Genomic DNA, 123,064 nt, shown 5'->3' with positions numbered 1-123,064 from the left:
GAAAAAAAAAGTTATCTTGTTTATTCAGTATAATACGTCTTTTTGTATTGATTCAGTCTAAATTATTTATTTGGGGATACATAATTTGTGCTGTTTTAACTATTGATAAAATTCAATCCAACCTTTTATTGATTCCCTGAAGACAGAGAGTATTAGAAAACTAAACTTTATAAAATTGACATGGTTGTTGCCAATAAATACTAATTCAAGACTTTGAATACGATTCTAAAGTTCACTCGAAGATCAAACAATACCATTCATAATTAAAAAAAAATTTACAACGCTGGGTATAGAATATTAAACTGAAACTGCCTGTAGGAAATTTTCAAGGCATAGATACGAATCGTACCAATAATCGAAAAAAGTTACAGATAATACTACTGTATGGGTACATGTGTTTTAACAACTTAATTTGATTAGATTTAATATTAATTAGGATACAGTTCAAAGTTAAAATAAACATGTTATCTATTTTTTTAGTTTTAAATAAGTATAATAATAGTCGTATAGATTAAACTAATAAAAACATTGATTAAAGCAAATTCAATGTGTAAAAAGTTGTTAATTATGTATCACCAAATTTATTTTAAACATATTATTTGCACAAAATGTCTTATTCTTATACAGTAAAAAAAAATACTGAGTAAAGTAATATTTGTTGATATAGTTGATTATTTTGAAAATTAAAGAAAATGAATAAGTTTATGTTTTAAAAAGCTTCTTAATTAGCGTAATATAGATAATGGTATAATTTATGTAGGATAAGATACTTACTGTTTAGCATATCATAAATGTATCTAGGAACCACGAACATCTTCAAAACTATCTAATCTAAGCAAAATATAAAACAAATTTTTTAGTAATTTTAGATTCTGAACGGAGTGAAGAATGTATTGATTTTACAATGATGTATGTTTTTTTTTTTTTTTTTGTTTTTTTTTTTTTTGTGTCTGTGTACAGCATAACTAGTCGAAATAATGCTCCAATTTCAAACAATGGGGGTGGTTTCCGATGTAAAAGTGAATATCCTTGGTGCATTATAGAGGTAAAAAGTTAACATTTTCCAACAGTTTTCAAAAAAATCGAGAAAAAAAAAAAAAAATGACGGAAAAACGGCAATTTTTACGCAAAACCAGTTTTCGACCAAATCGATTTTTTTTTATGGTTGTAATTCAAAAACTAATCACTGAAAATACTTGAAATTTTCACCAAATGTTAATGTCAGTGGTATCCGTATATAGTTAAATTTTCAAAAAATTTTGACTTTTTTTGAGTTATTTATAGACTACTGAAATTTTCGATTTTTTTGAAAATTTTTTTTTAAAGTGTCGATAAAAAATTTTTGGATGACCAAAAAGTTTTGAAAATTTAATACAAGGTTCCTTATGAGTTGTTTTTAATGTAGCTAAAAAAAATTAAAAATCGTTAGTCACAATTTTTTTTTATAAGCGTTTTTAGTTCAAATTTTTACGAAATCTGTCGAAAACGCGAAAATTTGCAAGAAATTTTGAAGTTGAAAAATCATAAAATTTTTTTCTTTTATAACTAAGTTTTGAAAATTTGGTACAAGGTTCTCCATACATTTTTCTTCAAATATCTGTAAAAAAACTCTACCGGATTCAGGCAAAAAATTTTTATGAGTGTTTGAAATTTAAATTTTTACAAAAACCGCGTTAAATAACAGTTTAGCCTCAAACGATTTTTGATATTTGTTATTATTCAAAAAGTATAAGTCGTAGATACTTGAAAATTTTACCAGTTATTAAGATTCGCGTTTTCTTTACGTGATTTAAATTTCAAAATATTTTGACTTTTTTTGAGCTATTTATAGACAACTGAAATTTTCAATTTTTCTGAAAAAATATTTTTGAAGTGTCGATAAAATTTTTTTGGCCCTATCAAAATACTTGAAAATTTAATACAAAGTTCCTCATATGTTATTCTTATAGTGATTAAAAAATTATAAGAATACATAGGCACAATTTTTTTTTTATTAGCATTTGAAGTTCTAATTTTGACGAAAATTCGTCAAAATTATGAATATTTGCGAAATATTTGAAGTTGAAAAATCATAAAATTTTTTGTGTTTATAACTAAGGATTAAAAATACAACACTAAGTTTTCCATAAGTTTACCTTCAAGTATCTATAGAGAAAACTCGAAGCATCATTATAGGAAAAATTTTAAGTGCGTTTGAATTTTAAATTTTAACGAAATAGCGTAATGATAACGATTTATCCTCAAACGATTTTAAATATTTGTTATTATTCAAAAAGTATAAGTCGTAGATACTTGAAAATTTTACCAGTTATTAAGATTCGCGTTTTCTTTACGTGATTTAATTTTCAAAATATTTTTTAATATAAGCTGGTTTTTTTAAACCACCTTTTTCACCAACCACTAGAAATTATATCCTAGGCTGACAAATCATCTTCGTTCAGAATCGTTTTTCGTATACAATGATAACTATCATTGGATTCAAATTTAACACTCCTATAATATATAATAATGATCCATACAGCACCTAATGTACAGCAGAGCGGTACTCACTTGCCGACTTTTTACCCTTTAATTCTGGCTCGAAAATTAAAATTTATTGAGTTACTGTTAGGTTAAATCCCACCAAAATGTAATAAATAAATAATAATAAAAATAAATAATTAAATAATAAAGTAATAATTTAAACATTTGGTAGAAAATTCAAACATCTTCTTCTTCTTTTTTTAAAACTGATGCCATAAAAAACATATTTATTGGCATGTGAATATTTTAGTTTTTTTTCTATAAGTAACGATGATAAAAGTTAATTTTTTGACCAAAAGTCTTAAAAATTTACTTTTAAGATTCCACATAAGTTGTTTTAATATCTGTATAAAATATTCAAAATAAATATGTACAATTTTTTTTTTATACCTATGCATTTAAAGTATACATTTTTTTACGAAATTTATCAATAATAAAATAATTTACAAACTACAAGTATTTCATAACGATATTCTATATTTTGTTATAATTTTTAAATAATATTATTTGTGGGGACTTACAATTTTTAACTTACCTATATATTAAAAAACATTTATAATAAAATATTGTCTTTTTATATCACTCTGTTTTACGATAAGTTAGAATTCATTAAAAAGTTAATATTAATATTATGATAAATGCAATATTTTCAGAAAAAAATTAAATAAATAACTTGCCATAATTCTATCGAAATAAAAAAATTTACATCATAATAAAATGTACTTTATGTTATAGGCTGGCCATTTCTGGAACGTTTTCGCTTGGAATCGGTTTTCGTACCTATACAATATATCATTGAATTAAAATTTAACGCATCTATTTCAGTAATCATTGGCATATTCAATATCTATTGTATCTGGTACGTATCTATCTTTTCCATTTTTTTGTTATTTACTTATGGTAATTATTAAAAAAAAAAAAACAAAGGGATTTTTTACTTTTATTTACTTTTATCCCTCCTCTTCTCACAAAGTACTATCTACACTCACTTTTTTATCAGAAAAAAAAATGCTGAAACATATTTTCTACTATTAAAAGTTTATTCATATATAAAAAAATATAATATATACATCATTGTAAAATCAATGTATTTGTCGCTCTGTTTGGAATTTAAAAAATAAAATAATAAAATTATTACTTTTTTTTATTTGATATATAAATAATAATTAAAGATATCAAATTCACGTTTCTGATTTATAATTGGTACTAAATTTAGGCTCATAGGATTATTTACTTTAAGAATATAATTAAACTACGTTGATTGACCTATTGTGATATCTTTTAAGAAGATAAAATTGAAATTAGTTTATACGAGTAAACTATTAAATTTTTTAACTAAGAACGTAAAATAAAATAATAGGTATCTAGGTATATATTTTCGTTAAGCGTCAGTAAAAGTTCACTACTGAGCGATAATTCAAATATTCAGCATGTAGATATCTGTAGTAAGTACTATATGATGACAATACATGAACTTTTTAAATATTCCCGATTAATTAAAAAAAAAAGTATGAAAACAGTATTCATATGATAATTTATTTATCTATTGATATTAGCGTGTTAATTTAGAGAAGTTTAAACAAATATGATTTTGTATATACAAATGAATAACGACGTAAAACATGAAAAAGATAAATAATATTTATTAGTATAACATCAAGCTGTTAATTATATTTTAGATAACTACTTATACTAAATAATTATTATGTAGATGTTGAATTCGTTGTATATAATAAAAACCTCTGAGACCTCCATAATTGCAAAATCGATAAATTCGGTTTTTTTATCTTTAATTCTTTAAAATTGTCGGCGCTGATAACGGGTCGGGTAAATAGGCCGGCCGCCCAGGCCACCACTAATTAGGTCAATATCTAACTCGTTAGATTAAGTTTATGTTATCTGTGTTGTGAAATTTATATTAAGATCTTTTTAAATTGTCATTGTGTCGTGTGTTATATCATATTTTTAATTGTGCATTCAATAGCTTGGCTATCGCTGTTTGTTGATTACCTGAGAAACAAGAGTCATACAGGCCTAAGGGTACCTGATAGTAGTTAAAAAGAGCCAAGTTAATACTAATAAAGCGAGTGCAAGCGGAATGCTTCAGTAAGGAAATATCTGCCTTGAAAAACGGCGAAGAAGTGCCTCGTGGCAGTAAGGTAAAAAGCTTATATCTCTTCATCCGAGAGGGCATATTATTAGTTGGAGGCCGGATACAAAATGCAAATGTAAGAGAATCTCAGAAACACCCACTAGTCCTTCCTGCTAGTCACAAATTAATACGGCTTATCTTCGAAAATTTTCATCAGGAAATGTTACATTGCGGACCACAAGTCTTATTAGCTCATCTAAGGCAAAACTACTGGCCCTTAAGTAGAAGAAAAACCGCACGGGCTGTAGTGAAAAAATGTATCAAATGCGTTTGAGTGCAACCTAGGTTTGATGAACCACTCATGGCGCCTCTTCCGAAGCATCGAGTACAAATTACAAGACCTTTTGCTACTACTGGGGTGGATTTTGCAGGGCCTTTTATAATTCGTAGGGGTATACGCCGCGTAGTTGGCAAAAAGGCATGGTTATCAGTTTTTGTTTGTTTCAGTACAAGAGTCGTACATATAGAAGTCGTAGAGCATATGACAAGTGCTTTTTTTTTAGCATGTCTAAAAAGATTTATAGCACGCAGGGGCCATTGTTTAGTCCTTTATAGCGACAATGGGACTAACTTCGTGAGTGCTCAAAGAGAGCTGTCTACATTTATAAGCAAAGAGGGAGCGGCTATGACACACAAGAAGGAATAGAATGGAAGTTTATTCCACCATCTAGTCCGCATTTCGGTGGCCCATGGGAAGCTGCAGTAAAGAGCGCAAAGTATTATTTGAAGCAAGTTATAGGTAAAACAAGGTTGACCTTATCGGAGTTAAATACCTTAGTTTGCCAAATCGAAGTATGTCTTAATTCCAGACCGATTACACTAATAAGCAGTGAATTATATGAGTTCGAAGCCCTCACTCCGGCACATTTCCTTATTGGTGGACCGGTGGGTTTACTTCCTGAACCTGATATAATGCAAGAAATACCAGGAAGTCTTCGACGATGGAATCAAGTATAACGCCTTTTGCAAACTTTTTGAGACAGGTGGTACAAGGAATATCTTCCACAATGCCAAATACGCGGTAAGTGGGTGCAGAAGAAACGTCCATTAGAAATTGATGACATAGTAATAATGAAAGAGGATAATACGCCACCTACCAAATGGAGATGATCCTGGAGATGATGGTATAATTAGAGTCGTAACACTCAGAACATCCTCCGGTACCGAGATCAAGAGGCTTGCTATAAAACTTTGTTTGCTCCCGACTGAAGCAGAGTTCGATAACTCACCAGAGTCTGTAGAAAATCTAGATTTTCAACGGGGGGAGATGTCGGCGCTGATAACGGGTCGGGTAAATAGGCCGGCCGCCCAGGCCACCGCTAATTAGGTCAATATGACCTAATTAAAGGTATTACCGTTCGGTCACACACACGCACACACACACAGACCCACTCACACATTATACTCGTTAGATTAAGTTTATGTTATCTGTGTTGTGAAATTTGTATTAAGATCTTTTTAAATTTTCATTGTGTTGAGTGTTATATCATATTTTCCCGTTCTCTCACTATTGTTCAACCGCCGTACGCGAGTATATAGTTCGTTGGACGAATGCGATACCCATAAAACGGCTCGAATAGCTGAATGTTATTAGTACCTTTTTTTTATATACATAATGTTTAAGTGTACGCAAATCACCACCCTTTTTTGTTATTCTTGTGTGCGCAAATCGCCATCAATGTGAATTATTTATTGTAATATTGTACTCGCACCAGTTATTGCCATATACCTATCATCAACACGTAAAAATTATATCCTTGTGTAACGGCTCCAATAGCCAAGTTTTGTATTATTTTTCATTGTATTATATTTAGGTACTGGTAGCAGTTGGCCAGCAGTGCACCGACAACTTACTGTGAGTGATTTATTTATTATTATTTTTTGTTAATGTGTGTGTGTGTGTGTGTGTGTGTGTGTGTGTGTGTGTGAATTATTAGAACAACCAATTTAACTATTTATGAGAGTCGTCTCAAATAGTCGGCAGCAGTAGACGAATACTAATTATTCTGTCTACTCACTACTATTTATACTTTAGTAGTTACCTAATAGTTCTACAATTCACCATCACCATTCATAGTTACCATTTTTATTATTTGTTATTACTGTTAATTTATAAATTGTTGTGCCACTTAGGCAATAAAATTATTATTCTTTATTGTTTACATTTTTTAAGTGTTGGGCTAGAAGGGCCGTGATTATTATTATTTATTATACAGCGATTATTATCATATTCTGCGTTACCATTTTTTATATTTAATTTTAGTTACCTTTTCTTAATTTTAAGCACACACCATACATAATATTACACACTTACACACTTCATCCACATTTCATAGTCGAACAGTACTTGCGCGGCGACCCCAACCACTGCTGTTCGACTATACACAATTACACACACATACACACCTGTGTGGCCGAAGAAGTCGGTCTATGTAGTGGCGCACGTAGCATTTTGGTGACCGGGCGCGCGTGTTATTATTACATGCTCCCGGCCCGTACAAAAATGTTAAGCCAAATATTATAAATTATGATATAAGTATATAATATCAATAAATAATTTAGATAGGTAGGTATAAGTTATACTTCAAAGAAACCAGGAACGTTGAAATAAAGTTGGATGAGTTTTATTTTGGATTATCCGTTTTTGGATTTCTTGGGTCCTAGATACACGGGGATTCTTACAAACAAGGCTGCAATAGAATCTGGATAAGTTTTTTTACTTTCATACCAATATTATTAGTAATTAACCGGCCCAAATATATTCACATTTAATGACTCATCTACATAAATAAAAAAACCAATAATTACTTTATTTTTATAGAATTAAGCATAGAATATTACAACTCTTAACTAGGAACTTTTTAAATATTATTACACTACCTATTTAGTACCGACAAAAAAAAACTATATTACATTTTACTCGATTTATACAATAGATAAGTTCATAAATAGTAGCTATAGTAGGCATAACACAGTAAAGTCGAACAGTTAACTCATATATTTTCTTAATTTTTACAAATTAGTACTTAATTCCAATTTTTTTTTAGATAATAATTAATGTAACATGGTATGAGTTACAACTATTTGTTAACGCTATATTTGTAAATAAACTATTTGTGTGCCGTTGCCTGTAGGATGTAGGATATATTATATTTTGTGCTAATTTTTATTTAAGGATATCGAGACTGTTTTTATGTATTTTTTCACTAATATTAATATTACTGAGTGCTGAGTATATTTATTTATATTGTTTCACATTTATTGCCTTAATAATTATTGTTTTAATATTATATTTGTTTAATGTGATTTACCTTGTTACCTAAACTATTTAATTTAAAATAACTACATGTATCTTTTGTTGAAAGTTAAAGCAAAAATTTCAATTGGTTACATTTTAAAATTTCATAACAAGTTGGGTAAAATAAGTTACAAATGTAATTAGGTTACGTAATTTTAATGGATATAATTATTGATGTTTACTCAACTCTGCTTATTATTATTATTATTATAAAATAAACTAAATATAATAAGTACTTAGGTTTATTTCATCATATTGATATCTATATAATACTTTCCGATACAGCTTTGGCTCGTGGCCCGGTCCGGCCCTGCAGCTTACAGATATGAGATAATAAAGCTACTGGTTGGATTCTAAAGTTTGGTAATTGCATAATATACTACCCGTGTCGTCGAGTGCATGCATTTTACATATTGTTAAATTTTAATAAATAGTAATGTAATAATTACACTGATCGAAATTTTTAATATCTGCTGACACGAAAAAAAATGCGCCAAATGGACACTACTAATTTATGACGGTCGACGAGTGTAAATTTGTTGAATTTTTTTTTTTTTTGTATGACCAGATATCACTAACAATAAAAAGTGCAATCAGTGTTTATGCAACATTGGAATTTTCCGATTTTATGACGTTTATCGTTACTACTGTTCATATCGTTAAATGTGTGTATCTCTAATATCATGCTATATATATCTAATACTTACATAATATTAGACGCATGTCTAAGTGAATATGTATAAATATAAAAAAATCCTGGTTCCAATTGGTGTAGTATATTGTGTATTATACTATATGTATCTTCTAATGTAATAAAGAACAAAACTTGTATCTACCGCTATTATAAATAAGCGACTAAAATATAAATTTATTTATTTATTTATTATTTTAAATATTTTTAAAAAATAATTCTTGTTTTATTTATAATATTATACATATATTATACAGTGATTTGCCTATAGAATGTTCATATGTTTCCTTAAATAATAGTTTTACAAAGAATAAAATAGTTGTAATATTTAGTATAGTACACAATATTATACTTAAACAATTTTTGTAGAATATAAAATATTGATAGATTAGTATAAAATACTATAATAATTATCAAATTATCATGATTTCCCATATATCTTCCTAACATATTATTCTACAGAGTTAAGAGGTAGGCAAGTTAAAAACTACTCTTTAAAATTCTGGTTTGAAGGCATACAATTTTTAAAAAAAATTATAGTAATAATTGTATATAATATATATTTATATTTTATATAATTTTCAGTAAAAAAGGTGGTTTTTATCTGAAAAAAGAAGTTGGTATTACCACAATACCTATGATACTTCTGATATACAAAATGTTATTAAAATGGTATATTCCAAATCTAAGTACTTAAAAATATAAACATTAGGTTGATTAACTTAAAAATTGATGCAAAATTTAGAATTTGAATAAAGTAATTATTAAATTTAAAATGGTGGTGAGGATGCTCGGCGAAACACCCTGTATGTATTATTTTAAAATATTCTGGATTATAAATATTTTGTTATAGTTATCAGAAAACAATAGTTGTTATGGAGACTAGACATTTTTATCGACTATTTTTATTTACGTATAATACCATTTTTAATAAATGCATTGACAACTTATAAGATAAGTATTTTTAAAATATTTTATAATTTATAGTTTAAAATATACAATGTAATATTGAAAGCTTAAGAATGTAATAATTTATATTCTATTGGCTATTGCACAACTATTACTATTTAAATATTTAAAAATCTTTAGTTGAGATTTTTATGTAATAGGTACTTGTAATATTCTAATATTCTATCTAGTAAGAAATATAGTTACACGCATTTTATTATTATTATTTATTTTTTTTGAATCGTATATATATATATATATATATATATATGAATATAACTATATAATAGTAAAATAATTAATGAATTAATTTTTATTGGTAATAAATGATTTAATTCAAATAATTGGGGGTGTTGAAATCGAGTAGAAATGGATGTGGGTAAGTATTGTAAATTATGCTAATGCAAAATTAAACGTATTTTATAGTAAATCATAGAAAAAAATATATCTCTTCTCTGAACAAATTCTTATAATTACGCCACCTTTACTGAAGGATGTCTAGCTGTTTGTAACATACTTTGTGTTCTCGTGAAAAAGTGGGGAACAAGCATATATTATTGTAATAGTACCAGATACATCGCATTATATTCTCGTTTTATATTATAACAACTATTTATTCATTCGACATTTGTCTACCCGTAAACACGGCTGGCCAGTTAATTGCTCTGAAAGTTTTGCTAATTATTTGTTTTTTCCATATTTTTCGACATGCGACTTATTAATGTTTTATTATTGATACGTTTGTATTGTTTGGTGGCTGCTAATCAGTTTCCCGTAGTAGAAATTGAAAGCGGGCTCATATCTGGAATACTGTCGAAAACATGGAATGGAAGGACTATTTACAGCTTTCAAGGTATACCTTATGCAACTCCTCCAGTGGGGAAGCTGAGATTTCAGGTAAACTTTGTCAACGTGCTTTCACAAATGCATTATAGATATAAAATTTTGGAACACACATGTTATATTATAGGAACCTCAACCGATAAAACCTTGGCTAGGAGTGTGGAACGCATCGTCTCCGGGTAGTAAATGTATTCAATACGATCATTCTAGTTATTTAATTGAAGGAGACGAGGATTGCCTTTATGCCAACGTGTATACACCAAAAGTTAGCTATTCGAATATTTTGTCTATTTGAATTTAAATTATAATAATTGATTTTATTTATGATTTAGCTTCCGACAAGAGGAAAGAGTAATAAGCTTTTGAATGTATTGGTTTTTATTCACGGAGGTGCTTTCATGTTTCTTTACGGGTCTGTGTACCAGCCCGATTATATATTAGATAAAGATATAATTCTCGTTACGTTTAACTACCGGCTCGGACCAATAGGTAATATTATATTATGACATTCGAATTTAATATAAACAAATAATATTTATTATTTCGTAATAGAGTTTAATACAAAATATGTCCTACTAGGATAATGATTCTAATTAATATTTATATATATTATAAATATATTCTTGATACATAACCTCGTCAATGCGCCTAACCTTCAATTTATTAAATTTAAGGTTATATTTCATACTGTTTTTGTATAATATATTAAAATAACGATTAAGCGTAATTTTAAAATATTTTGTTCTGATATTTTTCCTATTTTTGTACAATATCACATTAACATTAATTTTATAGTAATAAGGTTCCAAATTTACCAAAAATGTACGTACTATTGTTTGTTATGCTTACAGACAATAAATAAAACATATATAATATAATATATTATACAGGTTTTTTTAGTACTGGAGATTCGGTAGTGTCTGGAAATAACGGATTAAAAGATCAAGTGCATGCATTAAAATGGGTGAAAAGAAATATAAAATATTTTGGAGGTGATCCAGAAAATATTACAATTAGTGGAATGTCGGCTGGAGGTGCCAGTGTTCATTTTCATATGTTGTCACCATTGTCTAGAGGTTACACATTGATCAATGTTTTTTTTTCGTCGTTAAGCTCGTGTATAGTTTTCTAATTTATTTCGTGTGATACATGTATAATGTACATAGGATTGTTTCAAAAAGTATTCTCTCAGAGTGGAACGGCGCTGTGCCCTTGGACAATGGCTGAAAATGTACCTTCTAAATCAGCAGCTATCGGCGCTTACTTAGGTTGTCCAACTTATCCGTCAAAAGAACTGGTCGAATGTTTAATTACCAGGCCAGCTGTACACATCGTAGAAGCAGTTAAAATATTTTTTGTTAGTACGATTTCTGTTGATCGTTTTTAAAAAAATGTATACTTATTTAGTTTACTTTAATGCGATTATTATTACAGCCGTTATTGTACAACCCATTTTCTCCTTTTGGACCGGTTGTCGAGTTACCCAGTGAAAATGCTTTTATAAGTGAACTGCCCTATCATATTTTAGCTAAAGGTCTAGCAGCAGATGTACCGTGGTTGTTAAGTGTTGCCACTCATGAGGGTCTTTATCCAGGATCTGGTATTCGATTTTACTAATATTATTTATTAGGTATGCCATAATTGTAATGTGTAAACAATATTGTGTTTTTAGAATTCATCAATGATCCAAAGTTGTTAAAGTATATTGACGAAAATTGGAACAAAGTCTTGCCACACATACTGGATTACAATTACACAATACCTCAAGATAAAATTGACAACGTTTCAGAACTTATTAGAAAAGAATACATAGGCAGTAAAAGATTGATCAAAGGAAATACAGAACAATTTATTCAAGTACTGAATTAATATATTATTATTCATCAGATAATTCATATTTGAACGATATTTTCAGATGATTAGCGATCGCCTGTTTGTAGTCGATATTATAAAAGCTGCTAAAATGCATTCTCAACTTTATAAATCTCCGGTATATTTATACCAATTCGGATACCGGGGTAGCCACAGTCTTTCGGAATATTTTTCAAAATCAAATGAAAATTACGGTAATAAAAATATTTTAAATTATATCATATTATTTTATTGACTGTTACACAATATATTAATTTTGTATTTATATAGGAGCAAGTCATGCAGATGACACAGGTTACGCGTTAAAAAACGTATATGCAAACGTCGAAGACTCAGAATCGGATAAATCATTAGTGCCAATTATAGTTGATATTTGGACATCATTTGCTTTTAAAGGGTAATATTTTATATTATAATATTTCTGTAATAAATTTATTGAGGAAAAGTTATTTTTAAAATAGAATACCATCAACTGGAATTAGTTCTATAAATTGGACTCCTGTCAGCAAAGATCCTCATCATTCGGGTTTATCGTTTTTAAAAATATCTTCCCCTACAAATATTTCTATGGACGAAGTCCAGGGCATGGGGAGAATCGCTTTTTGGGATTCGCTGGACTTCAAAGAGAATGAACATTATTCTTATTATAAAAATAAGGATTTCTGATTGTTTTTTTTAAATTAATTATTAATTTTATGTATTATGATGAGATATCGTGGTCTGAATAAGAATATTTTAATGATTTAATTGAACTCATAATATTATAACATAGTATAACTATTATTTATTTTATTTTTCATGTATAATGTATTTCTACATGTATGAGTTGGTGAATAATGAATATAATATTATATGAAAAATATCGCTTAAGTTTTGTTTGCTTATAATACGTTATTTGCTTAGTTAAATTTATTTTTATATAGATAGTTCATGGGACACACAAAGTATTATTATTATTATTTTGAATTTGTATTAAATTGTATAGTTATTTGGTTAATCAATCAAACAATTTCTTATTATTTTTTAATCTATGTTAAAGAACATTTTGATGAAACATTAATATTGTATTATTTGATTTAAACGTGTAATCATAATTTAATAATTCATTATATTATTTTAATAGTTAAAATAATTTGGTAAATTATTACTGAAAATTTCTCAAAAAAAATGGGTTTTATAATTATTATTATATTAAATTTTTCATAGAAACTTTGTTTCCAACGACAAAATGTTATAAAATATATAACATATATCTATGTTTATTTAAACTTATCGGTGTATTAAAAAAAATATAATAATTAAATAACTATTCAATTTGATATTTCGAGATCGAGTATTTTTTTTTTTTAAATTATCAATAGTTCAAATAATTTTTGTTTTTTAAGTAAAGGAGCTTATATAATTTTTTTATGAGCTATAAGAAACAAAACACGTTATGAAATCTTGGCGTTGGTTAATCTATTCCGTTAGTTTCGCTTAAACTGATTTATTATATGAAATGTAGGTACTATATATCAACACATTGGTAATTATTTTTGAGATACCTGCTGTACTTGTGTTAAACATAACTCACAAATCACAATTGATATATTGGAGTATTGCCATACTATTGGTAACTATATGATATTATATTGATATTTTTATTGGAGCTGTGTAACAATTTTCTATAACTTGCCATTTATTTTATAAGTATAATAATTAATCTGCAACGTGTTATGTGGTATTTCAGTATATTATTTAATACGTATTATAAAATATATTAGGTTAGAATATTAGATGTCTTGTCAAATTATTTATTTTTATATTTTGTGAATCGATTAATAATGGTCTTGTTGTTATGTTGGGCCGCTGACAAAACTATTAAAATTTACGAAATTTGAAGAAGTACTTAATGAATTATTAGCATTAAAACCATAATATTAAGTGGTCTTTTAATCACCAACGTATGCCATTAGTAGGTAAAAACATGTTCACGTTACCAACAAACACGTTGAATAAATTAAACTTTACACGTGGTATAGAGTGTGAAAGGTGAACACTATTTTATGGTCACAAACTAATGATCAGTTACTATACACAAACTCACACAGCCCTTTCACGGTTTTTTTTTAAAAAAAAAATTGTCCATTTTCAACAGCCCTGAAATTGGTATCAAAAAAGACTTACATCACAACGATGACTTAAATGCAGTTTTAGTAGTCTATCTATTACGCCGAAATATCGTAATTGTATGATTGAATGTTATCCAAAAAAATGTAATGTATTTGTAATGTATTATGGTTGAGGTAAGCTAACTATGCAACTTGTGCCTAAAAAATAATGCTGATGACGAATGCCTTTTAACAAATAATAATTATTGTTATAGGGAGGGATAGCTAAACCCTGTCCTATAATTGATGTCGTGTTATGCGCTATCATTAAGGGTTTTTAAGTGATTTTTTTAAACATTAAGTATTGATTTACTGAAATATCGATAGATTTAAGATAAGATTACTTTTTTATTTGTTTATCCACGGAAACAGTATAATTAAAAATTCACTTTTTAAATTTAAAAAGTAGTTTAATTAAAATGTATGCAACAGTGTTTTTTAGTCGTTGATTGTATCGAATTCAGAGTTGTGGATATCGTGCGAATATTCTACCAACTTTAAACTATTTTCAAGCACATTTCTTTCTCCACCACATATCTTACAATACTACAGCGGTACTAATGAATTTAGTCTGTAGTCTATTATACCATCATAATTTAATTATTACACCATATTATTATACTTTTTTATGTGCATCAGACATATATGGAAGGGTACGATTAGGGTATCCGATCTACCCAAAATAACCTATTTATCTACTAAAAGTAATTTTGAAATGTTGAACTGTTTTAGATTAAGGAAAGGAGGTTTTCAGTTGGTTCATTAATAGTACCATTAATTAAATGTGTACGTTTATTCAACCAATGTTAGTACCAACGTGTTTTCATATTTTTAACATATAAGTATTACGTATACAGCAATTATACTGTTCGATTATTGTTCTTAAACGATTAAATTATGTAATGTGTATTGTATTATTGCGTAATAAGTTCATGATCATATTATTATGTGTGAGATGTGTGTTTCATATTTCTATAAAAATATTGAAATAATATAGATATCTTAATTTTTTTTTGAAGTTACTGAAAAATTAGTCCAAGTATTTTTTTTCTTTAGTATTAAATTTACTGGCTACTATTTGTTAAAAAATAACAAACAAAAACAAAAACAAAAATAGATATAAAATTAACTGACATATTTTTAATTATAAAAATTAGTGAAAGAAAATAATGATTTTGTTATTATATAGCACAAAAAGAATATAGTACAAAATATATTTTTACATTAAAACATAACGTTTATTCTAATTTATACATTGATAATATTCATAAAACATTAATTAACTAGAATCTACTAATTATATAGATCATTATTTACAAGATGAATTAGACGTATAGAATTAAGTAGTATTAAGAATATTGTATTGGGCTGTATATTATAAAGGTAAACGGTTTACATAATATTGGCAAGCAATTGATGAGTTTCAAACTTCAGACGTATATAAATAGAGGCAAGATTGAAATAAATGATAATTTTGTGCTTGATAAAATATTATATACATATACATTATATAATTAATATCGTGAAATGACTTAGACTATATAATGAAAAAAAAAACAATTGAACAAGTGACTAATAATAACACATTTAAATAATATATGTTCGTTATGGCATAACACATTATTTCTAGGGTACAAAAATGTAATATATATATATATATTATCATATATATATGTTTAAAATAAAATAAATAAAAAAAAAACATTCATATGCATGTTTTTCTTTTGTCGCTTCTATAACTGTGGTTACCGCATTGCGTTACTTATATGAGCACTTAGTTTTGAACTGACGTGTTATGAACGTGATCAGTGTACACTGACTGGAGGTAAAAAGTCGCCACAACGCGGGAAGTTTTCGGGAACCGGTGGCAAATCGGCGTGTGTCCCGACGTGAAGCACCAAATTCATACCGATTACGATATGGAACAAAAAGTGACAATGGAACAGCCAGTAGCCTGCGAACGAGTAAAACGTTTGTAAGTGTTGAATTAATACTGTTTAATGTTATATTTTTAATGCTACGTGTAGGTTAGTAGGTGTTATTTATTTTTTTTAATCGACGACATTTACCTGGGTTGTCGGCTCTGAATCGGAATACGACGTAACCGTTGTTGGGCACGGCTATCGTGTCTTTGAGCGGTGGCAAATTGAAATGCCTGTCTAAAAGTCCTCTTCTGTCCAAATCAAGAGCGTGTTTCAAGTTGATTTTCTTGACGTTCTTGTCGGGCGATCTTCCCATACCGATAACGTTGAATGAGTAACCGTGCAAATGGAACGGATGACTCAAATTTGGTTGTTGGACTAAAGAAAAATGATAAAAATATTATGTATTTTGTATATTATTATTGTAATAATATTACGAGGTTTTTTTTTTATTGTAAGTATAAATTACCTTCATCGACCAACACGACTTCCACAACAGCGTGCCTGGGAATATCGACTTTGTGCGAACACATGCAATTTCTGCCACAATTTGCTGGCTTGTTATCTCCGTTACAGAATAATTCTGGAGGTATATCATCGATCTGGGAAATCATTGGAGATCCCGGAGAAGTGTAAGAAATTTCGTCCACTAAACTGATTACGTGGTCACCACCGCCGGGAGCCACTGCAATTTAAAAGAAAAAATAGTAAATATTTTTAACATTATTTGTACAAATTATTGATAAATAAACATAGACGGTAGTATTAAATGGGAATTATAAAACATTGTGTCTTAATTAATAATTGACATTTTGATTGTTATTATAATATAATAAATTAAACGTTTTAAGTACCCAAGTATTTGTTGTATTGATGCGGTTGGAAAAGTTCGTCAGGCCTGTAGAATAAGAATTTGAATGGCAAGAATATCTTCACATCGGGTCTTTCTTGTAAAAGGCCTTTGTCTACAGCTTTGGCGTTTTTCAGTTGGTTCACACAGATGGCATCAGTTCTGGGACGATCACAAACAGCATCCAACGGGTTCATTACCTGTCGTTAGATAGATCGTAAATACAATATAAAGTCACACTATCGTATAAACTGTGACGAATGATTAAATTCACTTACAACACCCTGAGGTAAGCCAACATCATAAGTAGGAGCCTTTGATTTCGGTTGATACGGTCCTCTTGCATATCGGAGTATGGCCAATTGTTGCACACGTTTGTTTCCACATTCACCGAGACCTCTGACTTGAATCCAATATGCGCCGACGGGTTGTTCCGCGTTAATAATGAAGTCGTATCTCTCTCCTACAATTCGCAATGAGATACAATAAAATATATTGTAATGAAACAGTCGACATTATAGAGATCAATGAAAAAAATAATAAACAATATTAATCGGTTCAAACATTACCCGAGAATGAAATGATTGTGTTGACGACCACCGGCTGAATAGGTTCACCGTCTGTGGCAATTAGCACGAGCGGATGTCCTTGGATGGTAATTTGGGCTGGACAGACTGATGCTAAGGCGTTGATCATTCTAAACCTGTATCTCCTGCCCGGTGTGATGGTAAAAGTTTCCAAAGGTGTGTTAGTACTGAATCCCGTGTTTGGGTCCTGCAACCGAAAATTAGTAAAAGTTTTTATTGTCCGTTATTATCCAAAAAAGAATATTCATCCGCACTCACTGTGAACTGTCCTTTTCCATTGATCAACAGAGACTCGGGATCTTGACCGGTGTTTGCAGCTAATCTACCTGGGAATCGTTCCATTCCATTTTCATGGAGCCAATCGGACAACAGTACCACGTGTGTGGTCAAGTCGTAATCGTACAAGTGGCTGTTGGGATCTTGCGATGGTGGTTGTCGTACAACAATACTACCATAGATACCATCAATTTTTTGAAGTCCTAAAAAATTTAATAATAACGTTTGTAAACATAATATGATAAAACAATAGTTTGTTAAAAAACTACAACTTTTTCATTTTTTATTCAACAAAAGTTCTACGTTTAATATATTATATCATATTAAAAATACAATTAGGTACATTAACGAATACACATTGGAGTATATACAGCCTCTTTGTCCCATTGCTGCTTTTAAGGAACTGATTATGTAACTGGAATTTTATTTGTACAAATTCATATGTCATATTATGTATGGTTTAAAGATTGAACATTGTACTATTCGAATACCTTTTATGGTCGTCTGTAGTTGAACGAATGAACCAACCAATAGAACATATTTTGTAAGTATTAAAATTGGCGGTCGTTACTCTAACAGGCGGTCGAACTTTGCAATTGATAATCATCAAATATTATTATGTATTAACGAAATTAATTTTTGCATAAAAATTATTCAATTAAATTCCATTTGAAAAAAGCAAAAGCAAAAGCTAAAATTTTTAATTTGAATGACATAATGACATGCTATTTATTATTCATATTTGACACTGTTATTATTTAATTGCGAATCATTTGGCTTATATAACTATTAGTTGTGTTGTCAAATTTTAAATAATTTATAATGGATAGCGATTATGTTAATTATTTTACACAAGAAAGTGAAGATAATTGAATGAATGAGTATTTGATGTACCTACTAACTATAATCGAATTATTTTATGGTTTTATATTTACATTAGCATATTTTATTTAACGTTTGTGAAAGTTATTTTATTGTGGATAAACATAGGTAATTCAAAAGTGTTTTCCTCGATTCAAGTCTATTTATAAATATTTTTTAAGAAATATCAAAAAATAAAAATATGATACATCTACATACCACAAAAAATAATATTTATAGAAATGTGGGCATCGTATTTATATTTCTACTAATTTATTAATTTATTTGTTATATTTTTCAAATTTATTATTCATCGATTGTGTACGAACTCGTGGAAAATATCTATAATATCTGCCGGAACATTGCATATTCTGAAGTTTGAGCATTTTATTTTTTTGCTTTAATTGAATTACCTTTTGCGCGTTTAAGCTTAATAAAAATTCATATTTTATATTTTTTATTCATAAATCGTTTATTACGAGTGACACTTCATTCTTAGTTTGATATATCGATTGAACTGTTTTAATTTAAGTGGTTTTGTTTAAATAATAATATAATGACTTTCACTAAATAATTGTACTATACTACTACTAATATCACTTCTACTGCATTACATAAGGCCACGTGAAGACATTGCTACCATTATCGTTGAACTAGAACTGGGTTAATGTGTGTGAATCACGGTCGGCCGGATAGGAATACCCTGACTATATTATATATATTTTTTTCTATGAATTTAATCCACTCCTGCATATACGTATGTATAGTGTATTGTTTTATTTTTTAAATAGCGAATCATAAATCCCGATCGACTGTTATAGGTACTGACGCATGTCGAGTGCATATCATATAGAACGCGACAGACACGACGCCACATTGTACGCGTGCACTACAGATTAAATAACTTCATATTGTAAGTTCTCGAGTACCAATCGGTTTTTGACGGTTAACTATCAAGACGTACCGGAATGGGCGTGCCAGAAATGCGTGCCACTGTTGGTGTCGAATTGGTATCTGAACGTGTTTCCTTCGTGAATTGGACATTGTGTGACGTACGGGACACCGTCGTAGTATTGAGTTCCTTTCTGGTGAAGTCCGTGCCAATGGATAACTAATTCCATACCGTGCATATGGTTCAATACATCAACAACGACCTTGTCTCCTTCGCAGACCTATGACACGGAATACAAAGAAATGATAAGTGGAAAGAGAAAAAAACGGCGTCGAGATGAAAACAAATGCACACGATATCGTAACACTATGCAGTGTGCACCTATATATGAAAATAATTATATACCTGTATACTCGGACCGGGCAACATACGATTCACAGCCAACATTCCTCTTTCGACACCATCGGCCAATATGCACTGACAATGGCTCCACAAAGTGTTGGTAGCGTTTGGTGTACAGACTTGACAAGCTCTATATATTATTATATTCAAACAAAAGAAATGTTATAGTATCGCCGTTTAAAACGTGGTAAATAATAATGATGATAATGAACGAATCACTAAATCAAAAACCGACGATGGGAATATAACGTGTTGTAACGCGTTTATTGGAATATATATGTGTATTACGTGTATAGCGAGAGACGCGTCTATTATGTTCCGTTAGATGTGTTTAATGACAAGTTACGTATACTCGCGTATAGGGACCGTATAGGACTCCGAAAACAACGAAATAATATATAACAATGTTCATGCTTACGCTCCCAGTACGTTGTATAATTCTGCGGTGAAATGATAATAACATATTCTGGGTGGCTCTCCTTCGCGACAAGCTCTCGCGCATTCTTCGGGTGACGAAAGTTCAGAATTCTTACGCAATTCTTCGAGACCTCTCTTGTCGAAGTCTAGCGATGAATATCCCAAAGGCGGCAAATTGCCGTGCGATGGTTCAGAAATACCTTTTGAAACGAAAAAACAACAACAAATTTATTAAAATATAATATGGTCACTTTAATAATTAGACCACTCACTTCCAAATCCAGAGAAGGTGGCTGGGTGAGTTTGCACTAGACCGTGGGCAGATGGAAAATAGTCTTCTGGCTGAACATAGGCCGAATCGTCTTCTTGTGCGTTTTGAATATGTCCTGGTGTCCAATATGACTCAGCAGTTGCTTGATCGTTTGATTCACCTCCTATAAACATACATAATAATATTATATAACATGATCATTAATAACCGCGAAGCGTTGTAAGTAAATTTTATTATATACTATGTGTATAGTTCATAGCTTAGTTAGAATAATCTATCGGTTTGGGAGAATACATATGGGGCAGAATTGTATTTTGCAAATCGAAGATTGCAACGTAACGATAATAATATAAAAAAAATATAATTAGTATTCTTCTATATGTATACGCGTGTGCCTAAACGATTTCTATATTTTAAATGAACAAAAAAAAAAAAAAACGTTTTAATACGTTGTCATTACAAACCGAGCTATTAACCAATATTATCGTAACAATACGAAAAAATACGGTTTATCTACTCGATGCGTGTAAAGATAAGCGCACTACCTACTATAGTGTTATATTGCCCAAAAATATCGATAAAAAACCATTTAGGTTTTCCATTCATAATATAGTAATTTAATTGTAATCCCGCTTACACGAGTTACGGATTAACTGGTGTTTGTATTTCCTAAAACGTACGTTCTAAAACGTGAACAAGAATAAAGCATACATATATCTGTGCGTATGAAAGGTAATCGGAATGTTACGGGGCATAAAGGATATACGTACGTACACCTATATATAACGTACGAGCATTACAAACAATGTTTCAATAGTTCCATTCAAAACCGTTTACTGTCGTAATAAGTCAAACGTTTGCAATATTGCATTTGCGTATTCAAATAATATACAATATCTACATATTATAATATGTCCATATATATACGCATGTGCGCGCACAAGTGATTTATTACAAAATTATTATTATTATTCGAGATCAACATAGATACGCGATTACAACCCCGAAATAACGCCAGTCGTCCACACGACTTTCAGTGAGATATTTTACGTTGTAAAACAATTCATCGAACGTAATAATATCATATATACTGTTGATTTCACAGGTATGCACAATAATATCATTATCGTAGTTATAACACTATTTTTTGAAATAAGAGTCGACTGCATTACAATATTAGTATTAATTTTTAAAAGAACCCCAAGAACGTGTTACGATAAATGATTTATTATTTAGAAGTAAGTACCGAGTACAACTGACGTATGGTTTTCGGAAGTAAAAAACGCACGTTAAGCATTTATTATTAATTTCAAGATACCATAAACCAAACAACTTAACTCGAACACGGTAAATAATTTACTTATTATATTTATATACGCTTTAAAATTAACTGCTAGAACCAATTATTTAAATTAAAAATTGAGTTGAAATAACTGTAAACATTAAATGTTATAGAAAAAGTTTCCAGTTGGTATAATAAAAATACAACATAATATTTTATTATTATTATGTTATATTTCCCCGTTCATTTTTAATTGAAACGAGTGTAATATACACACCTAATATATAATATTACCTAACTGTTATACAAGAGTTTTGAAAAATAGTTTCGTCAAATAATTAGCATCGTAATACCATACATATAGAATTGTTAACATTTATTTTTTATTTTTTGTTACATGTAAAATATAGATTGTATTTACTCATGGTCTGCAATTGTATGTTGCATTTTCTCAATGAAAAAATCGTGGGGAATCAGTATGGAGTACTTGTTTGAACAGAAATAAATTGAAAATATCGTAATTTGACGAGGAATTGCAATAATGTATGTATTATATTCTATTTAAAATGTTAATAATGTATGTATAACTTTTCTTTTAGATGTTTTTTTTTATATTAGGTAGTTATAAATCCATGTAGCTTGGAAACAAGACTGTAGGGGTAGAGCTCTCTAGTTAAATAAATGTTTTGATAAATTAGTGTATTGACAAAGAAGCTACAATAAGTTTAAAGATTTATTTTACATTTTAAATATATTAATAATTGAGTAGTTGGTTCTTTTTCGAATAGTGACGGTTTATAAGTTTGTCACTTTTCGTCAGTCATAGCTGCTACACAAATTAATTGAATACAATAGATCATCGAAAGGTTTTTAATGTTAAAAGAAAACCTTATTTTTTTTTTTTGTATTCTTTAATTTAAATTACACACAAATTAGGTAATTAAGAAGTGTTTATAGTATAGTTTTTTACTATATCACATCAGGTCGTATTTTCTGGTTTTAAAAACGATTAAATATCTAATTCGTAACTGTTTGTGGTTAAAATATTGAACACATTATTTGATTCGTCACCTTTCATTATTATTATAATTATGTTAATATATTATTTATTTTTCGATTGCATAATAGACGTTACCTATTATTATTTCTTTACATTAACAATTATTATGGTGCTCGGGCTGATATTCGCATAACCCGGAAATAGAAATCTCGTAATCTCTCACCCCGCGCTGTAATCGTTTTGATATTTTTGTCTCGGAATAGGTACGTCATCCATACATGCTCGAGTAGCTCGACTATTACTATGGTGCTGTTATTCAATGTAAAATTGTTATTGTTATTGTGTTTATAAATCGCGACTCTTGAATATGTTATGTAAAATAGAACAATATGTTCATATATTAAAAGTATGTACATATATATACGGTATACTTCGTTAAAAATTAAATATCAAGATCGAAGTCCAAATTTAGTCTGTAATAGAAATTTGAAATAGATTTTACCGAAACGGAGTTGTTCGTAAAAACTGTTTCGTAATATTATTATCTATAGACTATAGTACAGTGATTTCAGATTATTTTTTGTACAAACACTTGACCCAATGAAAGTCAAACGAAAAAGATCTATGGCATGATTGGTTTGAGTTGCTTGATAGATAAAACAATTAATAAACACAATATTTTGAAGTGAAGTTGTTTAAAAATAGTTATGGCAAAATTTACGAATACTAATTTTAAAACGTAGCAATTTTAACAAATCGCCATACATGTATTGTTGATTTTAAATAAGACGAATTTATGTAATGCTATGATCTGAGTAAGATTTTTTTGTTAAAAAAATTTAATAACATTTTAAAACAGTTTAATATTTTGGAAAATATTTTTGTAACATGTCATTAAAAGTAAAACATTTCTAAATAACGTTTATTTATTGATTGTAGACTTAACGTTTTGTAGTCTGATGGCCAGTTTTTGATTGGCGTTTTGTATATCTTTAGCTCGCATCGCTTGATTTATGGCTGAACTAGATTTTCCTGCCGGTATTTTAAACGGAGTTCCAGGGTATCTAGGCTTTGTCATTGTTGCGTCAATTTTCTTCTTAACTATTTTGTTGTTCATATAAATTTCCCAGTTTTGTTGTTTTGTAAACGAACGATTGGCTTGCGCACTATTACTATAAATTGTATTATCCCATTGCTTTTTTTTCTGAACTCCGGTTGTTTGTGAAGTAGATTTAGATGGATGATTATTCATTTTATATCTTAAAATCGTACTTCTTTTTTTTTTTTTAAAAAAAACGCTTTAAATTAACGGTTGTAAGAACAAACAAAACAAGAATTTAAATTGGACGATCGATATAAATTATATTCTCATGCCGATGCCTCAATCAACAACTCGATATTGTTCAGTTTACATAGTTACTCAGATTTTAATTACAAACTAACTAGGTAGTTAGTTCCACGACCAACATAATATTATTATGCATTTTAAATTATCCGTATTGAATGAGTAATACTTATCATAATTCAATATTGATCATTTTTTGTGAGAATCATGATCTATGTATAGAGTATCTATAAAATAATTTAATTTTAAGATCCATGAAATTATTGTATGTTATGATTAAAATAATATGTGATATGAAATTATTGTGCAGTTAAATTATAACTTTTGGAAACTACGTAATGACTGTAGGACGATTATTCACTATAGGTATTCGTTTAAAATCGAAATATTAATTTTATTATTATTAAAAGAGCAAATAGAAATAGGTACAGTGAAATGTTTTCCTATGATATATTATCTACATTCCCATTTAACCGAAGTTTTATATATTTTTAGTAATTACGACTTTTCGATTAGTGTATGATAAACTATAGAGTATAGACTATTATTGCTGTATAAATATAGATATAATAATAATAAATAAAAGACGGTATAAAAAAATTTCCGGGCACGCGCCTATAGTGAAATTGTGTAATTAACGGTTGAGGACGACCGGCGGTTTCTATAACTCTCAAAACGGTCTTATTATCGTAAAATTGCCACACTAATAGCAAATAGCACCACTAAAAAATAACATGGAATCCGGTTCGGACGTGTAGAAATCAAAGACGCACGTATTTTTTTTTTTTTATTTTAAAAGAAAATAACCATCATTTTCCATTATGTAGAAAAATCTACAACCATAATTTTACGATGTGAACAGTATATTATTATACTACACGAACCAAGTTGCATAATTTCCGAATGTATTAATAATTTATAGAGGTTTTTTTTTTGTTTTCATCAGTCTACGTTCATGAAGTTGCAGCTTTTATATTTCCAATCGATCAGTGTGGATTTGTTTTTGTTCAAATAATTTATTTAAACTTTGGCGATGTGAAAACAGTGTTGCAAAAGTTTCGTGTTGGTCAATCTGCAATTGATCGTTAATCGGTCACAGACAGAGCTTGTCAAATTCCAAAATTACTAATTTATCGGTAAGTACTTATATATATAGATTTATCTGTATTCTATACCATAGTAGTGTAATAGTAATCATAATTTTATTATAGTTAGTAAACGTTAAATAATGTATAATATTTGATTTTATAACATCATCATATTATGATAAAATAATTTTTTTTTAAGTATTTCGTTATGAATTATTGTTTTATTAAATTTAAAACTAAATGTTTAGCCTTGGCGTTCAGAGTACCTATTTATAAATTAATGGATTTCATAAACTATAAATTAGTTTGTTTTAAGCCTACAGTTGTTAGGAAAAATTTAATATTATGCACTCAACCATTAAGTAATTTAAATTTTTTGATTTATAATGTACAATATTATTTTAAATATTCTACACCTATCTATCGCAAGTATAGCACATTTTAGGGCCAAATATAAACTCCTACACGAAAACCTTTTTACCTGAAAATAAAAAATACTGTAATCTCTTACACCATTGTACCTGAAGAAAATCGGGTAATATCCTGTACCCCAACATTTTTACTAGAGTACATGATTTTGAAAAGCTCTAAAAGCTGAAAATTATCATAACTAGAAAATAATAAATATAAAAAATATTTTTATGAATAAAATACAAATAACACTATTGAATATGACGTGTTTATGTACTTTGTATTATAATGATTTTCGAACATATAACATGAAACTTCAACAATATCTTCCTTTTTGCCAAAAAGGTAGAATCCTTATCACGTCCATATCGACATTTGCAGTACAAGTCGTTTTAATTTTCTATGTTTCGTCGTTAAGTTTGTTGTTTAGTCAAATATTACTAAATTTAGTAAATGTGTAGAATTTGATTTTTTGTAAAAATTATTGTTTTTTTATTATATTATTTTGCAGGAATTAACACTATGTCTATGTAGGAGATTACCTATTTAAATTTGTAGGAATATGTTTGTCTGTCGCGAATTTCGTTGAAATTATTACCATTGTTGGTTTTATAAAACGATTTTCTATACCTAATTGATATATACTGTCAAAATATGTATATGTATATGTTCTATGAGTATCAAAATTTTAGAATTTAAGTATTGGTATGAAAAAGTCTTATTCTGTTGTAAATTATTATGATATATATCTTTTAGAATAGCATTTTGAATAAAATTCAGTAGAATATAATTTAAAATCGCAAAAATAATCGCATGACAATGTGTACGAAAAAAAATTGCAATTCGCGTAATTTCAAAACATTGTAGTTTAAAATACACGTGTATTGTCGTTACAAAATAGCTAGTGTTTTGATTATTTACAGTAAGTAGTTATCCATATTGCGTTTCAAATTATTCATTACTATTAGTCTACTATATTACATGTTAAAATAAACGAGTACTGATTACTATAGCTGTAAATTAATAGCATTCACAAAAGATATAGTTTTACTCTTCATTAATTACATTTTTATTTAACCGCACAAACCGGATGTCGAACGTACTTGAAACTTTCTAAGTATTTATATTAGATTTGTACAACAGCCCTCCAATATAGCTAATTCGATATAACGTTAAAAAAATCTTATAAAATGATATACCTATTACAGAACGCATGTCGTGCTCGAATTATGTTCAAAAAATTAAATATAATTTTTCATGATGGTATATAATAATATACATAAATGTAACCGCGTATATTGTATTTTACTATACAAAATTTGTTATAGTTTTAAGTATTACTTCAATTATTAATTTATAATAATGAATTACCTTTTGCTCTACATGACTTTTATTTAAACGGTTTTATTCTTATTGAATAGTAAATAAATGCTTCATAGTAAACTATTATTAATTTTATTTCAACCTAAATTTTCACTTAGTATTTATCTAATAATATTATAGGGATATATTTGATTTATTCCAATTTAACCTAAACATATTTTGAATTAATGTTAGTTTTTAAATATTATATTAATTTACATATTTTTAAAAATCAATTAAAGTCAATAATATCTAATCAAAACATATTTAAATTGAAATTATTACATTTTAACTTATGAGCGAACAATAAGATTAAAATCAATATATTATTTTATTATAATTTTATAGTATTGAAATCGCTTTAAAAAACGGCCCAGTTTATAACGTTTAAGTCTGAACTGTACATACATGTGTAGGATAGAGACATTCTAATCCTAGTCGTTGATGTTTTAATGTAGATATAAAATAACAGCAAGTTTCACACGTTCTGTATATTTCCATTAAATCGTGACTTGGCTACTATTCCGAAAATGTACGTAAAAAAATAAAAAAATAAAATAAAAATCACATCTATTCAATAGCCGGCACAGTTTATTCGATATCCCTCTCTTCCCTACTACCACCACTCTGAAAATACAATCGATCAGTGACATCGGACATCCATCGATCAATGTGTACTTTGACCACACGCCAAATTTCACACTTCTATTGGCACCCACGACTAGCGGCAGGGGCATACGTAATTAGTTTCACTTGCATCGAACCGCGGCACCCGGGCAATGTGAATTTCTCTAGGTTAATCGTAGAAAATAATATCGTGTTGCAACCGAACGGAAGTTGATATAGCTTTAAATTGTTGGTAAAAAAAAATACAGTAAAAAAAAAAAAAATCATATTTTGTAACAAATCTATTAAACGATATTAGTTTTTATTCGTTTTTCTGATTAAGGTGTCGTCTACCAGTCTGACGCGCATCTACATATATTATATTATATACCTACTATGTTGCTTTCATAATATTTTATCTCTCCGTTTGATCGACTGTACGTATTGTTTTATTTTATTCAAACATATATTTTACAGAATAACGTTATGTTGTTCCGAGAAATTCTTTAGTGAAAGTGTTTACTTAAAATATAATATTTTAATATATTTTTATGTACTTGTGTATGTATATTATTATATGCTTACAAAATGTGTACCTATATATCACACTGTACGTTTTAATAATAATATTTTATAGCATTATAATATTGTCACTATAACGATACACTTAAGTAGTTATAACACACATTATACAGTGGTTATAATGGTTTATGTTACCATTAAATATATGTTTGTATATTATCATATTTCTAAACGAGAATTTTTCTTAATATTGATGTTATTTCAAGATTATTCATAATTGATAAATTTCAGTTATTGTTTCAGAATTTGAAAACTCAACATCAGATTTGACGTAGGTACTTGGTATTATACCTATGTACGTTTCAAAATTATTCCGATGATGATTTTAAATTTCAAAAACTGATTACCTACATATCTCAAAACCATTATTAATATTTTATGTCATTATTTTAATATCTATTAATTGCCCTCTCTAAAATGAACCACTTACCGGTGAAAATTAATGATATGTTTGACCGGCATTAGGAATTGTATTGCGGTTATTTGTTTTAAATCGTTAAGAAAAGATATTACGATGCAATATTTAATGATAGTACCATAAATACGCAATTACACGGGATATATAAAATGTGTAGTGGGGTTACTGATAATTAATTACTTCAGAGGCACAGGTACCAAATTATATGTACCTAAGCTTAAACCAATGTAATTGGGGACAATTTAACAAAATATTTGTTGAGTGGTTTTTTATTTAAGTCCACATTTAAATTAAAATGATTGGTGCTATTTAGATTATAAGTACATTATTCATTGATCATATCGTATTACTTTTAATAAAGTATTAACAATTATTTTGGAGTCACATAAATATGTTTCATTCGTAATTAATAATGCTTATAAAATTACGTATATTGTTTTCTGTTCATTGTTCGTAATAGTTATGTATTACACTACCCTACATTTGTCTTTGTAGTTTGTATATTATTAACAATACAATTTACGATAATATAAGTATTTTTAAATAAGATTTGGCAACACACGATACATGTGACGATAAAAAAGAGAGATTTTAAATGTTATTGAAAAAATAAAATAAAACGTTCAATAATAAGCGAAAAAACTTTGTAGGGCACCTTTTACGACTGACCGCCATGGTAGAATTTTAATTCAGGTTTTGAACATTTTTCAGGTTTCATTGTGCTTTCCCTTTATTGACGTCATTTTTTAAGCCTCAAAACTTGCTTTAACTCTCACTCTATATCATTATAAAGTTTATTAATCTAGTAAAGAATTAAAAAAAAATTCTTCCGAGTACCGTTATTTAAGTGTTTTTACGTTAACTATTTTTCATGGTTGTGAATTATAATATTGATAACGATTATTGTTTTTTTATACGTTTTATTTGTTATATAGATAAAGTTCAGTATTTCTAGTAATTCCAAATAATTCAGGTTTTGTTATAAATTATTGGTTATATTTTGATAAAACTCCATAATAATGCAGACTACTCATTATTACTATACATATATATATATTATATATTATATTATACCGATGGAAACTATAACATAATCACAGTTTAATGATGTGATGGAATACTCAGTAGAGTACTCTTTAAAATATTTTAATAAGCTCTCGGAAGTTGAGTTGATAGTATGGTGATTTTTATAGACCGATATCGTATTTTATAGTTTTTTTTCAGTTGTATGCTTTTTATTTGTGTTATTATTTTTAAGACGATATCCAATTTTTATCTGCTACATTTTTTTATTTGGTATTGTGTATTAACTAATATTTATATAAATAATTTTTATTTTTCACTCATAGCAAAATAATATTATGTATTAAATTAATTTTCAATTGACATTATTTAACTTGAACGTTTTTAATTATGCATTATTTAAATCAGTAAAGATAGAGCGTGGTTAATTTATAAAAAATTTAAAAAACACTGTTACAGATTTATATTAACTTATTTGGATATCTCTATATACCTACCAATATTACGTCCAACATATTGTTTTAGAATAGTTATTTGAATAGACATGTTGACATTAATCATTAATAGTATTGTATAATATAACAGATATAGTATACAATGTTGATATGTCATACACCAGCAAATAATGCAGAAGCTATATCGAAGATAATCTAATGTAACGTTATTATTATTGTTATTACGTTAGTATCATAGGTATATATAGATATAAAATAAAACCGCAACAGTACAAAATTTAATGGCCTATGGTTTCGGAACACTTTCTTCGATGGTTTTCGAGTTCATTTAAATTCTTAGCTGAAACTAAATTATCCTACGTACGCATCTGGTCGTAGCATTTCACCAGTATTAAAAATAACTGTACATTTTTTTTATGTACAAAAATTATTAAGCCGAATACACCTATAGCATATTTCTATATATTAGTATATATTACTCGCACGCACACGCCGCACACGTGCACAAAAACACATGCACGCACACATGCTTATGTCTCACTCGCACACACACTCGTTTGAAAATATTTATAATATAAGTAATTCGTAGGTAACTTAGTATGGTTTAAAAGTTGAATGCACCTACCTAAACTTGTATTTTTCATGATATCGCGGATGGTTTGACGTGGAAGTTTTATTTTATCGATTCTTGTATATTAAATACATTAAATATTTCTTTTCAAAAAAAAAAAAAACCCGAGAAAACCGTCTAATTGAACATTATTAATACGACTACAAGTAAAACAGGTCTGTTGTAAAAAATCTGCGGTCGCTATTTTAATAAATAGATATTATTTTAAGATTAGTAATGTTAAAGTATTTTTCCAGTTTTATATCTCATCAAAACGTGATATTCATCATTTAATTTCACGATATTAGACGATGACAGTATGAATTTCGTCACACTCGTGTGATGCAAATACCAATATGCAGTTAGAAAATTTTATTATTGTAAAAAAGTTAAATAATGAAATTAACGTTAAAAAAATCCATTTAAATCTTTATAATTAATTCATACTAATATATGTATATATATATATTATAAATTATAATGTATGTATAATAAATTATAATATAATTATAAATTATAACGGTTAATGCCGTTCATGCCAAGTATACCTAAGTGATCCTACACGATACCACATGGCAACGGAACTGGTTTTGTAGTTTGCCATTAGAAGACAACGGTATAGGTACCTAATATCAATATTAATGATTCTCAAAGAAAATAATATTATTAAACTACGCGATTTAGAAATGTAAAAATTATAAAACTAAACTATGAATAATATAATATTGTCGTCCGTTTAACTACCATCATACGATTACAGTTTTTTTTTGCTCTGAAATATCAATATATTTAATATTATAGATATATGTGTACGGTACCTAAACGACCGAGGGGCTTGACAAATTAAAAATATATATATTTTTCTGATTGCTTAACACCGTAGAGTACTTGAAAATAGACAAATGCATATACACATACATACATAATATATAATTCTAAAATATAATATTTTTGTTGCCAAAAAAAAAAAAACATTTCGTTTGTAACGCATTCTAGATCAAATCCGCAGAAGTGCACAACAATGACATTAATAAGTAATAACGAACACGCGTGTGCCTTTTGGCACCTATGTATTTCATAATACGCGTAAAATTTGCCGTGGAATGTTCAAGGCGAACATATATAGTGTACTTGTTGTCATTACATATAATACATTATTATCCATAATATTATGTTTTCGATCAAAACAAACATTGACACTGTCATTAACTGTCCACAGATCCATGGCGAATCGTTTAAACGCACGTCAAAGACAACCGATTGAACATAGAAAACAAAAGTGCGTTAAATCGTTTATCGATGTAATAATAAAATAATACGTATAATGTCTCGTTCGGTCACAATCGATTCGTTACCTTTATGCATGTATAAGAATCGACTAAGTTGGGAAAAGATTCACGCACGTGGTTATAACACATTATAATAATAATAATAATAGACGTTGTTCACTGTGCACACATTATTATAGTATTATCGTGTGTTTTGTGGTATTAAATACACTTAAGCAGGTACACGTCATGTAAACGCGTACGATGTAATAAAACAATTAAATAACATTTATCATAATCAATAATCGCCGGTTCATTAAAATATATAATAATATATATTATTTTACGCCGGCGTAAAAATGTGTATTAGTATAATATTGTTATAAGGTCAGATTATAGCGATTACGAGTCGACCGTTTAAGTTTCCACGGCGAGTAAACATTGCACATTACAGGCCGTCATTAATATGATTATTATGTACGCAGGTGCCTACAATCGTGTAAATTGCGATGACCGATGTGCGATAATCTGTCAATGCACGGTGGAAACGATTAAAAACAATATTATTCGTTAATAGAATATATTAACTGTCGTAAAATAAAAATAAAACTATCAGTAGAGGTACACGTCGTGTTGGTGACAGAACGAAATAGATTTTTAATCAAACCTTAACCCTACGATGGAGTAACGTTTCACAATATTTCACACCATTACGTTGTTCCGCAGTTAATCGTGTGAAAATGACAATTGATTTTCTTTCTCAATACTATTATTATAGTGCAACCTCGTTTCGATAAGTAACCCATTTTATAATTTTGTTCATTATCATCAATTCATCCGTATAAATATATGGATATTATATCATAATATATTCGTATTGAATAGGACGATAGTGACAAAATGTTAGGTATAGTTGAGTTCACGGGTTTCTTTTCATCCTTCCTATTTGTTTGCGTGTTCCATAAAATTCGTATTTGTTCGTATTATATAAAATGATTAATAATATGTTAAATAAACTACCACAACAATGCAGTATCCTTGCCCTAGATATTTAGCTTTCATGGTGATATATCAGCTTCGAGACCTTTGACCCGCAGACTATAATATAGTGTTGAGCGTTATATCCGTGAATATTTAGGTTTTCGACGAAGATAAGATTCACCTTCAGAATGAAATTCAAAAATACCGCTGCAGTATACGCAGGTACAATACACGGTAGTGAATCGATGCGAGTTCCGTTGCAGTCATAAATAACATATTAGGTATATTGGATTTAATTTTTTGTGATGACGGAAATTCAATCACATCTTCACAGTTGGCGATCCTTGTTTGTGTTGTGACTTGATATATAAATATAATATACATTGATATATCATAAATATATTATACAGACATAATATATATATATATATAAAATGTGTTATATAAATTGATGAAAAAAAAAAAATGAAAGTATTTGATATTTCTATACATTTGTGTTTTCTGAGGAGTAGTCTATCTTTTTCATATAAAACAGTCTACCTGCAGACTATGGCCAGAATCAGAAATAATAGAATCGGAAAGGAAAAGAAAAGTGGCCAGGTGTCTTCAACGCATGGTAAGACAATTACGCGAGCACCAAGTCAAAAATAATAATTACAATTGGTGTATCATTATGTTGTTGGTATTGAATAAAACAAATCAAAACGTAAGTCTCTGTTTCTGTTTACCTACATTTCAATTTAACACGCGCAATCAAACAAAACAACATGTTTTTTTAATTCTATAATATCTCGGACATGGTTATTTCCTCCAGTAATCCTATGATATAATAATAATTGTATTATCAAGTGGAATTAATAAGTTATTTATCTAACTTGGATATTATTACATAGACGTCTTATTATATTATTATTATTATTAATCGCCATCGCATCATATACACGTAACATTGAAATAATAACGATACTTAAATACCTATTTATTATATAGTTACATTTTTCACAAATAATTGTACTCGTGTAAGTAATTTATTAAGCGTACAACGTGTATAATATATTATTATGCGCATCGGGAACTATGCATTTTGCGGTAAGTACCCATATAACATTTGAGTATGAGTGGCGATTCGTGATAATGGTATTATGTGTTTTCAAAAAGTATACAGTGATGTGTCTATAAGGTTAGAAACATTTAAACATAATGACAGTGTAATGCTTGTCAAATCCTTTAAATATATTATCTATTATCCTATATAGCGGTCCTTGATCATTGCAGATATCAGATCAAACGTTAATTGTGTTCATTTAAATTTGTTTATGAAATCCGTATGTTATTAGTTCAAAAGGGTTTTTGAAAAATTACATTTTCTTCGGTCATTTCTTATTTGATAGTTCAAAACCACTTATAAGTATAATATTATACGCGTGTCTCCTGTATAACGTGAATACAAAACATCTGTGATTACTTCGTACGAGTATTATTTTGCCATAGTTTGTATTTTAATATCCGGTCACTCTAATATAAGGCGTACCTGTCTCTTTTCAATTCGCCCACTTACGTGTCGGCGGATATTTTATTACTCAATCCAGCACTTGTTCTCTTATAATGTATTGTAATTATATAGATTGTTTTTATATTATGCAGTACTATCCTTTGTATAACATTTTGATTATTTAGGTATAAGTACTAATGTTTTCGATTTTAGACACGAAATCTGTATAATGTTTGTATTTTATACGTCTTATTGTTTTATGAGTTATATGCCTATGTATATGTGCTATGCGACACATTTAATCTTCACCGTTGTTCAGATTCACTTTCTATTCAATAAAAACGTCGTTATAAGACGTATATTAGTTAGAAAGCAGGTTTGATACTATACCGATCAGCTAGACGACCAGTCAACGGTCGAAATAATAATTCAATTACGTAAAATAATGTTACTGGGACGCAGTTACGGGAAACGACAAACTTCTGTCTCTATTTTCACTGGACGCAATAACCGACGACGAGTTCCATCGTTTCGATCGTCGGCAATGCTTGATGGATGATTATCTCAGTCGGATTATAGTAATCAATGCTCTTCAATTTTCGACGGGGATCACTGTTTGGATTTTTGAAGAACATTTCTCGTTGTATTAACATGATGCAAATATCGGTTTATATTTATAATATATAGATACTCTGACACCGGGTCTAGGTCAAACCATGTCGATATTTGTTTTTTTTTTTCTAATTGTTACATTATATTCCCCATCAGACCACCAAGGATCACTAGCGGTACCCTCGTGTACGAACGATTGCAATATCAACTCTGACCGTGACACGGAAAAGCATGTACATAAGGAACCCGACGCACCGTGTACCTGGTGGCTAGTTGCGACAGTCACGATTCGCATATAACTACGCGGTATCGAGGTAGATCCGCGAAAGGCCTAGCGCACTATACCGCCAGACCGGCCGATGTATAACGTAAGGTATATATGAAACGCATAGAAACAAATCAAAATGTAAAGAAAATATTGTGTGGTAAAGAAAATGTAAGTTTATAACGTATTACGATCGTAGTGTACACTGTTCGTGACTTGCGTAGTCCCGATTTGCTTGTTCCCGTGCGCGGTGCAACGGCCAATATATAGCCAGCTAACATTGCGCACGAGACACTATGCGTACACCGTCAATGAATCATTATTCGGACAGTATGATTACACTATAATATTGATAAACCACCAGTCGTTTGAATTCGAAATAATCGGTCTACGAGAATAATAGCTATACAAACAGACATCTGTAGATAAATTGCTCCTGGAAACGATATAGTGTAGTTTTTCAGTGATAATGTAATATTATGATTTTTCGATAAAAAAACTCATGCCGTTTTGGGTACTTTCATATTAATACGCGATAACATGTAATGTTATTTTTAATTTTGTAGCTATTACCTAAATGTATATTTTTTTATAAGTTGTACGACAATATAGGTACGATCGTTGGTTTTTTAAATGTTGGGCTTAGCTCGTTTACATTTTCAATAAATTAATTTAATTTAATTCAATAAAAATATCATACGATTATAATACGTATATGCTTGGTAGAGTGTTATTTTTAACGAAGATAAATTGGCGCGTAATCTCGAGTTTTCACTTTATGCCTCTATTTAAATTTTATACGCATCGATATCGTTTATCTCGTTAAATGGGTATTACAAGCAAAATAATAGAATATAGATATAATACCTAATACCTATAATACATTATGTTATAATGATGTTCTTGACAATTGGAAACTATTAGATATTGAATTGAGTAGTAAAGAAAATTGTACATACCTATATGTATATTGTATATCTTGGTAGGAAATTAAATAACTCTTCCGTTAGAAATATTATTATGATGTTAATACCTATACTATTGTTAATAATGTAACTTCGAAGAATATCGCGAGGAATATTATAATATCTTTGTAAATCGAATTACGTTAATCGCTGTTCCTCGCTTACGAATTGCAGAATAATAATAATAATAATTCCCAAATGTCTTTATTTCTCATTTTATTCTAAACTTAAATATATTTTTAGAATTATTTTTATTATGTTTTTTGATTAATTACACGAGTACGTTAAAAACACTAAATAACCTGTAAATTGTAAAAATATGTAAAAGTTGGAGACTTTAACGAACGTGAATATTCTTATTGACAAATATGTCACTAGTTAAAACTGTATATGATTTTAAGTTTGATCAATGTGCATTATATACATATTATATATATCTGGTGTTCATAAATCTAGAAAACTCTTAATTACTATTTTCATATTTTAATACCTACATAGAGCAATAACAGATGACACTGCAGCTGTACATTTATTGTATAAAATAACCACATTAATAATTATATCATATTATTATCGTATCGTTTATCAGTCCCGATCAGTTTAATGGTCGTTTTTAGAATTTTTGAACACTGTATAATGTACATATAAATCAAATAAAAATATAATAAGTAATAATAACTGTACCCAAACACGAATTGTATAGATATATTTCTAATATGAATATATTTACCGACTCAATTATTACCTGTTCGTTTCTTGACTCTAGTTCCAGCGTACATTGTGGAATTCTCCATGTTGGTGTGTGTGAGGACTATGGTCGATTCTGCTGGAGCCGGCGCTAAGTATAATGCCGTGGCCAACACGGCCAGACACCACACGTGGTAATGATTTTTCATTTTCGCGGTCGCGTAACTACTGCAGTCCAATAAAAACGAAAACTATGTAAGAGAGAAATGATTTAAAAACGACGTCGATAAAACCGACGGCGGCGGTCGTTTACCGATGTGATGGGTTCACATGAAATGACACTGCGCGTGATTTTAATCGTTATTTTATCTTAAGTTTTTTTTTTTTATCGCTACTATAACCGTCACAGTGTCGAGAAGAAAAATTAAATATATTTTTATATATTTATATATATTTTGTTTTACTTTCAACGAACAGAGACGGACGATTAATATAATATTATTACTACGACGGCGTCGACGGCAGCGGTGGCCGGAAACCGTTCGACTCGGGAAGAAAGACAGCGGGTCCTCGTGTCGGACCAACACTCGCGAATGGACTGAATTTCTTGTTGGCTGCGAATAATTTACTAGGTAGGTATACTACTCTCTTTTAACGACCTCACCGCCGCCACTGCTGCCGCTACCGCCACCGCCGTTTGCACGCTGCAGCGCCGCGGTCTTCGCCTTTCCATTTCTTCGTCATCGCCCAGCTCCGCCGGCCTTCCGTTTATTATTATTATTATTCCTAATGTATAACAATTATTCATTTTTTTTTTTTTTCGTAAACATTTGTATTTGGTATAATACGATAAAACGTTTTTTTTTTTTTAGGTACCTTCGTCCTGTAAACACGCGTTTAATAGGTATGTTATTCGTATGCGTTTGGAAAAATTCTCGAGTACTCGTGTAATTTTGAATAGATATACCAGCGCGTGTTTGCGGCGACCGTCACAAAAATAAGACGCTCCTAAAAGTGAAAACCGTCATAGATCAGTCGAGTCATTTCCATATCTTGAAATAAAATTCGTATACTTTTTGTGTACTAAATACCTACATATTTTGCTATTTTATGATTTCAAATAAAAAAATGCTAAACACTTAATAGTCTTAAGAGCTCCCATGAACAAGTAAATAGTTTAAGCATTTGCAATATTTTTAATGTCTTTATAGTTGTATTTAAATTAATAAATACATATTAAATGTAAATACTTTTTCTATTCAAGTAGTTAAATACGTATTTTTGTATTGGTAATATAATGTATTTTAAACGTAGTCATAATATTACCTATTACGGCATAGAATAAAACAAAACAGCTTGGTTATAATATGTATCATTATAATATTATAGTTAACGAATGATAGACATTTTTTTTTGAAATCATTTATTTTGAATTTTATATTTTTAAAGTTAAAAACGGTCTTTTTTTCTAAAAATGTTTAAAGTATGAATATCGAATAATGGACAGGAATAAAATATACATAAATGTTTTAACTCCACTTCTATCTTCATTTATATATATGTTTACCATAAATTAAAATATTCTATTTTCCAAAATTTGATGTGAACATTTTTATAAATTTGTTTTCATCAAACACGTTGAAATTATAAATCGGAAAATATGTATAAAAATTAAATATTATTTTTACCTATTATTATGTATTAATATTAAAAAACGTTGATATACTTAGTATATAAACGTTTTTTAAAAATTGAATTATGTTCTAAGTAGATGTTTCAAATTTAATATTTTGATAATATTTATAATGCATACCTATAACCTATTTATTTTATACAAATACATCATAAAAAAATCAATGTAGTGATCGAAATAGATCAAATCTACCAGTATCGACAAAGTACCTACTTAGTACAATAAAAATCAAAATCCAAAATTATAGATACTCTAAAATTGTATTATACTGGCATAGACTATATTATAGATAATAGGTAATACTTATATTTTACTTAATGGTAATCAGTTAGTAAGTAATAAATATTGAGTACATAAAATAGAAATTAATTTGACTTAACCTTGAATGTCTTTAGATAAGCAAATATAATATATAATATATATTTATATTTTATAATCGCGTCAAACGTTCTACATTTCAATCGATGGATATTTTCATATAAACTATTATAGATACCTGTTTTTATCATTATAATTTATAGAGAATTTATTATTTACAAACACATCAAGTTTGTGGTTAACGCTATATATACATACATATTATATAATAATATAATATATTATATATAAGTATCCATGAAATATATTTTATTATCATCCAAGGTGCGTGGGAATATGTACGCGAAAGTGATACGATTTATGAATACCTTCTTAAGTAAAAATATTATGCATAGTAATTATCAGATTTATTAGTTAGGTACTATAAGCTTCAGTAAACATAATATTACAATATACTTAGGCTTTAAGAGTGCTGTATACTCAAACGAGCTTTCAATATATTTTATTATATTATGTATCAATGAAATAATGTATGTGTAATGGATCAAGGAAAAATTACTGGAGGATAAAATACTCATAGAAAAATACCCGGCAAAAATTACTCGAAAGAAAAAATACTCGTAGAAATAATAAACATTAGAAAATAATAATAATTATATAAATATATTTATAAGCACATTAAAAAAAATTATACATTCATATTTGATAGGTATTATATTGGGTAAATGTAAAATTAATGAATATATTTATAATATTAGGTATAAGATATAATATTCGTCATCATAATATAATAATAATTTGATAACTTGTATAAAATAATACCTTTGTTAATAATTATTAATATAATAATAAATTAAAAAAAAAAAATATTCATTCATATTTTATAGGAATTATATAGAAATAACGTTTACTGATACATGATAAGTTAAGAAATTAGGAAGTACCAAGTTTATAGAAGACAGCAAAGGTTTAATATTCAATATATTTTATAAAACGGAAAAAAATGTAATTTCAATGTCAGAAATTATGACTTTTGTGAATTGATACGATTAAACATACTAGAGACAGATATAGTGAAAATACTGATATTGTGTAGAGGTCGTGTGTGCTGTCGGAAGTGAACAAGTATAGTTAGTTGATTTCCAATATTATTATTTTTAAATTTAATGCATTATTTGTATAATGCTAAATAATAATATTTGTATGATTGTAAATTCCTAATAATTATTATAATGTACTTAAGGCTAACTTTTTTAAACCATTATTATGTGATTACATAATATGTAATTTTACATAAATAATATTCATCTATTTTCTAGAAACGATTCGTAAATAATTATTAACTATTCGATCATAGAAGGCAACTATAGTGCAGTGTATATTAATCGTTTTGTTTATGATAAGTAAGAGAGACAATTTTATTAGTATGTTTTTGTATATTTTTATTGAATAATATTTTTATGGGTATTTTTTTAACGGTAATTTTTCCTTAGGTATTTTTTCCTCTGGTATTTTTACCGATTACCATGTGTAATGTGTATAACTACCTACCGCTACGAACATTATTCGTAGTACCTATACGAATTACAAATGCAAAGAAATTATCACGTTCAAACAAGTAAATAAAATTAAATGGTTGTTGTGTTTAAATTTGCGATGATTAATATTGTTACGTAAATGTATCGAATTTTCATTGGGAATATTCGTATTTAGTTAAATAATACAACTTAGAGAAATATAAATAAAATAAAACTTCACACCCGGCCGAGGATAATTACCAATTAATATGATGTAAGGAATATAATATTTATAGTAACATTATTTTAGATTCTAAGCGTTGCAATATTGATTCAATAATGTGTATGTATTTTTTTTACCATTTGGAACAGTAAGTAATCAAAACAGTAGAACAGTTTTGCTTAGATTTTCAATTTGGGGGTGGTTTGTGGTAGCAAATTTAATTCAGTTAGTAATTTAGTGTGTTAAAAGAAAAGAATTCTCTGTAGTTTTTAAAATACCGGTAACTAGCAAAAATCAAAACAAAAAAAAAAAAATTAAGGAAAAACGGTAATTTTTACGCAAAACCAGTATAACAAGTATAGCAAAACGGTACCTACCTACTCGACCAGTTTTTTTATTTTATCGGATACTTTTCAGGGTATTTTTCCGTTGGTTGTTGTAATTTTATAATAGGTATATTATAATATATCATTTTTTTTTTTGTGAATATTTCTTATCTGATATTTTTTCCTAGATTTACTGTGAAATATGTGACCAAATGATTTTAGACTGGGTCTGCTATATGATTGCTAATGCTATAACTATTATAACGTGTTACAGCTATAATAATATTTTAGTTTAATGTATTATGGTTTTATGTAGAATTATTAAACATAAATTATTTTAGATTCTGTGTGGGGTTAGGATTGTATTGGATAACAATGAAGAATATTCTTCAATCTGTCATAACGTTTTAACTTTTGAAGCAGTTAATACTTGTTTTTTGCGTGGGTTTTATCAATACTGAGGATAGTTTCTGGTCGTTAATCTGATCTAGTTGGTACTTTGAGAGGGTAAGACAAACATAAAACAGGAAATTGGAATACGGTATATTTGTATAACATCAGCTTACGATAAAATCGATTTTGTTTTGTTTTTTTTTTTTTACTATAATTAAATAAGCAACAATTGAAAATACTTAAGGTGTTCCCCAAGTATTTCTATGTATTATGATTTTCAAGACGTGATAAAATGTACTGTTTGAAATAATTGACGTTTTATGTTTTCTTGTTGATCAAATGTTTGATCGTTGTTTCTTATATGCATTTAAGGTTAACATTTGGTAAAAATTGGATATTTTATTGAAATATAAGTCATAAGTACTTTCATCGATTTTCATTGAAACGTTTTAGTTATTTTGTTGTAATTCAAAAATATCAACCAAAGAGTTTTGAAATTTTTTGGCCGTAACACATATTATTATTTCCTATAGGTACTCGATGATATTATAAATATAATACTTCATAAGTAATCTTTTGTTTAGAATAGTTTTTCATATTATATTCAACGATTGATTATTGAATTCAAATTTAACACATCAATTATTCCAATGACCCACACTCGAAATCTACTTTACAAATATACGTCAAATATGAATTTTCCAGTTTTATTATTTTGGTTATTTTTATGAGTTATGATACTTAATTTTGAATTGGAATTTGGTCACTGAGCCTATCTCTACTAAATTATAATTTTAATACAAATATTTTTTTATAAATATTACCTAATCATAATAATTCGAAACCACAAATTTGAAATTTTAATCAAGTATTACCACTAAACAATATTTTTAATTTATTTGAGACAGTGACCTCTTGGAGGTATGTTAATGTATAATAGGTATATTTAATATATTCTATATTAGAATTCAACTATTTATTAAATCTTAATGTTATTTTTTTTTATAATTTATTAGATTAATCGTTTATTTTAAAAGAAAATTATTAATATTTTATAAAAATTAAAATAATTTAAACTTTTCATGATTTCTCAAACCTTTTTTAACTTCTTATTTATACATCTTATACAAATATATGTAGATTATTATTACAGTTATTAATAATTATTGACATTTTTTCTACAAACTAATTTTACACACAATTTAGTTGTGATTTTAATGTGATATTTGATCATTATATTTTGCAATTTTCAAAAATTGTACAAATATATTAGGTATTAAATGTATTTTAAGTTTTTGTAATAAATTCATAGGAGATACAAAATAAATTGATGTTGTGATTATTAAACAATGTACATGAAGTACTTATAAAGACTATTATACTTAGGTGTAACAGAACAACACCATATTATATAACTTCCTTTAAAGTATAAAATTACGACCCTAAGTTAATGTTATTAAAAAATTTCAATTTTCCTAAACGCATTTAAACTTGTCTAGTGTTTGCAAGATATTTTTTTATTTATTTTTCTGTAGGTACGTGCTTTCGTAATATACATTTAAATAAAATTTGTTTGTATGCAAAATGTGTTTAACTGATACAATATGTTTTGCATATTTAAATAAAATTATAAGAAAGGATTTTCCAAGCCACACAACATTATGTACCTACATATTAGTATATGCATAAGAGAAATTTATTATAATAATAGTATAATATTAGGTATGCTTCCCATTCGTTATTTATTTTATATTTATCATAATCTAAATCGTTTATGTTCATGCATCTACAAATAATTTTAGCGTTTCGGTTTGTAATTATTATGTGCGTTACATACAAATTATATAAAACATTATATTATTATGTGTTTAACGATTCTATATATAACGGTTTTACAAGCTTTTCACTTATTAAATTGTTTAATATTGTTGTCCGCGATTGGCAATATCAAAAGTATAAATCACACAGCTTACAAACTATTATTATAATAAAAATAATACTTAGATCGTTCTCGTAAAAAAGTGTAGATTATATAGTCAAACTTGAATAATAGTAATAATAATAATAATAATAACATGAAGCGTGTTCATGAAGTGTACTGTTTATATTATTATTGTGTACCAAAGCGAAAGTGTTGTGCACATCTATTATAGCTATATGTATACTTTCGTGAATGGTCCGTTCGTCCAATTAATTAGAATAATGTAAATAAAAATGTTAACGTTAAAAACGTATTCTGATTGATAATTAGACTCTAATTATTTTATAGTTTTATAGTCGAAGTAGTCGAAGCATCTAGTTAGAGATTATTGTGTTATGTTTAATACTATACTTATGATGTACACGTACTACACGTCTACGTGTAGTAGTGAATATAAAAATATATAGTGTTACTAGTGTCGAATAATTATTGTACTATATAAAAATTAGAACGGATAACTATACGGATGCTTATCTATAATAGTTCGACATTGTTTATATTATTTTTTTTAAAACTAACTTAATTAAGTTAATAAGTTACAGAGTTCTATTCTGATGCCTGTGTAGTGTATACGCACACGATTTAAATAAACGTAATATATTATACTGACCAAAACGATTGTACATTTAATTCGTGTTACTTTATATTTTATTTATCTAATGAAATAATATATTGCTACTTTTTCTCAAACTTAACCTTTGGCTAAAAGTTGAAAAACCAGTTTAATATAACACATTATACTCTAACCGGATGTACGATTCAACATACTCGCGAAATTTGCAAATATATAATTAAAATACACATCAATTAAGTGCGAAATTTTAACACATTGTCTAAAATTCTTTAATGAATTGTATTCGACATATAACTGTACAAAATAATAAAATAAAAACATTCAAAATTAAATTTTATACGATTTATGTACAATTGTCATGTGTATAAATTATAATTAAATAACAGCAGCCGGACAAGATACACGAATTGAGTTTTTGTTCACTTGTCTCGCTTCACTTGCCACGGAATAGTATTTACTGTATTGTGATATTTTATTTCAAAACAATGATCATCAAATTGCAAATTAACAATTGCATCAAAAAATTATTCTGAGTTCAGTTCAGTGACGAGTGCGTTCATTGTTATCTTTTTGATACTTTTTTACAGTTGTCAATAGTTTTTCTTCGTAATTACAGAGACAATCTGTAATATTCGAAAAAATATGTTCAAGACTAATTTTCAGATTTTTAAAAATGATATTTTATGAACCTTTTTTTGTATTCCTTCTACTCTAATATAACAGAAAAATATAAGTAATTACATTAAAATGTATATACTTCCCCCAGAAGCCAGAATCTAAAACATATAGGTAGGTAAAGTCATACAATTTGAATAAATAGTGATTAATTATTGTATTAGTTTCACTTAACTGAAGTTTAGATGTTATACTATAATACTTATTGCTATCTATTTGGAATGCACGATATTTCATCACATTTGAAAAATTATCTGATATGTATATATATTGCTACTCTATGTTTATTACTAATTTGCATCTATAATAAACCTGTGCTGAAAAAAAAAATAAATATTTTTAAACTTTTTTAGACGTAAGAACTATAAGTGGTAACTTGTAATTTAACGTTTTACTATTATTTAAAGTTTTTCTAGAACTAAATTTTTTTTTATTCTTTATTCTATGAATTTAATTTACATTAATTGCAGTTAGTCGATTGAAAATTATTTTAGCCTTTGAAGAATATCTGTAATAGCTATATAAGACGTTTCGGAAAAAAATATCGTAAAACTCGTAATAGTTTCACTACATGATTTTTTAAAATCTTCAATAAATAAAACGAAACAAAAATATGTTATCCCCCTTGGGTGATCCATCGATCCAGCGATCATCGTATAGTCACGACGATGATCTAGTTCTATTTAGGTATAGGTAGTTGAATTCGCAGTACCCGTCATTCACATTATTTCCATCGATCGGTTTCGAAACGATCAGTGTTCCAATTTCATCACGCCAATCTGAGAACCCATCTTGTATTGCGCTCTTGTTTTATTTGTTTCACTCTTTATAATTCATATATGCATAACAAACAGCTTGGTCGTGAGAACCAGAATATATTTTAGACAAATAAGGTAAAGACGAGCCCGTGATGCTACGGCAATGACTGTCTAATAGTGCGAATGGGAAAAAAATTACTTACAGCATCTAGCACTTTCTAAACGGTACCAAAAACATTTCTATCGCGTTCAGAAAGATCGTTTTTACGCGTAAACCGAGTCCACCCTTAAACGGAGATACGAGTCGGATTTTCGATTGGTTTATATGATCGATTTAATAACACTTAAGGACGGTAATGACAATATTATACGTTTATCATAACTGGACTAGTTATTGAAAAAATCTCAATTGATTTTTCGTAATCTCCGCGATAAATAGCTACTATATACACTTATATGGTTTAGAACAACGATGGAAATAATTTAGGCAATACCATATTAATTAATCGTAACATCGGAAAGACTTATGGGGAAATAATATGCCTCATGTATTTAATATGATATGTTCTTATGAGAGGCTATGCATGTATTATGTATATAATGAAGAGTAGTTTTTAGTGATAGTTAGGACTTGAGAGGTCGGCCATAACAATAATAAAAAAACATCGTTAGAATAAACAGAGTGGACTTCTTTGATTGTTATAAGGAAACTGTAGTATTTATTAGTTTTCATTTTTTCTTACATAATTGTTTCAGTATTTTATAATGAAAACTTAAAAAACGAAATGATTATTTTATTACACATATCAATACATCCGATCAATACTATTTCATATGTATACACTAAATACAATGTGAATTTTGCTTGTTAATAAACAATTCATATAGCTAAGTCTTGAAAAAACAGTTACACAGATAGTTTTATAATTTTACTCAGTATAAGTTAATGTCCCTTTAGAGAAGAAGACTTTGTAGGCTGGAAATTTTTCCATATCATAATAGCATAGCAATTACAAATAACCTGCATTTGTAAAATTGTTTTCATTTATTTAAGCTACAAAACTTTCTTAAAATCTTAAGAAAGTATACAATCCTTAGTGGAATTTATTCAATGATTCTCTGTAATTCTCAATAAAAAGTAATGTGTATTTAAGATGAGTACGAATACTAAAAATATTATTTGGAATACTTGTTCAAATATTTTAGATAACTAATATAATATGTTATACAATTGTCTGTTTTGTTTCAAACATTTCACTGTGACTGCGCTTACCATGATAAATTAAAATTAAAATGACTAAATATAAATTAAAATTAAAAAGCAAACAGCGACAGAAAATATTTTATTGTATTTAGTATTTTTGGTTATATGATATACTAATTTAGTACGTAATACAATATTACAAACTATAATAACTATAATAATTATAGTTATTAAGGTGCCTAACTTATTAAATAAGTGAAATGTGTTAAATTTTTGCTACTACATGAGAATTATATATTTTTTTTCAACTTCTTGAATAATTAAAAAAAAAAAAAAAAAAAAAAAAATGATGAACAGTTCTCCCCAAGTATTATATAAGAAAGAATTATGTAGTCCACAAGTAGGTATGCATATTTTTGATATAATTGCTTGGTAAATATAATTAAACAAGGAAGTAATAATTATGACATCCAAGTAAATGACGCAATAGCAGCGTAGATAAATGAAAGTTTTAGGGTCGAAGAATGTATGTGTTCGATCAAACGTGTAAGAACGACTTACGCCCAAACTTACCATAATATTATAATTTATAACAGTATTTTTCATTGATCAATAATTCCATTTTTTTTTTTTTTTGTAATGTTGTGTATAAACTAATGGTATCTGCCTATTTTAAAACCGTTGATTATATGCATTACTAACGGGGCCATAGTATAATTATTGGTTAGTAAACGTTACCTAAGCGTATCTATAAAGTTGCGGTCAGCTGTAACGATATGGTCATTGTCGTAGAAACGATGCACTCTTTAAGATGACATCACATAATACCTACCTTTACAAAGTATACAAGCTGGCTTATTTTTACTTATATAAACTACAAATTTGCATTTGACAGTTATAATTTTGTGACGCTAGCTTGAATATTAGAGTGAAATTAAAGTGAATAAAAATAAATTAGAGTGATATAAAGTTATTAAACTTATTATAAGTAAGAAAATTAATTGTATTTATAGCTCAGGTATTTCGATATTTTTGTATCTTCAATTTACTCTAAAATTAAAATTAAAAAATTAAAACCATTAAATTTGAACGTTGTAATCTAAAATGTCATTTGTTTGCATTTTTTTAAGTTTGTAATTTAATTATGACATGTAGGTTAGGTTGTGCGATTTCTCTGGATCATTTCGTTATTAGGATTCTGGACTTGGAATGAAAGACGAAGATTATTAAATTAATTTAATATATTTAGTAAATTATAATATAATTTAAAACATTTTACAATGTTCCAATGTCTGTCATTAACGAAATAAACTATTTAAAATTCACATGAAGATCTTAAATCAATAAAATTTACTGTAATGGAGATCATTTTAAAATTATTGAAAAGCCCAGCGTATTCAATATCATTATATATTTATAATACCAATGTACATTATACAATTTTACGTATAAAGTAGGTAGGCAAAACTTAAAGCATTTAATAAACAAGGAATGATAATATTTTTGAAATTTTTGTGGTATTTTGATAAAAACTTAATGTTCGTGGTTTTGTATTATTATCACAAATATTTTTATAAATTATAATAATGGGTTTCGTACAAATCATTACTTTATTATTGTTATCAAATGACAAATTAACAAAATACATAAGTTAATTATATACATTTGCATTTTTTTGCCATTATTAATGCTATTTATTTATTATACATACATAATATTACTTATGAAAAAAAAATATCTAACAAGAAACAAATAATTAACATTTTAAATTGTTAGGAGTGTGTAATTACTTTAAGGTAAACAATCAGAACGCTACTTCCACCGCTATTGCTACCGCACGTTCTATTTGTTTGCATAATTTTCAACTGATCCTTCCCACTCTGTATCTACTCTAGGCAACGTCTTTTACACGATTCGTTGAGTAATTCTCATTGTGGATGGAACATGGAAATGAGAGTAAATTATTACAGTATATTTAATTGATATAGGGATGTTTATCCAACAAGAAATTGGTAATTTTTTTGCAAAAGTACATGGAAGCTTGGAAAAAGTCCTTGAAGTTGTCTACTACCATTCAGAAAAAAAAAAAATCACAAATTGATTTGAATAATGTAGAAATATTTTGAAAATCAATTTTAAATGATCATAAATTTGTTTCTAAAATTTTAAAATCAATATCTAAAGTAAAATATTGTTTGTATTTTTTGAATTGATCTGATAGCGTCCTGATTTTTGGGGCTTCGTTAAGCTCTCCCTCCCTTGACATAGTTATTAACTTATAATATTTTATTGAAATACTTGTGAGTTTTAAAACAATCATTTGCAAAAATTAACACATTTTTTAAATTTATTAAACACGTATAGGACATAATATAATAAGTTTATCGTCAAAAGATATTATACATACGAACTAAGAATAATATATACAATATACATACTACCTACTTATTATCTAAAACTTGTATTGTTAAATGATTATAATATTCCATTGTTTTGTAATATTATGTATATGTAAGAAGGAATATGGATTACCTCATTAAGGCGTATAATTTTCATGGACGATTGAAGAAGTCAGGCCCGTGCAAAATTTATTTGCAATTTAATACTTCTAATGAAATTTAAAAAGATAATCATCAGCCTTTAAAATTTATCACTACATGTTTAACCTTATTAATAAATAGGTGTTTAAAGTTTTTAGGGTATGGAGAAACAGCATTTATAATACAATTATAAATATAATTTGATGACAGAGTGAATAATGTATTTTAAAATGTATAGATCAATAGTTATGTTTGATAGATCGTTTATATGTTTTATTCAATTACTTTATCATCTATCAACATATCATAAGCCGAACATTTAGTTGTCGAAAATTATTTAAAAACATCTATTCAATTGAAAAGCAATAGGTACCTACCTAAATAATTTATTGGATGAAAGAGCGATTTTTATTGAATTATCTTGACACAGTGAATAATTTCATTTTTTATGATGCACGATACACAATCACTACTTTTTATTAAGATAGGTAATATTTATAAATTGTTTTTGACGAAAAATAGTTTCATATCTAATCGGTTTGTTGAAGAAAACTGTTGCATTTATGGGACCGTAATATATTATGTATTTAGTGTTACGACAGCGAATATAATACTATATCAACAGGCGTCAGGCAATATTTCTTGTATTTTATTGATAATCGATATTGACATTTAAACGACCAACTGTTACTTATATAATACAGATATCATATATGAATGAGCTGTCAATCAAAATAGATAGGTCGTTATTTTTTTTAATCAAAATGTAGTAGTGAACAACATTAATATAACGTTATTGATTATAGAACACAGACAGAGTTTTGGTAAAGTATCAAATAGTTCATTACAAATTGGCGGGAACACCGAATGGTATATCGATAAAATAATAACGATATAATTAAAGTTTTGATAGTTATATTAATAATTGTGTAAGAAAGTCTGCGGTGTTACATACGATTTTCCGAACTGGTAATTGTATTATGTAGGTATAAGTATAGATTTACACTCACGATATTTTTTAACGAAATGTTTTGTACTAATAATAAATAATAATGGTGAAAAAACATCGATTCGTCAGGCACTGGATTACGTGATGGAAGAATACATGTTGGAGATCATTTCCAGAGTGGGCACTACAAAAGAAATATGTGAAATTCGATAAAAAAAAAAAATAATAATAATAATAAAAAATAGTTATTATAATAGTAACAATAATAATAATAATAACAACGATGGAAAACAATTTAGTTATGTATATTTTTATGAGATTAAAATCGTACAAGACGTATGGAAAGCATTTATACATATATATGGAATAATATAATATTATTATAATATATAATATGTGAACTAACTACGTTCATACGAATCTTTATATTATTATCTGTGATCATAATACGTATGTGTCTTATTGTTGTATCTCGATCGGACATATAAAAAAGTGTCCGCCGTCAACACGTAATAATGCTATCGAAACCGCGAAACGTCTGTTAAAAAAATAAAAAATAAAAACCAAAAACCAAACAGCACTCCAAACATCAAGTCTCTTACATTATACGCTATATAGACTTGCGACGACGATAATATAATACGTTTTGTGTATACGATCGTCGTGTGATTTTATTGCAAAGCGCTTTATTGCGATACGCGGAGTAGTAGGTGACATCGTTCGTCGTTAGGTACCTTCCGGTGGTCTTTCGTCTATTACAGCGGTACTGGTTCCCAAGACCGCGGCGGTGATTCCGACTTTTGTGTGTCGCGTGTGTTGACACGATACGAGCACATCCGTGATCATAACAATGCACAGACAATATTATAATTATTGCGTTTCGCAGCGTTTCGAGTTTGTCAACCGATATTTCGCGGCTGCTTCGCTCGCCTCCCGTTATATAGGTAGGTAGGTTAGGTGTTTGGAGTACCATTTTGAATCTAGTCGGTGCGACCAACGACGCGGCGGAAAAAACGGTTATCTAATATCGTGTTATATATATCACAAGAACATAATATAATATGTTTTCGATGTGCGATTGCTGCAACACGCGAGACGTCCGAGTGTGGGAATAAATGTCGTTTGGAAAGAAAAAAAACGAGCGTTTTGTATTTTTTTTTGTTTTTCGTTCCGAAATCGTTGAAAACAAAAATCTTCGTCGCCCGACGCGAATGTGATGCAAAAAACGACGCTAATACACACTTACCTGAACACACATCGCACGGGCCGGGGAGGAAAAGCGTATATATAACCGCGTATCGACGGCGGTGGCGGCGTCTGAGAGTCGGTGAACGTTTCACGTGTGTCGGGAGAAAATATAGCACCATACATGTGCGCGGCTGTTGCATCATCACGTTCTACATACTTGTTGACCCACGACAAATAACCATTATACAAACAATTACTCTTATTATTATTATTATTATCGTTATTATTATTATTATTGTTGATAATAATAAAATGTATATATTATTATTATTATAATATTTTATGTTTATGATTTTTCTTATTAAAAATAAAATATAAAATAATATAATATTCAAGGTTTTTTTTTTTTTTTTCATAGTGTCGCGGCGGTAGATAATCATCGTAATGAAAATTTATCGTTGACAAAATTTGTTGGGACACTTCTCTTCGCCCGCCCCCTCGACTGAATACTTTGCCGATTCGGAAAATAGCCGCGGCAATAAAATAACAACGAAATACATTTCGTACCGAATGCGCACGTTCAATACCGTCTGATAAATAATAATTGGATAATATGAGTTTGTCTCATTTTTTCATTATTATTATTCGCTAAAAATATCTATAATAAATATAACAATAATAACAACAATATTATTAAATAATGGCCTATATACGTGACTCGAGGAATGGCTGGACTATTACGAAACATGATATATATACACCATTATTATTATTATGGGCGGTGGTGAAATCTGCTGATTTAAGGTATTGATATATACTTTATATATATATATATAACCAAATATGTGTACTTATTTAATTAATATGGATGTCCGGTATTATCACGATTGGATGCTAAATTTGTAACGATGTCTAGACATAATATGGCATTAATTGAAAATAATATTATGTACAATGATAATATGATTTGCATAAATAATGATAAATCGTTAGAACTCAACTATTACAATAACAAAACGTATTAAACAAAATTTAAGCCGAAGAAGGTGTGTAAATTATGCGCTAAAGTAAATTACGTGTCATTGTGGAAAAAAAAAATAAAATTAATAAATAAAAAAAATGTACAACAAATATTGATTTTTAAATACAAAGAGACCATAAATACATTTTTTCAACTTCAAGTATTCAGCCCTGCACAACGACCAATACAAATAAAAACTGAAAATTTGTATTTGTATAAAAAGCGTTTTCATACAAAACTTACACTGGATCTTTACTTATACATCGTAAATCAAACTATACTGCTTTTGTCTACAAATTATATTCCTAATGAGTTTTTACTAGCAACTTTGAAAAAAATGGAACCGTGACTTACTCTGACGAAACAAGTTCAAAACAGACGCATCGTGTGAGTTTCAAAATAACTAAAATTTAATTTATAAAATGTGACATGATCTGCTAATGGAGAATAATATTAATATGCTGGTAATGTATCTACCCACTATTAATGCGTTTTTCGAATATTTCAAATAACTCAACGAATACCTAACTCCTCGCCTATAGCGTCTTTGAAGTTTTTTCAACGATTCATATTTTTATTGACAGAGCACATATTTATTTACGGGTTAAAAAATGATTGACATTAATTAAGTATAAGTAATTATTTTAATATTTTGTTATAGTTTATTATATTACTTTATCTTTTTAAATAAATCAACACATTTAATTAAATACTAATAATAAAACTATACATTTTATTGTGCCAACGTGGTTGAGTCTGACAAGTATTGAATTATTATTTTTGCTCTTGGGAATTTAAAAAAAAAAATGATTCTACTGTATTAGCATTGTATTGTTATTGTATTTAAATTTTTTTGTTTGGTATAAAGGCTTCAATAGATAGGTCATTATAATACGATTATATTTACATTCATATTGATCAGTATGGTTGTTTGCTTAGCTTAGAGAATATGTTGAACACATTTTTTATGTTATTTACGTGTTTTTAAATTATTTTAAAATTATATATACAATTTTGGTATTACTGTCAACGGTTTTGAAAAAATATTAGGTATATTAAATCGGTTTTGTGTACCTTACGTGCTACTTTCATGGTCAAAGGTTAACTGGGGATGTTTTATGGAGGAGAACAGAGGCCAGTCTAAAACTGTATGTTTTACTGTACTCAGTATTGTATCATATTATGTTTTATTGAAAATACAATTTTTTTACGTAAATCGTGTTTGGGAGTTATGAAATCAAAAAATTCGAAGTCACTAAAACAATCTAAAGTGATCTAACACATTAAATATTATTATCTCTGGACTCGTATAACTCGTATAGTCTGTACATTATTACACTTTCGTAAATATTATACAAATGAACGCATATATAGGCGCAAAACTGATCTTAATGTTCTAATGTATTAAGCTTTTAGTTCGCCTTATTTACTTTCTATACCTATTATCTGAATCATATTATTATATCATTTTAATCACAATATTGAATAACACCGTAATATTGGAAAGTTGCATTATACGGTCGAAGACTTTTTTTTCGTTCAAATCATATTATACTTCCTAATACTGCGGCTTAACTGTTTTAGATACCTACGTAGTTTTAATACTACATATCAATTTATATTTTATTAATAATAATGTGTCATATATCATATAGTCTGATGCAAACTATGTCTAATGTCTTACGTATATGGTATATATAAAAACATAATTATTATTGAATTATACATTTATGAAATGAAATGAATATGAAAAAAGGTTTACTTTTGTTAAAAACTATAATAATATTCGAACGAAGTTGAACGTACAACAATTGTATAACTAGATATTACAGCTCACAGCGGCAAATGTAAATTTCAACGTTGTTATCCAAGATTCTTTGCTGCAACTGCTTACTAAATATTTATGAATTATGGATAACTTTGTATTTTTAACCTATAAATTATATAGTAGTTACAATATGATATTTCCAAGACACATTATTTTAATAATATTATTGTTTGTTTAAAATCAAAGTATAGTTTTCAATATTAGTAGTCAGTTTATTAGCACACGTAACGATAATAATATCTATAATGAGTATCAAATAAAAAAAAAAAAATTATAATATTACTAAACATCATTATTTACGCAAAATGTTTACTATATATTTGTACGAAATTAGTTCTTTGTATAAAATTATGTTATTTTAATTTTACACGTGTATACCTATGTTTAAATAGTGCTAATAATTAATATGTCATTCAATTATTTAAAATTGTGAAAAATACTGTATTATTATAGTAAAAGTTTAAATCGCTTTATTAACTACTGGAGTTATTAAAGACGTTTTGATTGTGCGTTCAAGTGTTATAAATAAATGAAGATAGTTGATTTTTTTGGATCATCGATAGGTTATTAAAAAAAAAGTTCCGCAGCCAAATGTTTTATAAAACGACATATTATAGCGTTTTCTGATTCCGTAGAAAATATAGAACTGGTTAAACGTTTACGAGCATTCCATGACATTGCACCATGATGCGCCACGAAACTGAATTCATCAGTTGATTTCCAATTTAATCAAACTTTTATATTGTCGTAGTTACATCTCATATAAATTGTATACAAAAATAATCATCTACATAACTTTCAATAATTTTATATCGTTTCCAGTTCAAGTTTTTATAAATTAGGTAACCCGATGAATTACTACAGCATTTTCTTCGTATTCTATAAACTTGACGTTTCAGCTAGTTGGAAAACGTAAATAATATAATATATTATAATACAATAATAATATTATTCAAAAACTATACATTCGTGAACTATAACTTATATATGAATATAACTTGTATAGTTGTTATTCATAGTTTTTTTCGATAGATTTATATATTTTTTTCCCATAAAATATATTTACGTTAAATACGTACACTCTTCTGTCCTGTCAAAATAAAATATTTTTTTAAAACTCACACAGTTGAATTAATGAATATAAATTTTGTACATATATATACGGTAAGTGGACCGGATATAAATATAAAATAGTAATATATGTACAACACGCATGTTACTCGTCGTAACATATTCATATCGTTCTCGACGTTCTCGTGCATTACTAGTTGCTACTATACTACTTATTAGCTGACCAGTTTTCTGATTCATAAAATAACTCTAACATTATAGTTATTTTGAAGAATAAATCTTTTAGTCTCGTTTGTTATCATATACTTACCTCTCTCGTGCATCTATTTTTCCAGGTTAGACCATATGCGATATCATTAATTGATGCGTCAGTTGACTTTTTCTTTACTCTTTCTATTCACTAGAAACTGGTTGTATATATATTTTTTGTAGTTTGCAATTTGTTGATTTTGTACAACATTATTGTTTCATAAAAATCGATATCATCTAGTGACATCACGGTAATTTTAACTTGAATGATTTATAAGCGTGCTTGAAATTATTCATTGGTAGAGTATGTAAAACAATACATTTTATCCATATAACTTCTAAAAAAAAGTTATTATTATTTCATAAAATCACAAAATGATTGTTTTTAAAGTATAAAATTTGCTATAAGCACGTACTTTATGAAAATTATTTGTACCGTTTTTAACTTGTCTATAACTTTTTTAATTTCTAATGCACATTTTTGAAAACGAACTTTCAAGCTTATAAATATTGAGTGTTTTTCTTAAAAAAATAGAACTATCTAGGAAATATAAATGAGCTTTTATTTGATTTAATTGCAGTGACACCACGCGCAAACCTATATTAAACGTTAATAGTATAATAATAAGTTGTTGCGATTATTTATCATACAATTGTTGATATATTTAAAATAAACACCAATACTTTGTTATTATATCTACAAATAATTGTTTTAATTGACTTGCTTAGACTAGGAAATTGTTTTTAAATGAAATGCAGTTTATGATTAGCTGCACGCTTTATATTCGTGTTTAAAATGCATATAGGAATGTCTACAATTTTTTACTTATAGTTTATTCTATAATTTTACTATACCTACGTGTAGTTTTATAAATTTGTATATAAATTAAAATTAGATATATTCGTGTAATCGTGAACCACGTGTGTATGTACCTATATTATTATTATTATTATAATTAATCTATGACCTTCATTACTTATATTAAATTATTTAATAGGTATCTATCAATTTTTTATTTCATCACGGTATTAACATTTCTTTCCTAGGTTAATTAGGTAATTGTTAATTCGTGGTGTTATTAATACAATTTAAAAAATGTGCAGAAATTTAAATTTTATTTAACATAATTATTTTGAATATTGTAGAACCGATACAGATTAGATTTTTCTTTTTTTGCTAATTAATAATATGATCTATCGTACATAATTTTAGTGATATAAGAAAATATTTAAATTTAAATTATTATATTTTATTTGGACAATATTAAACAGAGCAATAGAATTTGGTCAATTCGTATTTCTCAAAATTATTATGGTATTCATTTGATTTTTGAAAAAAACATTGTGTTAAGTATTACCTAGTTGTGCTCTGGTTTTCATAATAATTTGTTCTGCAGTTGACCTACAATGCGATAAACATAGTAATTTCTGTCATTGTGGTAGATCAAATCATATTAAACAGGTTTTTTTTTAATGAGTTAGTAAGTGACACTCATATTATGTATGAATATAATTATTAAAACTCATTGAAATTCAATAAATAGTCGGAAATTATTCAAAATTTGTACTTATCTACGTATATCATTTATAGGTACACAGTAAGTATAATAATATAATTTATATCATATATATGGTATATTATTATTTTTATTTATTATCATTTATTTCAATCGTTTGCAGTATACATATTATTATTTACACGCACCAATTAAATTATATTAATTTTATAGTATAATATTTAACCTCGATCTAATCAAGTCGTTATAGATTTGGAATAGTTAATTTTTTTTTATTCGGAAAGAGCGTTAAATATTTATTCAAAATATAAAATTTCAATTATAAATAAGTAATATAAAAATTACATTAATTTATTTATCTTCTTGAAAGTCTAAAAAGTACATTTTATGTTTTATAAAAACAGACTAAGTGCAACTGGTCAATAAACTATTATGTCTTCAAGAACATCAATAAATAACTAATATAAACATACCTATTATGTTACAAAAGCATCTTTAATAATCGATTCCTAAAACCTACCTAATCAACAGTAGTTTTGTGTTAGTTAAAAGTAACATACAGACACACAGTAGGTACTTATATATGCTCAAAAACGTATATTGTATAAACGTGAAAGTACAATAATAATTTATTAGTGATCTTCAGTTATTTGATTTTCTATCAAATAGAATATACTAGATAAGAACTTTATTTTATTTAAAGTTTCGAAATTAAAGTCACTTTTAATATAAATCTAATCATTACGATTTCTTTTTACACTTAAAAAATACTTAATAAATAAATATATAATATCATTACTTACTACTACATATACCTATAATAGTATTGGGGCAGATTCTCTAGGTTACCGATTATTCTACAATGTTTGCAGGTTATTGAAATAAAAATATATTGTGTTATATTGATGTTTATCACGATGGACCTTTCATTATACTGCCTTCGAAAATTTGCCATTTATTTTCATCATTTACAATTCATTGAATTACCCAAAGGCTAAAATAAACGATTAATAAGTAGTAGAAAATAATGAAATCTATAAATGGATATGATGCGCTATAATATTATGTTAAACATATTTAGCCCACGCACATAAATATAATATTAGATAATATTGTCTATATTATATTATTATCAGTATGGCAGCACCAAGTCATTATGAATTCATGTCTAAGTACAAAATCAAATTAATGAATATCTTCTTATTACGATAAAAATACATCAAAAATACATTATAATATGAGTCAAGAATGTAAATTAATAACATGTTTCTTAGTTTGAGTAAATAGTAATAACAAAATCAGCAGTGTAGTCAGGGTTTAAACATCCACACCCTTACGAAATACGTTTTCACAGAATACTGAAATTTTTAAGTTTCTAGAAATAATAGGTTATATTATAAACCTATAATATTATTAGATTATTAAACTCAATTTAGACATGCGTACATTAAGTATAGCGAATTTAATAAACATAAAACATAAATACAAAAAAATATTAACTTAAAATGATAAAAGTTGATTTTCACTAAGGACAACTTTAAAAGGTCTTATTGAATTATTTATATCAAAAGGAAGACGTTGAATAATTTATGATATGTGTAATCTACACAAAAATAGCTTATACTACGAAACATTATTGTTTCTTTTCGTTGAATAATTTGTCATCGTTCAACTTCAAAATCGATTAGCTAAGTTCATAATAATATATTGATGGACATCCTTTCGTTTATCGTAAAGTTTTATATTACTGTAAACTATACTAACATTAGATCACGCTAGACAAGTAACTAATTTTTTCCTAAGTATTGTTTTTTTGTTAAAAATATAATTTGCTTTTAAATTGCAAACACTATCATAGTGTATCCATTTTTAGTTGATAGAGCATTTCAGATTGTTGATTATATCAATACGACTTTCGCTTTAAAAACTGTAATAAAACTATGTGATGAGAAAGTTCATACCTATATTGAATTATATACTATATTGATATTTCAGTAATAAAACGTTTGAAGTGAAATTTTATTATATTTTAATAGTTTTAAGCTATCTTAGTTTGTATAATGTATAAAAAATTTAAATAATAAAAAAAACTTAAGTATTTAATTTAGCCTTTTTTGTATATAGGTAGTACGTACAATTATCAATTATTCAGTGATTACTGATATCTTCTCAATGCTATATCCATATAACATTAGCCTATTATTACAATAATTGTTGAAATCGAATCAAATTTAAATTATCTGTGTTTTTGAGAATTATTGCAGTACATGTGACTATACATCTCCTTGATCTAAATATTGCAAAACGTTATCACGATTGCAGATAATATTATCGTTTAATATGCTTATAGATATTATGGATAACAATGCAACATTAATATAAGATACTAATAAATACAATTAAAAAACTAAGGTTATTGTTAGTCGGGGACTCGGGGTCACAAATGAAATTATTAATGGTAAGATAGAGTTATTTATTTCATTACCTAAATGTAGTATTGATGATTCAAATTAAACATGAATCAGACTCTTTTCATTCATAATTATTAGGTATACACGCAATAATATAATAACAACTGTAAAGCACAACATTTAAAAATAGATTTATATACTAGTTGATATGAAATGTATAAAATTGCTGACACTAACGCGTATTAGAGGACATAGCTTATACAATATATTTTTTTTAGGGAGTGTTGTTTTTGTTGTTCTAAATTTTCTTTCAGAGACGGTATATAATATTGTTTTTAATATAAGGTCTTAGCGAATAATACAATTGTAGATCTTGAGCAAGGTATATTAACATTTACCAAGTTCATTTTATTTTCTATTTTGGAAATTATTTTAGTGTTTTAATAACTTGATCGATTGCACTTTAAGGTAATTATTAAGAAAATAACTATATTAATCGCTAGAGAGTAATAATTTAAAGGAATTTGAAAGTTTAAGACTAGCTAATTATAAAAACTTCATATTTTCAAAAAAGATAATTATTTACGAAGATATCAATCTCGCTGTAGATTATTAACTGAACATAGGTCAGTTCACTTCTTTCGGCCTCCAAATCCAGTTTTGGATCAAACTAGGATACATTTTATTCGTAGGTGTATATTTAAATTTTAAGTTGAATATCCATTTCACTAACACATCCCCACTATTGGATCTTCTGCTAGTATACATTTTGTTATTTGTTAAATACCTATTTGAAACTTAATTAAATTGTTATGATGAAAAACGACTGAAAATTTTTTTAAAGATGATAAGTTTTGTTTGATAATAGCTATTTGCTAATTCTAAGAAGCTGTCAAAAATAACTATTTACGTCTTTCTGCATTATATTTCAGATAAACGAGAACATTTATCCAATTCAAACGTACGTGGAACGTGAGAGTATTTATTAGATCCATGGTATGTAAAAAATTAAAAATTCGATTTAATAATTAGAAAAAAACTGTATACCTACATGTAGATAGGATTTACTAACAAATTACTCATATGTTTGTAAAAAACTAAAAGATTAGAATAAGCCGGTTCCTGAATAGTTTTGATCAGGTATAGTATAATTGAAAATTTTTTTATGTCTCAAAATATTTCAAGAAAAATAGTTAAATACAAGAAATATGTACCCACTACTCACATATAGAATACTTATGTTGAAAGTATCTTAACCATTTCCGATCTACCCTAAAAATTTAAGCTAGATAAAAGCCTAATACAAAGTATATATAGCCGCATTACATCTATTAAGTGTTTTACATATCAAGAAGTGTACTTGTTAGTTGTTACCCATTTACGTTTTTTACTATATATTCTTTAAAGTTAATCGATAATTTTTTTTATTATTATATCAATCTTAAGTTGTGTTTAGTTAAATTTATCTTAATACACACTGACACTTTATTAGGTAGGTACCTATTTGTATTCATACTTTTGTAATTATTTGATATATATTTAAAAATAAAATGTTTGGCTTTGCAATTTAAAAACGTGTAAGTTAAATAGAAAACGATTACCTCAAAACATATCTCTTAATTATTACGATTATATTTTATAGGTATGTTATATCGGTTCAGTCCATCGACCGGCTCAGGACAAATTGCATTACAGATGCAACTCATGCACTGTTCGTTGCACCCGTGAGCACACCTATAATATAGTTATGTATGTATAAATAGTTATTATAATACACACACACACACACACACACACACACACACCACACATACTATTAATCTAATATTAATTTTATTCATAAATTATCATATGTTTTGTTACATATTTTATGTTTGCATTGTAATAAACCTATTATGTTAATACATACTTTATTAATTATAACGTATATGACTAGGTATCTAACATGGTACTTAATACATTATTTATGAATATTTTAATAAGTAAACCATTAATTTAAACAGAAATCGATAGAACGAAAATATTATTTTATAATTTATGCCCACACAAGAATTTAATAAATTTAATAAATAAAACTTTAAAAATATACAGTTTTAAGTTTGTTTAAAAATATATATAATACACCTACCTATGTCTTATATATATATATAATATATATATATATATATATTATAGTCTTTTTAAAACACTATGAAATGTTCAGATATTTACTTTAAAAACTTTTTTTTGGGAAAGAAATCATTTAATGTTTAAATATATCTATCATTAAATATAACAGAGATCTAACCCGTTATTCACTTTTTAAACTTTCACATTCCTCTTTTGAAAAAAAGGAAAAAATTCACATTGAGTAATTTTTAAAATATAATAATAATTACAAATCACTCAAGAGTAAATTATTTACAACTTAAATTTGCCAAGTACTTTTTATTAGCTTATTTGTCTTTATAATGTGTTCTTCATATAATTTACGAGTTTGCAATCTAGATTACGTCAACATTTTTGACATTTCGGTGTTTCAGGATTTATTTTTTTATATAGGAGCCATACTAAGCTGATTGGATAAGCTGCCACGAAGTCTCGAACGAGTTAAAAATACATTTTTACGGTTTACCGGTTCCCAGTTGCCTAACCGGATCAAAATAATTGATCGTAATTATAAACCTCATTGGAAAATAGGAAACCTTAATTTGTTGAGTTTGAAACTTAAATTATTTTTTTACTTTCAATATTAATATAACAGCATACCCATCTATATATTATAATATATATATATATATTCTTCAAAATTCTTAAAACTGGAAAACATCTCGTCTCTCTAAATGCATCTGAAAATTGAATAGTTTTTTTATATATATATTATTTACTGAACATAATATAATATGCCTCATCATTCCATGGGTTATATAATATTGATATTCGATATTTCTTCTCACGTAAAAACGTGTAATAGAATTTTCACTCTTCAATTTATATATTGCAGTTTTAGAGTTTTTGTATTTTAATTTTTAAATAAGCAAATTAGTCATAATAATTGTGTAAAATATCAAAACTTTGAAATGCTCATAACTCAATTAAAAAATAAAATATCAATAAAAGTTTTTGGAGTACAACACTAGATAATATTTAATATATAAAAATAAATTCTCTTACCTGACTTACCACTCTATCAATTTAATACAATTATTAAATAATCAAATAATAATCATGTAATTTATAATTACATTTTCAATAGATTTCAAACAAAATTTAAAAAATGCAATAGTTTTAAATTAAATATATGCTTGTAAATTATTTATATAACTTTTTTTATGATCTGCAAAATATTAAATTACATTTTATTAAATACGTTTTTCAATTATACCACATGCGGTTACCAAACATAGAATAACTGACTGATGTTATTGTACTATATTTTCATTTTATGAAAATAATATCATTAGGTATTAATAAAGGTTGAAAAATAATATTTTTTAAAATTAATAATTTAGTTCACGTTATAATGGGTGCTTTTTTTATCTAGGGGAAATGAAAAACATACATTTTGTTCAAAATTCAATAAATACTTTTACTAAAGTAAAAATAACTTATTGGGATGAAAATTAAAAAGTTAATATGTTAATTTTCATTTAGGCAGATGACATTGCACATATCGAAGGCTAAAATGAAAATTAAATACTAAAATCGGTGTTGAAATATAATAGATCAAGGGTAAGTAGGTTGTCAACAGTGACTGTAAAGTGTGTATTTAATTTGACCTCGTATATTGGAGACATATGAAACCTTATAGTTATCGAACACAGTACAAAATAATTGACAAATTCACCTGTTTTTTTTTTTTTAGTATGAAAGTGCCAAGTGAATATTGTAAAATTGTTAGCAATAGTTATATGAACTTATAAATTAAGTTTTGAACAGTTACAATTATGTATTCACTCGTTTTACATTGAAATGCTCTGGAGTTATTCATAATTCGTAAATTTGTTACATTTGTTACGTATGACAGATGACAGTGCTCATTCCTGTCAATGACTCGTTTTCCAATTATTATTTTTCAGCTATAACTAATAACATATTTGTTGTATATTTAGTTTAAATCAAATTTTTATTTTTGTGATTCTTAAAAGGCTCATCATAAAGTCAAATCATAGATCAATTTATTTTAGGATAAGTTATTAATTTAAGTTAAGTATACATAATAATTTTAACTATAGTTAAGCAAGTTATAGAGTACCTATGGGTAGTATAAATTAGAAGGACAAGTATATATAAGAATTTTAAACGAAGCGTGATCCTATACAAACAGTTTAAAATTAATAGCTATAGGTACGTGCATTATGTATTTATTTTTTTCCAACTTAAATACTTATAAACATAATTGATTTTTTACATAAGTCTTGTATATATTATATTGTCTTAAAATCGTAAAAAATAAAAGTAACCAGGTATCTAATAACCTATAAAAAACATTCATAATACATAATAATATGTAATCGTATAAATAATAATACGAATTCGGCATATTATATTATCTAAATGTGATAAAATTCGTTTAATACATAGTTGATTTTCCGAAAAACAACCCAGATTTAATCGGTTTAATAAGCGCTGTGACTTAAGTATTCAGTAAAATATGTATTAAATACTCTGCGCGTTATTATACACCCACGTTGTTGCCCAAGAATCCGCCCGATCTGTACATTGACCGTTTATTGCAGACAACTACTACGTAGTATATTATATTATATAGTTATTGCGGTGTGTCCGTAAATCTCATCGTAACGATCTAATAAAATTTTATAAGCAATTATGACCCGCGAAGTAGGCCGTAGTACTCGTATATAATTGGTTAATCGTTACGAAAAAGAAAAAAAAATTACCTATTAATCACGACGTATGTATTAGGTATAATATCTGCAGGACCTCGGGAAAAAAAACCACGCGACGCTTGCGGAGTTACGCGATCGAGCGGCGGCTGTTGGAATCGTCTTGCGTGCGTTTTCGCAGCGGGTCGGTCGTTATAAGGTATTTACCAATAAATTTATCGTATACGTTCGTCCCTCCGCGCTCATCGGCCTCTTTGATTCGATCTCTCCGTAGTCTACAGAAACACTACGCATAATAATAGGTACAACAGTATAATACGATTTTGCAGCTTGTAAACGCGCATCGTGCGGGATCGTACTCGCCATCGCAGTCGAATTGTGCAAACAACAGCCACATAATAATGATAATAATAATAATAAGGCGTGTTGCCGAGTCCTGTAGCGCTATATTTACGCGTTAAAGTCGTTTGCGTACACGCATTAAAATGTCGTGTGTAAGTGATATCCCGAGCTGCACAAATTGACCGGATTTGCAGTGCAGTGTATATATAGGTTTGGTGTCTTTATAGTCGCCGGTCCGTTGCTCTTGCGATATACCATAAATTATAATATTTCTCTCAACCCCACCTACACACTTACGATCTTACACACACACACACTCTCCACGTGCGTACACGTAACGCCGCGTGGACTCATTATGCATTGACACACGCGTAAATGTAGTGTCGTACGCAAGGTTTGCGTCCGCAACCGCACAAGACACAATTGTAACACGCGTACGTGCAACACTCAAGCGGAGTTTGTTTTCACCTCGAAACGGACTACACGCGGAATGAAAAATACGAAAAATGATTGTACGTACTGGACCTGCAGCGTGTTGCGATATCGACGACTTTTCTCGTGCCGTGCCGAAATATACGTTTAAATTTCGACTCACGACGTATACTGCGTACGCTGGCCCCAACTATTATTGTTATCGTAATGTCTGCACGTCGCATCATAAGCGTACCTGGTTTTTTGAGAAAGATACCGTCAGTGAAAATTTTGCTCATAAGATTATAACGATACTGTACTATTATTTATATCTGATAATATGCATAGAACGACGACTTAATGACTTTAAAGCGCAACGGCGGTTAATGTGTTTCGATTAAAATATTTCACGTTGTCAATGCCAAAAAGCACATTACTATATTATTATAACTGTTGCAGCGATTGAATAAAATACGTTTTATCCGAATGCATAACGTTGCACCAGTGCTGTAGAGTACATACGACTCGACGAGTGACGTTACATCATCATCGCAAACGAATATTAAAAACATTAAACGGGCTGACATTGCAGGTTAACGTTTTTAATTTGTTATCAAAATTATTGCCATTTATTGAATACATGTAGAAATCAAACAGGTATTAAACATATCGTTTATAATATTTGAATTAATTACCCGTTATGAAACTTTACCTGACATTTATCAATAAGATCAAAATACTTGAAAATTCACTCTGTTGTATAGGTCTCAAATGCCCCTTGTCATTGAGTAGATTATCATGTAATGCATACGTGTTAATTTTTATTCCAAAATATATTATTGCATTTATCCTATTATTATATCCAGAAAATATTCTTAATATAAATATTTAATGAACATTTCATGTATTTATTTACGATTATTCATTTTTTAATTAGAACTTAGTAATAAAATCGTTAACTTATATAATGTACCTTTTATACGTAGTATAATATTATTTTTTCGTTAAAATGTCCAACTCTTATGAAATATCCTTAATTTTTTTATTTTTAACATTCTTTTTTTTTTAAATGTAACAATTAATCCAAATTTCCACCAAAAATCACACTCATAGCTATAGATATGCTAACTATTCCAAAAGAAAAGCACAAAATTAGAAAAAAAAATAGCCATACACTTTATTAGATAATAACTATCAACCAATAAACTACATTAATATGGGTTACTTACCTAAGATGCAATATTTAATCTAGGACCTTAAAGTTATTTGTTTCTTCAACATCCATACATGTGTATATTGAATAATGTCAAAACTCTCGATGGTATTTTTATCACTGTATACTAGGATCGTGCTAGCGAAGTTTCCTTTTTTAACGACGAGATGCCTGGAAGATTTTAGGTCTCGACGCATTACAATAAGTCGCCATAGATATGAGCTTACAATAATATACACTTATTAAACAACAACTTTTTAATTATTTTTTATTTGAAAACCACTCTTAATTCTGTCTCTCCTTTCAATCCATCAGCTTCTACACCACAAATACATGTGCACATTTCTCATGTCTCACTATACGACAGATATGGCGAACCTATGTCACGCGTGTCAACCACGGAGTGACAAGCACATGATCTTTAAGTAACACACAAGGTTTTTTTTTTATCATTCAAGCCATGGATGTAAGAATTTTTAAGTTTAAAAAAATGGTCATCAAATTAGTTGACACATAAGGCAAATAAAATAGAATCAACATTTTTATTTGACATGTGGTTATAGAAAGGTTCAACATCCTCGCTATATGATAACGTAAAAAGCTGTTACAACTTAATAATATGTACATATTAATAATTTAATATACATATTATATAGTATATTAGTATATAAATTATACATAAACATATTTTATGTATATATATCATGTAATCTCTCCAATAATTTTTTTTAGCTTATATATATTATATAATAAACTTTATAGTTAAATATTATACTATTATTTATACGACACTTTAAGGTTTCCAGTCGAGGAAGTACAAAAAGTAATTTTACTTTATTACCTACTTTACTAAGGTAACGTGAATACCTATGTACCTATATGTACCATTCTCCAATAAAACAGAAAAAAATTAAATATAATATAAGGTTACTTTTTATGATGTGAAAAAAAATTATATGTACTTAACTAATAAATATATAAGAAGTAATTAAAAATAAGTAGGTGCCGACAGGTTACAGAAACCAGGTGTCGTGTAATCGATTGCTTCATTGCAGTTCCTACCTGATTTGTAAGTTGGTACTTAATATTTTATACAATTCAATGTTATGAATTCAACTATAAATCATTCTGCTTGGAGGTGAATTCATCCTAAAGATTGATCACATTTTTTAAAAGCAGGATTGTTTATATTACAATATTTATTATTTTTTTTAACCGTAGGTACTTTGTGCACTATATTAACTTATTCGATGTTTTCAGATAGGTCGATTTTTCTATCTTCCGTAAGTCAACTGCATAGACTATGATGAACGCTATCATTAAAAATTGACTCCAATGCGCAATTTAAATAAAAAAATTCTATTAAAAAAAAGTAAATATTTAAATAAAATAATTATACGTTGTTGTAAAATCGATAATTGTTTTTTTGCTAACGTACTTAAAGGTTTAAACAATTTGAGTAGATTTTTACAGTGCTTTACAAGTACATTATATTTTGACATATTAATAACAAAATGTATTTGTAATACAAGTTACGAGAATTTCTAAAATTATAGATGATACAGATATAAACAGATATACAATCAATACAATAGTGGAACAATCGGAAATTGTAATGTAATATTGTATTGCACTGATCAATCAACCCGTTCAAATTGATTGCTGTTTTTCACGTTCCAGTGACCAGGGTTAGGGGTTAAATCGGGTCCTAGTTTTGATTTGGTCACATTTCACAACTACCGAAGCCTATAATCTTTTATAAATTTAACTCAAAAATGTTTTATTGCGGATAATTGAGTGTTTCATCATAACTAATTTCTCCTTTTTTTCTGAAACGCAGAACGTGCGCGCAAAATGGATTTAATTACAATAATATGGTGCGCTAATGCAGAATACTGAGAATATTTTTAAACTATATACTTTGTATAAACGATTGGATATGGGCGTTTAATTAAAAGGTTTTAATTCAATAACCACAGTACATTGCAGTGTCTTATTAAAACATAAAATTAAGTGATAAATATTACATATTTTTGAGTTGTCTCAAGCTCTAAATTTAAATAAATAAGATAAATAAAAATAGATAAATAGTCGGTCAAGATGCGATTAATATGTGGTTAACACTTTTCAAGCTTCATTTATTTTGATAAAGATGCGTGTTGTTGATTTTTTTAAATATATTGGAACAATAAGATATTTAGAGTGAATGTTTTCAAATAAAATTATGTTGTTGCAAGATAAGTGGTATAAAATATGAAAAAATTTTTGATTTAGTTAAAACAAAATATACATATTAAATATATAAATCTGTAACTACTTATATGCAAAAGAAGTATTCAAAATAAATATAGTTTTTATGACTAAAAATTATATTCGCTACAGATTAATTGTGTCTGTATTGTTTTAAAATTTAATTATTTAAAACAAATACATAACTTTTATAATAATACACATTTTATCGAGCATAAGTATGGACATTTTATGAAAAATTTCAATTTATTTCTACAATAAGTAATGTGAAAAATAACGATAGGTTTGTGATGTGTTATGTTGTGTGGGAGATAAAATAAAACTGGAAATCCAAGCTTTTTTAATTTTCCAAATATGGTCACTTTTTAATATATATCAATATATAAATGTTCGATTTTAATATATTAAAAAAATGTATTAATATGATTGACCTTAGTATTAGAATTGTTATTTTTAATCGTCTTAGTTATTTGATTATATGACGCAACGAACGTTTTTATCAGATTTGTTACAGTTATTTATTTTATTTTTTGTATACTTTCAGCCAATACCATTATATTTATTTTTTCTAAATATTATTTGTTTGACCTTTAATTGTAAATTATAATACTATATAGTTTATCCTATAGACGTTTTAACGTTAGACCATTGATATAATATAAGATATAATAATCATATAAACATCATATTATATGACGTAATGATATAATAAATTATAAATCAATTAATCTTAACACGATTCAGTGAGGTTGACTTTATTAATATTTAAAATAAATAGCCGAAAGCATATTATTATTAAATGTATAATTCACGATTGATTAAATTTTACGATCCTATCAACTAAATACGACGGTCAAAAAGATACTTTCGACCGTATTTCGCAATCATACCTAATAACGCTCAATTACAGTATCTATAAATATTTTAAGTTAATTTTTACAACAAAAATATTTTATATAAATGTATTTGATGAGAACGGTGAAGGTCGAACAGACGACGATGGGGATGGTCCTTTTATCAGTTTGATAACTATTAAGTTTTTATATAAATAAATATAAATATGTCAATATGTTACCTACCGTCAATGTTCTTAGTTTAAATATTATTAAAAATGGGTAAATAAAAATATAAAATTGTTAAATATCAAATGCCTAAGTACAAAAATATGAAAAGTGTATCAATTCACTGTTAAGGATAACGATGTCATCAGCTGGTGTTGAACGTGGTTTAACTGGTAGGGTTTGTCGAAAATCACCAGACAACAAAATGAGTATGCCATCGAAGCTCTTTATTGATGATGCGATTGCCAATGCAGTATCATTTCGTAATCGTATGGTTGACAAAATTATTGAAATAAGAAAAGTTTTGCCTATGCCTCTTGGAGCATCCAGGAAATACAATCCACCGCTATATTTTATTATTTATTTCCATGGCAATGATACTCAGTGCGAAAGAAATTATTATAATAATTATTAATTATTATTTATTACCATTGAAACAATTGGGACTGATAGACAGACAAAAATCCATTTATAAAAAAAATATAATATACATATACATAAATTTTAAGTATCTACGGTTATTTGTTTAGAATTACACAAAAAAAAAAAAAACCAATAATAATAATAATAATAATAATGATAATAAGTTAAATAATAAAAGTTCCTATTTTTCTTAATTTTCTCTCTGTAATATTGGCCTGTTCAATGTACAAAAGAGATAATATTTTCTATCCTAAACCACTCTTAAAATTAAAAATCAAAGCATCAAATACAAAGACTACTTTTCGTGTATTTATACACATAAAAAACAGACACCATTGTAAAATCAATAAATTCATTGCTTTGCTGAGAATCTAAAATGTCGATTATGTAGAAAAAAGTTTTTGAGTTGAGAAATCTTAAAATTAAAAATTTTTTTTCCATATTCTTATGGAAATTATGGTAATTTTTTTTCTCAGAATAAAGGAAACTTATTTTTTGTAGGACCCTCGCCGTATGATGACCAAATAAAGTATAATATATTTATCATTCTATAAATTCTTTTAAAATTACAGTTTGGAACGTTTTTAATACCTACGTAGTTAATTATCTTTAAATTTGTAATTTATAACATATTATTTTACGCCCAATGTAATCGCTTACCTTCAACAAAAAATTATTTTATGTTAATATATAATCCTATTAACTTTGTCCCTAATACGGTCTCAGTCAAATATGATAGTGGATAATGACTGGTAAAAATCACAAAAATTATTGTTTTCATTTCGGCGTTTGTGACAATGCCTGTATTGTATTAGTTAATCATTCATCGAAAATCCTATATTTAAATATATCTATGAAAAACAGTTTGAATTAACATCATAAACTAGCTATTTTTAATAATGTCTGATTATCATCATTGACGGTAGCACAATAACGCGTACAACAGTATATTTTTGCTATTTCGACCGTTAGTTGTATTGCTTTGTTACTTCTATATTTTGTTGCCGTGGATTCATACATTTCCGTGTTACACTATTGACTGTTAAATAATGAGTTTTCGGTGGAATCATTGTGCGTGCAGTTGTTTTGGCTCTTTTAAGTAATTAATTGCGTTTCTATCGCTTTTCCGTGATATTTATTGGGTTTTTGTTTTGACATAGGTTTTCCAAGAATAGGCTGAAGTATTTTGCACGCTGAAAACAATAGTGCCGTTCGCACAGTAAATATTCTAAAAGTGGTGTTGTACGTATTGACAAATTTAAATGTTAACGTAGTAGGGAATTTCGGTCTTTTAGATTTATATAAACTCATCACCTCCGGAAACTTGCTCACGTTTACGAGTAATATCTAAACCGGCTTTGAATAGTGTAACTGTCGAGTGTCATGTTTAATTTAGTACCTTGTAACTAGTTGATGTTATTTTAGTACCTATTTAGTTATTTAGTAGGTACTTTCGTCGGTGGTGTGATTAAAATTACAAGATATGGTGTAATACGCGTTTAATAATATTGCCCGCTCTTTGATAAATCGATTATCTTACAAACACACACAATAAGTTATTAATCGATAAAATAATTAATAGTGTGACGTTTAAAGATATTATTATATTAAACCTATTCATATTTTATGTTTGACGATTTTTTGCTTGGGAGGAATAGTTTTTTAACGGAACATTTATTGGGCCTGTAGTTCGTAAAACTGTTTAAAGAAAAAAAAACGAAAAAATATAAAAATATTACGTTAACACCAAAAGACTTTTTTTTTTAGAAAAAAGTAATTAGGTACAATGAAATCGATAAAAAATACTAAAATTATAAATATCATAAGATAATCGAAACAATAACAATGATTTTTTTCGACTGATTGTTTTCTTAAACTGACAATCAGTCATCGATTGTAAACTCAAAATTCACGTAAGACATTGCTATTATGGTAGGTGAGTAGGTGACCATTGGTTAGGTAATTATCACCGAGGAATGGTGTTATGTCTGTGAAAATATAAATTTGAGATATATTTGGATTATTGGTTGTTTGAAGTTCAAAGCTTAACAAGAGCTTGAGCGCATCGATTTATCCAGAAACGTACAAACTTAGTTTAAGCAAGTTCGCATTGGCACCGTTTCTTTTCATATTTGAATGCAACACGTTGTTTGTTTGTTCGTAACCACAAGGTGGATGATAAGTTGTTATGAGTGATGATCTATGAGATGTCACAGATGACACGTTTTACGATATAGATTTACGGAGGAGGCGACGGGGACCGAAGTTTTTAATCTCATGATTTGTTCAGATGTTACCTGCCCGAAACGATGTTGTGAGTTACTTTACGTTGCTTGATTTACGAGCGATGCCGGAACTCTATTGTTGTGCGGTTAGGTATACAACCCATTTTGGTCCACACCCTGTTACTGATATCTTGACTTGACCTAAGCCTTATGTCGTGTAAACCGATAGGCGTCCGGCCTTGCAGCGAACGTTTTCAATAGAAAGCTTCGTCTGGACATTTCCCAATACTAAAAGTACGTGATTCATAATACAATATGTGATTTAATTGTATTTTATGTTCTAACAACATTAGAGACAAAGCTAAAAAAAATATGTTTTTCTAAAAACACATACGAAATTACATTGATTTATATGTCGAATGATTATAATAATATCAGAATAAGAAAGTATTTCGATTTTTTTTTTTTTTTTTAATAATCTATTGCGCATACATTTATGTATAATGTTATTCTAAACGTCATGCGGTTTAAGTTAAATTATAGACATTATAATGACAATAACCTTTTTAATAGTTTTGTAAATATTTCTAGTTTATAAAACTTCTGAATTATTTAAAATACTTTTCTGACATTTTGTTGATTAAATAAATTCTATATTCATATACACATTGATGATAGGTACATATATGTAGCCTTAGTATAAAAATAGTATACCTAGTACTTACGTATGAATAATTATGTGATGTATAGTGAGCAGTAAATTGTAGTACAAAGTTTTCTATTGATATTTGCTTGAACTTTTGAACTTTTAATTTCATTAAAACTATAAGATAACAATGGTATATTTTTTATACTTATAAAAACTAATACTTGTAGTTATCTCATCAGAAATACATATTCAGTTATATTATTAACAACCATTTTAAAGTATTATTAATATTCAATTATTTGTGTATGTCTTAGTATTTAAAAAGTTGAAACTATAAAATATTCAAGAATCGGTTGTCGTCCTCTTTTTGTTAGATAAAAACAGAATATAAGTGAAATGGAGTATATTTTATTTATGTATTATTGGCTTTCTAAAGTCAAGGTTATACTTATACGTCATATAGTTTTTTGGATTATTAAACACACGTTCACTTTCAATAATGAAAACGTCAACGACAATAGAGACGTATTAAATTATTAATCTCAGATTATATATATTTTCGTGGTTTGGTGTAATATTTTAAATTGAAAATCAATTATAATACACCAATTAATCATTAATTATTTGAAACAGTGATTTTATATTAATTTATTTGAAAAACTTGTTATTAGTATGAGCAATATAAGACGTATATTGTGTATAACACACACATTATTTGACATAATATTCGGTTTAACATTAATTGGTTGGACACCAAATTATAGAATATTCAATCACAAATATGATTTTTGATTTTCGTAAGAAATATTAGAATTCCTTTTTTTTCTATAATATAATTATTACGATATAAGTAGGCACATTGAACAATAAATTATTATCAATAGTAATAATTAATAACAAGACGTGTTATTTCATTGGAACCAAAACAAAGTCGATACAGTATATTTCGTAAAAACACGAAAAAAATTATATATTGAAACAGTTCGAGATCGCCGGCAGTCGTTAGAGGTGAAGTTCATAAAATATTTGCATCTTCTATTACTCTGTTAGCCCACTTATATATAAACCATTTTTTCGGTGAAGGACCTCGACAATTATATTAAATATAGGAAGACAGGTCATTAATAGTACACTAATCCGCTACTATTATAGCTGTTAATACTTGTTTTTCATTATGTTTGTAGAGAAGGTCACAACTAAACAACCAAATTTCTGCGTGATTATTCAAATGATGGTCAACGAACCTTTATTGAAAGTGTAAAACAAAGATCAAATTAAACTAGTTTTGCCGAAAGAAAGTTTGATACACGAAGATAAATACTAGCTATTTTGCTTCATATAATTATAACGATTTTACGAATTTTTCGGATTTAACAGATACAAGTCATGCCAAACTTAATATATATATATTTTTTTCTATACAATTTTATATTATGTAGATAACGCAGTATATAGATAATGCTTACGATTTCGTTACTAGGTAGAAAATGTATGTGAATGCCTATACTGCAATATACAACCAAAGGATATTTTATTATTATTGTAAGTGTATATTCGTATAAGTGTCATTGTCCTCGTTTGTGCTCTTTCTTTCTCTCTCCTTGTCCGTATTTTTTATGTATTTTTTTTTCGTCGTTCTCTTCGTGACCAAACGTAATCACCATACATACAGACACCACGTGTTGTTGTGCTAAACCTATACCCGATGAACCACGTCGAAACGGCGCACGTCCACTCTAATGCGATGTGATTTCTTATCATTCGTTTAATATCACTGTGTTCCAGGAAATGACAAAAAACGTGATCAGAAATCCATAAATTCAGTGTATTTATCTATTATTGAGTTTCGAGACAACGGATGGGACATCAGAGATACGTTTGAAATTATATTAAATTACCGTTAATAATTTCGATAAATACAATACCTAAATATTATACGCGTTGTTATAGGTAAAATGTTTTTTTTTTCAGTAGTTCTAAACAACAACAAAAATAAATTGAATATTTATAACACTTCATATTATGTATACATCAACACTTAGTTGGATAATTATTGCATTTATAGTTATGCTTGCTGCTTAGACAAATGAGATAATTTAAAAAAATATTATTAGGTATATATGTACAACAATAATTGTGCTAAATATATAACTTGAAACGTTTGATATAATATATATATACATAGAAAGAGAGAGAGAGAGAGTGGTGATTAATGTATGTTTTCGTAGAATTTCATATTAAGTTATAAATTTGAAAAGGATTTTTATTGACTTAAAAATATATCGTGCTAGTCATTCAATACTATAATTTGTTATGATAGACAGGGTGTTAAAATTGTACACATCACAGGTACATTAAAATTAAACACATATCGACGTTATTTCTAAATTGATGTCTTTGAAGTTATTGATGCCGAAACTGGTTTTATATACATCTATTGGTATTGGAAGAAAGTAACCTAATATAAATTATGTAAATCAAATTTCACATGTTAAGCCACCTTTTACCCCTCAAGATACTATACATTTTATACTATATTAAATGTATAATTTTGTATGTTTAATAAAAGGTTCAATAAAATTATATTGAGTACACAAATATAATAAGTAGTATTGGCACAATAACATTATTTTACTATAATTATGTATGTATGTCTCTATGGAATATTTTCTATGATCAAATGAAGTATAAAAATTAATTTTTTCAATTTTTCTAAATAAAATTTGAGTATAATACTATAAAATAGCTTTTAACAAAAAATAAATAATTTCCTTTAATTATATTAAATAATAATGGGTATCTACGTTTATAAAGATACGTATAAAATTGTGAGATTTTTAGTTAAGTCGTGGTTAGATTTATAATAAATATGGATATTTCCATCGAACTATTGCATATTATTGACACCTTAAATTATTAGGTACTTTAATTTACATTTAAACTTAATAAGCAAATATTTACGATTTTAATAGAATTTCTTAAAAAATTGAACTCTATAAACAGTATAAACGCTTATGACAATAATTAGGATATATTCAATTAATGAAAAACATTGTATTACATTTTTAGTTATTTTTACTTAAAAACAAAAATTATATCATAAAATAAAAATTTAAAAAAAAATAAATATATCCATTAAAAGCGCCATAAGAGCCAACAGATGTTGAAAATTATATATTTATTATTCTGTTAAAACTATTGAGTAAAAATGTCAATTCTCTACTGCTATTAGCGGTAAGTTATTTTACTTTTGGCCCATTAAATCCACAGTCAATTTGCTATTATAATTTATCCTCGACTTTAAAAAATCAGAGTATTTTTAATTTGATAACAATCTAGCCTCAGAGATAATTAATATTGTTGGTCGTGAATTCGCATGCATCACGATACGGTTACAAGATCTGAACTCAATGCCTTTTACGTATTTATGAAATCGTTGACCATACTATATTACTATATAGAAAATACCTATAGTACACACTATCGAATGTGTACTGTAAGAATTGTAAAATCACTAATATATTCATTTGGAATTGAAAAATCCTCTAAAAAAGTACAACCACCAAATAATAAAAATAAAAAAACGTTCACATAGTCTTGTAATTGGTGTTTTAAATAAACATAAAATCCAAGTACAAGTATAACCGGTACAAGTTCACCCCCAATAATCGAATATATACTGCAAACCAAATGCACACCTATATTCACGTCTATTCGTTACAAAATATATCCGTCGGAGTTTTACACTGCAGGTGTATCATTATGTATTGGACATTTTGCAACGCGCCACACAGATCCGAGGAGAACGGCACATAGCTAATTGCGAACATTTTACAACACGTGAAATGGTATATTATACAAATAATAAATAAATATCACGAATGGGATCTATACCGCGGTAGGTACATAGATAATAATATCGTGCGTGCGGGTATGACCGACGGTCGACACTTGTTATTACTCGCATTAACAATCGGTCATTAAACAGGGCGTTTCCCGGACCCAGAAAATACGGACTTGTGTCTATTTTCTCTCTCTTTATTTACCTACGTATTATAAATATATTTCGATCCCGGAATAGGAAATTCAGGTGCACGCGCGAGTTACGATTCCGAACCTATATCTTATCCTGGTCCGCCGTATCGTACACTCGTATGCCGGCAAATTTACAGTAGTCCTTGGCCTTCTCGTTCACGGCCGTGGTTTAAGCAGCCACTACGGCTGCCTCGTGTGGTGCATATAGTATTGGTCCTTGTGGTACCTGGGCGGATACTGCAATCATCGGTGCAACCGATTCGCATAAACCGCATCCGACGTGAAAAATAATATCGTGTTTACTGAATCGCGCACGGCTTGGAAACTACTGGTAAACGAGTGCAAACGAGGCGAAGTTCTGTCAAACAACAATATGAGTTCGGCTACGAGTTAAAAATAGGAAAGGTTTATAATATGTTTTACGTATAGTCGTATTATCCGTTTGAGAGTAATTTTAATCTCAGCTAGATCCCAAAAATCCTATTCACAGTCTATACCTACGTAATAATATGAATACGCGTCTTTAGAAAACTGTGACGAGACGCTATAACCGTTATATAACTGCCAACGATCAGAATAATATTATCTATTCTCTTTCAAGTTCCCGCGCAAATCATTCAAGCGCGGCGTTTGCGATAGGCAAATTATGCGCGGAAACGCATTACAACCGATTTGTATCTTCGAACTTTGAACAATCTAAATTTTAGCTAGTCAGTTGTATTTATATTCATGTACATATATATAATGCACTGGCGCTGTGAAAGTTATGTATATACTTAACCTTTAAAAAAAAATCATTTCAGTTCTCACCGAACACTATTCATAAAGTTATTTAAATGTTTTATTATAAGTTGATAATATATACTTACGTATTTCATTAAACTCGTTTTGAAGTGCATTCTATAATTATACTATTTTTCTAATATTATAAAAATATATATATTTATTATTATTTTTTTTTTTTAAGGCGTTTTAACCTAATATTTATGACATTAAAACAACAAATTACATCATCATATCAATTGAAATGCATTTTAATTATAATTTGAGCTTTATAATATATTGTTTTTTTTTTTTATAACAGATTTAAGTAGTTTATAGTTAAATTTTAAGATAAAATAATTGCTGTGGGAGCGAAAAAATGACGTGGGTATGTAAGTATAGTTCAGCAAGGGCGTTGAAGTCGAATAAACTAATTTGCTAAAACGCACGTTTAAGATTGTTGATGGAGAAAAATATGCACATTTGAATTGGAATTTTATCGAATCGGTATATTATGGTTGGCCGCAATGAAATTATTGTTATTAATGACGAAATAATGACGGTTTTTTTTTTTTATTTTTTTAATAATAATAATGATTGTATACGTGCCTAGTGAAAGCCGCGTGGCTATACAACCGCCATAGTACTATACATTGCAAGGACGCAGAAAAAAACGTCCGTCGGGAAAATTTGAGACGAAAAAACACTTACAAATAATAATATATTATCGTCGACGTTCGTGATAATGTTATACACTCGCGCGAAAAATTCAAAGCTAAATAATTATTTCTGGACACTCAAAATTGAAAAACGAATCGCTCGACCGCTGCCCCGGCGACCGAGTATTTGGTCCAGTCAATAGGTCAGTGTATACGATATAACACTGCTTTTGTAACTCGATGGAACGGTTAGGTCGATAGACGGGAAATTGTGATTGTTCATAGTTTGCGTACAAAATGCCTATACAATAGTTTAAAATTCGAAATAATTTTTTTATAACGTACATAAAGCGTATTATGTTCGTAGTAAATTCTATCTGTCTGGAACACATTTTACTGGGTATTTTAACGAGTCAAAGAACGTTCCACGCCACTAGATGGACATCAAAACAATATAACCCGTCGGCTGTTGGCATCGCATTACAATTGATAACCGTGCAATATTATAATGGAATAAAACGTATGATGGTTAAATATAATCTGTGTATAAATCATTACACGTTTTCGGTGGCGTTTGGTACCTGTACAGTAGTAGCGCCATCGCGGATAACATGATTATAGGCTATTAGATAGCTTTTTTTTTTTACTAATATAATATTATGATTTATAATCGATTACTCGATAACAACGATTTATTATTAATCCCACTCTATATACGGTTACAATTAGATGAATATATATTATAATCGTTTTTATTCATATTATAAAAAAACTCGTTTTAAATTTATCTAAAGAATACGTTTCAATTAAAAACGTGCGTTAAGTATTTTGATTTAAAACCTATGACAACAAAATTTGTATCAATTCCTATCAATCGTTACAATTTATTGGAAAAACAAATTCACCGATTATTTCCAAGCCGTTATCGAGTTAATCAAAGTCATTCGAATCGACCGATTGGATCTATGATGTTTTAAAAGTTCTAAAAGTCCAACAAACAACATTTACAAAATAAAAATGCATTAAAATTGTATAGTCTGACGGATCAAAATTGTTATACCTATAAACGATTTTGCTCCCTACGGATAAATTAAAATGTTTTCGAAATATAACCCACGTGTAATTATTAATAACATAGGTATAATATAACCTTCGTATCGTTTCAACTTACAACGCTACAACTTACACACCTATTAGAGTATCCACCGAGATTTGTGACATTTCAGTCACTGACCTTTAATTTATTGGATGGATTTTGTCATATTATTATGTTTTATGATAAAGTTGAATTGAAGCAAATGATTTGAAAACAATAGTGATGCACGCTGTAGGTTATATATTATTATAGCTGATGATGCTGAATTCGCGTTTTTAAATATTGTCATATTTTATCGAATGACACGATTTATTATTGTTTTTAGCATATGGACGTTTTAGTTAGTGTGTCGTCCACACATAATAGATCGCTAAGATCTTGCAGATTTTTTTTTGGTATTTTATTCAAACGGACTACATATAAATCATCAAAACTAATCAAACCCGTATAATATATAAAAATATTTCACTCTGGAAAATCGTACTTTTTCGTCTTAATACAGTATGTATACGCGGCGGCCGTGCTGAAGTTTGTTGATAAAACGCGACCCCTCCCTAAAACGTGATGTATAATATTATTCATACAGTTTCGCAGACTATATACGCAATGATATTTTTTTTTTTTGCATTAATATTCAAAATATAATATAACTACAAATACGCTATATATCGGTAATGACCTATAATACGAGTATATGGTCAACGTGTGCAAAGCGTACGTATTATCAGTGCACAATGTATACATAAATATGTATAATAATTTATTACTATATAGCGTGAAAATTATTGCCACCTACATTAACTGGTGTACAATGTACCTATACACGTATCCATATAGGTACCTACTGCGTAAGTGTATGCATGTATTCGCATTTTTGCCGTATTTTTTCTTTTTTGAAGGCCATTTCAAGTCTCATAAAATGTCCTACATATACCTAGGATATAGCGTATATATATATATATATATATATATATGTATGTATATATTTGTATATTATATTTATATCCTTCTCCGTCTCTCGTTCGAGAGTTTATCTATCTATTTATCTCACCCCTCTCGCCTAGTACTATACACGCCGCAGCGGCTTTACATCTTTACTGTCATGATCTCCTCGTGCCCTTACACCACACAGCAGTAAGTATCTGTGCCTACCAGCAAACATCTATTCCGTACTGTACATATATAATAATAATACCTGTAGTCGGCAGCACTCTCGGTTGCTCGTGATAATGTGTGATGAAACGAAACAATAAAGAATTAACGAGCGAACAAATAATAATCATAATAATAAAACCGTCGATTTTTCTAAATCTGCATTCGAAATATATTATGTTACATCATGCGGGGGAAAGTTTATTCTGACCGTTTGTGTTCACAACTGGAATGAAAGATAAAAAAAAAAACTTCGTTACGGTTCGTTAAATCACGCCGAGCCGAATAAAATCTTTATATCGTTATCCAACATGCCATCTGCCCCGATGCAATACATGTAGGTACCTATATATAATATATATAACACATTATATCGTACGTCTTATGTTATTCACCACTAATTGTACGGCTTGGAATTTACAAAGCGTTCGGTTGATTCCGTTGTGGCCGGCTTATCGAGTTCATTGTCTTAAAAAAAATAAATGTTTTTTCATACAAAACAATAAACGTCATAGTATTCGATTACGAGTATATCATTTGATTTTTATAGCTATATTAAAAACGTTCTCTAGTGATTGTTCCTAGTACATATCCGCTCGTACCGATTTTTAAATGTATACGATATAAATACTATATGGTTAAGAATTTTGGATTCTCGAGTAGTTCTAGGAAACTATAATAACACCAAAAAAACTAGAAATGTATTTATTTCTTGGTTATTTTGTTGAAATTAAAAAAAATAGTTTATGTAGTTGAGATAAGAAATGTTGATATTTAGTATAAGTTTAAACTTCAGTCTATAATCATAACTACTGTTTTCCATGTATATTATTTCATTACTATCATTTCTAGTTAATCTACTAATTATTATAATGTATCTATAAATTGTCGTTTGGCGTTAAATAAATATTTAATAAGATCTTAAACTTATATATATATTTCAATGAATTAAGACAATTTATAAGTTGTATTGAATGATTTAAATTTTGAAATGAAATTATGGCAGTTTTAATTTTAGTCATTTTGTGAAAAATTAAATACCATGATCATATTTTTTAGCAAGAGGTAAAACTATGCAGCATGTGTAAATCACTACGTAAGATTTATTTTAATATGTATAAGTAAGACGTATTTTAATTTTTTTTTTTTTTATCAAAAATTAATAAACAATACTACATTCATATTTTTAAGTTTCCAAATATTAAATAACATTAGAAAATGTTATAAATAAAAATTAAATATAAATTTTTTTTCTATAACTTATAGCTACTGATAATGTAAAATTCAATGATAATAATAATAGTAGATATAAACGATAATCATTACCTATATAGGATATTCAGTTTTGAAAAATTTAATTTATATTATGAGCATTTAAATAAAATTTTAAATTACGTGAGTGAGCGTAAAACTACTAGAATTATATTATAATGATAGTTAAAAGGTTTTGTACGGTTTTTAATTTTGTTTTAATTTCATAATTGAGATAATTACCAATTCAAATTGTAATCGATTGTAATCATTTTTAACTTATACTTTTCGTCCATGTAGTGTGGTACCTACTTAAAAGTAATTGATCTTTCATTGTACAAAAAAGACAATTTCTTTATTGTATTAATGAGTAGGTAATAATATTTTACAAAACATAAACATTCTCATTGACACTAACTCAGTACAGTTGGTTTCACGTTTGTCGTAAGACGTCTAGCATTAGTTACATATTATTTTTATAAAATTAGCACGATACCTATATTATTATAAAATAATTGCAAGATAGTATAACAGCGGAAATTTCGTTACATAATAGACAGCCTACATTAAACTGGAGCGGTAAGAATGTAAGCCTAATTAAGCTCTTGGCTTAGTATCCTAATGAAAAAAAAAAAAAATAAATAAAAAAAAATGTAAATGCAATAGTAATTAATATTCTTGGAATATTTTTTTCTCTACTTACAAAAATAATTGTTGAGTAGGTTAGTCTCAAAACATGTTTATGTGAGGAAAAAACAATATAATCGTGAGTCGTGGAAATTTTTTTCTCCTCGGATTTATTTTAAAACCATTCATTAAATAAATTGTCTTATCGTTTAATTTTAATATAATATTTTAATTCATAGAAAATTTCGAAATAATATTTTAATTACACTTTCCAAAGCAATAACCTACACACATAGAAAACTTAAAACAGTATTTTTTTTCAAAATACTCGTATATTGTGTTCGGGGTACCATGACATTAAATTTAACTGAGAATCAGTATATACATTTAAGTTTTATTATTTTTTTGTAATACAATATTTTATTGTTACATAGTTATAAAATTGCTCAGAGTATTAAACGTAAATTGTCCACAGCACAACGTCATAACACAAATTAATATGATTTCACAAGTTTAAACAGCCTATAACCCACTAAAAAAATGTATAATGTATACATGTTATTTTCAAATATCATTATCGTATTTTGAATCATATCGACTTATCACAATTATCGAAGTGACGAATATTTAAATTCGATTAAATAACTAGACGTAGTTAAATAACATATCGTTATGTCCGTGGTGTTAAAATGTGCGAGTGATTTAAAAAGTTACGCATTTTATAAGTGTATAACCGCGTCATATTGCAATAACATAATACCCACCTGTGTTATAATATTATGGTATTTGTCAATTAGAATATCATTACCAACAACAATTTCTTATAGCCGCCAAATCGAATACCTTATAATAATTTGTGTTATGTAACTGAAAGTGGAATAGTGTTAGGCACCTACCAATAAAATGGAATATAGTCCATAATGATGTAGGTATATATTTCACGTATGCGGAGATTGTTTATGTATATTTATTTTATTCACCACATATTATTATATTTTATTTATTTAGGAACACGTACACATACACATAATATATAGTAATGACAAATAAAAAAAATATAATATAATAATGATTACTTACCTGCAGGTTGATAAGTTCTTACATACATATGGATACGCTGAAAATATAAAAATATAACTCGTTGCACCATTGCGATTAAGTCATATTGTAAATAATATGTAATGTAATGCAGACAGAGTTTATAATAAAGATAAAAGTATATGTGTACAGTACACGTATTAATCCTTCGTCGCAGAGCGTATATTATATCATCGTTGTTATTTTTTTTTCTTTGAAGAAAAAAACTTAGGTGTTTTTACGGACGTAATTTTAATTTTGAAAAGAAATGTTAGAATAATAATATGATAATAGTTATTTCATAATAGTATTTGCGAGGCTTTTCAGAAAGTGATCCAGAGTAAGCTTTTTATTAATTGCATATTATCGTTTTTTTTTTTTGTTTTTTTTTTATGTATATTTACTCCTGTTTTTTCTTCAGACTTAAATAATTAACTAGATATATAACATAAGATTATATACAATTAATTTAATGATTTAGATGCATGCATAATATAATATTTTTTTAAATGTTTTTAATTAAAATGTTACATTACCTATAAAACATAAAAATGTACCTAGTAGATTCTATCACAAAAAAAAAAAGTGCTAAATGTATACTTAATTTAGTATGTAGGTATAATATTGTTTAAAATTAATAAATCAAATCAACAAAGTCATATATATTATGTACTGTCTACTTTGAACAATGTTCATCATAACATATTATATAATTTAACTACGGCTTGTAAAAAATCACATGTCAATAATACTGATTTATTCTCTTACTGAGAAAAAAAATAATTCCACGTGTGAGTATAATATGTAATTACGTTACTTTCGTGTTAATTCTTTCATACACTTAAATTAGTTCCGATTCTTGGTTATCGGTTCCTCAGAATAAAACAAAATATAACCAACGAATCATATTTTCGTTTTCTAAGAATAATGTTTATTTGAAAGTACAATGAATTAATAATATTGGTGAAAAATTGCTCACATACATAAATTGGGTGATTTGTCTTGTACATTATCATGAAAAAATGGTTGGACTTATCACGAAATGTTATTTTTTTCTTGAATTGATTTGTACATGATAAACTTAATAATTTATACTATATAATATATTATAATGTTTTACATATTAAAATAGAACACGTAATATATTATGAATATATGTAAATATCATAAATGTATTATGCAAAGTGATTCACCAAGCATGAACCCTCCTTTTTTCTTCAATGATAATAATATTTTAAAATCTGATTTTTGAAATTTTTAAATGTATTAAAGAGTGAAGACTATATTTTCAATTATTTAAATTGATTGTACTATTTACGAAGTGTCATATAAAGATATAAACTTCTGTTTAAAAATGATAACCCGCCTTTTTTACTTCAAATTATTTGCTGGACCATTTTCTAAAAATATTGATGTATTAAAGTAACATTTCGAATGAGTGATTTTTGAGTTATTTAACTTTGTGTACTAAGTAAATTTTCGATAATGGGTTTTGAAGATATAGAGGCTATAGTGATTTGACAATTTTAATAATTTTACTTATTATGCTTAAGCGTATTTAAAAATACTAAAAATCAAAATTTGAATACATTCATTAATAAAAAAAATAGGGTGGGGGAAAAGGGTTGAGCATACTTGATAAACCTTGATGAAACTTGTAATACATTTAGGTAAGTACTATATTAAACAACTTCATAATTCTCTCTTATTTTATGATCAAAATCGTACTTTATGCGATACGTGAGCATATCTTTATTATGAACAATAAAACAAGGATTATTTTCAAATGCAAGTGCATTTATAAGTCAACTCGGTGGTGTGTATTACACGAAATCAGACTACCTAAACCAAATTGTTGATAACTATTATTATATAGATAGAGCTTACATAAGTTTGGCCATGTCCTACTTATGTAAGTCTGTTCACGAATTATTTATTTTGATATCTAGTCGAGACCCGTTAGTGCTGCTGCAGTTGTAAGTGATATGTGTAATCTGAAACAGAGTATAATGTTATACGGACGACGTATATAATACGTGTACATATTTTGTTTTTTTTTTAGTTATTTTATGCTGTTTTGAACAGTCATTCATAAGCTATTGCACCTTCGCTCGTCGGCTATACTTTAAATATATTATAACGAATAGTAAATAAGTACCTAGGTAGATATAAGTAGGTATTTTAGAGCGAACGTATTTAATTATGTTGATATATTTGTATATTATGTTGCAGATTGCGCGAGTAATAAACAATGTTAGGTATACATTATGTAATGCGATCGTTATCAAAATTGATAATTCGAAAATAATTACGCATAATTTTGTATTTATTATCGTCGAGTTAAAAATGTCTTATCACGACTTATATTTTGATGTTTACGAAATTTAACTCGTACCTACCATGTACTAATATACTCGATTACTCGAGTAAAACAAAAATACGTATTGTTATAATCGTTATAACTCGTTTGAAGTGTATAGTATGTTTTTCCGATTTTCAGTTTATAAACGGATGAGTGACTATAATAATACATAATGACACTTTTGGAGCACTTATTGCACATGAAAAGGTGATGAAAACTCGCATAAACGAAGAAAACAGAAAATGTAAAACCAATAACGTTCACCCGCGCTCACAATCTAATAAACACGTCGAAAATACAATGAATAATGAACTCAGACTTCGTTCAAATATTTACATTTTGCCTTATAGTATATCATCACAACATACTAAATGGAAATTGTGCAATATTATACATTAAGCATTTAAGTCTATAGTACAATATCCTTCTTATGCTAATTTTTAAACGCTACATACAATTTATCGAATATTTACATTTGTCAGTCAACACCCGATTATCACACTACATATTAACGGCAACGTTTTTTATATAATTTATATAATTTATCAAAAAAATGTTGAAAACTTAAACAATCATAGTAACAAGTAAAATACGAAATATATCATGATGTATTAATATCTAACACTAGTAATTTTCAAACATATACGCCTATACGCGTACCAATTGCATTTGATTGCGATGATTATTGAAAAAGACGAATGATAATGAATTACTGAAAACGATACTCATAAATCATAAGATAACAAAATGCATCGATTTTAAAAGTACTCTAAATTACTATAGTTTACTAACCATTCATTGGATATAATATGATATTCTAAGTTAAAGAATAAGAATGTAATACCTAATTTACAAAATATTCAGATAGTGTACCTTAACTTAATTTTTGGAATAATGCTCACAACATATTATAATTCATAATCATAGTTACTGCAAATTATAAATTTTTTACAGTGTAGTATTTTTATATTTATATTATTTATAGTTGCAGTCACAAGAATTATAATTTATGTGGATCATTCGCCTTATTATAAACTTAAGCACTCAAGCTTAAAACTCAAAACCAACTTTTAATTTTTAAATAATCTTAGCTATGGTAGCGATAATTTTAAGTATCTAATAATTTATTATCTTTCCTTCAATAAGTTATATTTTTATCCAAATTGGTGTCTATTCTTCAAAATAATAATCTAGGTCGATTCATAGTCATAGCGATTTATATTATTTATTCAATGACATTAAGTTATATACCTAACACATCACACTAAAATGTGTAAAGCTACAATATTAACACTGACTATTCGATCTTGACTGACAATAGAAAAATATAAATTCAAAACGTAGCAAATACCTTACAAACTGAAAATTTAATATATAGATAATAGAAGTCTAAAAGCTTTGAAAGAAGAATTTAAAAGCCTAAAACAGCCTCATTCAGTTTTGAAGTACGAAAGATTTTTAATTATATGCCAACAACGGATTTTGTTTTGTGCAATATAAATAATTATGCTGGCAAGAACACAAATCGAAGTTTATAGTTATTGAAAACAGCATTTATTATGGAGAAATTTAATCATTGTGTAGGTATTTAAATGTTGTCACCATGAATACGTATTCAAATATAACCTCTTTATATTTTAAATATTTATAATATACTTACTGTTTTAAAACAATTTTGCTCGAATAACGCAATGAGCTCAAATATGCAAAAACTATCACTATATTAATTAGAACGAAGGCGAACTTACAACACAGTTACGGGAAATGTTAATGATAATATAATATTTAAAAACAAGTTTGCTTTAAGCATTTCGTACCTATGTGACTTGAGCAGTAAATGCATTCGCGGAAACTTTCTCGAAAACCAAGATTATTTACTAAAGAAACCTTACGAAGTATAATATAATATAAAATATTATCACTTTTAACCCTGTAAAAGTGTTGAAGTTTGTTTGTTTTGTCATGGAATGATCTCCTGTTGATTTCAGTGTCATCCATGGTCGAATATATTTGATTATTATTTCACGATAAATGTTTTACACTTAACATTTTTAAATTTGAAATGACACCAACCTGAAAATATATCACGAAACAATGTAATATGTGTGTGTACCTATTTGCATTTTCATTGGTATAAATGCGTATATTATAAGTTAAAAGTATAATAAAAATTTCGAATAAAATATATTTATTAGGATCCTCCAAGTAATATAGTTTAATAAAACTATTATTAATATGATTAAACTAATGTATGAAGGTTACCTAATACAGCTATATAAATATAAAATTATTATGGTTTACCTACGTTAAATATAATATGTTTATAACAATATAGTTTGAATATTTTATCAATATTAATTATTAACAGTGTATTTATTATACAAACAATTAATTTAAAGATTCATTTTAAAATAGTATTACGAATGGTTAAAGAAAAAAACTACGATGTATTTGTTGAAAGCCTAATTTATAAGTCCAATGGTTTTTAAAGTCATGCAGTATTAAACATATATTTTTAGCGATTTTTAACGTATTTCATATCGACATAAAAGTATACCTATGATATACTAGTATAAATCGTGAACGTTTTAAATTTTTCTACTTCAATGAGATAGTTTTGTTATTAATGATAGTATATAATCTGGACGGTGGTCAAAATAGCTTCACGACAACTGCAGTTCTGTCGGCGTTGGCGTGTCAAAAGATGACGAAAAAAAATTTCGAACGTATAGTCAAGCACCGGCCACGTATTATCCTGCAGAGTGCAGACACAAGCCTACGGCTACGATCAGACGTCGAGGTCACGATGTGACCGCCAGAGTGTATATAGTGTCTACCTGGTACCTGGTTTATCTAGACTGCTGCGTATGTGGAACATAATGTTTTACTGTGTCGATCGTCGATCACGTTTTTATCTATCTTTTTCCCTCGTCCCCGTCGCCGCCGTACCGTGTTAAGTATGGTATTTTGCATGCGGTGATCGACTAAACGTTTATTATTATATTGCTTTGACTTTGGCCTGACCGCGACTTATGCGCAAACACTTCTCATAAGATGTAATAGTCTCCGGGGCATCGGAGCTTTTCGCGGACGGCACTCCCGACGTCGCCGGCGGAATGTGCGTGAGCCGTGAAAATGTATAATAATGATAATGATAATATAGTAATAGTACTACAATCTGGCTGCGAATTGGATCAATGGCAACGTGTATCCAATATAACATAATGTAATATAGTCGGTATACCAGCTATATGGCTTGTATACCTGCCGTTTTATTATCCTGTTTGCACGTGCGTTTTAAACGTTTTTATACATGATATATCGTGTGTGGGTGTAGCGTGTGTATACGCACGCTACTGCACTAAAAGGTACAATATTTACTGCAGAATGATCTACTTAGCATAATTACCCCCCCCCCTTTTCCTTCCTCGACGATGCAGTTGTTCAAAAGCTGATTTTCAAACGTGAAATCGAGAACCGCTCCTCTATATTCTACTATGTAGTAAATTATTTAGTGGATAATTTTTCTGAAAATGTTAACACATCAAATAGAAGTAGTTGTTGAGTTATTTAACTTTGTTAACTAATATGGTAATAAGTCCATATTACGATAGTGGGTTTGAAAGATATGATTGCCATGATGATTTGAGTATTTTAGTGATTAATATCAAGTATATTATATCTATATTAGAAATTTGTAAAATAAATATACTATTATGTTTTATAATTTTTTAAATACTGTCTTTAGTTTAAATATTTTAATAACTGAGAAAATTTACTCTTTCATATTTCTTCAAATTTTGAATTGTGTATATAAGAGTTTTCAAAAAAATATTATTCTCTAAATAATTTATAACGAAAAGAGTAAGTAATTATTTTGAATAACATAACAAAATTTAAAAATATCATGAACTTCAAACAGATATATTTAAAAATTCCAAGAATCAAAATTTGAATAAATTTATTGATAAAAAATAAAAAAAAAAGGGGGTAATAATACCTATTAGTGAATCACTATATGTATTATCACATGTGCGGCAAATACATGATATTTTCACCGAGGATGTGATTTTTATGCAAGCTACGGTCGATGATCGTGCAGGCATCAAGCCGGAATGATTAACATTCATTCAATGAGGGAGAAAGATCGTAATAATTGTATTTTATAACACTTTATGGTGTCGTTCCGTAATATACACGATACATGTACGATCGGTATTCGCAATATAGTTTGCAACGAGTTTTATTCTGCATAAGCTTTAATGTTATAAATATTTATAATATACAATTATGTTTTATTAGAACTTAGATGGCAAAACGAATTCAAGACAATCATCGTTCCCGCAGAGTCTATACATAATATTATTATGAAAGTCTACAGAAAAGCGTCTAACCAAGCCATATTGTTCACATAGGTATTTAATGGTTCGCCGTGGGCAAATCTTTATGATTTTTAGTGTTTTTTGGTTTATAACCAAACTTGTGTCATAAAAAAAATAAATTATAATATTATACTGGTTTCGTGATTCTTAAAAATCTTAATTGGCTAATATTATCATATATACCTAGAGCTAATTTATGTAAATATTTCTAAAGTTAAATTATAAATTTCCATTAAGTGTTCCGATTTAATATAGTTATGCAAGTTTTAAAGTTTAAGTTGAAATGAATGAGTAAGAGAACAAATATGTTGAAACACTTTATACTCAGTTTTGATTCCACGAAAGTTTATAAAAATGTTTACTGTACTTACTTTCTAAATGTTTAACTTATTTAATAATCAACGAAATGATGAAGCGTTTCATATAAAAATAATAAACCCAACGTGACGTTTAATGACATATGTCAATGTTAAAATATAAAATCACGAGTATAAAAATCAAAATAAGGTAAGTTGTATAAAATATAATTTATTATGTATATAATATTAAAACACATATCAGTAAACTTGGTACTTACCAAGTATATTATGTTTTCAAAATCGATAATATTCCATGAATTATAATAAGTAAAATCACGATTGAAAATGAATACTAAATGATTTATAGAAAATATTTATTAAAATCAAATACCAAGTATACAATTTGAGTGTCATTATATGAAATATGTTTTTATAAACACAATTTAAAACTTCTCAGTTTTTTTTGTAAATAGAAACGAGCAGTGGGCAGTGATTCATAATGGCTGTGCTTATGCATTCAATCATTTTATTGGTTCAAGCATAATATTACTGCGTGTAAAAGTTTAACCATTGGCGAATAATATGATTTATTACTTAATTAGTTATTCAAGATACACGTTATAGAATATATCAATGAATAAATCATCTCGATAAATAATTTTAAACGAATATTTTATTCACTAAAAAAAAATGTTGCTGAACGATCAAATTACAAAAATTAAGACTGGATTCTTTTCTATTTTTCAATTTAAAAAGGAAATACAATTAATACACATTTTGGTTTATGGAATTTCGGACAATATTAGTTATTATAATATAGTAATCGCAGTCACGTGTGATAAATCAACGGATGTGCGTGTTTTACTGCTTGTTTAAAAATAACGATTATTTTCTATATATGTTATAATAAATTAAATTAAATCTTAATCCATAACATTTTACTGTTTCATAATAAATTTCACTCTAACAATATTGATACACGTATGTCGTATATACTTCGGCATAATGTGCAGAGTGTAGGTTTTTGTTAGTGTATAGGTGACAGTTGTTATTATAGTTCTCATACAATTTACGTAGGTATACAAATTCTGTACTGTTATAGTTTGACTTGTTTAATAAGCCAACAACTTTTTTATTTCAATTGAACGTTTTTTTTATAAATTATATAATATATAATAACGTTCAATAATCAATATTTAACATATTATATAATGAGGTTCCAAATTTTTTTTAAATACTGCATTGGTTTCAAGGTATATTTTGGGTGTTAATATTTAAAGTTTAAACTACCTCGTTAATGTTTATAGCTATACTTAATAAAATTATAGAGCAAAAATATAATAGCATAATATAGTATGTAACGTGTTAAGTAACCCACTTTTTACTTTATTCATATAGGAAAAGCTGAAATAGATTTGAAGCGTTTATATAAATCGCGTTTTGAAATCGATATGTTTGAAAATTGTTCAGTGTTCAAAAGTTCTTTTTTCAGAGTTTATTTATATAATAAAGAGATTAATTGTTAAATTAAAAATCTCGGTGTTGATTAAATATCTGTAATATCTATAGTGATAACTGATAAGACTTCAGATTTAACACATGGGTCTGGGTTGGTACTACTACAAAATCGAAAATATAGTATCTATCAACTAGAAGTCTTATAGAAGTCAAGTGTCAAAACTTTAATTTTTTCCTATGAAAGTACCCCGAATTAAGTTTAGGATAATTATTTTGGCGAGAGATTACATTGGTGTGCACTTTAAAGTTATGATATGAACATCAAAGTTGTTAAAAACTAAGTGTAGTAATTAGAAGTATTTTTATCAACAACATTTTTCTTATTCTCATCTGGCACCTAATATTATTGTGTATGGGATTCAAGATTGTTCTTATTCACGGAACCGATGAATTATTTTTAAATCAATATTATAATATGTAAACATAATATAATAATAAGCTTTATGGCAGTCACGGTATATCTGTAATCGGACCTTGACCATATACCAGGTGTGCCCGGACAAGATTTTTGGTCACCTTTGACTTTTCACGTACACATGCCATTTCTAACTCATTTCAACATATATACCCGCCCATTCATACATCTCATACAACATCCACGCCAAAATAATCTTTTTACATTAACCTTCAACGGGTGTCGAGTGGTCTCAACACTTCATACAATTATTAATCCCGAGGAGAAATATAATTTTACCCCCTTACATTATATTTTTAACAGATTTCATAGAATATACTATATCAATATCATATACATACAGTAATCAATAGTTATAATGACAATGTTTTTTTTCAATAATATCGATTGTTTAGATTACAAATTACAAATTTAAAGTTCATGTGTTAGTACATTATATTTTGACGGTTTTAATAAAATAAGTGTACATTTTATAATTATTTATATTTATATTATGTATTACACTTTTTTTCTTAATCACTTTTCCTTATGTCGTATAATATTCATATATTTAATTATTTAACGAAGGTATTTAATTCTTCTAAAGATTTTTGTGCATCATTAAAATGTTCTTACTAAAACACAATTTTTTGATTATAACAATGATTTTTTAAATATATTTATTAATCAAAATTAGTTTTTGACACAGTTTAGTTTGCGGTAAAATTAATTATGATTAGTATGTTTACCTATAATTAATGTTCAAACTGCTCAAATGCATTTTTAAATATTTGCGTAAATATTGATCGTATCAATGTTAACTAAAAAGTTAAATGTATTAATATTACATTAAAAAGTATCAATTTATGAATATAGCAATTACATTGTTCAAGGCTGTAGAAGCTAAATTGAAAAATAAGAAAATGTAATTGTATATCTCAATATTATACAACCTAAGATGGTCTAAGGTTACAAATTTAAAAATGTAGTTTCAATATTTTTAAAACTGGTTCTTTTATCAATAATTTGTTCGTAGTTAATACATTCTCTTAGTGAAAATATATATCAATGTAAAGATATGTGTTATAATAAAAATGTTACCTACTTCAAAAAGGCCTATAATAATTGCCACCTACATTGCTTGTGTCAAAAATTGGGTAATTATATACCCGACCTATACTTACTGATACTGTTGTGCATTTTGTAATCCAAATGAGATAAAGTCATGTTTACACGTATAAATAATTTAAATATTTGATTTAAAAATACACTATAATTATTTTAGAATATTGGTATTCGTATTCTCCTTGTCCGATTATATAAATGTATGCGATTAAACTAATAGTAGGTTTAAGTATTAACTACCATACGAGTATGTACTAACATGGATAGGTGCATGGTAAATTACAACTAAATACTACATTATAATACTCCACAGTAATAATATACTAATTGTAATAATATATTAAAATATTTAACTATATTAACCCATATTTAGATGAATTATAATATTTATAAAAAACAATGGCATTTAGCTTTTTGATGACAAAATATTTACAATTAAATTTAGTTGAATAGATAATAATATTATGAGTATACATTTTAAATTATTACCTACAGACTACCTACAGTAAAATTGAAAGGTTATAACTTATAACTTAACTATAGGCTTATATAAACAATACAAAATGGTATTATTAATAATAATATAATCATATAATTTTTTTACAATTTGTTAAATAAATCAGTCTTATTAATTTGTTTATTTTTTTAAAAAATAAATCCGATTTACCAGTACTCGGTAGGTAAAATTACTACAGAATCCTGGTGTTACTTTGAACACGACTGTCGAGTCATTGTAACAAACAAAAAGCGTAAATGGTTACCTCGATAGCTCAATCAATCTACAATTAAAACAAAAATTTGAGATTTTATTATGACATTCGGATAATTAATTAATATGGATACATCACTTACAAAACAGTTTAGGTAGGTATTTAATATTATGTAGTTTTTATTTGATGCAATTTTTTTAATTTTAAACTTTAAACGTCAAACAATGTATTATAGAAACTAAGCATAAGATATTGGTCTCAATAGCACAAAAAAGTCAAATAGGTATATCTTATTAATCTCATAAATCATTATACAATTCAAAAAATTATTATAACTGAATAACTTGATTTACTAAAGAGTTTAATAACCCATATCCTATAGAGTACAGATATTAGATAATAATGACTTAAATATTTAAATATTGATAAAATTAATAATTCATAAAAGAGAAAATTCTTAGTATATTGAATATAAGTATTTAAAATTTACATACTATTATATATGAATAGATTTAAGTACATTTTAAATATATGCGTAATAGCGTAATTAAGTTTGAAGACTGGACTTAAATTTATGAATTTTAAATGATGATTTTAATATTGGACCTATAGTTGACATAGGAAAATAATAAAACTGATATTTAATTTATAATATTTTTTAATGTCTTTTAAATTTATTTTAATTTAATATAATAATATATAATACTGTACCTATATTATTATATAGTAATAGAATGTTAATTAAATGGAAAGTCTGTGATCTTACTTTATGATGTAGCACCAATAATATTTGTGTGAAAAGTTTTTTTTAAAGTAATTTTGTTGAAAGGGAGGACATATTATATTAAAAAAAAATCACATTCACAATACGTCTTGAACTAGAATTAATAACTTTCAAATTAATTAACACACTGTAAAATATGCATATATGTTACTCGTATACAGGATGATTTTTTTTTTTTATTAAGCCATACTTATTATTTCAAATTATATTCAATTTAAATATATATATATATATATATTTCTTATACACATAACTGAATTAAAACAATATTAAAAAAAAAAAAAAAAAAAAAAAAATTAAATAGGTATTTTTTTATTATTATAATTGTTAAAGTTTATTTTTCAGAACGATAATAACATACATTTTTATTTCATACTACGAAGCATAATATTTTTCGGATTATTTCGATGAATAAAAAGTGAAATTCGGACGAATACAATATTTTTTAAACTGTAAATATTCTGCAATAGTTTGATAAACAGACTGGAGTGTTACGAGGAACCCCAAAAAATGTTGGTCTACTACTCCGAAACTTTATATATATGTACTCATACCTAATAAACTACTCATTCAAATTTAGTTTTTTATGCATCAAAATACTCCGAAAAATATTCTGCTTAGGAATATGAAATTAAATTAAATTATAAATTATGTAATAAAAATACTTTTAAAAACATTTTGAAATAGTGAGTCTGGTTTGATAAAAGAATCGTTCAGTATATAATAATAGGTATGATCTAGTGGTTAAATATAGTAGTATGTACCTGCTACTATTATATTAATTAAAATGAGCAAGATTGTTTATATTGATTATCTTTATAAATCAAAATTTCTATTGTGTAATAATTTTTTGGGTTAATATCGTGATTACAATAACTTATAATTAATATACAATTGAAATAGATAAGAAATACAATACAATTTGTTACTAGTTTTGTGAATGTCGTGACGTTTTAAGAAATTAATTTTAAAAATAACTGAGAATTGCATAGGTAGGTTTGATATTAAGTTTTATTTCACAATTCGTAAAATCAGAACGTTATTTTTTATAATTATTTTATAAAATTATGTAGAAAAATAAAGGACAAAAACTAAAAATTAAAAAAGACTTTAGAAATTATTTGGCATATACAAAAAAGTCAGTTAAATATCATAAATTCTTTATTATATAAACAAAACTTATATAGTAACTTAATAAATCTTGTTAAATAACCTAACTTGCACATAACTGTGCAGTAGCTATATTTGATTACAATATTATTTTTATTAAAACTATTATGTATTGTTTACTTTATTTTTCCTAGTGAAAAATTGTAAATTTCGCTATGTACGATTTAATTGTGTTATATTACTTTGGTATTAATTGGTTTAACATCCCCGTTCATAATTAACAAACTATCATCGTTCTTCTAATTATAAGTACCTATTGATAATGATTGTAATACAGATTTTTCAGCATAAATAATAATTACGCTTTAAATAGTGTAGTAGGTACACTATTACAATCAATTGCATTCATAAAGAAAATATTATTGTAATGTATAAACAAAGTTTGTATAATTTACATATTATGCCAAAAAACTTGATATAAATTAATCAATTGAAATATCTTCGTTTACTTTTATTTGTTATAACAATATTTTTGTAGTGTATGTATGAAATTTGAGACGGTAAACACAACAAATATTTTTAAATGTAAGTATTCATTTGATGTTAGTATGATTTAGTTCAGAACTGATAGACTTTTTAAAAATAATTGCATTTAATGCACGTGAACCTATAAAATCTGATATACAGGATACGCATACAGTTAACTATTAAATATATACTATGCTAAAATTATTAACCTACTACAAAATTTACACTATAACATCAAAATAATTATACACTATTAAGTGTGTAAAATTACAAAATAAATTGCATAATTGTTTATTTTTTTTGAAATAAGTAACTACATATATACAAAAAAAAAATCATGTTTTTAATAATACGTTTCACTATTATTATTAGAAATGTAGAAAAATTTTATTTAATATTTATACTTTATCATGAAATTTAAATAAATTCTTAAATTTATAAAATTAAAAAATAGGTTCATAAAAACATATAATTAACAAAATTAACATATTATTTTTGTACAAATTATTAATACTCTTAATTTATAAACATTAGAAAAAATATACCTGTTGGAAATTCATGAATATTGACAAATTTTATAATATAATTATAACAGTAATTGCCAAAATTATTTTACAGCACAATTAAGTAATTAATTTCAAAAAAAAAAACTAAAACATATACTTCATCGATTTGATATTTTTAATTTTAAACATTTAATTAACTGTATACTATTTATTTTTTATGACAGTATTTTGTTTTTTTTTTTTTTGATAAACATCAATATAAAAAGTTTAAAAAAATCGCAGTAAACAGAGACCAAGTTTGGAATTTTCTTTGTTCACGTCGGTGTCTGTAATCAATAATATATATAGCTCATCGCATTAGAACAACGATTTGCAGTGAAAATCACGGTGGCTGATTACGTACGTATTTCCTTAATATATTTGTCGGTTACTTTTTTCATTTGACCGGACTACTAGAGTAATAAAAAACTATGTATTGAGAAAATAGAAAAATAATCTCTTCGAAATGAGTATACAGCGACACTCATTGAATTCTAATCTTGAAAACGGTTACATGTTATGTAGCTTTTGAGAACTAGTTGCTTCCCAAACAGTTTTCTACAGAAAAATATAGTTATAAGAATAGAAACAATCATAGTTTTAAAACAAATAACACTTCCTCGTTTTACACGGAATTTAAAAACAAGTAAAACTCTATATAAAATTCACATTTAGTATTGCTTATCGCGTGTACTGCAGTTCTTTAATGTTTTAAATCTATGAAATCAATTAAAAATAACTAAAGGCGAATAAGCAAGATAAGTGTCCAAATATCTAATATGAGTACTCCATTGAGATTTTTTTTTTTAACACATTCTAAATAAAAATATTTTTATTTTCGTCGTCAATAAAATGTTTCATTTTATAAGAGTTGTATTTTTTGTTATATAGTAGTTAATTATACAGGTAGTTAATGCAAACCACCATTTTTTCCTAATCCAATAACTAAAACATAATATTAATTTATTACAATTATAACTATAATATTATACAATGTATACTATTATTATGTATTTTTTAAATTTTTTGTTTAATACTAATAATAATAATCATATAAATGTGAAATGTATAGGTACCTATAATATTATAATAATATACTACCCTGTTATATTATACCCTATGTATTTAGTGAACGTGTTTTAACCTTTTAATTGTTTATTTATAACTTATAAATAAACAAAAATGAATAAATTCATAATTCATATTACTTATATTATATATTACTATTTACTTATAAATTTGTCAAAACTATGCCATATCTCGTATATTATATTCAATTGAGTAACACAGTTATTATATGATTTTAAAATAGGGTTTAATTACACTATAGGTTAATACCGAGTATAATAGTTATGCACAGTGTATAATTACATAAATATTAATGGCTGATAATTAATTAGAATATTATCGACCACCTTTTTATATTAGTTATTGCTTATTGGTTAAATTGCATCTAAATCATGTGATATGCTTAATGTATTAACGAAATCCATTTAGTCCACCAATATAATATGTACTGAATTTATATCGAATTGGGTCTATTACCCAGTTATTAGTAACAAAAATAAATAGCTTGGTCGTTCCTAATATGGCCGTTATACTTACTGTATTTGTATAGGTATTATATAATATCACGTAATCACAAAATTATATAACTTTTTAGGATATTTTACGACGGTTATACCTAATATTATTGCACATTATTGCGATTTTGGGATCAAAATTTACCGGTTCCAATTAAAACGTCTGAGCCTTAAGGGTATTTGGAAATTTGGAATTAATTATTGATATCTATAAGTAATAAGTTAGTCTAATAAATGCATTATACCTACTTGTAATTCCTGACCTGAATATCAACAATCCTACAATTTTTTAACAAAATTGTATACTTGTTTCAATTATTCAATTTTGAAATCTATTATATTTAATATAGTTTAAGTAATATTTTATATTTATAAGAACAAATGATCGACGTTTTCTCACTTTGTATCTATCTTTCTGTATAAGTACCTACAAACTGCATTGATATGATATTCAATGCTATAAAATATATCGTAAAACCCATTAAGTGTGTATTTACATAACTCTTTAATACCAGATGAAAATATATAATTTATTGATTTATATTATTAATAAACAATAATATTACTAATCATATCACGTTTAGCTTCAAGATACAATCTAATATTTTAAAATAGATTCTTTATACGAACATTGGAACTTAAATTGTAGTTCTATCCATTTATTAATGAATATAGTTTCTTGGACATTTTGTTTTACGAACCTTTCTAAATTAATTATTTTTAAAAGTAATAAATAATAGCTATACGATTTAAAGCAATAATAATACATCTCTTGCCGTTGATTAATACATAAGTTAACTAACGAACAAACTTTGAAATTATTGATGTAGGTACTTAAATTGTATTATCATTGTTTGATAATAAAATAATAATTGTTCAATTATAATAGAAACTCCATCGTCTGATAATTGATTGGTAGAGTCAGCTTAAAGAGTAGCTATATGTGAGAACATAAAATAAACGACGTTAAAATAATATACATAATAGGTAACTATATTATGTATTATTATTGTGGACAGCGTGACAACGTATGAAATACGGAGAGTTTTGTTTGATGTTTTAATTTTTAACATAAGTTTTATCATTAAAGGTATCGTAAGTATTACAATAAAAATAAACACTTAAGACTAAACAAAAAAATAGATTGTACCTGACACTGGTCTGCCAGCAAAAGACTTCTGTGGCTGGTATATATTATTTTACCAACGCCTTTACGTTGCATTTATAGATTAAGTAAAAAAATAAATTGACAATTTTCGAGAACTTTGATATTATATTATCAACTTACTAAAGGTATAATACGTGGATTATTTATTTTAGAATTTGAGTCGCCCTTCAGATACTATAAAACCATTGGGAAAAATCTTTAAACAGATTATATGTTTTTAATACAGATTATTAAGTTAATGTACAACACTGTCGTGGCTAACTCTGTCCGTAAAAGAACAAAAGATAAGATTTATGTACTATAATGACCAATCGATTTACCTTGATACTTTACACCCGCGGTGTAATAAGTGGTGCAGTCAAAATGACTACTATAATAACTGTAGGTATTTAAGGAGTGTTTGACTTTGCAGACTCGCAATATGTAAAAAATTACTAAATACGATTTCGCAAACAATGTAAATGACAAACATTATTTACCTTGGACTATTAAAAATAGGCTAAATGTGTAACAACAGGCAAAAATTGTTTCGGTTATTAATCCTGTTATGTTTCAGTTTTGTCGCAAAACGTTTAATCTACAAATAATTTTTTGTTAATAACCACATATTTTGTGTAAATACGAATAAAAAGTAAAATATTTAATGCACTTGTTATATAAATAATGCTCATCGTACACATAGGTACTACAGTTTATAAATTTAGACACGTCATCAGCGTTCTATTACAGTTCATATTATTTCATAGGACAGAGTAAGGATTAAGGATCTATGAAGAGTGACCATCGGTTGGTAACAGGTCCAAGTATATACTATAAGGTTTTAATCGGAATGAGGGAACGGCAAAAACGTTATTTCTACACGATCGTTTTGTAGTGGTAGTAAAATATATGATTATTTTACCGGTTTTGTATCAACACATTGAGAATTGCACACAAATTGTATTTCTAAGAGTTAGTTTTTTCTTCGTATATTTAAACACATTTTATGCTATTATAGGCGTAATTGTTGAAATGGTAATTTTTATATTTCCACTTAAGTCATAAAATTTAATTTCTAATCCACTTCATCATAAAATATATCTCTTAACTATTGTTTGATTGTATTTGAAAGAATTAATATTAAAATCAATTTACTATTCATAGGGACATTTATGAGCGAGTAAACAATTTTTAAATCAAACGCTTTTAGAATTATAGTAGGAAACTTCAAAATCGAAATTGATTTATCGTCTATTCTGATATCTATACTTGATTTATTATAATAAAATTATGAAATCCGAAGGCCGATTATAACAAAAGTTTTATACGGTTTTAGTATAAAAGAACTATATTATATTTTAATACGTTTTTCAAAATAATGCAGATTTATGAGTCTAGATAATATTTTATATCAATAATTAAATTTTCAAGTCAGGGCTGAGCGAGTCACGTCTATAGGACTCTAAACGCCGAGAAACTATTTCCATAACACTAATAATTATGGCTTCAGGATTAGTGTACGAATTACGATTTTGTGTGATATACCTCCTACTTAGTGTACATTATTTTAATAAGCTGCATTCGACGTGGGTACAAACGGTCATAATAATAATTGTTACCCCGCGAGTTTTCTATGTGGAATTATATCAATTATATACTCGAACAAGTGTACTACAAATGTTATAGCTGTTGAAACCTTGTGTGTCCAACATTATTAATAGTAAGCTAGTCGGTAATTTATTTATATTCGCGTCAGTACGAAGCTCATTCGTTTTAATGAGTGAAAATATCGATGAGAAAAAAAAAGTCAAAATAGTAAAAATAAAAAAATGAACGGGACACATGACAATTGACAGATCGAACGGCTCAATGCTACCTATATATAATGAAAAGTAAATGACGTTTGTCTATACTATAGTCTCTATCGGTAGATCATAATGTCGATCTATATCTGGACAATTCCTAATAATAATTTAGATTGATAACCTTGCGTTAAGACGATTTTTTTTTATATACGACTTTTTATTATTACTTACTATTATTTCAAAAAAGTGATCGAACTGATGGTGTCATGGGAATTTTAATGTTGACGTAATTATTATAAAACTCATTTTAAAATAACACTAACCGTGATATGTATAGGCTATAGATGTATAGCAATTATTATTAAGTTGACCGAGACCATATTTGGTAGTTACAAATACCTGTGCCCATAATATTCTTGATGGCATATTAATCTGTTATACTTACATTTATATATAAAATTACGCTTTTATTTAACAGCATAAATGTTTAATATCATACTATTCTTTAGTATGTAAAACTTTCAGAATAATATTAGGTATGTAATTTAATCATGTATAATTTACGCTATTTTTAATTTTTAATATTTTAATATTGTTTAGTCTAATGATTATAATGTACTGTAAGAAACTATTGAATCACAACTATTTCAATAATTGATATATTTTTAGATTAATGATATTAATCTTAAAAATAAATTGTTGTAATATGATAAAATATTAAATTTTAAGTTTAAAATTAAATTATTTATCATTTATACTGAAGTCTTAGAAGAGTGAAAATTATATTATATTATATGTTTAATTAAATATCTATTGAATTGGCTTATTCGATTTAATAGTCAATCAATTAATATTTACTTTCGTCCATAAATGCTTTAAACATAAGAAAAAAAAAATAATAACAATATAATATACAAAATCGTGTGAAAACAGAGTGAATAAAATTAAAATTTTCGTACCTACCCACATATATTTTTTATTTTTTAATAATAGAAAAATATATAATACGCAAAGATAATCCACTATTATAATATTGCACGGTTATCAATACTGCAGTAATACGATGCCTATAGACAACGACTGATATTAATATGTTGATGTCTATAAGTTGTGTGAAACGTTTTTCAAATCGTTAAACTACCAGTAAAATGTGTTCCTCACACATATAAAATATCGTGTTATATCACGATATAATATTCTGTTGGTAATAAAAATAATATCAAAAATTAAAAATTGTACAGGTAGATGATATTATTACGATCTATGTTCTAGTAGTTAAACATTAGATTTTTGAACGTAGTGCTCTTTTACATTTGTACCTATTATTATTATTAGCATGAAGTATTAACATGGCGTTCATTATTCCCAGGGCAAAATTATAAAATTAAAATATATTCGTGGGATTCATACGAAACCATGTTCACTGTACATTATAATATTGTGACTAATAATTCTTCAAATAATAAAACAATGGTAGCTTTATGATATGATTTATCCATGTCAGAAATAAGAGCAATATCACGCTTTGAGAATTTTAGAATACGAGTTCAAGGTAAGAATTTAGGTGCGTGTACTATATTGACCTGTGACGAAATTTAAAAGGAGAGTATATTATCTCTTCTGTCGAGACGTCGTAGATTGTACGTGGACATAATATAATATAGTGTTTGTGTTACACATTTTGAAATATTTATTATATGATCATAAGATGTTGTCTGCGTTTTGCATGCTTGTAGGACATAATAAATATAATAAAATCGGTACTTCCACGCAAATCTAAAAAGTCAATTTCTCGAATATGTCCATTACATAAAATGTTTTCTAGTTAACGATATTCGTATTAATACAAAAAAAAAAAAAAAAAACACGAAAAGTAAGTACAACAGTTAGAGTGGTCTTATTCAAATAGAAATACGAAAAAAATGTCGTATGACAAGAACCACTAAACGTGTTAGGCCACTTATTAAAAAAAAAAAAAAATGTATTAATGAAGTGTAACTTTAGTGAATCAACCATTTTACATAGTTTAAACATAAAACACTTGTAGGTTATCAACTTAATAGATAAATGTCATCAATAATTTAAAACTTAAACTAAAAATACTGTATTTTAATAATCATATTATTGTAAAATTAAATGAATATTAAAAAGTGATTTTATTTATTATAGTCCTGAGTATATACATAATATTATTATATAATATCCATAAAAATTAAAAAACATGAATTTATAATGAAAAATTGTAAAAATATTGATAAAGTTGGACCTCGGTATAACTCATGAAATCTATGATATGGTATGTATAGAATAATTCATCAAATTGTTTTAAATTCACGATAAAAACAATATCTGAATATGTTGATGTATCAAAATCAAATTTAAATAAGTAGCATTTGAGTTATTTAACTTTTGGTAGGTATCATAGATGATACTTAATAAGACAATTATAGGGCTATGATAAAGAGTTTCTAATTTATAGGGCCAAGGAAAATTGAAAATGTTATAGTCCATTTTTAAGGATTTTTATCCTTAGTAGATATAAACATTTTGATAACCAAAACATTATAAGTTAAAATTTTGAATTAGTTATGTTAAAATTTTTAAAAATTCTATTCACTGAATAATTTAAGGTATGGAGTGGGAAATTAAAAAAATAATATTTTAAAAAGTTAGTTTTTATCACTATAGAATATTTAAGTAGAACAAAAAAATATCTCAATGATTTGAAAGTAGATTCTTAATGTGTATTTAAAAATGACTCTAAATTTTAATTAATTCCTTATTAAAGGAAAAAAATAAGAATGATCCATAAGGTAAAAATTAATTTTCAATTCAACATATGTAATATACAAATTATAAGAACTACCTATTGTAAAATATCATATTTAATCATATTATCCAAGTATTATTATATTATACCTTTATATATTTGTATAAAAAACTGTTTGTAGATAATAATAATCTTTACTAAATCTTTACTAATACTGTTCGTGTCTCAAAGGTTATTTCATAAAAATAGAAAATAGAGAATTATCTTAGAATTATTCAACATTTTTTTTTCATAACGTTTAATTAATGATAATTGGATATTATTATTTTTATATTATTGAATAAAAAAATTCCGTATTCAGATAACTCTATTAAATTCAAAGCGCATTAACATTATCTATGTTATGGCTGACTGTGAGAAATGTTTTGATTGCAATAGTTGCTACCTACTGATTTAAAAATAACATGTTATATTCATCTGGATCTATCTATAGACACTCGTCGTATGATAATCGAATACGCTCTCTCTATGTTTCCAAAGGCCAAACATGCTTTACATTCCGATCTGATTCGTATCTTTTTTTATTATTCTCATTATATATTTATCAGGCTCTATCTCAAATACCTATGCTTATTGCAATTTATTATTATTATTATTTTTTTTTTTTTTACAAGTTTTACATGATATTCTAAGCAAATGTTACAAAAAAATATGTATTATACTAGTAAACTATCAAACACTTAATAAATAATATATATTACAAGTTATTAAGATTCAAATAATAAATTATCAATATAGACGATAGTTCTAAGATTATTGATTATTGTAATTATTATTATTATTTTTTTTATCGTTATTATTTGAATATGTTATAATTTTATAATATATATAGATGTTTTAATTGTAATTTTTTTTCTTTAAAATATATTATTAAATTATAATTATATATATATATTATTTTTATATTCTTACATATTTATTAGGAATTGAAATCTAGTCTGTTAAGATAAGTAAATATAAAATTATTAAAACTCGTATTTTACAACTTGGTTTGTTAGTAGTTTTATAAAAAAATCACTATAAGCTACCCTTAATGTTTATTAAATAGGTAATAGTTTTGATGAAAAATAACAAATTTATAAAAGAAGTGATAGTAAAACTTACAGGAAAACTACTGTATCTAACTAAATTATAAAACAAACACAAAATATTCAAATAATATTTAATTAAGTAATAAGAATATAAAACAAAAAAAAAAAAACAAAAAGTAGAGCTTTAAAATTAAAATAATTTTGTACACATAGCATTACAGATAATAATATATTATGTGTAGGTACAGTGTCTTATTATTTATTTATTTCACTGTTGATGTCAAAACACTGGAAATATTTGTATAATAGATTTGTATGAATTTTCCAAGATGCTTTAAAAACTATACATTATGAAATTTAATTTTTTATCAAAGTGAGAGCAAGAACGTGTTGTTGTCTCTTGTACATTTATAATTTTCTGTGTTTCATTATTCAAAATGCATACCAAATTCTTGTTAATATGAATTCATAACGTTTATTGACAAACAACAAATAACAATATTCTAAACCGACAAAATATACAAAAATATGCATTGTTATAATAACATAAACGAAAACCACGAATAATCGAAAAAAATTGAATAAAAAGACGAACGATTATCTACGACGAACCGAAACGTCAAAAATTGTCTCGAGTCCACAGTGGACAACGTCACTGGGCTTATATAATATTATTATAATGGTCATTCGAGAGCGCATTCGATATAATGAGTTTTGACGAAATCGTTGAAAAAATATTCAAAACATCGCACGTGCATCTGTACCTAAACACGTCGTATACACGGTGAATAGTGATTATTTTATCACTAAACAGTCGTCTGTTTAGTAAAATGATGTATTACCTACATTTCTTAAAGTTATAACGACACATTAAAAAAGATTAACTATATTTTTCATTTTTTTTTATCGTTATATATTTTTTTTACCTTTTGTAGGTTAATGAAAACTTATTTTAAATTAAAATATTTTTCAGTCAGCTATAAAATTTTTCATGAGCAAATACATTTTCCGAGAACATTAGTGTACAGTGATAACAAAATCAGTCTATCACGCACACAAAATGTATTAATATGCAACGTCTATATCTAACGATATAATATATACATGATAATATGATTTATACATTAAACGCGACCGGCTTGTGTGCAGGTTAGTTACATAATATGTAACACGAAGGTCCAGACGCGGCAATAGAACATAATATATCTAATAATATTATACGCATATTACATATGTATACATATTCATTATAAAATGTGTTAGTTATTGTTATATATGGTCCATATAATACACATGTACGAAATTGATGTACGCCTAGCGCGCTTCCTGCTGTATAACTGTGTTGCAGGATTCGTTTTTGAAGAATTATGACGCGTGCTATCGTAAACCGTGGCCAACGAAGTCGCGTTTTTTGAGTTTTCTATATAATATAATAATAATAATAATATTATGCCATCTCGACGTCATCGGTTTCCGTGTGAGCAAATCACGACGATACACACGACGCGGTAATTAATAATTATGTAAGGTGTAAATATTTCTAAACATATAATTATTTCCGAGTCAGCATTATAATAGTGTTATGTTGTGTGCCATTTGTGTGTGTGTGTGTGTCATAATAGAGCGCGACCTTTGACTTATTGTCATAATTAGGTATGTATTATATATAATAGGTACACATAATATCACTCGTTTGATGTCAGTATGTTCGTATAAACATAATAATAATATGATATGAACGTCATAATAATATTGACGAATGAGTCCGAAAAGAATAAAAAAAAAAAAAAAAATCGAAAAATGTGTCGTGTGTTCGAGCAGAAGTCGTGGGGAAAGCGTAGTGGATAAAATGTGTATATATGTTATGCAGATAATAGATAATACTATATCCTATATATCCGCTGTATAAGCAATGCGAATCAAAGTCTTTTATTAATTTAATTGGACGCTTCGGTAATATGTGTACAGAGAAAGTTTACCAATCGTTTTATTTCGTTTTTTTCACGGATATACGTGAACTAAGACACGCAGCACTTCGATAATATCGAACACTTTTAGGCACGCGTGTGCGTAAGTGGGTGGACTTGCACCCAAACATCATCGTAATATTAATTGTTACGTTTAATCGCGTTTCGTTCGATAAACGCGATTAATCGAAAAACAATGCGACGGCCGAAGGACGAATCGGTTTCGGTTTTTTAAATCGAATTAAGATTTTTTGAGTGCGTTTGCCGACCGCACAGCTGCAGCTCAGTGACTCGACGGGCCGATTCGCGGTAGTTTATGTATGACCAAAACATGATAATATTATTATATGCGTATACGTAAAGTACGACGAGAGTCGGTCGCCGTTGGCTTGGCAGGTCGTCGTCGCTCGTCGTATATTATATTAATATTATTATTACTATTATTATTATACAGGGCCATAGATAATACACCTTGTCATAATGTTTTTACGGTCTTTGGTCGTGGCAATCAAATAATAATAATATGCATATACAAATATTTGTGTGTGTATGTTATGTATGTGTGTGTGTGTGTGTTTCGGCAACTCACGTCATTAGCGCAAATGTGTTTGCGAAATACCATATAGTCGTCACCGTTGCCACATTATAACATATTATTATAAGCACCTTACATAGAATCTCGCAGAAAACCGCAACTCAGTTGTAGTACTATTATAAAACGAGTACTGCATTGAAAGAAAAAAAAATATATTAAATTGTCAATACTTCCCGAGATCGGGTGAATTATTAATATTGTGTGTAACTATCGTTTGAGTTTTAACCGGCTTCTGTGTAGAGTCGATTAAAAATAAAAACCGTTCTACTGATGCAATTATTATATTATAATAATATGCTGTATAGTTACATTTTAACGGCAATGAAAAAATATAAGATTCTCATCAATACTATCATGAGGTTATTGCACCAAAATATTAGTGAATATAAGTAGCCAAATAGGTGCTTACTCGGGCAATAGATTTTAAACGAATTCTACGATTATATACTTAGTTACGTTCTGGAAAATAAATCATCAATTACATTGAATTTTAAATTAATTATTTATAGAGTTGGAGCACAAAAAGTGATTGCAAAATAAAACAAGCACTACCATAATACGATTTGGAATTCGGAATTTATCACTAAATAAAGAATTTTTTTTAAGAGAATTTGTTTTAAAACGTTTCAATATAATATAATATTTTGTTATTAAAAGTTTGATATATTTTTACGTCATTATAAATATATTATTATAGCTGCAAAGAATTTAAAACTGTGCAACTGTTATAAATATAATATGTATACGTTATACCATATAAAAGGAAATAAACATGTTAAAACTAAACTAAACTATTTTCACCTAAATAAATATAACGTATATATAATTGAGTGAATAATACTTAAAAATACTATTTTTTTATATAAATTTAAATGCATGCACATTGTACCTACTTATATTTCACCAGCAATGACTCATTAACCCAATCATACCACACGCTAATGTCAATCTGTGTATTATTAAGCTAAAGTTTTGCAACAAATGTAATCGTTATTAACCTCTTTAACCACATCGAAAAATAAACGTATTGCACAAGTTGAATAATTGTGGTTAATATTCTGCCCACCAAGTTAATTTTAATGTGATTTGTATTTTTAAAAGATTAACAAACACTCTATAGAAAACGATTTTATTTTAAAAGTACTGTGAATAATAATTTATCCATACATTTTGTTTACATAAACAATAGATAATATTTTTGAATTTCAAATTTTTACAAGCATTTATAATTCTTATATGCTATGTAATTCAAAGTTAATTATGGAAAAGATTTATTATACAAATAGATTTTATAAAAAATAAATTACATTTAATGATATTAAGGTGCATTTTTTTTTTTAATTAGAAAGTTAGTCTATACAAGTATTATACAAACTTTTCTATTAATATTTAAATGTATTAAAATTCTAATGAAAGTATATTAATTACATGGTTTTTTTCATATATTTGTTGAGTAATTATCAGATAAATAATGTTGTATGTATACTATGTGAATTTTCTATTTATTTTTTAACATTAATTAAATTAAACTAATCTAAAAGTTGATTTATTTTTGTAAAAACATTTCTATAGATTCTTGCCTTTTAAATTGGATATAATATATTCAGAAATGACCTAGATTATTTTTTCTGAAGTATATAATTATATATTAATACATAAAATTAATTTTGATATCATGTTCATTTATGAGTTATGTCTTGTAATCTCCCATATTTGATGTTTATTGCTAAAATTTAGTCCTGGAAAATGTGGTTAATTAATATATTGATTAGCTTGAAATTATTATCGCTAACAAGATCTTATTGACATTCTTAGGTTCACTTTTTTATAAAATTGTATAGGTATTATACAACAATAATAATTGCGCGTAGGTAGCTATGTGTAGTATGTGTGTAGTACTTGTAAAGTTGTGAAAAATATGTTACCCTTTGTGTTTCCTCTAACTATATAAGTGCTTTATACGTAGATACTTACGTAGAGTTATTATTGAGGAGACACAAAGGATAATATATTTTTTTAAATCAAAAGTCAATATTATATCGGTACTTATACAATATAATAAATTATTATATTGATACATATATATTATAAATTGATGAACATTAAGAAATCGCCTATTATTATTAGTTAGGTTAGTAAAATTAAAAAAAAAAGAAACTCATTCCAACGCATAGATCATTCGATATACATACCTATCGCTATATATGCGTATAATTGTGTATTATACTAACGCATAGGGTACTATAAATTTTATTTTAACACTTCAGGGTATATATTATTATTATAATATGTTTCGGCATAATAATTTTTTTTTTAATAGGAAACGCGTTATTTCCTTCTCTCTTTACACTTATACTATTTTACGACAAGTTGTGGCGTTTACGTATAGTATCGTTATAATAGTAGTCTGTCTTATTTTTTTTTCGCAAATCCAGTTTACTAGGAATAGATCGTGAAAGCGTTCGATCGATTTCGCTAATCGTAAACGCGTATGAAGTATACATTTTGAGGATTCTTCTTTTATCGAGTTGTCTACAGATATTATAATTAAAAATTTCAATGGCTATTGCAATAGGTTTTCTAATTTCGTTCGATAAGTATTTTTTTTTATACCCGAAAAACCTTGAGCTTTCGGTGGAACACTTAATAAATTGTGATACATAACGTGTGTAAAATGTGCATGTATTGTATATTGTAGTACAATTTATATCCAACTTTAAACTTTCACGAGTGTTGTGGTGTAGGAGGTATGAGAGGGCTAAGTGCACTACAGCAGCAGTGTTATGTTTGTTGTGAATTGCATAACATCATTATTAATAAAATATTACATTAATGAGATGCGACACAATAATAATGATAATAATAATAATAATAATAATGACATACAAGACTGGAAACCGCATTGTACCTACCTATATAATATCACTCATAAGTCATAATAATACTACACAAGCTTTGAAATTCACATAATATGTTTTTTAAATCAATATAATTAATTATGGGTACTTATGTTTTAATTTACATAAACATTGTATACAACACACTGCATTATGATGTATGCCTATACTCTATAGGTATATATATTATATGCACACCGTTTTAAAGATACCTCTGTGTATAAAGCTATATATAAAAAAAAACGCTTTACATCATTGATGTCACATATATGTATAATGTTATATAATTTCCTTCATTTATTATTATGATTATTATTAAAACGGTAGTACTAACTTCTTTTTTATAGCGATGTCTGCAGTATGTGAACGAAAAAACATCAAGATAAAAATAAAAACGAACCCATTATTTCAGTTCGACCTACGCCGTTCGGTATTTACGTCGTAACCGTATTATTCTGCTCAGAACGCTTAGAAAGTTACATGTTTCGGCTACGTAACGGAGGCACATAAATATAAGTATAATAAGTAAGTGCTAATATAATATAAGATCCGATCTAGATTATTTTTACGTTATTCTTGATTTTAATTAAGTACTTTTGCCGCGTGTTCGGAAACGTGCAGATGGAAAATCTTCGAATTCGACGACAACTGCAAATAATATATAGTTAGGTACCTCCTAAACATACAACGCGGCTATTCGACCATATTTTATTTTAATACTTTGTGCTGTATTTTAAGCCCAGCACTGTTCCCCGCATTAATATTATGTTTTCGTTCAACCTATATGATTGACTGTTAAACAAGATTTAAAAATTGTTTCTATAATATTATATAACACCATAATTTATTTGCGGTCGAATTAATAATGAACAATTCCAAATTGTTATCCAATATCAATACGTTTCAACGAGCAAGTAGTTACTACTTGTGTTCATCATCGGTCATATTGATGTTATAGACACAGTTCGACGAGAACCAAATTTTAATTAAAAAAATCTAAGCCACTACGTATATGAGTATATGACGTATGCCGGCCGACAAACCGAATATATTATAATATGCAATATTATTATGGTTCACATCGGTGGTTAACATTCTCGAAACGCGTACCAATTAATTTTATTATTATGGGATATAAATACGAGAATGAACTATATATTATAATATCGAGTACCTACACGTGTATTCACGAGTACATCCATTCACAAGTTATGTTTTTTTTTTTTTATATACATACGATATATGCATGTGTACATAGGTATATCGAACGTCATATCCATGAAACCGTTTACAAACGCGCTTGACTGCATTCTAAATAAAGTATAAACAGTGTAGAGGAAAAATCTGAACCGCTATCAAATCGCAGTGTAAATATAGCGATATTTTTCTGTCAAATCGAACAATATAATACATCCTAAACTTGCTTGTATTTGTCGTGTATTTCAGGAAATGTTTGGATTATTTACAACGCATCACATTTTAATGCATAAATAATAATCATAAAACGTTATATTAAGTAGAGACTTACCACTTACCTATTGTGTGGTGTATCCGGGACAGGTAAATCAGAGTGACGAGTTTTAATCTACTAAATGAAAACATTCATCAATTTCCGGGTAAATTAATACGTAACTGTCGATAACGCCTTTTAAAATCGATGAATGTGTGGGCAATTTATGTATACATATATTATATACTGAAAAGTTTATTTAGTTGATCGTATAAGTATTTTGTCCGATAATTTAAGATTGTCCAGATAGCTTAAAGTGTTTAGAATATGACGTAGGACGCGTGTGTGGTCGATTTATAAAAAAAAAAAAAAAATCATAAAAATCCAATGCTGTAACTTTTAAAATATCGGTGACACCCATTATATTGTTCTGACCTACAATATAATCGGTTTATTCAACATATTTTTCACTACAGCGCCGATCAATTTAACTGTATTTAAAATGTTATAAAAGTAAATACTTATTCGGCAGTTATTCCTTCAGAAGTTATTGATGTAGATATAATAATTATAGATTTTAAGCAGACAAGAAATTATTTTGATTAAATAAAATATAATATTTAATAAAAAAAAACAATAAAACCTGAATAAATATACCTTAGATATTATATTATATTAAAATCGGGAGTTTTAATTATTTAAACGTTTTTTTTTTTATTATTAATTTGTTGGTTTAGTGTTTTAATATTAATCACTACGAATCAGCTCTAAATAAAATGATCTTAAATAAACATCATAAATTGAGTTGATTATTTTAATATTATTAAGACATATTGTGCTACACAAATAAATATTAACAATTCGTAATAATAACTGATTAGTGATAACCATGCATTATTAAAAAGCGTTACGGGTACACAATATACATATTATATAATATGCCAAAATCAAATAAAAAATATCAACTACTTGTATATACAATATACATACTATCTATATTTACTTTGTAAGCGATAAATAATGCATTATTTAAAGTTACAATTGTTTCTCTAGAAATTATTCTCTTATTCTCTTAATAATTAAATTGATTATTTTAAATATTTAATTTATAAAATCAAACACTATTGCCCATTCAATAAATATCGAAATCATTCATAAAAGGTTAAAATATTAGACATCAAATATTTAAAATAAACTGTTAATACTTTTTAAGTGTATATTACAACACATTTGCATTACAGATTATTATTGATTTGAGAATGATTCTTTAAAATATTCCTAAACTGCAATTGAATAATAGTTTATATCTAGCAGAAAAAAATAATACTGATATGAAAATAAAAGTAATTGTGTTTGATAAGATAAAATAAAATAAAATAATTAAATATTGAGATTATGTTATGGTTTTGCAGTTCAGAATAAGCTAAATTTAACCTTCCGAAAATAATGTGAAAAAAAGAACTTTTATAGTTTATAAATAATAGCTATCTATTAAGTTGTCATAGTTGTACCTATATTATGCAGACATTAGTACATTACCGTTGTGCGTGAAACAAGATTTTGATTCCTTACACCAAATTAACATAAAAAAAAACCAAACAAGTAACAAGTTTGTAATTAAAATCTTGTCTTTAACAAGTTGTTAATTTTCTTGAAATAAACACGTAGAAAATCATGACAATCTTTAATCGTTGTACTGTTGTAGGTATGAATACGAGGTCAAACATTTTTGGAACGTGAAGATTTTGACAAGAGGGCATTTCAAAGACGTCATGTTCCATGGTAAAAATTTATAGATAATTAACAGAGAAATAGAGAATTTAAAATTTCATATTTATCTGTAATTAAAATCTAAAACTATTGCAAATTTATATTATCGTTTTTTATAACTAATTATTTTATATCCAAGCACATGATCATAATTATCATGAATCTTAAATAAAAAAAAATATTTAAAGAAATGTTCTTCATCGTGTTATTGCAGAAATAATGCGTACTTATAAAGAATAAAGATGCAATAATATACTTATCCATTATATTTTAAGTACAAAGTTATGTTTATTAAATTAATAAAATACATCCAAATTGTAGTGAAGTAATACAACTTATTTAATGTTGTAAAAAAAATAAAAGAAAATAGTTATGAAAAGAAAAATATAAATTCTATTCGCAGTATTCATTTCGTTTCAATCGTTAAGCTCAAATCATTCATATTATTATCTATATGAGCTACATTGAAATAATGTAAAATTCAGTAAAAAATACTATTATTTTTAGTATCATGTGTGTTTTTGATTTTAAATAGCAAGAAGAGAAATTGGACGACTGAATGGAAAAAGTGAAAGTCCTCACAGAAGAAAGATTCAAGTTCGTGGAATTCAATTAATGACATTAAGAAATGTATTTGATGACGTTATTAATGAAACAAAGTAAACAATACCATCGCTATAGACGATATGATTCTTTGTTCAATATTGTAATAAGTGTTCATGGTAAGACTTAGTTATAATAGTTATACTTATAATCAATTATAAACGTAGCTATGATGAATCTATTAAGATTTTAAGTTCACATATTTTAAATTTTCGGATATCATTTTAATAAATTATAGTTATGATCTATACACATTATACATGTTTTGCATTATATACATTTGATGATTTGTAAAAATTATAATACAAACAATAGAAATTAGAAAGTGATGAGATAGAAAAAGACACGACACAGTGTCACCAAACTCTGGTAAACCTGAACTTGAAATTTAAATAGTTGAATCGTATTAAATCATTCGCAACGTACCCAATCATCAGCCAAAACGATAAATATTAAAGATTCAAGAAATATTTACTCTTGAATAAAATTGATGTTCGTAATCGAAATATATATAGGTATGTATATATTATATAATGAATATTTATGTATGAAGTAAACTAGAAATAAATAACTCAACAAATTTTCTCCTTCAAATAATTATAATAATAATGTAAATACGTAGGTAGGCCTAATAAATAATTTCTAAGACGTGGATTTATTATACATTTGACGATATAGCGGTGATATTACGAATAAATTATTATTTTAAATTAAACCATTTTCTACGAATGATATTATGTAAAATTAAAGGTGATCATTACACGAACATTTTTATATGATATAAATTTAATTGTTAACATTCTTTTTTTTACGCTGGTACCTGGACGTCCCGAATATCCAACATAAATACCTGTTATACTATGTATTAAAATTATATAAAACACAAAGTCAATTAACAATATTATAGGCTATAGCAATAATTTATTATTTAAACTCGTTCGCTATTTATTAAGGATATGTAATATATATATTATTATTGATAAAGTTATCTTAGTGTGCATTAAAATTTCTTTAAAAATCAAAAATATATTTAGTTTTAAAGGTGTTTTCTTCAAAGAATATCATGAAAATAATAACAATGAGATATTGCTACTATTATGATAATAGACAGCGCACGTATTGTCAATTCAAATAAAAATAAATTATAAATTTATTATTATTATATACATTACTTGTAAGAAAATAATAAAATTCCTAGCTAATAATATAAATAGCATTATGCTGAATAAAATGATATAACCACACTATTCAAGTTTCTTTGAATAAGTATTTGGAATATTAAAAATGTGTCAACGGTACAAATTGTGAAATTCTTGTAAATTCATAACTTGACAATTTGTTTGATAATCATAGAATTTATTGTTGAAATGATATTAATAAGTGTAGGTATTGAATATTCTAATTTTTCCCATTGTAGTTCGATTGTGGGTAATTTAAACTATATTGTAAATTATCTCAGGAAAATCATATCCATTTATTACTTAAAAAATATCTAAGAATTGAATTATTATCATATTTTCGACTAAACAAAAAAAAAAAATTAAATATTAAAGTGTAGTAAGTATACGATATTATATTTAACTCAACGTTGGTACATTTTGAGTTGTGGCTAGTACTTATATTCTCGTTTCTGGTAATTTGTTCTACAGAGATTTTATGTAGTTTCAATTATTTTAATATAGGTGTTCAAATGCTTAAACTTATAGAACCCTTTTTACTGTACTCAATAACAACAATACGTCAATATACCTAAGTAAAAAAATAATCATGTTGAGTGCAAATAGTGCGATATTGTATTTAGAATTTCAGTTATAATAGATAAGCCCTCGGTTTCGTAGTTGGTAAGCAGCCTGGCTGCTGATATTTTTTCGTATTTAGTTCTATAGAGACGTGATATTAATTTATTAGTACAGTGCATCACAACACAAATCGATTACGTGCTAAATTTAAGATTCAAAACTATCTGTAGTTAGCGTACAAACAGCAAAAGCAATTTAAATAACAATATGTACGCATTTGTTCATTAATAGAAAGGTGTGAATTATTGCGTCGAGTTAATTTATCGGTTATTTGACGTATTACCATATTTGCCACGCCAAAACTTGTACAATAATCATGAAAACGCCGACGCCACCGTGTCATAATAACACGGGTACTCGCTAATAATAATATTAAGTAACCCGGACACGACATGATTTATTTACGACGAACGAAAAAGTTTGCTTGACATCAACCTTATTTCTAATATCGTATTAAAATCGGACTGGACTAGGATGATGAGCTACTATTATACGTATCGCGTGTCTGTTTTATGCAAAATGTAATAACACCCATGTAGTATATTGTATTGTTTCGTATGACCGTAATGGTTTTAATGTACTAATATAGAATTATTGTGTACTAACGACAGCACTGTGCAATAAACCTTTCAATAGGTACAAAATTATACTAAAACAAACAAAAAAAAATAAATAAATAATTGTAAATTGTACATAATATTATACGAGCGAAAAAGTGCTCGGGCGGTTTTGCGCCTGTGTATAAAACATTAAACATGTAGAGTGGACAGGTTTTTTTTATCACACCTATATGGCTATAAAATTACAATGTGTTTTGTTGAATGTTTTAAATCTCGGAAAATGTCATAGCGATAGGTATTATTTATTCATTTTCAATTCTATACTATATGATATATATACTGTACGTAACATACATATGTAAAGCATATATAGGAAATAAAATTATATACTACACGTAGGATTAACTAAATTGTTATACGACCTATGTACCCTCCAAATACGGAGTGTTTCACCAAGAGTGTTCACCTTTATTATTCGCTAATGGTGTTTTTTTTTTTTTTTTTTGAAATTCCAAGTTTAGGTATATTGTTTTCGATTATTCGACACTAAATCAAAATTCTAACGAGTGGTTGTTGAGTTATTAAAATATAATACATATTGTATACACTTACTAAGGATAGGTACTATTGTTTTACGAAAATATATAGCAATTAATGTAAAATACTCGTGTTTGATCTAGTATTAATTATAGTTTATGACATTTTCGAAGAAGTTGTTTGATTAACAATTCGCAGGATAAAAAAATCAATTCTTGTTTGAAAGTTCAACAATTCACCTCACCTCATGATATTTCAAAAGTGGTATAAAATTCCTAATAATTTGAAATATTGTCCTTACGCAGATATACTTGAAAATCCGAAAAATCTAAGTTTATAATATAAATTATTTAAGGAAAATAATGGAGTGACATATGATTGATGAATCACCTTGTATTATTAAATAGTATACTATTATTAATATTATTACTATTATTATTATTGTTGTTGTTTATTTTTTCAAAAAGATAATAGGCCACACTGAACAAGTTCTTGTGGGGCCCATGAGTTCACAACTTATAACATTAAACTCAGTACATAAATTCATGTTTATATAATTTACATTTTATTTTTTTTTTTAATTTTAGACTTTTATGATGAAACTAAGTAAATTATGCAATGTAGGCAATATTAGTTAATATAAAGAGACTCATAGTTTAATACAATATTTATAAATATTTATAATAGGTACCTAAATAATAAGATACATTATGTAAGTAACTAGATTAAAGGTATATTAGGTATAATATTTAAAGTTTCATATTTTGTTCATTCTATAGCTAATAAGTCATTTTTTTTTTTTTTTTTTTAATTAAAACTATTAAAGAATGTTGTTTTGACGTCTAATGGTAACATTATATATATATTTTTATACATTTCATGCCCGATAGTAGTACTGTATGTATAGATATAGTTAGTAAAACTTTGTATTATTACACTTTAACGTTGTTTGTACTGTAGAAATCACTGCAACGAGTTTCCGTTAGAACAAGTAAAACGCTATAGTTATACCTATTGACACGAGTCAAGATATATTATTTGCATAAATCGAAATATAATATACGTTTACATGGAAAATGGTTAGAACAAGATATCGGCTACAACGAGAAAAACACACCAAGCCGCTATCAGTTATTACGAACAAATCATTATCTTTTTATAATGTAGATATGAATTTGTATATATATAAAAACGTTTCTACGAGTTTTGGTGTTTTCGAGTTTTGCAATGGTAACGAATAACGTCAGTAGTGTGAAAACTTCCAATCATGTCTCGTTGTCAATTTACGTTAGACGAAAAAATCCATACAATCGATCGGCCAAAAAACGACGGACAAAGCAGAAAACTTTATACCATACCACTGGAACACAATCGGTTAACAGCGATCGCGAAAGAACTTAGCACCTTGGAGTCAACGATTTCGAACGTACGAAGCAGACGGAATCCGCTGAAAACGATGTGTGAAACCAAGCCAAAAAAAGGACGGTGGTGTACGGCACAGCATAGAGACCTCGAAGAAGAGCTACTCGAGTGGTTCGATCGACAACGATTCTCGAAAGAACCTATACGTGATTCTATGTTGAAAGCAAAAACTGAACTAGTGGCTGAAAAACTAAAGATAGAGAATTTCAAGTGCTCTGCATCTTGGATTCTGCGTTTCCGGCAACGGTACAACGTTGGTTTTGGCCAGATGTCAGGTGAGTCGACAGCAATGTGTTCTAAGATTCATGATGACGTTTGGCCATCCGGAATAGGTAACAGAGACGATAAAGTGTGCTGAGATGAAATTGTATTAGTTAAATCTTGAAAAAAAAAAGTTATCGAGTGCAGTCAGATTATGATTTTGGAACTGTACCATTATATTATATAGTATGATATCCGAAGCTCGTACTGCAACGAGGACTCTTGAAAAATTTCATTGTACAAAAAACGACGCAGATACTAAAAGAAAAACGTTTATTTTATCATAACCCACAATTGACAAAAAATTCGATCTTGGCTTTTTTTTTTTAAGAAATTAAAATATTCCACAGATTTAATATGTTGTATTTTTAATTTAACGTGTAATAATTATCTGATGAGACGTTTCAATAAAACTCGACAATAACTAAAGTAAAACCGTCTGTTTTGTTATAGTATTTTCTCAGTTTGCCGTTTACAATGGGCATTCGTTGCAACAACAAATGTGTTCGATTTAACCGTATATATATTGTACCTATATTATAACGAGTAAATGAGCTATTGGTCACAACGAGAAAAACTCGCTGGCCCTATAGGACTGCATCGTCGCCGATTTCTATGTACAATAATATTATTCCTAACAATTCATTTTATAAAGTCTTAACTTTTTATTGTTAAATCGATACGTGTGTAGGTTTCAACCTATTGCGTTTAATAGTTCACGTGTACAATATATATAATATTACGCCCTAGATTCGTATCAATAAAATGAAATACATGGAAATGTCCGGACCGAAATACACATAAATAATATGCTCGCTATTATTGTTATCGTTTGTTGTAGTTAATATATACTTTTCGTGTATAATATTATGTTGCGCGCAATTACAGGATTCTGCGAGTGTACCTGTCTACATATAATATAATATATACGTATATACCTACGTAGGTACGAATAGAATAGTGACAGCTCGCTCATACATATATATTGCGTCAAAGAAAGAAAGAAAATGAAATTACCGAATTCCGTTGATTATCAAACGCATATTACTATATATTCTTGCGCATATTGTCTTAAATCTAATTTGATTTATGCAATACCTATGCGTTTTGCCCGGTGTCTGGGAACAAAATAACTAATACTCGTAGAACGTCGTGTTTTCGGACGCCCGCGAAAACCAATCGAACACAGCACAAAATTGTATAGATATAATGTCGTTTTTTATCATGATTGTGTTGCGCAACCGAAATTCACGTGTCATTCGTGTACGGATAGTTACGGCGCACACATGCAATATAACGCTATATACGTATTTTACACTGGCGCGCATGTATACTGTTTTGTATATACCTACAACATATCAGCTATAATATACGTATTATATTATATGTTATTGTGCGTGTTATGGCATTAATACGATTTTTTTTTTTTTTACGTAAGTCAAAGGCTCATGAGAATTCGTTCAATTAAAAGGTGTATATGAGATACCTACCTATAATACATATATATTATATTATATAGATTTGTGCTGTGGATTACGTGTATGTTCCGATAATTGTGTTTCGATACACGTCCGTGGGTGTTTCAAAAAAAAGAAAATAATAATAACAATAATAAAATAAACGTGCAGAGTACAATGTTCATTATTGCCAGCCGTAGTCGGTTACCGTGGTAATTATGTAACTCGAGCTGACACCGGCACACCCCGCGATAGCTGCTGCACCGGCTCTATACGCCGCTCAGCGGATTTCGATGTCTTATGGAAATACCGTAGGTACCTGTATCGACTTGCATGGATACGCACTTGGGGTATTTCACTTTCTAGATTTTCGGTCAAAAAATATGATATGTACGGATGAGGTGTATTGGTGCACGTGAACGGTCGACATTAAATGAAAAAATTTAGGTCACAGAAATCGGAAATATTATTTCATGTTCAAGTATTAAGCTCGGCGTCAATGTAATTATTGATAATACGTAGGTACGGTTATGTCATAATAATATATATTATGTGTCACAGTATCATATTATAAGATATTGGATTCCTCCGTCCGCTAACGAGGATCGAATATTATCATAATATTTATATAATAATCCGATAGAGAGACTAGTTTATAGGTGAAATAGTAAAATAGCTGTTTTCCATGGCACCGGTGTTAAACTGTGAAATACTAAAACGTGAGGGTCCTTCATAGCTGTTGCGTGGTTTACAGTGTTTAATTGATTACCATTTTAAATAAGCTGTTATTTATAAAAAGTATAATGTGGAACAAAACTTTAATAACAATATTAATTTTATAAATAACATACTAATTTGCCATGTAAAACCATACTTATTTCAGAGAATTAGAAGATTACCCAATAGGTAATAATAATATTGGTGTTATATAAATATTAGAAATTAGAATATAAGTCGTTAATATTATCCATATCCTTACAGGTACGTGTTGGTTACTTGACATGATTTACTTAATATAGCTGATTTTTGAATTTAATTATGTAACTATACTTTGGAGAATAAATAAACTAATTATGTAGGTATGCATACGATATAGTGTTATGCCTAATCAGCAGGCATATGTATTATATAATATGTTATTTTAATCAGTTAAAATCAGAGTTTTTATTAGAACCTGTATATTTTTTTCCAATTATAATAATTATAGTTAAAATAAGTTTTCAGTGTAAAATATCAAAATTCAAATGTAATAAATAGGTGCTCAGAAAATTTATTTCAATCAGTATCAATAGAAGTACAATTAGTAGAATTTTAGTGTATTTAGATAATAAATTAACGTAGAAATAATGTATTGTATACTAAATATATTTTTAATTAGACATTAAAATGTACAACCTTAATAAAAATTAAGGAATACTGTAAAAACTTAATTATATTTTATACTTTTTTCAGCCAAAGTTAAATTCAGTTCATTTTTTTTTTGTATGAAATTCCATTAGGTATTAAAAAATTATTTATTTGTTTTCATTAATACAAGATGATTTATTTCCTCAAATCGCATTGAAATTTTGAAAACATTTTTTTTTTTTTAATCTTTATATTTTATTTGATTATATTTAAACTAATAAATCAGCTCTCTTTTATCTAAACATGTTAGCGCTATTCTAAAAACTAAAATACAAATTTACAAA

At 27.3% G+C, this 123,064-nt stretch overlaps 3 protein-coding genes and 2 long non-coding RNA genes across 6 annotated transcripts; 4 read left to right on the top strand and 1 right to left on the bottom strand.

Moving 5' to 3' along the window:
• Positions 1–9,911: 9,911 nt before the first annotated feature.
• LOC114125451 (esterase E4-like) lies at positions 9,912–13,441 on the top strand. Its single transcript, XM_027989107.2, has 10 exons — positions 9,912–10,509; positions 10,583–10,720; positions 10,788–10,944; positions 11,346–11,531; positions 11,622–11,812; positions 11,890–12,055; positions 12,128–12,312; positions 12,371–12,521; positions 12,598–12,724; positions 12,789–13,441. The coding sequence occupies exons 1-10, from the start codon at positions 10,321–10,323 to the stop codon at positions 12,991–12,993; spliced, it is 1,695 nt and encodes a 564-aa protein (XP_027844908.2). The 5' UTR covers positions 9,912–10,320; the 3' UTR covers positions 12,994–13,441.
• Positions 13,442–15,597: 2,156 nt separating this feature from the next.
• Positions 15,598–38,020, bottom strand: LOC114125445 (uncharacterized). The gene is made up of 12 exons (XM_027989094.2): positions 37,466–38,020; positions 20,957–21,118; positions 20,686–20,884; positions 20,271–20,397; positions 19,938–20,145; positions 18,095–18,315; positions 17,819–18,023; positions 17,528–17,712; positions 17,254–17,449; positions 16,869–17,084; positions 16,547–16,777; positions 15,598–16,431 (listed from the first exon to the last, which is right to left on the bottom strand). Exons 1-12 carry the CDS (start codon positions 37,614–37,616, stop codon positions 16,283–16,285), a joined length of 2,250 nt encoding a protein of 749 aa, XP_027844895.1. The 5' UTR covers positions 37,617–38,020; the 3' UTR covers positions 15,598–16,282.
• Positions 38,021–61,198: 23,178 nt separating this feature from the next.
• LOC126550384 (uncharacterized) lies at positions 61,199–62,709 on the top strand. 2 transcript variants are annotated; one of them, XR_007604471.1, is made up of 3 exons: positions 61,199–61,335; positions 61,486–61,592; positions 62,366–62,709. It is a non-coding gene; the product is annotated as an uncharacterized LOC126550384 (long non-coding RNA). The 2 variants fall into 2 exon arrangements; XR_007604470.1 differs by having other exon boundaries at positions 61,199–61,420.
• Positions 62,710–111,871: 49,162 nt separating this feature from the next.
• LOC126550335 (uncharacterized) lies at positions 111,872–115,547 on the top strand. Its single transcript, XR_007604400.1, has 3 exons — positions 111,872–112,039; positions 114,670–114,746; positions 115,270–115,547. It is a non-coding gene; the product is annotated as an uncharacterized LOC126550335 (long non-coding RNA).
• A 3,883-nt stretch (positions 115,548–119,430) lies between these two features.
• Positions 119,431–120,704, top strand: LOC114125455 (tigger transposable element-derived protein 4-like). Its single transcript, XM_027989109.2, has one exon. It carries the CDS (start codon positions 119,501–119,503, stop codon positions 120,011–120,013), a length of 513 nt encoding a protein of 170 aa, XP_027844910.2. The 5' UTR covers positions 119,431–119,500; the 3' UTR covers positions 120,014–120,704.
• The last annotated feature ends 2,360 nt before the right edge of the window (positions 120,705–123,064 follow it).

The sequence above is a fragment of the Aphis gossypii genome, chromosome 2 (assembly GCF_020184175.1).
Source record: "Aphis gossypii isolate Hap1 chromosome 2, ASM2018417v2, whole genome shotgun sequence".
Classification (NCBI taxonomy): Eukaryota; Metazoa; Arthropoda; class Insecta; order Hemiptera; family Aphididae; genus Aphis; species Aphis gossypii.
Note: the sequence above shows the minus strand (reverse complement) of the source record. Positions and strands in the feature narration are given on the sequence as shown.

Coding starts and splice junctions, on each gene's coding strand:
- LOC114125451 (XM_027989107.2), top strand. CDS start 10,321: ATGCGACTTATTAATGTTTTATTATTGATACGTTTGTATTGTTTGGTG. Junction 12,522..12,597: donor AAAATCAAATGAAAATTACG/GTAATAAAAATA, acceptor GTATTTATATAG/GAGCAAGTCATGCAGATGAC. Junction 12,725..12,788: donor ACATCATTTGCTTTTAAAGG/GTAATATTTTAT, acceptor TTTTTAAAATAG/AATACCATCAACTGGAATTA.
- LOC114125445 (XM_027989094.2), bottom strand. CDS start 37,616: ATGAAAAATCATTACCACGTGTGGTGTCTGGCCGTGTTGGCCACGGCA. Junction 21,119..37,465: donor TAGAGTCAAGAAACGAACAG/GTAATAATTGAG, acceptor GTATGTTTATAG/GAGGTGAATCAAACGATCAA. Junction 18,316..19,937: donor TTTCTGGCACGCCCATTCCG/GTACGTCTTGAT, acceptor TAAATTTTTTAG/GACTTCAAAAAATTGATGGT.
- LOC114125455 (XM_027989109.2), top strand. CDS start 119,501: ATGTCTCGTTGTCAATTTACGTTAGACGAAAAAATCCATACAATCGAT.